The sequence below is a fragment of the Coregonus lavaretus genome (assembly GCF_964263955.1).
Source record: "Coregonus lavaretus genome assembly, contig: HAP1_SCAFFOLD_680, whole genome shotgun sequence".
Lineage (NCBI taxonomy): Eukaryota > Metazoa > Chordata > Actinopteri > Salmoniformes > Salmonidae > Coregonus > Coregonus lavaretus.
In genome coordinates, this window is record NW_028164815.1 from 93907 (window position 1) to 231440 (window position 137534).

General features: G+C 43.8%; 6 protein-coding genes and 3 pseudogenes across 9 annotated transcripts; 4 read left to right on the forward strand and 5 right to left on the reverse strand.

The window, feature by feature from the left end:
* Window positions 1–7462: 7462 nt before the first annotated feature.
* LOC311116601 (F-box only protein 5-like) lies at window positions 7463–10241 on the forward strand (annotated as a pseudogene). Its single transcript has 5 exons — window positions 7463–7915; window positions 8117–8685; window positions 8814–8899; window positions 9161–9359; window positions 9552–10241. The product of its transcript is annotated as an F-box only protein 5-like (transcript).
* A 10082-nt stretch (window positions 10242–20323) lies between these two features.
* On the reverse strand, window positions 20324–22488 carry LOC311116598 (solute carrier family 35 member E3-like; annotated as a pseudogene). The gene is made up of 2 exons: window positions 21736–22488; window positions 20324–20761 (listed from the first exon to the last, which is right to left on the reverse strand). The product of its transcript is annotated as a solute carrier family 35 member E3-like (transcript).
* Window positions 22489–22554: 66 nt separating this feature from the next.
* Window positions 22555–27428, reverse strand: LOC311116590 (nuclear pore complex protein Nup107-like). The gene is made up of 6 exons (XM_084191660.1): window positions 27350–27428; window positions 26999–27159; window positions 26759–26885; window positions 26388–26501; window positions 26064–26231; window positions 22555–22769 (listed from the first exon to the last, which is right to left on the reverse strand). The coding sequence occupies exons 3-6, from the start codon at window positions 26777–26779 to the stop codon at window positions 22662–22664; spliced, it is 411 nt and encodes a 136-aa protein (XP_084047786.1). The 5' UTR covers window positions 26780–26885; window positions 26999–27159; window positions 27350–27428; the 3' UTR covers window positions 22555–22661.
* A 1084-nt stretch (window positions 27429–28512) lies between these two features.
* LOC311116585 (uncharacterized protein) lies at window positions 28513–30152 on the forward strand. The gene is made up of 2 exons (XM_084191658.1): window positions 28513–28590; window positions 28833–30152. The coding sequence occupies exons 1-2, from the start codon at window positions 28518–28520 to the stop codon at window positions 29858–29860; spliced, it is 1101 nt and encodes a 366-aa protein (XP_084047784.1). The 5' UTR covers window positions 28513–28517; the 3' UTR covers window positions 29861–30152.
* Window positions 30153–30201: 49 nt separating this feature from the next.
* Window positions 30202–31942, reverse strand: LOC311116587 (uncharacterized protein). Its single transcript, XM_084191659.1, has 2 exons — window positions 31617–31942; window positions 30202–31377 (listed from the first exon to the last, which is right to left on the reverse strand). The coding sequence occupies exons 1-2, from the start codon at window positions 31696–31698 to the stop codon at window positions 30434–30436; spliced, it is 1026 nt and encodes a 341-aa protein (XP_084047785.1). The 5' UTR covers window positions 31699–31942; the 3' UTR covers window positions 30202–30433.
* Window positions 31943–33012: 1070 nt separating this feature from the next.
* On the forward strand, window positions 33013–72864 carry LOC311116591 (uncharacterized protein; the record flags this gene model as incomplete). The annotated part of the gene is made up of 10 exons (XM_084191661.1): window positions 33013–33123; window positions 33331–33362; window positions 47483–47629; window positions 58819–59489; window positions 59712–60248; window positions 60402–61155; window positions 68832–68902; window positions 72301–72516; window positions 72590–72750; window positions 72847–72864. Exons 1-10 carry the CDS (start codon window positions 33100–33102, stop codon window positions 72862–72864), a joined length of 2631 nt encoding a protein of 876 aa, XP_084047787.1. The 5' UTR covers window positions 33013–33099.
* A 6708-nt stretch (window positions 72865–79572) lies between these two features.
* LOC311116589 (solute carrier family 35 member E3-like) lies at window positions 79573–81479 on the forward strand (annotated as a pseudogene). Its single transcript has 2 exons — window positions 79573–80057; window positions 81042–81479. The product of its transcript is annotated as a solute carrier family 35 member E3-like (transcript).
* Window positions 81480–91564: 10085 nt separating this feature from the next.
* LOC311116600 (F-box only protein 5-like) lies at window positions 91565–93311 on the reverse strand. The gene is made up of 4 exons (XM_084191670.1): window positions 93123–93311; window positions 92907–92994; window positions 92556–92645; window positions 91565–92254 (listed from the first exon to the last, which is right to left on the reverse strand). The coding sequence occupies exons 1-4, from the start codon at window positions 93224–93226 to the stop codon at window positions 92003–92005; spliced, it is 534 nt and encodes a 177-aa protein (XP_084047796.1). The 5' UTR covers window positions 93227–93311; the 3' UTR covers window positions 91565–92002.
* Window positions 93312–106693: 13382 nt separating this feature from the next.
* On the reverse strand, window positions 106694–124289 carry LOC311116592 (uncharacterized protein; the record flags this gene model as incomplete). The annotated part of the gene is made up of 6 exons (XM_084191662.1): window positions 123468–124289; window positions 122492–123245; window positions 120265–120335; window positions 118294–118497; window positions 118060–118220; window positions 106694–106819 (listed from the first exon to the last, which is right to left on the reverse strand). Exons 1-6 carry the CDS (start codon window positions 123541–123543, stop codon window positions 106694–106696), a joined length of 1392 nt encoding a protein of 463 aa, XP_084047788.1. The 5' UTR covers window positions 123544–124289.
* Between the last annotated feature and the right edge of the window lie 13245 nt (window positions 124290–137534).

Genomic DNA, 137534 nt, shown 5'->3' on the forward strand with positions numbered 1-137534 from the left:
AGTCTTTTGTCACAATCGTTTTCTTCTTCTTTTTTTTCCATTTGAGCCATGTCTCAGAGATGGGCCGAGTGCCCCTGAAAGTTTAAACAAAATGCCTCCCCTGAGAGTCCAACGCAGAAAGCCCTTTAGGGGGGTGTCACACAAACACACACACACACTTACCTTACCCTTAAGTGGTTAAGAACATTGTGCCAGTAACCGAAAGGTCGCTGGTTCGACTCCCCCGGCCGGGCAAAGTGGAAAGATCAGCCGTTCTGCTCTTGAGCAAGGCAGCGACAGGGCGCCGATGATGTGGATGTCGATTAAGGCAGCCCCCTGCACCTCTCTGATTCAGAGGAGTTGGGTTAATTGCTTAAGACACATTGCTGTTGAATGCATTCAGTTGTGCAAATGGCTAGGTATCCCCTTTCCCTTACGTATTCTTATCTTTGATGATTTTCTATTGTTGTTGCATGGTGTATACCATGTGTATCCTGTATGTATGGCTAATAAAACTTGAAACTTACCTGACCTGCCAGTGTGCTCAGGGAATGGCGTCTCTGGATTTAAGGGAAACAAGCTGTGATTATCTTGTAACTCCTCCCTGGTTAGGAGCGACACTGTCTGAGGTGAAATATAGTTTAATAAGACCGTTTATAAACTCATGAGCTTATAGTTTGGGACACTTGTGTACTGACAGTTGACAGTGATACTGTTTATTTCAGTGACAACATGTTGCAGCTCTCTCTTGTGAAGGGAGCAGTGAGTCTGTGTGAGTGGAGATGGACAGGGCTGCTGCAGCATTGCCGCGTTGTGGATATTTAACACGTTAGCTTTGGCAGAGTTGTGTGGTGTGAAAACACACTGATTTCCTAAGTGCCAATCATATCAGCCTCGCCGTGAGAGAGGAAGCAGAGAGCAAACATCTGTGTGTGCTTGTGTGTGTGTGTGTGTGTGTGTGTGTGTGTGTGTGTGTGTGTGTGTGTGCCACTGGTAGCAGACTGGCCCGTGTCTGTCTGACTTTCTGTCTGTGTGTGTGAGGGTGACCCTCCTTCCCTCCCTGGCTTCTCCTACATGTCACTATCACCCTGAGTTACGACACCAGGGTCTCTACCTCTCTCTCCCCTGCCTCCCTCCTTCTCTCCCTTCATCCATCCCTCCTTCTCTCCAGCCGGGAGTCACCCATCCGAAACGATGTTAAAACAGGGTCATCACCCGCGTGCACTTAAAGGGTGTCAGTTTAACCTGCTCTGAAATACTTACGGCTATTATTATATCTTATAAATCATTAAGAAAGTTTAATTATACGAACATTTCATGGAGGAAATGTGCAAGATGACACATGGGAAGGATAATTTAATGGGCCAGCAAGTCCCAGCACTGTGAGAGAAAATATTGAGGTTAGGTTTCTTTTTTACTGCACTGCCGTAGGGGTGGGGAGACAGAGTTAGAGAGAGAGAGAAAGAGAGAGAGACAGTGAGGCCTCGTCAATATCCACAGCATGTAAAAATAACTTCTCATTTCACTCTTTAGACCAGGAGGCTATTCTTACTGTTTATGACATGAGGTTTATGATATGGAAATGTGAATGCATCACGTCTCCATATCATAAAACTCATGTCATAAACAGTGTCAACGTTTATGATCACTATGTTTGATGTACAGTTACAAGATGACATGGCGTCATACCCTGAGTTGTTCTGAACAGAATGAGCCTATGTTTGTCTATTGAGAAGAAACTTTGCTGCGGAACACACACCTAAATGCACTAATGCCTCCTTTCTATGCCCACCAACATTATGATCTGTTTCTCTGAATTGCCTTGTGAAAGCCTAACACTGTAAGATCGTATTTTATAACGTAGCTAGTCGTGTTGGAAATACAACAAGCTTTCAAATGATGCCCACCTGACCCAGATTGCGATATATAATGGTCCGTTTTGGGATTGAGTAAATAACAACTAATTGTGTGGTGGCGGGGATGCAAGGTTGTGCTCTAAACAAAACATTTACAAGTGTACTTGCTTTAGTTCCTCAACAGCACATCTAGGAGAGCTAAAAAAAAACACCTTATAGTTGAAGACTCTTCTTTGAGTCATAAAAGTGCATTGAAATGACTTAGGAACTGTGTAGCCACTTGGAGACACCAGTTAGTCCTCTCATTCAAGCCCTTGTCATTTTTTTGTCTTATGTTGCACCTACCCCACATTTTCCAGGAATATTCTTATCATGTTTCTGAATGTATCCAGAGTATTTTCAGATTTCGTTATCAACAAATGCTGCGAAAAGTACCGTAAATGTAAAATGCACACAAAATCAAGTGTAATGTTTGGATTCAGTCTTGTGTCAGGTGAACTGTTGTGTCCTCAACTTTGGTCTAATAATTTCCCCGTTATCTCCAAACTGTTCCCTTTCAATTGCTACCAGGTTTATGCATATGTTTCATATTTCTTCTGTAAGAAACATTTCAATTTAGCCCTATCCATATAGGCCAATTCCCATGAGTGTAGAGGGTTAATTGATGTTCCTAAACACATATATAAATCGAAGAGTTAAGTTGCTAATGTTCTATATTACTAAGAAACTCTATAAAAAAAGCTCTATAAAATGGGAACGTAATTGAGTTTATTACATTGCTAGGTGTTTTTTCGAGCGTGGTTATTCTACAATAATAGATTCAGTTAATGACAGTGGAACATCTGCTAATTCATACAAAAGTTAACAGTTATTATCATACCTGTGCAGATGTTAATAGGAAATGAATTGAATGCAGGCTGGTATATAAAGAGACATGAAAATACCTAGAAATGTCCTGTTCTGCCGTTGTTGTTGTTGTTGTTTGGGATGTAAGTGATACATGAAATGTCTCTTTAATCAGACGTCTGTCAATCCAACAGGAATTACTCTGGGTTTCAAGTAGGTCTGGAGTTTGGGGAACCCCGGTTAGCTAGCTAATGTCATTAGCAAAGGTTAAACAGTAGACAAAGGTGGGAAACAAGGAGTCATTTTTAAAGTTAACGTTACAGGTATGAAATATTTTGTTACTTTACCTCAATTAAGCTTGCTATTATAGCTAGATATTGTGTTAGGCTATGATGTGTCGCATTTCATTTGATGCAGGCTGGCTAGTTTGTTGCAATGTTAGCTAACGTTAGTTAATGTCAACCAATTTGACTAGCTAACTAGCCATAACTGTCTGGCTTAGCTAACTAGCAATGGAGTTGAATATTCATTTAACGTTAGGTAACTAGTTAAACTGCTTAGTAGCTATACGTTTTCCAATAACGTTAATGTCAATATTACATATTGTCGTTTTAAGCGCAAAACGTACGCGCGTAAAATTAGAGGTTAGCTAGCGTTGGCTATCCTATGAATATAATATCCACAGAGTTAACATTACTATTATCTTTAATATAGTTAAGGTTAACGTTACTGGACTGATCTGATGCTGCCTACGATTAATGTTAACAATTATCGTTTAGTAGTGTCAAAGTCGCGTCAATTCAAATCTGGTATTAGGAACAAAAGAGGTCAACACGACTTCTAAGATATACTAGTTATTTTAATTAATGCAAAAACCTTCAATGGTAAACAGTGGAGGCTCCTGAAAAAATTCTCAGGGGGGGCAATTTTTCTGATGATTTAGGTGACCTACACACATTTAAAAAAAGATACAGTGGGGGAAAAAAGTATTTAGTCAGCCACCAATTGTGCAAGTTCTCCCACTTAAAAAGATGAGAGAGGCCTGTAATTTTCATCATAGGTACACGTCAACTATGACAGACAAATTGAGAAAAAAATATCCTGAAAATCACATTGTAGGATTTTTTATGAATTTATTTGCAAATTATGGTGGAAAATAAGTGTTTGGTCACCTACAAACAAGCAAGATGTCTGGCTCTCACAGACCTGTAACTTCTTCTTTAAGAGGCTCCTCTGTCCTCCACTCGTTACCTGTATTAATGGCACCTGTTTGAACTTGTTATCAGTATAAAAGACACCTGTCCACAACCTCAAACAGTCACACTCCAAACTCCACTATGGCCAAGACCAAAGAGCTGTCAAAGGACACCAGAAACAAAATTGTAGACCTGCACCAGGCTGGGAAGACTGAATCTGCAATAGGTAAGCAGCTTGGTTTGAAGAAATCAACTGTGGGAGCAATTATTAGGAAATGGAAGACATACAAGACCACTGATAATCTCCCTCGATCTGGGGCTCCACGCAAGATCTCACCACGTGGGGTCAAAATGATCACAAGAACGGTGAGCAAAAATCCCAGAACCACACGGGGGGACCTAGTGAATGACCTGCAGAGAGCTGTAACAAAGCCTACCATCAGTAACACACTACGCCGCCAGGGACTCAAATCCTGCAGTGCCAGACGTGTCCCCCTGCTTAAGCCAGTACATGTCCAGGCCCGTCTGAAGTTTGCTAGAGTGCATTTGGATGATCCAGAAGAGGATTGGGAGAATGTCATATGGTCAGATGAAACCAAAATATAACTTTTTGGTAAAAACTCAACTCGTCGTGTTTGGAGGACAAAGAATACTGAGTTGCATCCAAAGAACACCATACCTACTGTGAAGCATGGGGGCGGAAACATCATGCTTTGGGGCTGTTTTTCTGCAAAGGGACGAGGACGACTGATCCGTGTAAAGGAAAGAATGAATGGGGCCATGTATCGTGAGATTTTGAGTGAAAACCTTCCATCAGCAAGGGCATTGAATATGAAACGTGGCTGGGTCTTTCAGCATGACAATGATCCCAAACACACCGCCCGGGCAACGAAGGAGTGGCTTCGTAAGAAGCATTTCAAGGTCCTGGAGTGGCCTAGCCAGTCTCCAGATCTCAACCCCATAGAAAATCTTTGGAGGGAGTTGAAAGTCCATGTTGCCCAGCGACAGCCCCAAAACATCACTGCTCTAGAGGAGATCTGCATGGAGGAATGGGCCAAAATACCAGCAACAGTGTGTGAAAACCTTGTGAAGACTTACAGAAAACGTTTGACCTGTGTCATTGCCAACAAAGGGTATATAACAAAGTATTAAGAAACTTTTGTTATTGACCAAATACTTATTTTCCACCACAATTTGCAAATAAATTCATTACAAATGCTACAATGTGATTTTCTGGAATTTTTTTCTCATTTTGTCTGTCATAGTTGACGTGTACCTATGATGAAAATTACAGGCCTCATCTTTTTAAGTGGGAGAACTTGCACAATTGGTGGCTGACTAAATACTTTTTTCCCCCACTGTATGTCCAGCAACAACATGAAGACAGGGGCAGCATATAAGTCAATGCCAGAAGCATTTATTGACTGATCTCAAAAGTGTTGGCTTACAAAAGCAAAATAAGTTATCACAGTAAAAACAATCAAGGGTGTTCTTTCACATTCCTCAACACTGCATAAACAATATGCATTTCCATAAACAAATGAAATATCAGCTGAAAATACAGCATCTTGGTATTTGTTCAGATTGCAGGATCAACAAGAGCTTTTGCCACATTTTTTGCCTCATGGTTGAATTGGAAATATGTGCACCTGAGCATAATTCACAACAAGCAAGCAGGAGCTTTTGATAGAGGCTACTGAAAACATTGATGCAAGTTATTGGTAATAAGAAATTTTTATAGACTTCCATATTCTGCCCTCTTGTATAGATTTGTGAAAATGAACAGTGATAGACATTTTGCCTGAAAACAGAATTTGAAAATAATTTCTAGAAAAGGTAAACACAGCTATCTGTATGGCTTTGTAAAAATGAACAACTATATTCTGGCCAATTGTATAGATTTGTAAATATGAACAACCATATTCTGGCCAATTGTATAGATTTGTAAAATGAACATGAACAGATTATTATTTTTTTTAAACTTTTTTTAAAATTAAAAATAACTATTTTAAACAACATCAACTGTGAACTGATTTGGGCGTGTGTGTGTTAAAGAGACAGACAGGGAGGGACAAAGAGAGAGAGAGGCTACATTACTTGTACTGAAACTGTTCTCTTCTCTCTTTCAATGCAGCAAAGCGGTCAATGACTTTCTCATTGAAATCAGGCATGCTGAGGACTAGTTCCCTCTCCATGGAAAGCATGGCCAGTGCATTCAGACGTTCCTGGCCCATTGAATTTCGCAGGAATGTCTTAACTCGTGTCAAAGTTGAGAAACATCTCTCAGCTTCAGCTGTTGTCATGGGAGTAGTTATGAGGATGTTCAACAGAGTCACAGTCTCAGAGAACGTCTCCTGGAGGTTGTAGCTCATGAGAACCTGGTACAGTGCCAGTGCACCACGGTTTGACTTTCTCGTCGTCGGCAAAAAGACCGTTCAGTCTCTCCAAAAGCACACTGGCGATTGAGACTGAGGTTGATTCCGAGATGGGAAGGAACTCAAAAAAGCGCTCCTGCACTTTGTGGTTGCTATCTATGTACCTCAGCACAAGCACCAGCTGTGTCTGTGTAGAAACGTCCGTGGTCTCGTCAGCTTGGATAGCTACGAAGTTCGCCGACTTCACCTCCTCCACAATATGTTCCCTCATGACCGCTAGCATACACTCCAGTAGCTCTGAACGCTAGCCATCTTTTGATAGTAGTACGTGAATTGATTGACGCTGCTACCCGCTCTTTTCTTAGTTACGTTCATGGTTATGTTACGTATGACGAAAGCGCGTAAGTGCAAGCCCTCAGAAACCCATAGAGATTGTATTGAAAGCTCTGATATTTGAAAAAAAAAAAAAATTTACATGAGAGGCTATGACAGACTTCTGGGGCGATTTTCAACCTGACTGAAATCGCCCCAAAAGGGGCGGGGCCATTTGAAGCACGACTTTAGCCTGATTGGACATTTAGTGGCAGATCAGACGTCTAGATTAGAACACTGATAACTACTGTTGCCGTGATATAATTGATTTGAAAAAAAATCCCTTTTCCCGTTTGGCAGTGCGTCGCCCATATCGCCCTAATGAACACACCGCCCCTGATGGTAAATATGATGTTTCGTATATACGGGCTCTCTGAGATGTCTCGCAGGACACCCCAGACAACTAAAAACATTGTTCCAGATTCAATACTCAAATACTCTGACAGAGAAAGTTTCCCACTTCTCTGCTGGCCAATTAGAGTAAAGACTTGAGCGTGGTTTAAACTTTCTCAGCCAATCCGTTGGTTCAGGGGTTGGTCTCATCTCCTCGGCGCCATTTGTTGCACACTTCAGCCAGGCACAAGATTATCATAACAACCTATCATAGTGAGAAGAGCCAGCTCCCTTAGACATCATTCCTATGTCCAAGGAAGGTTCACAGATCACAAAGAACCAGTATAGTCTAGCATTTGAAGACACAATCCTTATCTTATTTTACCCCCTAAAACAGCTCTTCACATCAATCACAGCCTTGCCAGGTGTCACAGCCTACATTAGGCCAGTCAAGAATGCATTCTTTCTAAGTTAGTCATCCCATCAATTTAGGATAATAATAAATCCCCAATAGTAGTTAACTATAATATTTTACTCTAAATTAGTTGGCTAGCCGGTTAGCTAACCTGGCTAGCTAGTTAGCTATGCTGCAAGCTAAATTGGGGGGAACTAGGGTAGGGCGCCCTTTGATTTGGAGGGATTGCAGCTCTAAATTGTCCTAACTTTTTCATCAACCAAAACAATATCTAGCTAATGTTACATTTTAGAGAATGTAACTAACTCTAGTATGAGTGTGCAATCCACGGTGGTTTGATACAACGTGTTATGTAGCTACTGTAGCTAGCCAGTTTGTCGCGTTTTGATTGAGATGAAACTGGCTAATGCACCGTTTTATTTTCTCTTCCTCAGGGCTACAATTTGGGACCACAATCAGTCATTTAAAAATGAAGTGTCCGTCCAACTACGAGGAACCCCGGTTTCCATGCAACATGGAGAAACATGTCACATACGGCGGCAGGTAGCTTAGTGGTTAAGAGCGTTGTGCCAGTAACCGAAAGGTCGCTGGTTCTAATCCCTGAGCCGACTAGGTGACAAATCTGTCGATGTGCCCTTGAGCAAGGCACTTAACCCTAATTGCTCCTGTAAGTCGCTCTGGATAAGAGCGTCTGCTAAATGAAAAAATAAATAAAAATAAAATAAAAAATAAACATACAAGGAGTCGGGCCTGAAAACCTCCCCACTAAAGGAATGCGTCCAAGTAGTAGTCAAACCACAGCTCTCACCATGTGTCACCACCGCTGCCAACTTTTGCCTCAAGGATGATGTGAAAGGTGTTCACAATAAGGAGAACAACCAACATGATGGGGTACTTGACGAGGTAAACCTAGGCTGTGAAGCATTCGAGGACAGCGGTTTCCTCTCTTTACAGAACAGCCAGATAGAGGACGTTGATAACATAAAGGAACTAGAACAGTCTCCAGGACAGGATATATTCTCCCCATGTACTCCAGTTGCTGATTATCACAAGGCTAAGCATACTGCCTCAAAACTCCCCATACTGAAGTTTCAACACGCTGTATGCCAAGATCTCGCCAACAGTTTCAAGAGGACCCATAGCTATGACTGGTCTGTCATTAGCCGGCTAGCAGAGGACTCCGGCCTTGAAAGGGTTTTGGGTGGGAACATGGGCCTTGAATGTATGGCTGTTTTAAAAGCACTGCTGGAGAGGGACATGAAGCACATCCTCACCAGGATCCTGCATCTGCTAGGAGATGTCGACTTGATAAGGTAAATGACAAATGTAATAAGGTAAACATGTGACCTTTACTGGTCCTATGACAATTGTACAGGTTTTTCAACATGGAAATGTTTTTATACTCTTATCATGTATTCATTCATGGTGGTTTTCTTCACAGCTGTAGAAAAGTGAGCAAGACCTGGAGAAAAATCTACCAAGACAAGTCTGCACTCAGGCTACACACAGGCTAAACAGAGACTCAGGGTAAGCGCTAACATTTAACTGGGGTTCCTTTAGTCATTGTATACCCTTTATCAGGTGTCAATGGTTTTGAACCACATTGATGGTTTGTTTTTTTTAGCTTGCAGAGGCTCCAAACTTTGCTAATCCCTTATGCTGATATGTTCTTAATCTGGATTCATTTACAGGGGCTCCTTCAAGTACTTCAATCTTAATTACCTAACCATAGGGTAATCCACTGCATGAATATTGTTTGGTAAATGGCAATGTCCGTTTTTGTTGTAGGACCCAAGAACTTCTGTAGGACTGGAGAATGTCGGCTCTTTGACACGAGACGCCGCCCTGTCCCGGGTTGTAATGACCTGTATGCAGAGGGTAGCTTCAACCCCTTATCCATAAGTCTAGCTATAGGATGCTCTCCCAGAGAGAAGGCACACCGTCGCTGTACTGCTCCCAGCAATCTCGCTTCAGAGAATACCAAGCGGTGACGGTTGCGCTATTCACTTTGCATGTAAAGGTTCAGAGGACATGATGGTGCTCAGTGTGTGTACTTATTGAGAGTTGGTGTCACCCTTCAATCAGTTCTAAGAAAGTAATTGACATGTTCATGTTACAAATGATACAATGAGTGAGTTATGCTCCGTAGCCTTATACATTCTTTGCTTGTGTTCTCTAGGCTGCCAGTTTGCTGAAGCAGCACGAGTCGCTGAAGCCCTGTAAGCGCTGCGGCTCTCCTGCCAAGCACAACGCAGATGCCATGAGGGCCACCTGTACCCGCCTCAGCTGTGCCTTTGACTTCTGCACCCTGTGCCAGGGCCCTTTTCATGGCTCCTCAGCCTGCCACACAGGGCTGGCCCGGGGGCCTAGCAGCTCCAGAGCCATCCTCATCGGCAGCGCTCGCAGCAAGAGGAACGTCAGGCGCCTGTGAGATCAACGCCGCCCTGGATGAAGACTCAATAACGCACCTTTTTTAAAAACCAACTAAATTTTAACTATTATTTAGTAGTTTTATTCATGGACCTTTTAGCCCACTGCCTCCTCTCCACATACCAAAGGGATCTCGGCTATTGGAATACCCTGTATTAGAACACATTGTATTCTGTGACAATCCCGTGATGCCAGGTATTCGGCATTTGTCGTCAGAAAGCGACAATCTTACTGGAAGCCAAAAACAGAATGTTTACCTGAATTGTACATTCATTTTATATTTCTTAATGGAATATCCGTCCGTAAATATATTTGTCTGTTAAATGTGAAATGTAAATATTTATATTGTTGAAATAAATTTATCTTTTGCGATTTTCTAAATTGTTTTGTTTTTCTCCCAATTTATTTTTCTAAGCTACATACCGCCAGAAAACGCGCATGCATGCACAAACTTATTTTCTGAATTTAATCAAGCCGAGCATGTCACAATGCCACTTGCTTCAAAAGAGCTGACAACTGGTGAAACTAAGCCATTCATCCATTGGTGCCATACTGCAATGTATTTTCCAATGTAATTGGTAGTCCAGTCTTGTGGCTTTAACAAAGGTCTGCGGCCTCAACATGTCACCTCTTTTATAAAGGAGTAATGAAGCCATTGATGCCAATGAATTCATGAAAATGCATTACTTTTTAATTACAAATGAATTTCCACCAAGCTGCAAATGATTAACCTCAACTATGGCTCTCTCCTCTTGCTCCTCTCCCACATACTGCACAGAATTTCATATGCTTCTCTGAAATCCTCCGATTACTCACTATCTGGAAAGATGCATTGTTAACCTTAAGGAGTTGAAGACTAGGCATAGCTGAAAACGGACATTCTTTACACATTGACACCAGTGATTCATACTCCCTTCATGGTCAATGATTTCAGGCAATTAAGATATCATCAGTACATTGCTCAGGATAGCCGCTCAGTGGATTACTCTACTGAGGGTTTGATAATGTGCTATATCCGACTGACAACAGACCCATTATTCTAACAGTTTAGAATGAGGTGCAATTTGTTTTATGGTTCCTCTGTATGCCCATCGGAGTGGAGCCAAATCACACCTGTCTAAAAGCAACTCATGAGGTCCATGATAAGTTGACGACCCTCATTTTTTATGCAGACTAAAGGCTACATCATGTCAAACAAATTACTGGTATTCTCCAATAAAATCAAATTGGATGTGTAGGCTTATCTGTAAAGTTCATGTGTTTTTCACATATTGGGGGCATTTCATAATTGAGAAATGTAACAGCGATACTATACTGTACGTTCAATTAAAAAGTCTCTGGGTAATACAAACACAATTTCTCCCCAGTCTGACTAAAATTGATTTCATAGGCCTTATCTGCTGCCTGAAATAATCAGTGGTGCTTGCTCAAAGTCTATATGGTAAAGCAACGGGCCAACTTATTTCACAATTGTATCATCTTTCAATAGTGAAACATAATGCTCTCTGTGCATTAAAAGCATTTTGCTGTCACTCAAAAGAGATGCCTTTGTTTTTCTCCTGCAGACCCAATACATCAGTGGTTTTTCCAATTAGCCTTCCTCTCAGTGCACGTCCTCCCAGTCCATCGGTGTCTGGCCACAGTTGTGTCAGCTCCCTCTGTGCACCTCTATCCTGGGGTTGCTCTCTATTGCTGCCTGCTACACAAAATGTCAATGTGCAGTTGACCGTTCCGGCATGTGTCCTGCCAGCCGTGGTGACAAGTAGCCATTTTTGTGACTTCCCCCTCCTGCTCTGGGCAACGCCCTCGGGGGTGGAACTACACTGAACAAAAATATCAACGCAACATGTAAAGTGTTGGTCCCATGTTTAATGAGCTGAAATAAAAGACCCCGGAAATGTTCAATATGCACAAAAAGCATATTATTCAATATGCACAATTGCATTTTATCAATGGAAATTTGAATGCACAGAGATACCGTGACGAGATCCTGAGGCCCATTGTTGTGCCATTCATCTGCCGCAAAACCCTCATGTTTTAGCATGATAATGCACATCCCCATGTAGCAAGGATCTGTCCACAATTCCAAGAAGCTGAAAATGTCCCAGTTCTTCCATGGCCTGCATACTCACCATACATGTCACCCATCGAGCATGTTTGGGATGCTCTGGATTGACGTGTACGACAGCGTGTTCCAGTTCCTGCCAATATCCAGCAACTTCACACAGCCATTGAGAAGGAGTGGGACAACATTCCACAGGCCACAATCAACAGCCTGATCAACTCTATGCGAAGGAGATGTCGCGCTGCATGAGGCAAATGGTGGTCACACCAGATACTGACTTGTTTTCTGATCCACACCCCTACCTTTAAAAAAAAAGGTATCTGTGACTAACAGATGCATATCTGTATTGCCAGTCATGTGAAATCCATAGATTAGGGCCTAATTAATTTATTTCAATTGACTGATTTCCTTATATGAACTGTAACTCAGTAAAATCGTTGAAATTGTTGAATGTTGCGTTTATATTTTTGTTCAGTGTAACTAGCACTTTTCCTCCCCCTCTCAACCGCCCCCTGTTTATATCTTCCAATAATAGATTGTAGTGTAAAGGAGAAAAATATTATTCATATATGTAGAGTATACAAAGAAGAAGATGCGATGCCCTAGGCTACCACTGAGTCAAACAATCAACATGTTGGCCGCTCAAATGACTGATAACTGTTGATTGGGATTTTCTGTCCAATTGGATTATAGTCACTATTTCTCACCTTCACAGAAGCGTTCTTATTCTAGATAGGTTCTTAAAGTAAGGCCATACACATTTACTTAAATGTTGAACGGATTCCCCTCTTCAATTTAATAAAAAAAATAAAAATAAAAATATCTGAAAAAGTGATCCTGAGGCCCATTGTACTGAAAAAGTGCACGATTAGAGGATGCTTCCAGTAAAGAGATACACAACTTCCTCTTGGATTATGGCTGAATTATGCCTCTTTTAGCATCCCCAAGAGGCTATCATCTCTTAAAGTTGGTTGCCAGGTGTTGAACTAAGGTCACTATAGTATTTTAACAAGAAGGTCCACTTCTTGATTTGTATTTGCTTGCCACACAATCTGTTAAACATTTATTTACATTTGTATGGCCTAAATACTGAAAAAATTAACTAGGAATCTGTCTCATTCCATTATTTGTTGTGAACAGTTATTTGACTTATTAGTCCAAAAATAGTTCTGACATTAAATGTGACATTTTGAGTATGACCCACTTCTGATGTATTCCTGATCGGTCCTTATACTAAAGTCAGTTGTAGAGATTTAGATTTAGTGAATAGAGTATCGCCCATCCTAAATTTGAACATTTTCCAAAATCACATCTTTAATTTTCTCAGTGCATCTTGTGACCTCAGGGTATAAAAAAGGGTTGGAATTCTGTGAAACCAGCCAAACATGGACAGGAATGACTGTGAGTTGAAAGGAGACAGCCTTTGACTGTGAGTATGTATCAGATGGCCTTTGTGCTCTAACCAGATGATACATCTTTTAGCTGCCCTTTCCAGGACAGATTATCACATTGGTCATTTATTTCTCTGATTTATTGAACTCCAGCAACACTGGGACACTTCTCCAAATGAAACCTCACAATTGAAGTCATTAGACTTTCACACAATCAGGTGTTTACCTACCCTGTTTAGGTCAACAGTGGTCGTGTATGAGTCATACGAGGCATACTACAGTAACTTACTTTAATTGATCTGATTCGGACAATTTTCAGATATTCTCTTTTTTTCCCATGCCAAATCAGGCAAGTTCCATGATTGTGTTTGCCAACATCTGCAGCGAGTGTCTTCTGTACCTGATAACAGCAATACCTTCCCTGTGTCCACAAAGATGCAGAGGTCGATATGATGTATGTGTCGTGACCATCTTTGTATCTGTGCCATTATAGCGGCTTTGACAGCATGGCAAGTGCCATTGAGGCTATCTCCATTTTGAAGTAGGACATTTTCTTCTTCACGATTGGCTGATCCCTCCTAATGACCCGGTTGGACGTGACTCCAACAGGGTCACCAGGAAGGATCAGCCAATGAAGCTGGAAGTCCCACCCAGTTGACTACATTAAAATGATGGAAGCCCTCAATGGCGCTGCACATGCTAAGACGGCCTTTTGGCCACTAGATGTCTCTATCATTCATTATGACCATGACCTTCAAGTCTGCCACGGCCTTTTAGAGCAGTTTGACACTGAAACCCAGCGGCCAGAGACAACAGCTTATACAATGAGCCTGAAGGACAGTTTCATGAGTCCCAGAGGAATTCTGAACATATGCCTCTGTAGGGTGGCTGAAGGAGCATTGTGATCTACAGATCTTCTACTCTACTAGAACATTGGTAATGCTGGCTCTTTGATTGGGTCATTTTCCCATCAAAGAGCCATTTCGCTAGCCTGACTACCCACCCACCATGGCTCTGGCCCAACGCCACGCCCACTTGCGTATCTTCTCTACCACGAGTCTGGATTTGTTTTCCTCTCCGACGTCTTCTAGCGATCACATTCTGACCATTCTGATTGGTCCAAGAAACCGACAGGTTGGGCCAACATGATTCATAAATCATTTTACATTACATTTTACATTTTAGTCATTTAGCAGACGCTCTTATCCAGAGCGACTTACAGGAGCAATTAGGGTTAAGTGCCTTGCTCAAGGGCACATTAACGTCATTTAGCAGACGCTCTTAGCCAGAGCGATTCACAAATTGGTGCGTTCACCCTATAGCCAGTGGGATAACCACTTTACAATTGGGGGGGGGGGGGGGGGGGGTAGAAGGATTCCTTGATCCTATCCCAGGTATTCCTTAAAGAGGTGGGGTTTCAAATGTCTCCGGAAGGTGGTGAGTGACTCCGCTGTCCTGGCGTCGTGAGGGAGCTTGTTCCACCATTGGGGTGCCAGAGCAGCGAACAGTTTTGACTGGGCTGAGCGGAAACTATGCTTCCGCAGAGGAAGGGGAGCCAGCAGGCCAGAGGTGGATGAGCGCAATGCCCTCGTTTGGGTGTAGGGACTGATCAGAGCCTGAAGGTACAGAGGTGCCGTTCCCCTCACTGCTCCATAGGCAAGCACCATGGTCTTGTAGCGGATGCGAGCTTCAACTGGAAGCCAGTGGAGTGTGCGGAGGAGGGGGGTGACGTGAGAGAACTTGGGAAGGTTGAACACCAGACGGGCTGCGGCATTCTGGATGAGTTGTAGGGGTTTAATGGCGCAGGCAGGGAGGCCAGCCAACAGCGAGTTGCAGTAGTCCAGACGGGAGATGACAAGTGCCTGGATTAGGACCTGTGCCGCTTCCTGTGTAAGGCAGGGTCGTATTCTCCGAATGTTGTAGAGCATGAACCTGCAGGAGCGGGTCACCGCCTTGATGTTGGCGGAGAACGACAGGGTGTTGTCCAGGGTCACGCCTAGGCTCTTCGCACTCTGGGAGGAGGACACAGCGGAGTTGTCAACCGTGATGGCGAGATCATGGAACGGGCAGTCCTTCCCCGGGAGGAAGAGCAGCTCCGTCTTGCCAGGGTTCAGCTTGAGGTGGTGATCCGTCATCCATACTGATATGTCTGCCAGACATGCAGAGATGCGATTCGCCACCTGGTTATCAGAAGGGGGAAAGGAGAAGATTAGTTGTGTATCGTCAGCGTAGCAATGATATGAAAGGCCATGTGAGGATATGACAGAGCCAAGTGACTTGGTGTATAGGGAGAAAAGGAGAGGGCCTAAAACTGAGCCTTGGGGGACACCAGTGGTGAGAGCACGTGGTGCGGAGACAGCTTCTCGCCACGCCACTTGGTAGGAGCGACCGGTCAGGTAGGACGCAATCCAGGAGTGAGCCGCGCCGGAGATGCCCAGCTCGGAGAGGGTGGAGAGGAGGATCTGATGGTTCACAGTATCAAAGGCAGCAGACAGGTCTAGAAGGACAAGAGCAGAGGAGAGAGAGTTAGCTTTAGCAGTGCGGAGAGTCTCCGTGACACAGAGGAGAGCAGTCTCAGTTGAATGACCAGTCCTGAAACCTGATTGGTTTGGATCAAGAAGGTCATTCTGAGAGAGATAGCAAGAGAGTTGGCTAAAGACGGCACGCTCAATAGTTTTGGAAAGAAAAGAGAGAAGGGATACTGGTCTGTAGTTGTTGACATCAGTGGGGTCGAGTGTTGGTTTTTTGAGAAGGGGAGCAACTCTCGCTCTCTTGAAGACGGAAGGGACATGGCCGGCGGTCAAGGATGAGTTGATCAGCGAGGTGAGGTAGGGGAGAAGGTCACCGGAGATGGTCTGGAGAAGGGAGGAGGGGATGGGGTCAAGCGGGCAGGTTGTTGGGCGGCCCGCAGTCACAAGTTGCAGGATTTTATCTGGAGAGAGAGGGGAGAAAGAAGTCAAAGCATAGGGTAGGGCAGTGTGAGCAGGACCAGCAGTGTCATTAGACTTAACAAACGAGGATCGGATGTCGTCAACCTTCTTTTCAAAGTGGTTGACGAAGTCATCCACAGAGAGAGAGGAGGGGGGAGGGGGTGGGGGGGGATTCAGGAGGGAGGAAAATGTGGCAAAGAGCTTCCTAGGGTTAGAGGCAGATGCTTGGAATTTAGAGTGGTAGAAGGTGGCCTTAGCAGCAGAAACAGATGAAGAAAATGTAGAGAGGAGGGAGTGAAAAGATGCCAGGTCGGTAGGGAGTTTAGTTTTCTTCCATTTCCGCTCCGCTGCCCGGAGCTCTGTTCTGTGAGCTCGCAGTGAGTCATCAAGCCACGGAGCTGGAGGGGAGGACCGAGCCGGCCGGGAGGATAGGGGACACAGAGAGTCAAAGGATGCAGAAAGGGAGGAGAGGAGGGTTGAGGAGGCAGAATCAGGAGATTGGAGGGAGAAGGATTGAGCAGAGGGAAGAGATGATAGGATGGAAGAGGAGAGAGTAGTGGGAGAGAGAGAGCGAAGGTTGCGGCGGCGCATAACCATCTGTGTAGGGGCAGAGTGAGTAGTGTGGGAGGAGAGCGAGAGAGAAAAGGAAACAAAGTAGTGGTCGGAGACTTGGAGGGGAGTTGCAGTGAGATTAGTAGAGGAGCAGCATCTAGTGAAGATGAGGTCAAGCGTATTGCCTGCCTTGTGAGTAGGGGGGGACGGTGAGAGGGTGAGGTCAAAAGAGGAGAGGAGTGGAAAGAAGGAGGCAGAGAGAAATGAGTCAAACGTGGACATAGGGAGGTTGAAATCCCCCAAAACTGTGAGGGGTGAGCCATCCTCAGGAAAGGAACTTATCAAGGCGTCAAGCTCGTTGATGAACTCTCCAAGGGAACCTGGAGGGCGATGGATGACAAGGATATTAAGCTTAAATGGGCTAGTGACTGTGACAGCATGGAATTCAAATGAGGAGATAGACAGATGGGTTAGGGGAAAAATTGAGAATGTCCACTTGGGAGAGATGAGGATTCCTGTACCACCACCCCTCTGACCAGATGCTCTCGGGGTATGCGAGAACACATGGTCAGACGAGGAGAGAGCAGTAGGAGTAGCCGTGTTTTCAGTGGTGATCCATGTTTCCGTCAGCGCCAGGAAGTCGAGGGACTGGAGGTTGGCATAGGCTGGGATGAAGTCAGCTTTGTTGGCAGCAGAACGGCAGTTCCAGAGGCTGCCTGCGACCTGGAACTCCAGGTGAGGGGTGCGTGCAGGGACCACCAGGTTAGAGAGGCAGCAGCCGCGCGGTGTGGTGCGTTGTTTGTGTAGCCTGTGCAGAGAGGAGAGAACAGGGATAGGCAGAGGCATAGTTGACAGGCTGTAGCAAATGGCTACAAAAATGCAGAGGAGATCGGAATGAAATGAGCTAAGCATCTGGGAGAGGAGAGAGGGGGGGCCTCCCTCACCAAAAACTTCTACCTCAGAAACTAAAATTGTTTCACTGAACCACCCGAACAAAAACTCTCCCAACTTCCACCTTTAGAAATCAGAATTGTTGTGAACCACAGTTGTTCAATGTTTAAAGGAATAGACTCAACCCACTTTATTCAGCTAGGTAACTATGACACCATAGCTGACTAGCATGCTAGCATCCAATAACACACAGTTTAACACACAGTTAAGCACCAATACTTGGTCACAACAAACCACCAATAGTGTGTTAACTAGCTAACTAGCATGCTAGCATCCAGTAACACACAGTTTAGCACAAACACTTGGTCACAGCAAACCACCAATAGTGTGATAACACACTAAACAGATCATTCGTGTCTGTGTCAAGTTCCTTTCATGACGCAGCAATGATTCAACGTTGGCTAGCTAGGACAAGTATATTGTAATTAGCTACTACCGTACAGTTCGCTGGTCGTGTTGGGTAGCTAGCAATGGCCACTGTGTTGACTTTGTTTGAAGAACGGCTAGCTAGCTAGCTTCGTGCTACACCCGGCACACAATGGCTACTGTGTTGACTCTGACTCTGTTCGAAAAAACGGCTAGTTAGCTCGCTTCGTGCTACAGCCGGCACGGCGGAAGACACTGCCAAGACACAGTAACTACCCACGATACCTAGCTATGACGCCGTAGCTAACTAGCAAGCTAGCATCCATTAACACACAATTAGCACCAATACTTGGTTACAACAAACTGCCAAGAGTGTGTTAGCACACTAAACAGATAATTCATGTCCGTGTCTAGTTCCTTTCATAACGCATAACGCAGCAAAAATTAAACGTTGGCTAGCAGCACATTAACATTGGAAACCGCTAATCGTTACCAGTAGCTACCCGCTAGCTAGCTAGCCTCGTGCTTCGATACTAACCTACAATAACCTACGGAAACCTACAAAAACAACAATACTAACCTATGATAAATACAATACCTAACTACAACTAACTACCAACCTACGATCTAATACATGGTTAAGCTTTACTCAACACCATATGAGAAGCTCTCCACCGTTGCTAATCGTTGCTAATCGTTACCAGTAGCTACCCGCTAGCTAGCTAGCCTCGTGCTTCGATACTAACCTACAAAAACAACAATACTAACCTATAATAAATACAATACCTAACTACAACTAACTACCAACCTACGATCTAATACATGGTTAAGCTTTACTCAACACCATATGAGAAGCTCTCCACCGTTGCTAATCGTTGCTAATCGTTACCAGTAGCTACCCGCTAGCTAGCTAGCCTCGTGCTTCGATACTAACCTACAATAACAACAATACTAACCTATAATAAATACAATACCTAACTACAACTAACTACCAACCTACGATCTAATACATGGTTAAGCTTTACTCAACACCATATGAGAAGCTCTCCACCGTTGCTAATCGTTGCTAATCGTTACCAGTAGCTACCCGCTAGCTAGCTAGCCTCGTGCTTCGATACTAACCTACAATAACAACAATACTAACCTATAATAAATACAATACCTAACTACAACTAACTACCAACCTACGATCTAATACATGGTTAAGCTTTACTCAACACCATATGAGAAGCTCTCCACCGTTGCTAATCGTTGCTAATCGTTACCAGTAGCTACCCGCTAGCTAGCTAGCCTCGTGCTTCGATACTAACCTACAATAACAACAATACTAACCTATAATAAATACAATACCTAACTACAACTAACTACCAACCTACGATCTAATACATGGTTAAGCTTTACTCAACACCAAATGAGAAGCTTACCTCCTGCTGACCTCCAGCTAGAGAGCTAGAGAAAAACACGACCTCTCCCGAATGCTGCTGCTCAGAATAAATCACGTCACTGGCTTGTATACTCTGATTGGTTAGAGACGATCCAATTGCTCATGACTTTGTTTTGTACAATGGCCCACATTTTCTCGTCAGGCAACCATTTCACTACCTTTCGCTCTTCTCTGCTTCTCTCAACCCCATATCTCTCAGTATGAGATGGTGACACACACACACACACCATTTACATAATATACATAATATATCACAAACAGTGGTTGTTGCACATGCACATGTACAGACACAATCTGCGGGTTGGTGTATGACAAAGCTCTGGACCATGTGACACTGATTAGGAGTGACTGGCTCCTGTCGCCCAGCCATATGTCACACAGACAAAGGTAGACCCCATGCTCTCACAGAAACAGGAGTGGGGTGGCCAGGAAGCAGCACTTTTCCCCCCTGAAATCAGCCCCCCCTTACCAAACACTCTGATCCTTTGAGAGTCAGTACTGAATCACCACACACAGACAGTATCATTAGCGTATGAAACTGGTCTAGGAAGAGTGGTCCAACACTCAGCTAAGTAATTACCAAGATACACTACATGACCAAAAGCATGTGGATATCTGCTCGTCAAGCATCTCATTCCAAAATCATGGGCATTAACATGGAGTTGGTCCCCCCTTTGCTGCTATAACAGCCTCCATTCTTCTGGGAAGGCTTTCCACTAGATGTTGAAACATTGCTGCGGGGATTTGCTTCCATTCAGCCACAAGAGCATTAGTGAGGTCGGGCACTGATGTTGGGCGATTAGGCCTGGCTCGCAGTCGGTGTTCCAATTAATCCCAAAGGTGTTCGATTGGGTTGAGGTCAGGGCTCTGTGCAGGCCAGTCAAGTTCTATCTCGACAAACCATTTCTGTATGGACCTCACTTTGTGCACAGGGGCATTGTCATGCTGAAAGGTGAGGAATCCCCTTTAAGAGGAATAAGTAACGTGTTCTAGTCTATGTCTGCATTCCAACTAGCACCCTATTCCCTTTCTAGTGCACTACTTTTGACCAGGGCTCATAGGGAATAGGGTGCCATTTGGGAGACAGCCATGTTTGTTGAATCCCGGGTTCACCAGGTCCCAAGTGCACTTCAAAGCATCACTACTTACCACCTGATAGAGGGAGGTGACCAACACCCCTAGTGTGGCAAAGATCATCCCCAGGAGGTTGAACTTCACATCATAGTAGGAGTTCAGGATCACACCTAATGTTATGGGCACCTAGTAGTGGGAAAAGACAGACACATCAGGTAAATAGCGTTACTGTAACTGTAATCATAAAAATTAATGAAAAAAAGTTTGGGTTAGGCATTAGGGTTAGTGTGTGGTTAGGGTTAAAGGGATACTTCGGGATGTTGGCAATGAGGCCCTTTATCTACTTCCCCGGAGTCAGATGAACCATTTGTATGGCTAATGCATGCAGTTTGAAGGAAGTCGCTAACTAGCATTAGCGCAATGACTAGAAGTCTATGGATATCTGCTCGTGAAAGTACCTCTAATGTCCTTCATACTGGACACAGAGATTTTCTGACTTTGCCAGCTAGTGACCACTCTGCAGAGCTGCCTCCAGTATATCGATCATCTCTATTCATTGTAGAGCGTAATCCCTGTACATTTTTGTGGGAATGACATTGGAACTACGGAACATAATTTATTTAGTTTTGATCATATTACCAATTTCTGGGTGGTTATGATTTATTATTTTCAAATTATATTATTATTGCCAATTTCACATAGGTCGTCAAATTTGGTTTATTCCAAGATGGTCAAAAATGTATTTGTATTAACCAAATTCTTTATACACAAATACATATTTTTGAAGGCTACCCCCTTATTTATTTTTTGAAAGACAGCTTGATATTTTTTTGCAATCATTAAGATTGGTTAAAAACAAACATGACCGGAAACTCACTGCTACCTTTGAAACATACATATGTCTAATTTTATGTATATAAGACCTCTGTGATGTTTGTAAAAGTTTGTTTTCTTAAACCTGTGTGCTTGATTATGTACTTTGCTAAATGTTCATTTTGAATGTATAATTCAACTTCGGTATATGTTTGTACAATTAGAAAAGTATTTAATTTTTAAACAAAAAAAAGTCATCTCAATAAATGCCAATCTGACCATTCTGTATGGAATGCTAGCTACATTGTAGCAGTCAGCAGCATTGGTACATTGTAACCACTACATACCAAAGTCAATTTGATCTTGGTGGAGAATGTCTTCTTGTAACACAGTCTGTATGACAATGATCACAGGAGTTGTCATCGCTTTGGCCAGCTGGTAAGTGCCAATGGTGTTGTTTTGTAAGGACATATTGGTGAAAGCCACAGAAGCTGAGAGCGAGCCAGATAATTTTGGTGGCAAATATGTCCATCTTCTGGCATACCCATAGTCCAAGCCATGTCACCACGAAATGGATCAGCGTTAGTCATGTTTGGGAAGCCATAGTGAACATAGATCCATTTGTTGATGAAAACGATGCATATCGACGACAGCAAATTGGCCAATAATCCAATGACGAGGCGGCTGTTCGAGAAAAGGTGTGAAAGTCGGTTAGCCATGGTCCTCTTGATAACCGTCCTGTAAAATCTACCTATAGGGTTCAGTAGTACTGTATAGTATGAATCTAGCTTGCTAATGTAAACCAACAAATTCAAGTAAAAATGTCTACCCTCTGCCAGTTGTGCAACGCTTTCATACTTTTCCCATCGCATGTTGATCATATAGGGAAAAAAAAGAGCCTGGCTGCAACTTAACGGGAGTAGTGACGTCAGATGAAGCGACCTTTACTTCCGTTTTTTCTGCGAAGAGAACTAGCCACGTCAGTGCCCTACAGCGCCTCCCCGTGGAGACTTTGGAAAGTTGAAGGCGATAACCTAAACTATTTATTCTAGACATATACAAGGTCTCTCAAACCTTCCTTATACTCTTCTAGATTCAGATACGGATTTGCATCCAGCCTGTGCACGGCCCAAAGACAAACAATATTTCAGTCAAGTCACTTTTATTGTATACGAAAATGCAGAAAATCATTCACTCCATTACATAAAATTTGGCAAAAAAAATAAAAAGAACACAAAAAAGAAAAGAAAACAAATGTCCAGGTGGGGTGTATTTATGGTTGGATCTCGTACCCCAGCGGGTCCAGACTCTTATCCAATAAGAGAAGAGACGACTCCCTCATCTTCTGAAGGAACTTCCTCAGCTCATCTTTGGAGAACACCTGAGACAGAGAGAGAGAAGAGACAGAACATAGTTAGCAAAAAGAAGAAGAGGATGGGAAAGTAGAAGAGTGGAAGAGGAGACAGCAATACAGTGACAGGGAGAGATGCTGTGAGATGGTGTTGTATTGAGCTATAATGCTGTGAGATGGTGTTGATATTGTATTGAGCTATAATGCTGTGAGATGGTGTTGATATTGTATTGAGCTATAATGCTGTGAGATGGTGTTGTATTGAGCTATAACGCTGTGAGATGGTGTTGATATTGTATTGAGCTATAATGCTGTGAGATGGTGTTGTATTGAGCTATAATGCTGTGAGATGGTGTTGATATTGTATTGAGCTATAATGCTGTGAGATGGTGTTGATATTGTATTGAGCTATAACGCTGTGAGATGGTGTTGATATTGTATTGAGCTATAACGCTGTGAGATGGTGTTGATATTGTATTGAGCTATAATGCTGTGAGATGGTGTTGATATTGTATTGAGCTATAATGCTGTGAGATGGTGTTGATATTGTATTGAGCTATAATGCTGTGAGATGGTGTTGATATTGTATTGAGCTATAACGCTGTGAGATGGTGTTGATATTGTATTGAGCTATAATGCTGTGAGATGGTGTTGTATTGAGCTATAATGCTGTGAGATGGTGTTGATATTGTATTGAGCTATAATGCTGTGAGATGGTGTTGATATTGTATTGAGCTATAACGCTGTGAGATGGTGTTGATATTGTATTGAGCTATAACGCTGTGAGATGGTGTTGATATTGTATTGAGCTATAACGCTGTGAGATGGTGATGGTGTTGTATTGAGCTATAATGCTGTGAGATGGTGTTGTATTGAGCTATAATGCTGTGAGATGGTGTTGTATTGAGCTATAACGCTGTGAGATGGTGTTGATATTGTATTGAGCTATAATGCTGTGAGATGGTGTTGTATTGAGCTATAATGCTGTGAGATGGTGTTGTATTGTATTGAGCTATAACGCTGTGAGATGGTGTTGTATTGTATTGAGCTATAATGCTGTGAGATGGTGTTGTATTGAGCTATAATGCTGTGAGATGGTGTTGATATTGAGCTATAATGCTGTGAGATGGTGTTGTATTGAGCTATAATGCTGTGAGATGGTGTTGTATTGAGCTATAATGCTGTGAGATGGTGTTGTATTGAGCTATAATGCTGTGAGATGGTGTTGATATTGTATTGAGCTATAATGCTGTGAGATGGTGTTGATATTGTATTGAGCTATAATGCTGTGAGATGGTGTTGATATTGTATTGAGCTATAATGCTGTGAGATGGTGTTGTATTGAGCTATAATGCTGTGAGATGGTGTTGTATTGAGCTATAATGCTGTGAGATGGTGTTGATATTGTATTGAGCTATAATGCTGTGAGATGGTGTTGATATTGTATTGAGCTATAATGCTGTGAGATGGTGTTGATATTGTATTGAGCTATAATGCTGTGAGATGGTGTTGTATTGAGCTATAATGCTGTGAGATGGTGTTGATATTGTATTGAGCTATAACGCTGTGAGATGGTGTTGATATTGTATTGAGCTATAATGCTGTGAGATGGTGTTGATATTGTATTGAGCTATAATGCTGTGAGATGGTGTTGTATTGAGCTATAATGCTGTGAGATGGTGTTGTATTGAGCTATAATGCTGTGAGATGGTGTTGTATTGAGCTATAATGCTGTGAGATGGTGTTGATATTGTATTGAGCTATAATGCTGTGAGATAGTGTTGATATTGTATTGAGCTATAATGCTGTGAGATGGTGTTGTATTGAGCTATAATGCTGTGAGATGGTGTTGTATTGAGCTATAATGCTGTGAGATGGTGTTGTATTGAGCTATAATGCTGTGAGATGGTGTTGATATTGTATTGAGCTATAATGCTGTGAGATGGTGTTGATATTGTATTGAGCTATAATGCTGTGAGATGGTGTTGATATTGTATTGAGCTATAATGCTGTGAGATGGTGTTGTATTGAGCTATAATGCTGTGAGATGGTGTTGTATTGTATTGAGCTATAATGCTGTGAGATGGTGTTGTATTGAGCTATAATGCTGTGAGATGGTGTTGTATTGAGCTATAATGCTGTGAGATGGTGTTGTATTGAGCTATAATGCTGTGAGATGGTGTTGTATTGAGCTATAACGCTGTGAGATGGTGTTGATATTGTATTGAGCTATAATGCTGTGAGATGGTGTTGATATTGTATTGAGCTATAATGCTATGAGATGGTGTTGATATTGTATTGAGCTATAATGCTGTGAGATGGTGTTGTATTGAGCTATAATGCTGTGAGATGGTGTTGATATTGTATTGAGCTATAATGCTGTGAGATGGTGTTGATATTGTATTGAGCTATAATGCTGTGAGATGGTGTTGTATTGTATTGAGCTATAACGCTGTGAGATGGTGTTGATATTGTATTGAGCTATAACGCTGTGAGATGGTGTTGATATTGTATTGAGCTATAATGCTGTGAGATGGTGTTGTATTGAGCTATAACGCTGTGAGATGGTGTTGTATTGAGCTATAATGCTGTGAGATGGTGTTGTATTGAGCTATAATGCTGTGAGATGGTGTTGATATTGTATTGAGCTATAATGCTGTGAGATGGTGTTGATATTGTATTGAGCTATAATGCTGTGAGATGGTGTTGTATTGAGCTATAATGCTGTGAGATGGTGTTGATATTGTATTGAGCTATAACGCTGTGAGATGGTGTTGTATTGAGCTATAATGCTGTGAGATGGTGTTGTATTGAGCTATAACGCTGTGAGATGGTGTTGTATTGAGCTATAATGCTGTGAGATGGTGTTGTATTGAGCTATAATGCTGTGAGATGGTGTTGATATTGTATTGAGCTATAATGCTGTGAGATGGTGTTGATATTGTATTGAGCTATAATGCTGTGAGATGGTGTTGTATTGAGCTATAATGCTGTGAGATGGTGTTGATATTGTATTGAGCTATAACGCTGTGAGATGGTGTTGATATTGTATTGAGCTATAACGCTTCATCAGCACTGATGTGAAAGAACTGGACAGGTGTCAGATGACGTGGAAGAGAGGAAGCCACACTAGACTATTAGGTGAATCTCAATAGTGTTTCCTTGAAGTCACAGTAGACTTGAGAAGCAGATGGTGGCAGACAAAGGAAAGGAGACAGAGAGGGGAGAGGATGAAGCCACTGTAGACTGAATTGAGATGCCCTCAGCCCAGGTCAGACTCCAGCGCAGACCATAGAAATATAATTTCTAGACTACAGTACAGACCTCATAGAGGCGGTGTTGGTCTGAGGCGATGATATCAGCCAGTCTGAGACTCTCCTGGTGGCGTTGTGTTCTCTGCAGTACTGTCTGCAACAGGAAGGACATCATGGGCAGACAGAGTCTACGGAGCAGCACCATCTGGTGGCCTCTCTCTGGGTCCTCCTCCGTATCCTGGAATAGAACAAGTGGTAGAAGTAATAATGTGTACCTAGAAATAACACAGTTGTACTGGAGACAGAGCTAATACAGGCTCAAACGCTAACCTAGCGCTGAGCCCTCACGCCACCAATCACTAACGGTAATACTCAGTTACAGACAGACACACACCTCTCTGACGTCGACCATCCAGCCCCCGTCCACAAACAGCAGGACGTTGTAGATTCTCTCCTTCACGTCTTCAGTCAGAGCCTCCAGACGGCCGGTCCAGTTGTCGTGTTCCATCTACAGGAGAGGAGGTCACACTTTAACACACCTTTTTTTTTTAAATTTAGTCAATAGGCTGTTACGCTAAATAATAGCGTTGCTAGCATTAGCGTTCTTCGTCTGATCCAGAACCAGCTACACTAACAAATTAAACTCCTCACCAGTTCTACCGTAACACAGAGACTGATCTGGGATCAGCTACTCTAACAAATTAAACTCCTCACCAGTTCTACCGTAACACAGAGACTGATCTGGGATCAGAGTGTATTGTGTACCTGGTACTCCTTCTCCTTCATCTCGAAGGCCACCTTCTCAGTGAACTTGGCCTGGGCCGGGGGGGCTGGGCTTCTGAGGGGGGGAGTTCATGTGATGGAACCACTCATTGAACGCCTCATGAGCTTCCTGGGGGGGTAACACACACACACACACACCTTATACAACTACAGGAGTCCCCTCTAAAAACGTTTAATAAACAGACGAGTCAATCACAGTGCTGCGAGAGCTTGTCCCCTCACCAGGTAAGCGCGGATACACAGGTGTTCCCTGATGGCGTTCTCATCCTCTGCAGGAAGGGGCGTGTCCAGGCCTAGCTCCTCCCACTGGCTGTATATCTCCCTCATTGAGTCCTCTGGGACCTTACCAAACACCTCCTTGGCTGCATCGTGTTTCTTAGAGGCTGGAGGAGATGAGAGAGAGAGGAGAGATAGCAATGGGTCAACAGCATGGTTGAAAAAGAGGGAGATTTTCAAAAGGTAGCCAATACAATGCAATGTTTGTATGGGCATGTGTTAGTAGTATGGGAAAGGGACTACCTCACACAGGAAGCATTGATCTGTTTCAGAACCGTGAGTGTGTGTGTAACGTACCCAGGAACTTCCTCATGATGGCGTTGCTCTGTTTGAGGGCCTCAGCTCTCTGGGCGGGGTCAAACACCAGCCAATCAATATGCCCTTTTCACGATGACGTCATCTAACTTCCGCCTTTCCGCGTAGCAGGTTAACTTCACTTCCGTTCGCCCGTAACCTGAGACTTCTCAACGAAAATACAACTGTTGACCACTAACTAGCAAGCTAGCTACTTGAAGAAATTCCAAAAGGTACGTTTAAGTTAAATTAGTAAAGTTAAGAGTAATAATGTTTACGTATATGCAATGGTTTGTAACTTGCTAACGTTATTGTTAATTCATAATTGTTCACTGCCTTAGTTACTTAAAAGTGGGCTAACGTTAGCTAACAACAACTTAGTACCAGATACCGATAACGTTAAAAGGTAGCGTTACATTGCTGCCTGGCTGTAATGTAACAAGTTTACTTAGCTAGCTATCTAACCCTTTGTTAGGCAGTTAGTTTATTCATGAATGTATAGTAACTCACCTATTCAAATACTGTTGTGCATGATAGCTAGATAAATATTGATTCCTGGTCAAAGCTGAATGTTAATTTAGCTGTTTCTTTTCTCCCGGTGTCTGTATCGCAACAGTATCCCATCCAACACCGAAGCATGGCACAATCTTCGAGAAGATGCTATTGCAGTGTACCATTTTGTTCAAACAACAAACAGAAATTCCCGTATCTGAGTTTTCACGATTTCCCTGTTGATGGAGAAATACGTGCCCGTTGGGTGAGGGCGATCAGGAGAGATGAGGGACCAAGTTTTAAGATTCTTCGTGGGAGCACCTTTGTTTGCAGTCAGCACTTTCCCCCTGAGGATAGATACACATCGGCCAGTGGACGGATCCGTATTAAACAGGGATCAGTGCCGTCTAGATTCCACTGGAATGATTGGGGTAAGGATAGGTAGACAGCGTTAAACGTAATACTACTGTAATCCAATAATATATTACTTGTACAAAATGTTTAATAATTTAATCCTGATGCAATATAGCTGCTACATTTTGTCATTTTAGGGACTGAAAAGTGATTACCAAAATGTATCATGACAAGCATATGGTTAATCTCACAAGCTCGGGAGTCAGTTTACCAGCGAGCAAGAAAGCGTCTTGGTGTTGCTGTCCTGGATGATTCTGATCATGAGATGCCTGACAGCACAGAGGGTGCTTTGCCTGCAGTGACAAACGATCACGACTATGCCTGCCGTCCTTCTCCTGGTTAGTATTACAAATAAGAGTAACCATGTATCTGTTTGGCAAAAAAAGTAAAAGTATATGGCAGTTAAGTAAAAATACTATTTTATACTACGATTTGGAGTAACTGGTCTCTCTGTGAAAAGACTTGGCGTTTTAAACCTCATCCATCTTAGAAGCTTCTTCAGTTTTATTTATTGAAAATGGGATGGGATAGATGAGTAATAACTAACCTACCAACATGTATGCTTTTTCTTCCCCTTAAGGTAAACTGGACAGTGCTACTCAAAGAATTCGAGAGTTGGAGCTGCAAGTGTTGTCCCTAGAAATTGAGATCCAGCACCTGACAGTTAAGAAGCAGCATCCACTCCTTTTTAATTTTTGTGTCACAGATGAGGACTATCGCTACTACACACGATTCAGCTCAAAGGAGGTCTTCACTGTGTTTTGGGATTCTGTTTATCCCTCTGCTTCACGGCTTGTATACTGGTCTAAGGCACAGCAAACGGCACATGTGACACCTAGCCCTCACCGAAAACTTCCACTTATTGATGAACTATTTATGTTTCTGTGTCGTGTTGCAGCTGGGCTTCAGGAGAAAACCTTGTCTACCATCTTTGAGGTCAGCCTGTCCACAGTTAGCCGCATCATTTTAACATGGACTAGCTACCTTTACCAGGTTCTTGGCTCACTGCCGGTGTGGATGACAAGAGAGCAGGTGCAGGCCACAATGCCTGATAAGTTCAAGCTCTACTGCCCTCAGGTGAGAGTTATAGTAGACTGCACCGAGATCCGCTGTGAAACACCATCCTCCCTCTCACTACAGTCAGAAACCTTTTCGAGCTACAAAAATCACACCACCTTTAAAGGGCTGATTGGTGTAGCTCCATGTGGTGTTATCACATTTGTATCAAAGCTCTACACAGGCTCCATCTCCGACATGGAAATAACACGGAAATGTCAGATCTTGCATTTACTTCAGCCCGGAGATGAATTAATGGCGGACAAGGGTTTCCTGATCGAGAGGATGTTGTCAGAAGTGGGGGCAACACTCGTCATCCCTCCACTGAAAAAATCTCCTCAGCTCAGCAGGGAGGACACTCTTAAGACCCAGGCCATCGCCCGGCTGAGGATTTTAGTCGAGAGGGCCATACGGAGGGTGAAGGAGTACCATATCTGGGATGGGCTTGTTCCTCTTTCCACAGTGGGTTCAGTGAATCAGCTGTGGGCCATCTGCTGCCTCATGTCGAACTATCAGGGACCTCTTGACATTAAAGGAGACAAACCAGTCTGATGTTTTTGTCAACTGGAAGTTGTATATTTCCTGAGTAAGCTAGATGGGCTGTAAATAGAAGTACTTTTATATTACTGTATTGTATGTACAAAAAAATGTAAATATGAATTAACTTTGTTGGTAATTTAATTGATCTAATGTTATACTGTATGTTTTTGTTAAGGGTAATAACTTTTTCATAGCTATTAATGAACCTAATGTGATATATTGTAAAAATATCCAACTATTAACCATGTTATGTGCTTATGTGTCATGGCACTGATGGAACTATTAAATATATGTTTGCAAGCAACTGCTTCCAATCCTTTTTGATTTTGGTAAGAGCATTTACAACATCGCAATCCTTTTCAAAATTTGTATTTCAATACATAGATATACAGTATATAACACAATTAAGTTCATTTGCAGTTAAAGAAAAACATGTCGACATTTACATCACAATCCTTTTCAAAATGTGTGTTTCAGTACATAGGAGATATACAGTATATGACAAGTTAATTTGCAGTTAAAGAAAAAAATGTCAAAGGTTCACCTTCCACATTTACCTTAACACTATTTACACAAAATTCTGCCTTATGTTTTATAACTTAAGAAGACATCCATGTAGATGTTATAATAGAAATGATCAAGCTTCTGTCGCATTGAGTGGATAATCTCCTCATCCCTAAAGATTCTCTCAACTGTGAAGTCAGTGCGGGTATCTGTAATGAAGTCACACCACTGAAGTCCGCTTAAGGCGAGTTGGCCTTGAACCTGATAGTAGTATTTGTGGCTCTTCTTAAGGCAGGCCTGGCCTTTAACTGTGATCAGGTGTTTAACTTGGGTAACATTTTCAACATCGCAACTCTTAACCTCAGCAAGACCAAATGGTGGTGCTTCTGTTGGGCAGAAGACTTTAGCATCCGGGCTGGCTGCAAGGTGAGGTGAATCAGGGTGGATGATGACCCCGCATTGTTTCAGAGAGACATCACAAAAATCAGAATATTGCCTCAGTATCTCAGGTTCCAGATCCAACCCTCTTCTCATAGCAGCTGTCTGAGGAGTTCCTCTCAGAATGCGGGTTGCCAAAGCCTTGGCAGACAACTCCCCACGAACATGGCATATTTCACGGAATCTGCTGGCTGTCAGTCGGGGTTTGCGTACCTGGCTCCACAGCTGGCATTCTGACTGCATTCTTGTTTCTGCTTCAATAGCAGCAGACATCTCCTCTGACACAATCAGGCTGTCCAAATGACATTGTTGTATGTAGTTGGGCTCAAAATCAATGGGAAATTTAAAGTTGTAACCTTCAATAGGCAACTGAGGAAACTCACTGGCACCAGGGTGTTTAATAATATCTCTACTTAATTCTAGAGGGCACTGGTAAGAAAGCACAGACCCAAATGGCACAGGGCCAAATTTAGAGTCCACCAAATTAAGGCCCTCAAGCCCGTGCAGCAATTTGCAAATCCCTGGTTGTGGACGGATGTCTTTCAGTTTCTCAGCACTGGCCATGACGTGAGGATCCGGAATAGGCCCTGGCATGAAAGTGAGATATGTCAAGTTTAGATTTCATTAAATGCCACCTTATCTTTTTCACTAAAAAAGACAACCACACTCATCCAGTCTCGTACATGCTTCTAATACAAATAAAAAAATATCCACTGAAAGTCTATATAAAAAGTAACAAATAATAATCACTTTTATGTTTGTATTATTTTAGAAATGCACTAAAGTCTTTGTGCTCTAGTACAGGCGGGGGCTCATTCAGACTCACCATCATAGGCTCGGTACAGTGTGCACTTCACTCCAGCTCTGACACTTGTTTTTTTCTTAGCCGCTGGTTTACACACCGCCATATCATTGGTGGCCTCTGGTACAATTCCCTGTGATATAATAATGATGAACAATACATTGTCAAAAGTCAATACAAACTGCAAAGTTCTGCATCAGTGTAACAAATAATATCTGACCTGTGTCCTAGGCCGGTGCCAGGTCTGCAGTGCGCTGGTGCATGACAGAGGCAATGGCACTGTCTTAAAGCCCATGGTAACATAGTGAGCACTTTGAAAAAGAAGTGCTACTATGTGATTACATAGTGCTTTCCCAGCAGAGCAGGAACATGACATGTGATTGAGTACCACAGGAACCTCTGCAGAGTCTAGTGTAACCTGTTCATAGAGACATAACAATTAGTGCTGTACTTACAAAACATTTTTTCTGCGTTTCATTATAAACTACTGTACACAATTTTCAAAACCCAATTTCTTTTTTTAATTAAGAAAAATTGGCTGTTCTGAAACCTTTGACAAGTAGTGCCAACACTTATCGAAAATTTGAACATTTTGAGTTATCACAGAATCTTTCCCAGTCTTTATTGCCGTCAACAACCCACATCGGTTTGTAAGAATTTCGTTGTGTATTAAGTTTAATGATACAAAATCAGAGCTCAGACTGAGAAACAAACTGATCCACAGTGGAACTTTGTGGAATCATTCTTATTAAATCTGCAACCGCAGCAAAACACAACAAAAAGAAAACTTATCTATCTTACCCTATCTTATCATAATGTTAGAGAACTGTTTATCTGAGAAACCTGAAGCCGATGAGCCTCCTCATTTTTCTTCATGGACCTGTAACATCGCCCTCTCACTGTCACCTCACCGTTAACTACACTTGAGACTGTTTCAATACAGTGATTGGGAGAAAGGGCGCAGCATTAGCCATTAATACATTACTGACTCTTATCTTACGGTCGATACAAACAGCAGTAATATTAAAAAGAGGCTGCAAAACAGAAACTCGTCAGCTCATAACCTTCGCTAGCATAGGGCTAATTTAAGCTAAATAAAGATAAACACGTACCTTCATAATCAAACAGGTAACCTTCAACGAAGAACTTGTAGCCTTTATCAAGCTTCGATCTTGAAGTAAGGGACCACTTGTCAGCAAGTCGTTCTACGTCGTTAAGTCGTATTGGTGGCAGATGTGAAAGGGACTGGGTGAACTCCATAATGATGTGCTACTAGCTAAGCGTTCCTAAGCGACACCGGATGTAAACATAACCTGCATCGCGGCAGAACGGAAGTTGTCTGACGTCACGTGAAAAGGGCCCATTGGAGGGTTCCATCTACTAAAGATGCGCGGGAAAAAATATGTTATGTCAAGGTCTTTGTTTTGCTAACGTTAGCGGCCTTGTGAACATTAGCTATATATATATTTATTTATTTTCTCCGATAGCTGAGTGTACACGGACAGAAATGGACTCCAAATACCCACATCTGGTAACTATGTATTTTCGTTGTAACTAACTAGCTAGCTAAGGAACGAAGAAGCTACGTTTTGCTAGCAAACAAACGTTACATAATAATGTACCGTATGCAGTGAAAAACTAGCTAACGTTAGCTACCTGACTGACTTTAGTTAGCTAACTTGTTAGCTATCCCAGCTGACAATCACTCATGCAAAATGTCAATCTATCTTTTTCACAGGCGAGACCTCAGAAGAAGCTCCGTAAAGTGAGGTAAGAAACCTCTTCTAGGGAACTTGGTATAGTGATAAATAGTAATGGCGAACTTTTGTAGGCACTAACTCTGCCATGGTTCGTTCGTTGGACAAAGCCTATGAGGAAAATAAATGCGTTTTTGGATTAACGCCGAAAATCAGGTCTGTGTTGAACACAAGTTTAGGAGATATAATACGTTTGGTTCTATGAGATAATCTTCATCAGCTGACGTCACTTTTTGTGAGTTACATTGAATTTATGTAATCATTAAAATCACGATGGCTTCGTAATTAATACAGCTAATGTTCGCATAGAATAAAACGTATAAAATCTCCTAAACCTGTGTTAACCTCAGACCGTAGTGCCTGGACACAGCCCTTAGCCGTGGTATATTGGCCAAATACCACAAACCCCAGAGGTGCCTTATTGCTATTATAAACTGTTTACCAACGTAATTAGAGCAGTACAAATCTGTTTTGGCTGTACCCATGTTATACGGTCTGATATCACGGTTTTCAGGCAATCAGCATTCAGGGCTCAAACCACCCAGTTTATAATGGAGTTAGGTATCTATCTAGCACCTATGTGAAGTTGGCCACAATAAGGATGAGCCACAATAGTGGAATTTAATTGAATGTGATGCAAATGTATACAAATAGTGGACTAGATAATGCTTGACAAGGTTGGAATGTTATATAAATTCAACAAAAATATAACATTTTGTTAATTTGACAAAAATAAATAAATCAGTTGAAATTGCACTGGATGCATTAGACTTAAGAATTGCATTGGGGGCATACTGACGTCTACATTTATATTGCACTATACAGTCTTACCCCATTTCATGGATCAACAATCCTTAGGTATCAGTCTACTCAGTGACACACAACTATCAGTGTCGTCGCTCTTATTTCCGGGCTTTGACTGTGGGAAATCACCTCCCTGTCAGCTTATTGTGCATATTGACAAGTACATTTTTAGTATTTATTAGGATCCCCAATTAGCTGTTGTCAAGGCAGCGGCTACTCTTCCTGGGTTCCAAATGTTCTTACGTTACACCCTTATTCTAAAATGTATTAAATGTTTTAGTCATCCATCTACACACAATACCCCATAATGAGAAAGCGAAAACAGGTTTTTATAAATTTTTGCAAATGTATTACAAATAAAAAAACAGAAATACATTATTTACATAAGTATTCAGACCCTTTGCTATGAGACTTGAAATTTAGCTCAGGTGCATCCTGTTACCATTGATCATCCTTGAGATGTTTCTTCAACTTGATTGGAGTCCACCTGTGGTATATTCAATTGATTGGACGTGATCTGGAAAGGCACAGACCTGTCTATATAAGGTCCCACAGTTGACAGTGCATGTCAGAGCAAAAACCAAGCCATGAGGTCGAAGGAATTGTCCATAGAGCTCAGAGACGGGATTGTTTCTAGGCACAGATCTGGGGAAGGGTAACAATACATTTCTGCAGCATTGAAGGTCCCTACGAACACAGTGGCCTCAATCATTCTTAAATGGAAGAAGTTTTAAAACACCAAGACTCTTCCTAGAGCTGGCCGCCCGGCCAAACTGAACAATCGGGGGAGAAGGGCCTTGGTCAGGGAGGTGACCAAGAACCCGATGGTCACTCTGACAGAGCTCTAGAGTTCCTCTGTGGAGATGGGAGAACCTTCCAGAAGGGCAACCATCTTTGCAGCACTCCAATAATCAGGCCTTTATGGTAGTGGCCAGACGGAAGCCACTCTTCTGTAAAAGGCACATGACAGCCCGCTTGGAGTTTGCCAAAAGGCACCTAAAGGACTCTGTCCATGAGAAACAAGATTCTCTGGTCTGATGAAACCACGATTCAATTCTTTGGCCTGAATGCGAAGTGTCACGTCTGGAGAAAAACTGGCACCATCTCTACGGTGAAGCAAGGTGGTGGCAGCATCATGCGGTGGGGATGTTTTTCTGCTGCAAGGACTGGGAGACTATTCAGGATTGAGGGAAATATGAACGGAGCAAAGTGCAGAGAGATCCTTGATGAAAACCTGCTCCAGAGCGCTCAGGACCTCAGACTGGGGAGAAGGTTCACCTTCCAACAGGACAACGACCCCAAGCACACAGCCAAGACAATGCAGGAGTGGCTTCGGAACAAGTCTCTGAATGTCCTTGAGTGGCCCAGCCAGAGCCTGGACTTGAACCCGATCGAACATCTCTGGAGACCTGACAGAGCTTGAAAGGATCTGCAGAGAAGAATGGGAGAAACTCCCCAAATACAGGTATGCCAAGCTTGTAGCGTCATACCCAAGAAGACTTGAGGCTGTAATCGCTGCCAAATGTGCTTCAACAAAGTACTGAGTAAAGGGTCTGAATACTTAAGTAAATTATAAATTGGTGTTCTTTTATAAATTTGCTGTTTTTGCTTTGTCATTATGGGGTGTTGTTTGTAGATTGATGAGGATTTGTATTTATTTAATACATTTTATAATAAACGTAACAATGTGGAAAAAGGAAAGGGGTCTGTATACTCTCTGATTGCACTTCATACTGTAACACTACATTTACAATTGATCCATTCAACAAACGCTCCCATCCAGAGAGACCCACAGCTAGTGCCTTCATCTTAAGAGACAACCACATATCATAGTCGTATCCCAAACACATATCACAGTCGTATCCAAACCACATCTCAAATCATTTCTGTGTCTCTCTTCAGTCCCTGTCGTGCCTTAAGGAGTACAGCCTTACCTATGGATTGTGGATCAATGAAATGGTCCAGTTGTGTTCTGTGGGTGTCACTGAGTAGATTGATACCCCATTTCATGGATCTACAACAGGGGTGTCAAACTCATTTTAGCTCAGGGGCCACATGGAGGAAAATCTATTCCCAAGTGGGCCGGACCGGAAAAATCATAGTATATATATAACTTAAAAACAACAACTTCAGATTGTTTTCTTTGTTTTAATACCATCAACATACAACATAAAGCTGGAGCCTGAGGACAGTGTGTCCAAAATAGTACAAGTACAACATCACTATTAATCATAAAACACGTCAAGTTTATTTGAAAATTCTAAAGAAAAAGAACAAACAATGCCTCAGTGATTAACAGAACTGTTTCACAGATGACAGAACTATATCAGGGTGTCATTTCTCAGGCAGAAATGTAGATAAAAATAATGAAATCCTGTTCCCCAAACAAGTGCAAGAACCACAGAGTCAAGAATAGGTTAAATATAAAAATAAAATAAAATCATGCTGTCATAATACTGCGTGACAACTTTGTTGCGCCCTTGCAGCTGTTTGTTCAAGTTATTCAGGTGCTCTGTAACATCCACCATAAATGCAAGGTCCGGCATCCATTCTGCGGAATGAAATTCTAACACTGGTTTGCCCTTTTCTTCCATGAACTGTTCAATTTCTTCTCGTAAATCAAAGAAACGCCTCAGCACAGCACCCCACAACGGCTTAACCATCTTACCTCAGTGTGGAATGGCAGGCCATAGATGTGGTCTTTCTCTCTGAGAAGGCTGTCAAACTGACGGTGATTCAGGCTTCTGGATCGGATGAAATTAACAGTTTGGATGACCACCTTCATGACGTTATCCATCTTTAATGACTTGCAACACAAAGCCTCCTGGTGCAAAATACAGTGAAAAGTCAAAAAATCACGTCCTCCATTTGCAGATTGCACTTTCTCTCGGAACTTTGTCACAACGCCTGCTTTTTTTCCCGATCATTGAGGGCGCACCATCTGTAGCCAGGCTGACAGCGTGGGACCAGTCCACTCCGACCCTGTCCAGCGCGCCGACGAGTGCGGTAAAAATATCAGCTGCTGTCGTTGTATCTGTCATCGGCACCAACTCCACGAACTCCTCGTGACGGTCAACAGTTGTGCAACATCTGTAATGTCCGTGCTTTCATCAATTGCAACCGAAAACGCAATAAATGACTTTACTTTTTGCTTCAACTGGCTGTCCAAATCCACTGAAAGATCGGAAATCCTGTCTGCAACTGTGTTTCTTGTCAGGCTGATATTTGCAAAAGCCTGCCGCTTTTCAGGGCACACAATCTCCGCTGCCTTCATCATGCATGTTTTTACAAATTCACCCTCACTAAATGGTTTTGAAGCCACTGCGATTTCATTAGCAATGAGGTAGCTAGCTTTCACTGCAGCGTCACTGATGTCTCGGCTGTGAGTAAACACAGACTGCTGTTTCTTCAGACCCGCCAACAGTTCATTCACCTTCTCTCATCTCCGCTGTCCTTGAAAGTTGTCATATTTGTCGGCATGAAGACTCACATAGTGGCGACGAAGGTTATATTCTTTCAGCACTGCAACATGCTCTGAACACACCAAACATACAGCTTTCCCATTCAATTCCGTGAATAAATAGGATGACAATTTTTCTTGGAACACTCTGCACTCTGTGTCCACTTCTCTCTTTTTTGACAGAGACATATTGGGGCAATGAGGGTGCCAAAGCACATAATGTTAAAAGTAGAAGCCGTAATAAATATCGCGGGCAAAACAAAGTAGCTCATTTGCTGCAAGTGCTTGACCTACTTGCTCTGCCCCGGTATAAACAGTTTGCTTGCTTAACACAATTGCTATTGCGCCATCCAGTGGATGCAATTGGAACAGCAGCTTATTTTATTGAAAAATTGCAGCGCATTTTTATACTTTACAAATTATTATTTATTATAAATATTTTTTTTCGAAATCATCTCGCGGGCCGGACATTTGACACCCCTGATCTACAATCTGTAGGAAAGGCAGTACACCTGCAGTACAGTGAAATATAATTATGCCCCCCCCCCATTTCAACAGATTTTTGTCAAATTAACTAATTATTGTTTTGTGTTGAAATTATATAACATTCCAACCTTGTTTTGTATCATTTAGTCCAAATATGGCATGATAACACTATTTGTATCACTTTCAAAGGGGACTTTTATTTTGAAGGTGAACCGCAAATTCCACTATTGTGGCTAATCCTTATTTTGGCTAGCTTCACATAGGCCTAGCTAGCCTCTTTTAGAATCTGAGCGTGAGATACTTACTCTCGTTTCTGACATGTAGGCTCAGCAGTCCAGAAAGTCCCATTACAAGTCAGAATGTTAAACAAACATACTTTCAATTTACTTTACCTGTTGTCCACTGATTTTTGTTCCTATGTCTGTGGTAATCTGAGACCAAATATCTACAGGGAAGCATTATCAACCGACCTTCAGTACGCTCAAATCAAATGTTATTATTTGTCACATGCTTCGTAAACAACAGGTTACTTACGGGCCCTTCCCAACCATGCAGAGAGAATGCTAGAAAAATAATCCACAATGAGTAACGATGACTATATACACGGTACCAGTACCCAGTCCATGTTACAGGGGTACGAGGTATTTGAGATGATATGTACATATAACTAGGAATAAAATGACAGATATTAAACAGTAGCAGCAGTGTATGTGATGAGACAAAATACTTAGTGCAAAAGGGGGTAGCTATTTGGTTAATTATTTAGCAGTCTTATGGCTTGGGGTAGAAGCTTTTCAGGATCCTGTTGGTTCCAGACTTAGTGCATCGCTATCGCTTTGACTGCGGTAGCAGAGAGAACAGTCTATGACTTGGGTGGCTGGTGTCTTTGACAATTTTTAGGGCCTTCTTTTGACAATGCCTGGTATAGAGGTCCTGGATGGCAGGGAGCTCAACCCCAGTGATGTACTGGGCTGTACACACTAGGCTTGGGCGGTATACCGTATATACCCTATACCGGGGTATTTGGAAGAAGCCACAGGATGGTTTTTCAATACCGTTAACTATTTCTTAGATATAAAATTGAATATTTGTAGCTACTTTTTAAGTAAATACCTGCAGTCAAGTTGTGCAATACGTTAGATGATAAAGAACAGTGCGTTCTTCATTTCACTTGTCACATTATTATGTAGTTTACGGTAGTGCCCTGTCACGTCTCAAGTTGTGTTTGTTTACAAGCGCACAACAAGAGACCGGAGCCTTGAGTCACTCACTGTTGTGCAGCATGCGCCAGGTGATCTAATTTCTAGGGCTGTCCCTGACAAAAAAGAAATCTTGGTCGACCGAGAGTTGTCTGTTCTTTCGACCAATCGATTGGTCAAAATATTAAAATGTATATTTTTCCATATATAGACACACCCTATGTTTGATTAAATTAACCAAATGTTGGCTACTGAACTTGTCTGATGCTTTAAGCGCCGTGATTAAAAATGAAGACACACAAATTATTAAAGAGGGAGCCAGAGATCAATATAGCCGAACCAGAATAAATGAACCTGTTACCGCCCTCCCTCTGCCTGCTGCTGCTGGCCTTAGCATATTCTGCCATTATGCTCCTGAAGCGGTCGGCAACCTTTTCCATTTGGAGTGCCAAGTTATCGTACCAGTTCTACTGATCTGCGTGCCATTTCTGATTTTCATATGCAAATTGTCGTTGGAACAATTTAATTTATAATAAAGTCTTAATGTCTCAAAATCAATGTAATGTGGTTAATCAAAATTATATCTAAATGAAAATGATTAAATTCTAAAATTACCTTCTATTGCCATAAAACCAACCTACATACAGCCAACAAATAAAAACATTGGCCTGCAGGTAGAAATATGATGATAAAAATACATATATTATAAATCACATTGGCTACGCATGGCCTGTCTGCAAGGAGAGCTGGAAAGATTTTTCTCCTTTGTCATTTCCCCCGGACGACGGCAGATGCTGTAGGTAAGTGGAATGACAGAAATGCAATTGGAGTCATAAGGGCATGTGTTAGACTTGGTGGAATTACCCATTTAGGGATGGACTAATAATCTAATCGGTTAATCGAATATCCGGATGTCCAAACTGACGTTATTATTCAAACACTTGTGAGAAAATTCAATGAAAAAGCTTAGTCTAAATTTAAACTGTCCATCCATGTTACATTGTGGCTCCAAACAAAGCAGCACACCTTGCCCTTAACTACACACAGAACTAACACCAACAACATGCATGATAGTCTTTACATTTACGTCATTTAGCAGACGCTCTTATCCAGAGCGACTTACAAATTGGTGCATTAGCACCCTATAGCCAGTGGGATAACCACTTTACAATGTGTTTTTTTTTTGGGGGGTAGAAGGATTACTTTATCCTATCCCAGGTGTTCCTTAAAGAGGTGGGGTTTCAAATGTCTCCGGAAGGTGGTGAGTGACTCCGCTGTCCTGGCGTTGTGAGGGAGCTTGTTCCACCATTGGGGTGCCAGAGCAGCGAACAGTTTTGACTGGGCTGAGCGGGAACTGTGCTTCAGCAGAGGTAGGGGAGCCAGCAGGCCAGAGGTGGATGAACGCAATGCCCTCGTTTGGGTGTAGGGACTGATCAGAGCCTGGAGGTACGGAGGTGCCGTTCCCCTCACAGCTCCGTAGGCAAGCACCATGGTCTTGTAGCAGATGCGAGCTTCAACTGGAAGCCAGTGGAGTGTGCGGAGGAGCGGGGTGACGTGAGAGAACTTGGGAAGGTTTAGGAGAAATGTACTACTTCTCTTCTAGTCAAGAAACATTTGTGTGTTGAAAATGCCTAACCACATGTATAATCTATTTGCATACACTTCAACCAGACAGACACACACCACCAGACTCTTCAACCAGACAGACACACACCACCAGACTCTTCAACCAGACAGACACACCCCACCAGACTCTTCAACCAGACAGACACACCCCACCAGACTCTTCAACCAGACAGACACACCCCACCAGACTCTTCAACCAGACAGACACACCCCACCAGACTCTTCAACCAGACAGACACACCCCACCAGACTCTTCAACAAGACAGACACACCCCACCAGACTCTTCAACAAGACAGACACACCCCACCAGACTCTTCAACCAGACAGACACACCCCACCAGACTCTTCAACCAGACAGACACACCCCACCAGACTCTTCAACCAGACAGACACACCCCACCAGACTCTTCAACCAGACAGACACACCCCACCAGACTCTTCAACCAGACAGACACACCCCACCAGACTCTTCAACCAGACAGACACACCCCACCAGACTCTTCAACCAGACAGACACACCCCACCAGACTCTTCAACCAGACAGACACACCCCACCAGACTCTTCAACCAGACAGACACACCCCACCAGACTCTTCAACCAGACAGACACACCCCACCAGACTCTTCAACCAGACAGACACACCCCACCAGACTCTTCAACCAGACCAAAAACAGATTTCATGTGTTGCTCAGTTATGTATAGAGTCATGTCATCGTGGAATGCTCTGCCACCAGAGGATACTCAGTTATGTATAGAGCCATGTCATCGTGGAATGCTCTGCCACCAGAGGATACTCAGTTATGTATAGAGTCATGTCATCGTGGAATGCTCTGCCACCAGAGGATACTCAGTTATGTATAGTCATGTCATCGTGGAATGCTCTGCCACCAGAGGATACTCAGTTATGTATAGAGCCATGTCATCGTGGAATGCTCTGCCACCAGAGGATACTCAGTTATGTATAGAGCCATGTCATCGTGGAATGCTCTGCCACCAGAGGATACTCAGTTATGTATAGAGCCATGTCATCCTGGAATGCTCTGCCACCAGAGGATACTCAGTTATGTATAGAGCCATGTCATCGTGGAATGCTCTGCCACCAGAGGATACTCAGTTATGTATAGAGCCATGTCATCGTGGAATGCTCTGCCACCAGAGGATACTCAGTTATGTATAGAGCCATGTCATCCTGGAATGCTCTGCCACCAGAGGATACTCAGTTATGTATAGAGCCATGTCATCGTGGAATGAAAAAAATAAAATAAATAAAATGAATTTTAAAAAAGCTGGTTTAGCTTAAAGATCTAATTTAACTGTACTGTATATAACAATTATGAATATGTATATCTCCTACTAACGTTACAGCAGGTATTTGTTAAATTTTTAGATTTCCGATGATGACCTATTAGTGGTCAGGCTAACCCTAACCCTATTAGTGGTAGTTGAGTGATAACTGTACTGTGATTTTAATTTTGTGAGAACAGGTTTTATTTCGGGTAGGGATTTTTTCTTAACGTTAATGATCCCAATTTCGTTTAAGGGTCTTTCTATAAATAAATGGGGCCAATGTGTGACATTGGGATAAACATTTCTAAATGCTTTGAAAGAAAAATAGAAATAAAATCACATTTTATTTGTCACCTGCGCCGAATATAACAGGTGTAGACTAACAGTAAAATGCTTACTGACAAGCCCTTAACCAACTATGCAGTTAAGAAAAATAAACTAAAAAGTAAAATATAAAAGAGCAACAATAAAATAACAATAACGAGGCTATATACAGGGGGTACCGGTACCGAGTCAATATACAGGCTATATACAGGGGGTACCGGTACCGAGTCAATATACAGGCTATATACAGGGGGTACCGGTACCGAGTCAATATACAGGCTATATACAGGGGGTACCGGTACCGAGTCAATATACAGGCTATATACAGGGGGTACCGGTACCGAGTCAATATACAGGCTATATACAGGGGGTACCGAGTCAATATACAGGCTATATACAGGGGGTACCGAGTCAATATACAGGCTATATACAGGGGGTACCGAGTCAATATACAGGCTATATACAGGGGGTACCGAGTCAATATACAGGCTATATACAGGGGGTACCGAGTCAATATACAGGCTATATACAGGGGGTACCGAGTCAATATACAGGCTATATACAGGGGGTACCGAGTCAATATACAGGCTATATACAGGGGGTACCGAGTCAATATACAGGCTATATACAGGGGGTACCGAGTCAATATACAGGCTATATACAGGGGGTACCGAGTCAATATACAGGCTATATACAGGGGGTACCGAGTCAATATACAGGCTATATACAGGGGGTACCGAGTCAATATACAGGCTATATACAGGGGGTACCGAGTCAATATACAGGCTATATACAGGGGGTACCGAGTCAATATACAGGCTATATACAGGGGGTACCGAGTCAATATACAGGCTATATACAGGGGGTACCGAGTCAATATACAGGCTATATACAGGGGGTACCGAGTCAATATACAGGCTATATACAGGGGGTACCGAGTCAATATACAGGCTATATACAGGGGGTACCGAGTCAATATACAGGCTATATACAGGGGGTACCGAGTCAATATACAGGCTATATACAGGGGGTACCGAGTCAATATACAGGCTATATACAGGGGGTACCGAGTCAATATACAGGCTATATACAGGGGGTACCGAGTCAATATACAGGCTATATACAGGGGGTACCGAGTCAATATACAGGCTATATACAGGGGGTACCGAGTCAATATACAGGCTATATACAGGGGGTACCGAGTCAATATACAGGCTATATACAGGGGGTACCGAGTCAATATACAGGCTATATACAGGGGGTACCGAGTCAATATACAGGCTATATACAGGGGGTACCGAGTCAATATACAGGCTATATACAGGGGGTACCGGGTCAATATACAGGCTATATACAGGGGGTACCGGGTCAATATACAGGCTATATACAGGGGGTACCGGTACCGAGTCAATATACAGGCTATATACAGGGGGTACCGTGTCAATATACAGGCTATATTCAGGGGGTACCGGTACAGAGTCAATATACAGGCTATATACAGGGGGTACCGGTACCGGTACAGAGTCAATATACAGGGGGTACCGGTACCGAGTCAATATACAGGCTATATACAGGGGGTACCGGTACCGAGTCAATATACAGGCTATATACAGGGGGTACCGGTACCGAGTCAATATACAGGCTATATACAGGGGGTACCGGTACCGAGTCAATATACAGGCTATATACAGGGGGTACCGGTACCGAGTCAATATACAGGCTATATACAGGGGGTACCGGTACCGAGTCAATATACAGGCTATATACAGGGGGTACCGGTACCGAGTCAATATACAGGCTATATACAGGGGGTACCGGTACCGAGTCAATATACAGGCTATATACAGGGGGTACCGGTACCGAGTCAATATACAGGCTATATACAGGGGGTACCGGTACCGAGTCAATATACAGGCTATATACAGGGGGTACCGGTACCGAGTCAATATACAGGCTATATACAGGGGGTACCGGTACCGAGTCAATGTATGGGGGTACAGGTGTGTCGAGGTAATTTAGGTAATATATACACTACCAGTCAAAGGTTTTAGAACACCTACTCATTCAAGGGTTTGTCTTTTATTTTTACTATTTTCTACATTGTAGAATAATAGTGAAGACATCAACACTATGAAATAACATGGAATCATGTAGTAACCAAAAAAGTGTGAATCAAATCAAAATATATTTTATATTTGAGATTCTTCAAATATCCACCCTTTGCCTTGATGACAGCTTTGCACACCCCTGGCATTATCTCAACCAGTTTCACCTGGAATGCTTTTCCAACAGTCTTGAAAGAGTTCCCACATATGCTGAGCACTTGTTGGCTGCTTTTCCTTCACTCTGCGGCCCAACTCATCCCAAACCATCTCAATTTGTTTGAGGTCGGGGGATGGAAAGGCCAGGTAATCTGATGCAGCACTCCATCACTCTCCTCCTTGGTCAAATAGCCCTTACACAACCTGGAGGTGTGTTGGGTCATTGTCCTGTAGAAAAACAAATGATAGTCCCACTAAGCCCAAACCAGATGGGATGGCGTATCGCTGCAGAATGCTGTGGTAGCTATGCTGGTTAAGTGTGCCTTGAATTCTAAATAAAATCACAGACATCGTCAACAGCAAAGCAATGGTGGAAATGTGTACTTTGGTCTGGAGTCCAAATTTGAGATTTTTGGTTCCAACCGCTGTGTCTTTGAGACGCGGTGCGGGTGAATGGATGATCTCCGCTTGTGTATTTTCCACGTAATGCATGGAGGAGGAGGTGTTATGGTGTGAGGGTGATATGCATCTTTCAAATGATTTGCCACAGATATAAAGAGCTCCGCACACCATCAACCATCAAAGGCAAGCGATAGTAGTGAAGTCCTGTATGGCAACACTGAGGAAGTCCTGTATGTATAGCAACACTGAGGAAGTCCTGTATGTATAGCAACACTGAGGAAGTCCTGTATGTATAGCAACACTGAGGAAGTCCTGTATGTATAGCAACACTGAGGAAGTCCTGTATGTATAGCAACACTGAGGAAGGGGGGGTACCGGTACCGGGGGTACCGGTACCGAGTCAATATACAGGGGGTACCGGTACCGAGTCAATATACAGGGGGTACCGGTACCGAGTCAATATACAGGGGGTACCGGTACCGAGTCAATATACAGGGGGTACCGGTACCGAGTCAATATACAGGGGGTACCGGTACCGAGTCAATATACAGGGGGTACCGGTACCGAGTCAATATACAGGGGGTACCGGTACCGAGTCAATATACAGGCTATATACAGGGGGTACCGGTACCGAGTCAATGTATGGGGGTACAGGTGTGTCGAGGTAATTTAGGTAATATATACACTACCAGTCAAAGGTTTTAGAACACCTACTCATTCAAGGGTTTGTCTTTTATTTTTACTATTTTCTACATTGTAGAATAATAGTGAAGACATCAACACTATGAAATAACATGGAATCATGTAGTAACCAAAAAAGTGTGAATCAAATCAAAATATATTTTATATTTGAGATTCTTCAAATATCCACCCTTTGCCTTGATGACAGCTTTGCACACCCCTGGCATTATCTCAACCAGTTTCACCTGGAATGCTTTTCCAACAGTCTTGAAAGAGTTCCCACATATGCTGAGCACTTGTTGGCTGCTTTTCCTTCACTCTGCGGCCCAACTCATCCCAAACCATCTCAATTTGTTTGAGGTCGGGGGATGGAAAGGCCAGGTAATCTGATGCAGCACTCCATCACTCTCCTCCTTGGTCAAATAGCCCTTACACAACCTGGAGGTGTGTTGGGTCATTGTCCTGTAGAAAAACAAATGATAGTCCCACTAAGCCCAAACCAGATGGGATGGCGTATCGCTGCAGAATGCTGTGGTAGCTATGCTGGTTAAGTGTGCCTTGAATTCTAAATAAAATCACAGACATCGTCAACAGCAAAGCAATGGTGGAAATGTGTACTTTGGTCTGGAGTCCAAATTTGAGATTTTTGGTTCCAACCGCTGTGTCTTTGAGACGCGGTGCGGGTGAATGGATGATCTCCGCATGTGTATTTTCCACGTAATGCATGGAGGAGGAGGTGTTATGGTGTGAGGGTGATATGCATCTTTCAAATGATTTGCCACAGATATAAAGAGCTCCGCACACCATCAACCATCAAAGGCAAGCGATAGTAGTGAAGTCCTGTATGGCAACACTGAGGAAGTCCTGTATGTATAGCAACACTGAGGAAGTCCTGTATGTATAGCAACACTGAGGAAGTCCTGTATGTATAGCAACACTGAGGAAGTCCTGTATGTATAGCAACACTTTGAGGAGTTAAATGAGTAGGTGGTGAAATGCAAACTTTGCGAGGTGGAATTGAGGTACGGTAATGGTAGTACAGATGCAATGCTTCACCATCTGAAAGGGTGAACAAACCGTTGCTGGCGGCAGCACAGGCCCTAGACTGCTTCACACTATTGAAGTGTGATAAGGGAGTGAGAAAATCACAGCGCTGATTCCAGAAATGACTGCAGTTGTAATGCAGCCATTGTCAATGGCAGAGGATGTTGACTTCAATACCCTGATGGCATATCCAGAACCAGACTACCAGATGCCATGTTGAAAAACCATGATGGCCTTGGTGGAGAAATTGTACAATGATTAGTCTGCAAGTACAAAGCGCAAGCTCTCAAACTATTTTTCTCATGAATCATTGCTAGTTAGTGTGTTTTTGTCTCATAATATGAAGTGACAGACTACCGGTAGCCTACTGTGTCTAGGACTGTGGTACGTAATAGGACCATATTCTGCATTGGGATTTCATCTGGAATTGTATCACTTGTTCTTATTGTTCTAAAGGAAACTGGACAAAAATGGCAGTTTAAATGTTAAGAATTTGACACATCCCTATTGTGTTAATTGTGTTAATTCTCCATGAAGTTGACACTGTCCCTCTGCAGCACAGAGAAAGTGGAACCCAAAGAACAACCAGCACCAGAGAAGAGGAGTCTGGCCCAACCACCAGAGAAGGAGGCAACACAGGAAAGGAAAGCCACATCCTCCTTTCTCCAGAAGCTGAGAGAGGCTGGTCAGTCAAAGCCTGCCTGGTGAGTCCACATCTGTTTTCATTTAACCCAATGAATGATTAGAACTGTCCTGTTTACAATATCCACAGTAGTGGCCCTCCCTGAGTCTCTTTTTTTTAGTATTTTACCCCCTTTCTTCTACCCAATTTCAGGGTATCCAATTGGTAGTTACAGTCTTGTCCCATCGCTGCAACTCCCGTACGGACACGGGAGAGGCGAAGGTCGAAAGTAGTGCGTCCTCCGAAACACAACACAACCGAGCCGCACTGCTTCTTGACACAATGCCCACTTAACCCGGAAGCCAGCCGCACCAATGTGCCGGAGGAAACACTGTACACCTGGCGACTGAGTCAGCGTGCACTGCCGGCAAAACCCTCCCCTACCCTGGACGGCGCTTGGCCAATTGTGCGCCGCCCAATGGGTCTCCCGGTCAAGCCTGGACTCGAACCAGGATCTCACAGTTAATTGCCTTTGACCACTGTGCCACTCGGAAGGCCCCTCCCTGAGTTTCTAAACCCAGATGCCCAACATCGCAATACTTCCGGGAATGCTTGCGAAGTATACCTGGCTGGAGTTTGGGGTTTGAGAAGTCAATGAGAGAAGTGAAATATTCTTCCTTAGTTGTTAATTGTCTCGAAAGATAAAGGCACAACCTGGATTAGAGCCAATGTCTTCAGTAATTGATCATGGTATTACTCCAACTTCCTGAAAGTGACAAACTGACACGTAGCCAATGTCGTCTACAAGCGTGATTGGGGATTTACATTTTAGTCATTTAGCCGACGCTCTTATCCAGAGCGACTTAGTTAGCTAGGTGGGACAACCACATATCACAGGGTGACTTAGTCAGTGCATTCATCTTCAGATACAGTGAGGGAAAAAAGTATTTGATCCCCTGCTGATTTTGTACGTTTGAACACTGACAAAGACATGATCAGTCTATAATTTTAATGGTAGGTTTATTTGAACAGTGAGAGACAGAATAACAACAAAATAATCCAGAAAAACGCATGTCAAAAATGTTATAAATTGATTTGCATTTTAATGAGGGAAATAAGTATTTGACCCCTCTGCAAAACATGACTTAGTACTCGGTGGCAAAACCCTTGTTGGCAATCAGAGGTCAGACGTTTCTTGTAGTTGGCCACCAGGTTTGCACACATCTCAGGAGGGATTTTGTCCCACTCCTCTTTGCAGATCTTCTCCAAGTCATTAAGGTTTCGAGGCTGACGTTTGGCAACTACTGGCTAGGCCACTCCAGGACCTTAATGTGCTTCTTCTTGAGCCACTCCTTTGTTGCCTTGGCCATGCTGGAATACCCATCCACGACCCATTTTCAATGCCCTGGCTGAGGGAAGGAAGTTCTCACCCAAGATTTGACGGTACATGGCGCCGTCCATCGTCCCTTTGATGCGGTGAAGTTGTCCTGTCCCCTTAGCAGAAAAACACCCCCAAAGCATAATGTTTCCACCTCCATGTTTGACGGTGGGGATGGTGTTCTTGGGGTCATAGGCAGCATTCCTCCTCGTCCAAACACAGCGAGTTGAGTTGATGCCAAAGAGCTCGATTTTGGTCTCATCTCACCACAACACCCAGTTATCCTCTGAATCATTCAGATGTTCATTGGCAAACTTCAGACGGTCCTGTATATGTGCTTTTTTGAGCAGCGTAGTGTGTTATCAATTGTTTTCTTGGTGTCTATGGTCCCAGCTGCCTTGAGATCATTGACAAGATCCTCCCGTGTAGTTCTGGGCTGATTCCTCACCGTTCTCATGATCATTGCAACTCCATGAGGTGAGATCTTGCATGGAGCCCCAGGCCGAGGGAGATTGACAGTTCTTTTGTGTTTCTTCCATTTGCGAATAATCGCACCAACTGTTGTCACCTTCTCACCAAGCTGCTTGGCGATGGTCTTGTAACCCATTCCAGCCTTGTGTAGGTCTACAATCTTGTCCCTGACATCCTTGGAGAGCTCTTTGGTCTTGGCCATGGTGGAGAGTTTGGAATCTGATTGATTGCTTCTGTGGACAGGTGTCTTTTATACAGGTAACAAGATGAGATTAGGAGCACTCCCTTAAAGAGTGTGCTCCTAATCTCAGCTCGTTACCTGTATAAAAGGCACCTTGGAGACAGAAATCTTTCTGATTAAGAGGGGGTCAAATACTTATTTCCCTCATTTAAAATGCAAATCAATTTATAACATTTTTGACATGCGTTTTTCTGGATTTTTTTGTTATTCTGTCTCTCACTGTTCAAATAAACCTTCCATTAAAATTATAGACTGATCATTTCTTTGTCAGTGGGCAAACGTACAAAATCAGAAGGAGATCAAATACTTTTTTCCCTCACTGTAGCTAGGTGGGACAACCACATATCAAATCAAATCAAATCAAATTGTATTGGTCACATGCGCCGAATACAACAGGTGCAGACATTACAGTGAAATGCTTACTTACAGCCCTTAACCAACAGTGCATTTATTTTAAACAAAAAAAAGTAAGAATAAAACAACAACAAAAAAAGTGTTGAGAACCAGGATCTCTAGTGGCACAGTTAGCACTGCGATGCAGTGCCTTAGACCACTGCGCCACTCAGGAAAGAAAAGAAGGGATACAGGTCTATAGTTTTTGACGTCAGAGGAGACGAGTGTTTGTTTCTTGAGGATGGGAGCGACTGGGGCAATTTGAAGTCAGAGGGGACGCAGCCAGTGGTCAGGGGTGAGGAATGGGAGAACGGATTTAAGTTTCCTTTCATCTATATTTTTCATAGCTGTCTATTTACCACCACAAACCAATGCCGGCATTAAGATTGCTCTGAATGAGTTGTACAAGGCCATTAATCAACAGGAAAACGCTCATCCAGATGCAGCGCTCCTAGTGGCCGGGGACTTTAATGCAGGGAAACAGACTACAAAGGGAAGCACAGCCGCGAGCTGCCCAGTGACACAAGCCTACCAGACGAGCTAAACCACTTCTTAGACCTGTATTGACTCTTTGCCTGTTTGATGGTTCGTCGGAGGTCATAGCGGGATTTCTTATAAGCGTCCGGGTTAGAGTCCCGTTCCTTGAAAGCGGCAGCTCTACCCTTTAGCTCAGTGCGGATGTTTCCTGTAATCCATGGCTTCTGGAATGGGAGAAGGTCTCCAGAGATGGTCTGGAGGAGGGGATGGGGTCGAGCGGGCAGAACTCACTAGTCGCAGGATGTCATCTGGAGAGAGAGGGGAGAAAGAGGTCAAGGCGTAGGGTAGTTCTGTGTGAGTGGGACCAGTGGACTCAATAGGCTGAGTGAATGAGGAGCAGATGTCATCAACCTTCTTTTTAAAGTGGTTAACAAAGTTGTCTGCAGAGAGGGAGGGGGTGGAGGATTAAGGAGGGAGGAGATGGTGGAAAAGAGTTTCCTAGGGTTAGAGGCAGAAGCTTGAAATTTAGAGTGGTAGAAAGTGGCTTTAGCAGCGGATACAGAGGAAGAGAATGTAGAGAGGAGGGAGTGAAAAGATGACAGGTTCTCTGGAAGTTTGGTTTTCCTCCATTTTCTCTCAGCTGCCCGCAGCCCAGTTCTGTAAGCTCGCAATGAGTCACTCAGCCATGTTGCAGGAGGGTGGGCCGAGCCGGCCGGGAGGAAAGGTGTGGACTTGACTGCACCACTATGTAAAAAATACAACCAGTATTAATGATATTTACAAAATTAATTAATTTGCACTTAATCACTTAATTCAAGTTTTTAGATTGCAGGAAATGGCAGTTACAGGTGTTCAAAGCACCTCCCCCTCGACTGACTTATCAGCACCACCTTGTTTAAAACTCCTGGGGGGACCCTGAATGCCGTGTTTCTGTTCAGCTCTATGAAAGGGTTAGAGGTTAGAGGTTAGGGTTAATGATGTGTTTCTGTTCAGCTCTATGAAGGGGTTAGAGGTTAGGGTTAATGATGTGTTTCTGTTCAGCCCTATGAAAGGGTTAGAGGTTAGGGGTAATGATGTGTTTCTGTTCAGCCCTATGAAAGGGGTTAGAGGTTAGAGGTTAGGGTTAATTATGTGTTTCTGTTCAGCTCTATGAAAGGGTTAGAGGTTAGGGTTAATGATGTGTTTCTGTTCAGCTCTATGAAGGGGTTAGAGGTTAGGGTTAATGATGTGTTTCTGTTCAGCTCTATGAAAGGGTTAGGGGTTAGAGGTTAGGGTTAATGATGTGTTTCTGTTCAGCCCTATGAAAGGGTTAGGGGTTAGATGCTAGGGTTAATGATGTGTTTCTGTTCAGCTCTATGAAAGGGTTAGGGGTTAGGGTTAATGATGTGTTTCTGTTCAGCCCTATGAAAGGGTTAGGGGTTAGAGGTTAGGGTTAATGATGTGTTTCTGTTCAGCTCTATGAAAGGGTTAGAGGTTAGAGGTTAGGGTTAATGATGTGTTTCTGTTCAGCCCTATGAAAGGGTTAGAGGTTAGGGGTAATGATGTGTTTCTGTTCAGCTCTATGAAGGGGTTAGAGGTTAGGGTTAATGATGTGTTTCTGTTCAGCTCTATGAAAGGGTTAGGGGTTAGAGGTTAGGGTTAATGATGTGTTTATGTTCAGCTCTATGAAAGGGTTAGGGGTTAGGGTTAATGATGTGTTTCTGTTCAGCCCTATGAAAGGGTTAGGTGTTAGATGCTAGGGTTAATGATGTGTTTCTGTTCAGCTCTATGAAAGGGTTAGGGGTTAGAGGTTAGGGTTAATGATGTGTTTCTGTTCAGCCCTATGAAAGGGTTAGAGGTTAGGGTTAATGATGTGTTTCTGTTCAGCTCTATGAAAGGGTTAGGGGTTAGAGGCTAGGGTTAATGATGTGTTTCTGTTCAGCTCTATGAAAGGGTTAGAGGTTAGGGTTAATGATGTGTTTCTGTTCAGCCCTATGAAAGGGTTAGAGGTTAGGGTTAATGATGTGTTTCTGTTCAGCTCTATGAAAGGGTTAGGAGTTAGAGGTTAGGGTTAATGATGTGTTTCTGTTCAGCTCTATGAAAGGGTTAGGGGTTAGAGGCTAGGGTTAATGATGTGTTTCTGTTCAGCTCTATGAAAGGGTTAGAGGTTAGGGTTAATGATGTGTTTCTGTTCAGCTCTATGAAAGGGTTAGGGGTTAGGGTTAATGATGTGTTTCTGTTCAGCCCTATGAAAGGGTTAGGTGTTAGATGCTAGGGTTAATGATGTGTTTCTGTTCAGCTCTATGAAAGGGTTAGGGGTTAGGGTTAATGATGTGTTTCTGTTCAGCCCTATGAAAGGGTTAGAGGTTAGGGTTAATGATGTGTTTCTGTTCAGCCCTATGAAAGGGTTAGAGGTTAGGGTTAATGATGTGTTTCTGTTCAGCTCTATGAAAGGGTTAGGGGTTAGGGTTAATGATGTGTTTCTGTTCAGCCCTATGAAAGGGTTAGGTGTTAGATGCTAGGGTTAATGATGTGTTTCTGTTCAGCTCTATGAAAGGGTTAGGGGTTAGATGCTAGGGTTAATGATGTGTTTCTGTTCAGCTCTATGAAAGGGTTAGGGGGGAGCTGCTAGGGTTAATGATGTGTTTCTGTTCAGCTCTATGAAAGGGTTAGGGGTTAGGGGTTAGGGTTAATGATGTGTTTCTGTTCAGCTCTATGAAAGGGTTAGGGGTTAGATGCTAGGGTTAATGATGTGTATTCAATCATTTTATCTGATCTGCTCGAGCGCGTCAACGAGCGTCTGCGTAGCCAGGCGCTGAAATAGAACTCGGTTGTATTTGTGACGCTTGACTCGCTCCTCATTGGTTTTTAGTAGTATGGATTACATTTTAAATGTTCCTCATCAATCTACACACACTACCCCATAATGACAAACCAAAAAGACATTTTTCGAAATTTGCAAATTTATAAAAAAATGAATAACCGATATTACATTTGTATAAGTATTCAGACCCTTTGCTATGAGACTCGAAATTGAGGTATTTCTGTTTGCAAAAATGTCAAAACTTTTTTTGCTTTGTTATTATGGGGTATTGTGTGTACAGTGCTGAGGAAACATTTGTATTTAATCCATTTTAGAATAAGGCTGTAACATAACAAAATGTGGAAAAAGGCAAGGGGTCTGAATACGTTCCGAAGGCACTGTATATCCCAGGACCAATTAGCTAGCAACAGCAAGCTAACTAGCTAAATGTTCATGAATGTTTAATGTGTTTCGACCTGTCCCCAAATTAATATAGTAGGTTCAGAGTTCGCTTTGATATTTCAACCTGCGTGTCCTGATCGCGTCTGGTGTGGATGCGTGCGACGGTCTTGTCAGCATGTTAGAGGTTAGGTTAATGATTTGTTTCTGTTCAGCCCTAGGAAAGGGTTAGGCATTTAATGTTTATCATATAAATAATGTAGCCAGCTACAGTTCCAATGTTTTGTTTCAAGTAAATCTTGAATTTTATGGAGAAAAGTAGACTGTCTACACTGAGAAAAGTACCTGAGAAAAAACCTCCACATCAGTCAGAGCGCTGTCTGCCAGTTCCTGAATCTCATCAGTCAGAGCGCTGTCTGCCAGTTCCTGAATCTCATCAGTCAGAGCGCTGTCTGCCAGTTCCTGAATCTCATCAGTCAGAGCGCTGTCTGCCAGTTCCTGAATCTCATCAGTCAGAGCGCTGTCTGCCAGTTCCTGAATCTCATCAGTCAGAGCGCTGTCTGCCAGTTCCTGAATCTCATCAGTCAGAGCGCTGTCTGCCAGTTCCTGAATCTCATCAGTCAGAGCGCTGTCTGCCAGTTCCTGAATCTCATCAGTCAGAGCGCTGTCTGCCAGTTCCTGAATCTCATCAGTCAGAGCGCTGTCTGCCAGTTCCTGAATCTCATCAGTCAGAGCGCTGTCTGCCAGTTCCTGAATCTCATCAGTCAGAGCGCTGTCTGCCAGTTCCTGAATCTCATCAGTCAGAGCGCTGTCTGCCAGTTCCTGAATCTCATCAGTCAGAGCGCTGTCTGCCAGTTCCTGAATCTCATCAGTCAGAGCCCTGTCTGCCAGTTCCTGAATCTCATCAGTCAGAGCGCTGTCTGCCAGTTCCTGAATCTCATCAGTCAGAGCGCTGTCTGCCAGTTCCTGAATCTCATCAGTCAGAGCGCTGTCTGCCAGTTCCTGAATCTCATCAGTCAGAGCGCTGTCTGCCAGTTCCTGAATCTCATCAGTGCAAAGTGCAATTGAAGCACAAAAATAGTCTGATGCAGAAATGACAATAAGAACCATTTTAGATCTGCATTTAGAGATTTCTTACACGTTTTATATTTGTTCCTTTCGTGAAAAAGTGGTCCTCTGTAGCTCAGCTGGTAGAGCACGGCGCTTGTAACGGGTTCGATCCCCAGGACCACCCATACACCATTTTTTTTTTTTATAATGTACGCACGCATGACTGTAAGTCACTTTGGATAAAAGCGTCTGCTAAATGGCATATTATATTATAAAAATGAGGAATTCTGCGTTAACTAGCAAGTTAAACTTAGGGGTCACGTTATCTTAGTACGTTTCTGAATTAATAAGGTGACGGTGCATCTTATTGTGTAAGCTTTCTGCCGTATTTGAGAGGTCAAAGCCCTTTGGATGAGTTCTCTGTACAGCTGCCAACATTTTTAATTTCCTTGCATTTTCTCTCCTCTGTTCTCGGGCCAGTCTGCTCCTCCCCCATCTTCTCTCAGTCAGGCCCGTTGCCCTACCGACTCCAGACACAGCGTGTACACATGCTGCATTTTAATTAATTAATTAAATACTTAATTAATTAATATGCCATTTAGCAGACGCTTTTATCCAAAGCGACTTACAGTCATGCGTGCATACATCTTTGTGTATGGGTGGTCCCGGGGATCGAACCCACTACCTTGGCGTTACAAGCGCCGTGCTCTACCAGCTGAGCTACAGAGGACATCAGAGCAGACAAGCATCAAAACCTTTTCATTCTCTTGTAAATGACCAAACTCACCATAAATGCCATTCAGTCCTGAACTAAAACATAAACGCAACATGTAAAGTGTTGGTCCCATGTTTCATGAGCTGAAATAAAAGATCCCAGAAATCTTTCATATGCACAAAAAGCATATTTTCTCAAATGTTGTGCGCACATTTTGACATCCCTTTTAGTGAGCATTTCTCCTTTGCCCAGATAATCCATCCACCTGACAGGTGTGGCATATCAAGAAGCTGATTAAACAGCATGATCATTACACAGGTGCACCTTGTGCTGGGGACAATTAAAGGCCACTCTAAAATGTGCAGTTTTGTCACACAACACAATGCCACATGTCTCAAGTTTTGAGGGAGTGTGCAATTGGCATGCTGACTGCAGGAATGTCCACCAGAACTTTTGCCAGAATATTTAATGTTCATTTCATTACCATAAGCCACCTCCAACATTGTTTTAGAGATTTTGGCAGTACGTCCAACCGGCCAGTCTAGGACCTCCACATCCGGCTTCTTCACCTGCGGGATCGTCTGAGACCAGCCACCAGGACACCTGATTAAACTGGGTTTGCACAACCGAATAATTTCTGCACAAACTGTCAGAAATGGTCTCAGGGAAGCTCATCTGCGTGCTCGTCGTCCTCACCAGGGTCTTGACCTGACTTCAGTGGGCAAATGCTCACCTTCAATGGCCACTGGCACACTGGTGAAGTGTGCTCTTCAGCGATGAATCATGGTTTCAACTGAAACGGGCAGACGGCGTGTATGGCATCTGACATAGAGGGACCAGGTGAATCCAGGTGAAAGCTATGATCTCTTATTGATGTCACTTGTTAAATCCACTTCAGTCAGTGTAGATGAAGGAGAGGAGACCGGAGTCATGCCAGGCACACCAGTTTGTGTCAAGAACTGCAACGCTGCTGGGTTTTTCATGCTCCGTAGTTTCCTGTGTGTATCAATAATGGTCCACCCCCCAAAGGACATCCAGACAACTTGAGACAACTGTGGGAAGCATTGGAGTCAACATGGGCCAGTATCCCTGTGGAACGCTTTCGACACCTTGTAGAGTCCATGCTCCGATGAATTGAGGCTGTTCTGAGGGCAAAAGGGGGTGCAACTCAATATTAGGAAGGTGTTCTTAATGTTTTGTACTGTCAGTTTATATTTTATGTGTGACCAAAAGAACACTGCATGGCTAAATGCATATAATTGCAGGAAATTAGCTTTAAAACCGCAACATTTTCTCTTTGCTACAGGGCAGAATACAGGGAGCTCAAAGTATTGGGACAGTGACAATTATTTAGTTGTCTTGCCTCTGTACTCCAGCACTTTGGATTTGAAATGATACAATGACTGAGGTTAAAGTACAGACTGTCAGCTTTAATTTGAGGGTATTTTCATCCATATCGAGTTTAGACCGTTTATAAATTACTGCCCTTTTGACGTTGTCCCCCCATTTTATGGTAAATAATTGTCATTTTGGAGACACTTCTTTTGTAAATCAGAAGAGAATATGTTTTGAAACACTACTACATTAATGTGGATGCTACCATGATTACGGATAGTCCTGAATGAATCATGAATAATGATGAGTGAGAAAGTTAGACGCACAAATATCCCACCAAGACATGCTAACCTCTCACCATTACAATAACAGGGGAGGTTAGCGTTTTTGGGGTATGATATTTGTGCGTCTAACTTTCTCACTCATAAGCCCTAGGAAAGGGTTAGAGGTCAGAGGCTGTGGTCAATGCTGTGTTTCTGGTCAGCCCTAGGAAAGGGTTAGAGGCTAGGGTTATAGGTCAGAGGCTGTGGTCAATGCTGTGTTTCTGGTCAGCCCTAGGAAAGGGTTAGAGGCTAGGGTTATAGGTCAGAGGCTGTGGTCAATGCTGTGTTTCTGGTCAGCCCTAGGAAAGGGTTAGAGGCTAGGGTTATAGGTCAGAGGCTGTGGTCAATGCTGTGTTTCTGGTCAGCCCTAGGAAAGGGTTAGAGGTCAGAGGCTGTGGTCAATGCTGTGTTTCTGGTCAGCCCTAGGAAAGGGTTAGAGGCTAGGGTTATAGGTCAGAGGCTGTGGTCAATGCTGTGTTTCTGGTCAGCCCTAGGAAAGGGTTAGAGGCTAGGGTTAGAGGTCAGAGGCTGTGGTCAATGCTGTGTTTCTGGTCAGCCCTAGGAAAGGGTTAGAGGCTAGGGTTAGAGGTCAGAGGCTGTGGTCAATGCTGTGTTTCTGGTCAGCCCTAGGAAAGGGTTAGAGGCTAGGGTTAGAGGTCAGAGGCTGTGGTCAATGCTGTGTTTCTGGTCAGCCCTAGGAAAGGGTTAGAGGCTAGGGTTATAGGTCAGAGGCTGTGGTCAATGCTGTGTTTCTGGTCAGCCCTAGGAAAGGGTTAGAGGCTAGGGTTATAGGTCAGAGGCTGTGGTCAATGCTGTGTTTCTGGTCAGCCCTAGGAAAGGGTTAGAGGCTAGGGTTAGAGGTCAGAGGCTGTGGTCAATGCTGTGTTTCTGGTCAGCCCTAGGAAAGGGTTAGAGGCTAGGGTTAGAGGTCAGAGGCTGTGGTCAATGCTGTGTTTCTGGTCAGCCCTAGGAAAGGGTTAGAGGCTAGGGTTAGAGGTCAGAGGCTGTGGTCAATGCTGTGTTTCTGGTCAGCCCTAGGAAAGGGTTAGAGGCTAGGGTTAGAGGTCAGAGGCTGTGGTCAATGCTGTGTTTCTGGTCAGCCCTAGGAAAGGGTTAGAGGCTAGGGTTATAGGTCAGAGGCTGTGGTCAATGCTGTGTTTCTGGTCAGCCCTAGGAAAGGGTTAGAGGCTAGGGTTAGAGGTCAGAGGCTGTGGTCAATGTTGTGTTTCTGGTCAGCCCTAGGAAAGGGTTAGAGGCTAGGGTTAGAGGTCAGAGGCTGTGGTCAATGCTGTGTTTCTGGTCAGCCCTAGGAAAGGGTTAGAGGCTAGGGTTAGAGGTCAGAGGCTGTGGTCAATGCTGTGTTTCTGGTCAGCCCTAGGAAAGGGTTAGAGGCTAGGGTTATAGGTCAGAGGCTGTGGTCAATGCTGTGTTTCTGGTCAGCCCTAGGAAAGGGTTAGAGGCTAGGGTTATAGGTCAGAGGCTGTGGTCAATGCTGTGTTTCTGGTCAGCCCTAGGAAAGGGTTAGAGGCTAGGGTTAGAGGTCAGAGGCTGTGGTCAATGCTGTGTTTCTGGTCAGCCCTAGGAAAGGGTTAGAGGCTAGGGTTATAGGTCAGAGGCTGTGGTCAATGCTGTGTTTCTGGTCAGCCCTAGGAAAGGGTTAGAGGCTAGGGTTAGAGGTCAGAGGGTTAAAGCCCTGTTTCTGTTCAGTCCTAGGAAAGCCCTGGCGTCTCCAGTGAGAGAACCTCCTCTCACCGAGCTGGAGGATGACTTCCTGATCCTGGAGGATTATGAGCCTCCCTGGTTCTCCCATCGCTGGAAGTTTGACCCCATCAGGACCACAGCCAAACCACGACCAAAGCAGCAGAACCAATCACACAGTAGTGACAATGCCTCAGCAGACATACTCACCAAGGCTACAGCCAATCAGAGATCAGGAGGGACAGACAGACCTCGGACAACTAAAGAGAAGAAGGGAAAGAATCCTACAACCAGGAAGGAGAGGGACTCTAGTCCCCCGGGGGTAGGACCTCAGGGTGATGGGCCTGTTAATCATGTTGACCTCGAGGCAGACGACATAGAACAAGAAAAGAAGAAAGTCAACAACCTGTTATCTGAACCAACGACAGCAGGTGACCTGGAACAAGAGGCACCAGGAGGAGGGGCCAAGCCTAAACCTAGCCACACCAAAACAGAAAAGAAAGTTCCCAGAATCTCTAAATCCAAAGCTGGTATCCAAGGTGACAAGGTGAACCCCAAGACGAGCCGAGGACGAGGCCGGCAGTCTGGGAAGACCAGGAGACTGTCAGGTCGAGCTGGGGAGGAGCCCGTCACCATGGAGGAGGAGAGTGAAGCGGCTGCAGACCAGGATGTTTCTCCAGGTAATATCCCCTGACAGCTGACATCACACATCATGATGGTTTTTCTGACTACAACGTTCATCACAAGTTCAAGTTGTATCATGCCATTTGTAGGTATAGGAATATGTTTTGTAAGAGCTCTCAACAAATAAAAAAATATATAAAAAACATTCACAAAACAATCAATGGGAAAAAATGTAGTTTACATAAAAGGCTAGATGTAATGTTGTCTTTCCTCCACAGTTCTACAGTCGGCACCAACAGGACAGAGACGAGTCATCTCTAAGGTTCCAGCCAATTGTAAGGCCCAGGAGGTCTGCCCCGCCCCTACTGGTGAGGCTGACTCCTCCCAGTTAGCAGGGAAGAGGAAGAGGACCGAGCCTGGTCCCTGGTGGCTCATCAGTCCTGTCAACACACAGCTCACAGAGACAGACAACAAGTCCAAACAGAATAACAAGACAACTACATCTAAACCAGCAAGACATTCCTCTGTGGAGTCAGGGCAGGAGGACGGGCCATCAAAACCCTTGTTTAATCAGAACGCAAAGAAGAAACCCTCGTCCAATCAGTCAGCAGCAAATAAACCCTCGTCCAATCAGACCACAGAGAAGAAACCGTGGTCCAATCAGACTGCAGAGCAGAAAGCAGAGAAGCCCAAGAAGGGCAGACCTAAGAAGCAGACGATAGCCAGTACAGAGGAGCCAGCGAGGCCTGAAGGTCAGAGAGAAGAGGAACAGGAGGCCATGCCCAGCCCTCTCAGACAGCATACACTCACCTCAAGTAAGGCTTCATATTAACGCCATCCATTTTCCTTCAAGGGAATATAGTTCACTCATAAATCAAGCTTAGTAATATACAAAATATGTACTGTCATCTCAAACAGCTGTTATTGAAATATGTGGTGATTTGTGTTCTGCTTGTGTCTCTTCTCAGGTGAGAAGGTGTTTGACTGGCTCTACAACTGCACTCCCAAGTGTAAACCCCAGAGTGATGCCACACCCACTAACATTACCCCCCACTCTGCTACCGTTACCCCCAGCAGGCAGCAGCACCAGGCCAGGGAGGCTCCAGAGAAACGCAGGAGGAGGAAAGCTCCAGTGAACTGGTGGGAGACCAACAACCCCCCAGAGAATGCTGGCCGCACCTTTTCCTTCCCTCAACAACCCCAGCCTAACCCAAAAACACCTTCACCCCATCAACCCCAGCCTAACCCAAAAACACGCAAGGTGGTGAGAAGTAAGTCCAAGCCCAGACCAGTCCGGACCAGGCCTGCTAAGTCCCTGCGACCTCCTCAGAACGCCTCCTCACCTCGACCTGGAGCAGGTCAGACCCTGGTGAAGAGGAAGGACCTCTCCACTCCCAAGACGGTCAAGCGCTCTCTGGCCACCTTTGGCGCCATCTTCTCCTCGGGCAGAGAAGCGCTCCCGGTGGCCACTGTCAGAAGCACGTTGCAGACTTCAGGGAGGAAAGCCCTATTCCCTGAAGAGCAGTCAGCCCAGAGTCCCAGCGTCAGCCTCAGCACTGGTCCAGCTAAGGACCCCTCCCAGGACCCAGCCAGTGACAGGAGCTCCAGCCTTGTGGATCTGAGTGCCAGTACTGTCTGCTATATAGAGCCTGTTGGAAAGCTGGGGAAAAAGACCAGACGCCAAGACTTCTCCCAAAGCAACAACCGACTCTCAGACAACACGTAAGTACACTCCTAAACACTGTTACTTCTGACTGTTGCTTCTCAACACTTACTTCTGTTTGTTGCTTCTCAAAACCTTTACATCTAAATGTTCCTTCTAAACACTGTTACTTCTGACTGTTGCTTCTCTTTTCAACACTGTTACTTCTGACTAGGCGATATATCAAATGAATTTGATTAATTAGAATGTGCGTTTTTGAGCGATATTCCAAATGCCTGCATCGCATGAATCATGGTTTAGTTTTTAGTTTTTATCAGCTTTTTCTCATTGTTTTTTTCTGGTCTCTTTTGCTCAGAGATCTGTATACTGACGAGATGCACGTCTCCTCCCTAACAATGGGAGTCGTCATCCAAGAGGTGGGAAGGCAGGCAAAAAGAATAGGTCCAAAATAAGCCCATATAAACACATTACCCTTATTTTTGGACAGATTCTAGCGCTTCGCCTCTTCCTCTATGGTTTACACACCAAGCCCCTCCCCCTGCCTCTCACGCCAACAAAGTTGTGATATCACATCTTCCTCTCTGACGAGCGGTTTCAACTCGCTATTTGCATTTTGAGGTTTGGTCCAACAGAATCGGTCATATGGACACAAACACATTGAGACATTTTACTATAATAGAGAAGTTACGTTTTTTAACGATACGCTTTTTATGTCTCAACTCCTCAAATTGCGCACAGAGCAGACACGACTAAAACCAGAGTATCAATGAACATTGATTCTGGAAAATTAATGCTCAGTTTGTCGCGCGCGGCATTGTGGTACCACGTACCGTTAGCAGCATTTTAGCCAAAGACTGTTATCCTAGCTGTCTAGTCTGTTTATAAATGTGCATAAGCATAAAACAATTATATAAGGAATTGGCAACTCGTTCTCATTCTGAGAAATAAGGTAGGCCACTTGATTTCAACATCTGAACAAAGTGGACAGGCTAGCATGCTGTTCAAACAGTTGGAGACAGACAGAAGGGTGTGGTCGTAACAATTCAACTGTTGAACCTTGTTAGCAAGCAAATACATCCAGGTAAAGATTAGCTGGCTATTCACTAGCACGTGGGCTTGAGAGATTGTTCTCTAGCCTCTAATGCCTGCTACAAGAAGTTAGTCATTATTAGTGAATGTGTTTATTCATGGTTCAAGTTACATTTGTAACAAAAAAGGGCATTTTCATAAACTGACTTGAAAGACAGAAAGCGGCACAGGTCCTAATCCAGGCACTTGTCATCTCCCGTCTGGATTACTGCAACTCGCTGTTGGCTGGCCTCCCTGCCTGTGCCATTAAACCCCTACAACTCATCCAGAATGCCGCAGCCCGTCTGGTGTTCAACCTTCCCATGTTCTCTCACGTCACCCCGCTCCTCCGCACACTCCACTGGCTTCCAGTTGAAGCTCGCATCTGCTACAAGACCATGGTGCTTGCCTACGGAGCTGTGAGGGGAACGGCACCTCCGTACCTTCAGGCTCTGATCAGTCCCTACACCCAAACGAGGGCACTGCGTTCATCCACCTCTGGCCTGCTGGCCCCCCTACCTCTGCGGAAGCACAGTTCCCGCTCAGCCCAGTCAAAGCTGTTCGCTGCTCTGGCACCCCAATGGTGGAACAAGCTCCCTCACGATGCCAGAACAGCGGAGTCACTCACCACCTTCCAGAGACACTTGAAACCCCACCTCTTTAAGGAATACCTGGGATAGGATAAAGAAATCTTTATACTAAAGTTTTACACGCTTCAGCAGTCGGCGGTCCCGTTCTGTGAGCTTGTGTGGCCTACCACTTCATGGCTGAGCTGTTGTTGCTCCTAGACCTCTTCACAATAACAGCACTGACAGTTGACCGGGGCAGCTCTAGCAGGGCGAACTGACTTGTTGGAAAGGTGTCATCCTATGACGGTGCCACGTTGAAACTCGCTGAGCTCTTCATTAAGGACATTCTACTGCCAATGTTTGTCTATGGAGATTGCATGGCTGTGTGCTCGATTTAATACAACAAATTTACCAACTTTTTAGTTTTGTCCTCACTCATCTTTTTTCGTTAAACTTTTTCACCCCGGACGTTTATCCCGAGACAGAAGAGTCATTTTCCTGTGCGTTTTAGCTGCCAACTTTACGTTATTTTCCTTTTTTCCATCGCAACTTTTTTCCCTTATTCAACTTTTTCACTCCGGACGCTTTATCTGGACATGGTTCATCAACATCTTCAACAGCCGAAGCTAAGTAGTAACATTAACATGATGTCTTCAAATTGCAGTCGCTGTACTCATAATATACAGGAGAATTCTCGCCTTACGGCGAGAATAGCTGTGCTACAAGCCCAGCTTCAGACGCAATCGTTAGGCAAGAGTAATATCAGTGTAGGAAAGGAAGAAACAGCGTCTGTGCCACCAGTAAGTACAGACAGTAACGTTAGTATAAATCCCCCCGCACAGTCCCCGCAGCCGGACAACTTTCTCATGGCTTCTGGAGGGAAATACTGTTGGAATGCTCAACCGGTGTCGCTCATTCAGCCGACAGAAACCTTCAACCGGTTTTCCCCATTATGTAGCGAGTCGGAGTCTGAGTCTGAGTCTTCTCTAGTCTCTACTCCTCCCGTTACGGGGTCTGAGACTCCGAAGGCTCCCACCATTAGCTCTGACAAATTGAAAACCCTAGTCATTGGCGACTCCATTACCCGCAGTATTAGACTTAAAACGAATCACCCAGCGATCATACACTGTTTACCAGGGGGCAGGGCTACCGACGTTAAGGCTAATCTAAAGATGGTGCTGGCTAAAGCTAAAACTGGCGAGTGTAGAGAGTATAGAGATATTGTTATCCACGTCGGCACCAACGATGTTAGGATGAAACAGTCAGAGGTCACCAAGTGCAACATAGCTTCAGCGTGTAAATCAGCTAGAAAGATGTGTCGGCATCGAGTAATTGTCTCTGGCCCCCTCCCAGTTAGGGGAAGTGACGAGCTCTACAGCAGAGTCTCAGCACTCAATCGCTGGTTGAAAACTGTTTTCTGCCCCTCCCAAAAGATAACATTTGTGGATAATTGGCCCTCTTTCTGGGACTCACCCACAAACAGGATCAAGCCTGACCTGCTGAGGAGTGACGGACTCCATCCTAGCTGGAGGGGTGCTCTCCTCTTATCTACCAACATAGATAGGGCTCTAACTCCTCTAGCCCCACAGTGAAATAGGGTGCAGGCCAGGCAGCAGGCTGTTAGCCAACCTGCCAGCTTAGTGGAGTCTGCCAATAGCATAGTCAGTGTAGTCAGCTCAGCCATACCCATTGAGACTGTGTCTGTGCCTCGACCTAGGTTGGGCAAAACTAAACATGGTGGTGTTCACCCTAGCAATCTTATTAGGATAAAGACCTCCTCCATTCCTGCCATTATTGAAAGAGATCGTGATACCTCACATCTCAAAATAGGGTTACTTAATGTTAGATCCCTCACTTCAAAGGCAGTCATAGTCAATGAACTAATCACTGATCATAATCTTGATGTGATTGGCCTGACTGAAACATGGCTTAAGCCTGATGAATTTGCTGTGTTAAATGAGGCCTCACCTCCTGGTTACACTAGTGACCATATTCCCCGTGCATCCCGCAAAGGCGGAGGTGTTGCTAACATTTACGATAGCAAATTTCAATTTACAAAAAAAAAAATGACGTTTTCATCTTTCGAGCTTCTAGTCATGAAATCTATGCAGCCTACTCAATCACTTTTTATAGCTACTGTTTACAGGCCTCCTGGGCCATATACAGCGTTCCTCTCTGAGTTTCCTGAATTCCTATCAGACCTTGTAGTCATAGCAGATCATATTCTAATTTTTGGTGATTTTAATATTCACATGGAGAAGTCCACAGACCCACTCCAAAAGTCTTTCGGAGCCATTATCGACTCAGTGGGTTTTGTCCAACATGTCTCTGGACCTACTCACTGCCACAGTCATACTCTGGACCTAGTTTTGTCCCATGGAATAAATGTTGTAGATCTTAATGTTTTTCCACAAAATCCTGGACTATCGGACCACCATTTTATTACGTTTGCAATCGCAACAAATAATCTGCTCAGACCCCAACCAAGGAGCATCAAAAGTCGTGCTATAAATTCTCAGACAACACAAAAATTCATTGATGCCCTTCCAGACTCCTTCTGCCTACCCAAGGACGTCAGAGGACAAAAATCAGTTAACCACTTAACTGAGGAACTCAATTTAACCTTGCGCAATACCCTAGATGCAGTTGCACCCCTAAAAACGAAAAACATTTGTCATAAGAAACTAGCTCCCTGGTATACAGAAAATACCCGAGCTTTGAAGCAAGCTTCCAGGAAATTGGAACGGAAATGGCGCCACACCAAACTGGAAGTCTTCCGACTAGCTTGGAAAGACAGTACCGTGCAGTACCGAAGAGCCCTCACTGCTGCTCGATCATCCTACTTTTCCAAATTAATCGAGGAAAATAAGAACAATCCAAAATTTCTTTTTGATACTGTTGCAAAGCTAACTAAAAAGCAGCATTCCCCAAGAGAGGATGGTTTTCACTTCAGCAGTGATAAATTCATGAACTTCTTTGAGGAAAAGATCATGACCATTAGAAAGCAAATTACGGACTCCTCTTTGAATCTGCGTATTCCTCCAGGGCTTAGCTGTCCTGGATCTGCACAGCTCTGCGAGGGCCTGGGATCGGGAGAGACACTTAAGTGTTTTAGTACTATATCTCTTGACACAATGATGAAAATAATCATGGCCTCTAAACCTTCAAGCTGCATACTGGATCCTATTCCTACTAAACTGCTGAAGGAGCTGCTTCCTGTGCTTGGCCCTCCTATGTTGAACATAATAAACAGCTCTCTATCCACCGGATGTGTACCAAACTCACTAAAAGTGGCAGTGATAAAGCCTCTCTTGAAAAAGCCAAACCTTGACCCGGAAAATATAAAAAACTATCGGCCTATATCGAATCTTCCATTCCTCTCAAAAATTTTAGAAAAAGCTGTTGCGCAGCAACTCACTGCCTTTCTGAAGACAAACAATGTATACGAAATGCTTCAGTCTGGTTTTAGACCCCATCATAGCACTGAGACTGCACTTGTGAAGGTGGTAAATGACCTTTTAATGGCGTCAGACCGAGGCTCTGCATCTGTCCTCGTGCTACTAGACCTTAGTGCTGCCTTTGACACCATCGATCACCACATTCTTTTGGAGAGACTGGAAACCCAAATTGGTCTACACGGACAAGTTCTGGCCTGGTTTAGATCCTACCTGTCGGAAAGATATCAGTTTGTCTCTGTGAATGGTCTGTCCTCCGACAAATCAACTGTACATTTCGGTGTTCCTCAAGGTTCCGTTTTAGGACCACTATTGTTTTCACTATATATTTTACCTCTTGGGGATGTTATTCGAAAACATAATGTTAACTTTCACTGCTATGCGGATGACACACAGCTGTACATTTCAATGAAGCATGGTGAAGCCCCAAAATTGCCCTCGCTAGAAGCCTGTGTTTCAGACATAAGGAAGTGGATGGCTGAAAACTTTTTACTTTTAAACTCGGACAAAACAGAGATGCTTGTTCTAGGTCCCAAGAAACAAAGAGATCTTCTGTTAAATCTGACAATTCATCTTGATGGTTGTAAAGTCGTCTCAAATAAAACTGTGAAGGACCTAGGCGTTACTCTTGACCCTGATCTCTCTTTTGACGAACATATCAAGACTGTTTCAAGGACAGCTTTTTTCCATCTACGTAACATTGCAAAAATCAGAAATTTTCTGTCCAAAAATGATGCAGAAAAATTAATCCATGCATTTGTTACTTCTAGATTAGACTACTGCAATGCTCTATTTTCCGGCTACCCGGATAAAGCACTAAATAAACTTCAGTTAGTGCTAAATACGGCTGCTAGAATCCTGACTAGAACCAAGAAATTTGATCATATTACTCCAGTGCTAGCTTCCCTACACTGGCTTCCTGTTAAGGCAAGGGCTGATTTCAAGGTTTTACTGTTAACCTATAAAGCGTTACATGGGCTTGCTCCTACCTATCTTTCCGAGTTGGTCCTGCCGTACATACCAATACGTACGCTACGGTCACAAGACGCAGGCCTCCTAATTGTCCCTAGAATTTCTAAGCAAACAGCGGGAGGCAGGGCTTTCTCCTATAGATCTCCATTTTTATGGAACAGTCTGCCTACCCATGTGAGAGACGCAGACTCGGTCTCAACCTTTAAGTCTTTACTGAAGACTTATCTCTTCAGTAGGTCATATGATTGAGTGTAGTCTGGCCCAGGAGTGTGAAGGTGAACGGAAAGGCTGGAGCAACGAACAGCCCTTGCTGTCTCTGCCAGGCCGGTTCCCCTCTCCACTGGGGTTCTCTGCCTCTAACCCTGTTGCAGGGGCTGAGTCACTGGCTTGCTGGTGCTCTTTCATGCCGTCCCTGGGAGGGGTGCGTCACTTGAGTGGGTTGAGTTACTGACGTGATCTTCCTGTCTGGGTTGGCGCCCCCCCCTTGGTTTGTGCTGTGGTGGAGACCTCTGTGGGCTATACTCGGCCTTGTCTCAGGATTGTAAGTTGGTGGTTGGGGATATCCCTCTAGTGGTGCGGGGGCTGTGCTTTGGCGGAGTGGGTGGGGTTATATCCTTCCTGTTTGGCCCTGTCCGGGGGTTTCATCGGATAGGGCCACAGTGTCTCCGGACCGCTCCTGTCTCAGCCTCCAGTATTTATGCTGCAGTAGTTTATGTGTCGGGGGGCTGGGGTTAGTTGGTTATACCTGGAGTACTTCTCCTGTCTTATCCAGTGTCCTGTGTGAATTTAAGTATGCTCTCTCTAATTCTCTCGTTCTCTCTTTCTCTCTGAGAACCTGAGCCCTAGGACCATACGTCAGGACTACCGGGCATGATGACACCTTGCTGTCCCCAGTCCGCCTGGCCTTGCTGCTATTCCAGTTTCAACTGTTCTGCCTGCGGCTACGAAACCCCTACCTGTCCCAGACCTGCTGTTTTCAACTCTAAATGATCGGCTATGAAAAGCCAACTGAGAGACCTGAGCCCTAGGACCATACGTCGGGACTACCGGCCGTGGTGACTCCTTGCTGTCCCCAGTCCGCCTGGCCTTGCTGCTATTCCAGTTTAAACTGTTCTGCCTGCGGTTATGGAACCCCTACCTGTCCCAGACCTGCTGTTTTAAACTCTAATGATCGGCTATGAAAAGCCAACTGAGATTTATTCCTGATTATTATTTGACCATGCTTGTCACTTATGAACATTTTTGAACATCTTGGCATGGTTCTGTTATAATCTCCACCCGGCACAGCCAGAAGAGGACTGGCCACCCCTCATAGCCTGGTTCCTCTCTAGGTTTCTTCCTAGGTTTTGCCTTTCTAGGGAGTTTTTCCTAGCCACCGTGCTTCTACACCTGCATTACTAGCTGTTTGGGGTTTTAGGCTGGGTTTCTGTACAGCACTTCGAGATATTAGCTGATGTAAGAAGGGCTATATAAAATAAAATTGATAAAATTGATTGAATACACCTGTCAGCAACGGGTGAGGCTGAAATAGCAGAATCCACTAATTTGAAGGGGTTTCCACATACTGCTGTATATATAGGGTATTTCTTACTGTTGCTTCTCTTCTAAACAACGTTATGAGTGACTGTTGTCCAACGTGATGTCAGGAGATCCATTCCTTTTTGTCAACAGGTTAGAAAGTTTCGAAAGCGGACCGTCTTCCATGATTGAACTGGAGGATTGTGAAGAGCGTGAGGACATCTGTAAGTGCAGAGCATTGTACCTTACTGCTTCCTGTTTGCTTACTGCTTCCTGTTTGCTTTGACTTTTTTAATTAGATTGTTTTCATTTAAAGTGTGTTGGGATTTTAAATGCACTTTAAATAAAGTTTGATTTAATTTAACACATTTAAACTACAGTGCCTTCAGAAAGTATTCAAACCCCTTGACTTATTTTGTTGTGCTACAGCCTGAGTTAAAAATGGATCCAAATTAAATCTCCCCCATCTACACACAGTACCCCGTAATGACAAAGGGAAAACATATTTTTAGAAATGGTTGCTAATTTATTGACAATGAAATACTGAAATGTCTAATTCACATAAGTATTCACACCTCTGAGTCAATACTTTGTAGAAGTACCTTTGGCAGCGATTACAGCTGTGAGTCTTTCTGGGTAAGTCTCTAAGAGCATTCCACACCTGGATTGTACAACGTTTGCCCATTATTCTTTTCAAAATTCTTCAAGCTCTGTCAAGTTAGTTGTTGATCATTGCTAGACAGCCATTTTCAGGTCTTGCCATAGATTTAAGTAGATTTAAGTCAAAACTGTAACTAGGCCACTCAGGAACATTCACTGTCTTCTTGGTAAGCAACTCCAGTGTAGATTTGGCCTTGTGTTTTAGGTTATTGTCCTGTTGAAAGGTGAATTCACCTCCCAGTGTCTGGTGGAAAGCAGACTGAACCAGGTTTTCCTCTAGTTAATTACTTTACCAAATTTTTTGCAGTTTTACTTTAGTGCCTTATTGCAAACCGGATGCATGTTTTAGAATATTTGTATTCTGTACAGGCTTCCTTCTTTTCTTTTCACACTGTCATTTAGGTTAGTATTGTGGAGTAACTACAATGTTGTTGATCCATCCTCAGTTTTCTCCTATCACAGCCATTAAATAGTATTAAGATGGTCTGGTCCATTAAATAGTATTAAGATGGTCTGGTCCATTAAATAGTATTAAGATGGTCTGGTCCATTATAGTATTAAGATGGTCTGGTCTGGTCCATTTAAATAATATTAAGATGGTCTGGTCTGGTCCATTAAATAGTATTAAGATGGTCTGGTCTGGTCCATTAAATAGTATTAAGATGGTCTGGTCTGGTCCATTAAATAGTATTAAGATGGTCTGGTCTGGTCCATTAAATAGTATTAAGATGGTCTGGTCTGGTCAATTAAATAGTATTAAGATGGTCTGGTCAATTAAATAGTATTAAGATGGTCTGGTCCATTAAATAGTATTAAGATGGTCTGGTCTGGTCAATTAAATAGTATTAAGATGGTCTGGTCTGGTCAATTAAATAGTATTAAGATGGTCTGGTCAATTAAATAGTATTAAGATGGTCTGGTCTGGTCAATTAAATAGTATTAAGATGGTCTGGTCTGGTCAATTAAATAGTATTAAGATGGTCTGGTTTGGTCAATTAAATAGTATTAAGATGGTCTGGTCTGGTCAATTAAATAGTATTAAGATGGTCTGGTCTGGTCCATTCAACTCTAACTGTTTTAGTCACCATGGCCTCATGGTGAAATCCCTGACCGGTACAGAGATGAGGTAGTCATTCAAAAATCATGTTAACACTATTATTGCACACAGAGTGAGTCCACGCAACTTATGTGACTCGTTAAGCAAATTGTTACTCCTGAACTTATTTAGGCTTGCCATAACAAAGGGGTTGAATACTTATTGACTCAAGACATTTCAGCTTTTCATCTATTTGTAAAAAATTTTTAAACATAATTCCACTTTGACATTATGGGTTATTGTGTGTAGGCCAGTGACAAAAAAAATCTCTATTGAATCCATTTTAAAATCAGGCTGTAACAACTAAATGTGGAAAACGTCAAGGAGTGTGAATACTGTCTGAAGGAGTGTGAATACTGTCTGAAGGAGTGTGAATACTTTCTGAAGGAGTGTGAATACTTTCTGAAGGAGTGTGAATACTTTTTGAAGGAGTGTGAATACTTTCTGAAGGAGTGTGAATACTGTCTGAAGGAGTGTGAATACTGTCTGAAGGAGTGTGAATACTGTCTGAAGGAGTGTGAATACTGTCTGAAGGAGTGTGAATACTGTCTGAAGGAGTGTGAATACTGTCTGAAGGAGTGTGAATACTGTCTGAAGGAGTGTGAATACTGTCTGAAGGAGTGTGAATACTGTCTGAAGGAGTGTGAATACTGTCTGAAGGAGTGTGAATACTGTCTGAAGGAGTGTGAATACTGTCTGAAGGAGTGTGAATACTTTCTGAAGGAGTGTGAATACTTTCTGAAGTACTGTCTGAAGGAGTGTGAATACTTTCTGAAGGAGTGTGAATACTTTCTGAAGGAGTGTGAAAACTGTCTGAAGGAGTGTGAACTTTCTGAAGGAGTGTGAATACTGTCTGAAGGAGTGTGAATACTGTCTGAAGGAGTGTGAATACTGTCTGAAGGAGTGTGAATACTGTCTGAAGGAGTGTGAATACTGTCTGAAGGAGTGTGAATACTGTCTGAAGGAGTGTGAATACTGTCTGAAGGAGTGTGAATACTGTCTGAAGGAGTGTGAATACTTTCTGAAGGAGTGTGAATACTTTCTGAAGGAGTGTGAATACTGTCTGAAGTACTGTCTGAAGGAGTGTGAATACTTTCTGAAGGAGTGTGAATACTTTCTGAAGGAGTGTGAAAACTGTCTGAAGGAGTGTGAAAACTGTCTGAAGGAGTGTGAAAACTGTCTGAAGGAGTGTGAAAACTGTCTGAAGGAGTGTGAAAACTGTCTGAAGGAGTGTGAAAACTGTCTGAAGGAGTGTGAAAACTGTCTGAAGGAGTGTGAAAACTGTCTGAAGGAGTGTGAATACTGTCTGAAGGAGTGTGAATACTGTCTGAAGGAGTGTGAATACTGTCTGAAGGAGTGTGAATACTGTCTGAAGGAGTGTGAATACTGTCTGAAGGAGTGTGAATACTGTCTGAAGGAGTGTGAATACTGTCTGAAGGAGTGTGAATACTGTCTGAAGGAGTGTGAATACTTTATGAAGGAGTGTGAATACTTTCTGAAGGAGTGTGAATACTGTCTGAAGGAGTGTGAATACTGTCTGAAGGAGTGTGAAAACTGTCTGAAGGAGTGTGAAAACTGTCTGAAGGAGTGTGAAAACTGTCTGAAGGAGTGTGAAAACTGTCTGAAGGAGTGTGAATACTGTCTGAAGGAGTGTGAATACTGTCTGAAGGAGTGTACTAACCCTTTCTGAAGGACTGTAGTTAGAAACATTGGACCGATCTGGTTCCAAGATGAATGTAGAGCCAACCCAGAAACGTTACAATCCTTTATTTATATAATACTATCTTGTTATTCCTCTGACCTCTAAACCTGACCTCTAAACCTGACCTCTAACCCTGACCTCTAACCCTGACCTCTCCATGACAGGGCTCCCGTCATCCAGAGTGGCGCCCCATCTGTCTGTCCATCCGTCTGTCCATCCGTCTGTCCATCCGTCTGTCCCTCCTGGTATCGTGCTGTCAGATCCTGAGGCTGTGACTGTGGCTGTTTGTGCTCCTCCTCTTAGAGCCATCACACTGCAGCTGGAGGACAAGGCCAACCTCGCCGACTGGCTGGCTGTGCTCTGGCCTGCCACCGGGAAACGTACGTACAAACAGACAGAGATGGGGCAATAGGTCAACAATAGTGTAATGTTGTGTTGTGTTGTTGTCGTCAGAGGGAGGCCAGATCAGCCCAGATCATTTCCAGTGGTTCTCGTACCGAGACAGAGCTCTGGGTTACAAGATGGACCTGCTGGCTGAAACCTTCTCTAATGGAAAGATCCTGCTGGGCTCCTACATGAAGAAACCTCTGCTGGTGGACCACAGCGCTACCACTGTGAGTAACCTTTAACCCCTAACCCTCTGCTGGTGGACCACAGCGCTACCACTGTGAGTAACCTTTAACCCCTAACCCTCTGCTGGTGGACCACAGCGCTACCACTGTGAGTAACCTTTAACCCCTAACCCTCTGCTGGTGGACCACAGCGCTACCACTGTGAGTAACCTTTAACCCCTAACCCTCTGCTGGTGGACCACAGCGCTACCACTGTGAGTAACCTTTAACCCCTAACCCTCTGCTGGTGGACCACAGCGCTACCACTGTGAGTAACCTTTAACCCCTAACCCTCTGCTGGTGGACCACAGCGCTACCACTGTGAGTAACCTTTAACCCCTAACCCTCTGCTGGTGGACCACAGCGCTACCACTGTGAGTAACCTTTAACCCCTAACCCTCTGCTGGTGGACCACAGCGCTACCACTGTGAGTAACCCTGACCTCTAACCTTTAGGTGCGCTACATGACCAAAAGTATGTGGACACCTGCTCGTCTAACATCTTATTCCTAAATCATGGGCATTAATATGGAGTTGGTCCCCCCTTTGCTGCTATAACAGCCTCCACTCTTCTGGGAAGGCTTTCCACTAGATGTTGGAACATTGCTGCGGGGACTTGCTTCCATTCAGCCACAAGAGCATTGGTGAGGTCGGGCACTGATGTTGGGCGATTAGGCCTGGCTTGCAGTCGGTGTTCCAATTCATCCCAAAGGTGTTCGATGGGGTTGAGGTCAGGGCTCTGTGCAGGCCAGTCAAGTTCTTCTACACCGATCTCGACAAACCTTTTCTGTATGGACCTCGCTTTGTGCACAGGGGCATTGTGATGCAGAAACAGGAAAGGGCCTTCCCCAAACTGATGCCACAAAGTTGGAAGCACAGAATCGTCTAGAATGTCATTGTATGCTGTAGCGTTAAGATTTCCCTTCACTGGAACTAAGGGGCCTAGCCTGAACCACAAAAAACAGCCCCAGACCATTATTCCTCCTCCACCAAACTTTACAGTTGGCACTGCATTCGGGCAGGTAGCGTTCTCCTGGCGTCCGCCAAACCCAGATTTGTCCGTCGGACAACCAGATGGTGAAATGTGATTCATCACTCCACAGAATGTGTTTCCACTGCTTCAGAGTCCAATGGTGGCGAGCTTTACACCACTCCAGCTGGCGCTTGGCATTGCGAATGGTGACCTTACGCTTGTGTGCGGCTGCTCGGCCATGGAAACCCATTTCATGAAGACTCCCGACGAACAGTTCTTGTTCTGACGTTGCTTCCGGAGGCAGTTTGGAACTCGGTAGTGAGTGTTGCAACCGAGGACAGACCATTTTTACGCGCTATGTGCTTCAGCACTCGTGTTCCCGTTCTGTGAGCTTGTGTGGCCTACCACCTTGCGGCTGAGCCGTTGTTGCTCCTAGACGTTTCCACTTCATAATAACAGCGCTTACAGTTGACCGGGGCAGCTCTAGCAGGGCAGAAATTTGACGAACTGACGTGTTGGAAAGGTGGCATCCTATGACGGTGCCACGTTGAAAGTCGCTGAGCTCTTCAGTAAGGCCATTCTACTGCCAATGGTTGTCTATGGAGATTGTGTGGCTGTGTGCTCGATTTTATACACCTGTCAGCAACAGGTGTGGCTGAAATAGCCGAATCCACTAATTTGAAGGGCTGTCAACATACACTATATATACAAAAGTATCTATCTGTACCCATTTCTGATGAGTGTGTCCACATACTGCTGTATATATAGTGTTTATCATATCAGAATGAGAATATCAGTTCAGAGTGTTGTCAGATACGTCATATCAGAATGAGTGTAGGGCTGGGCAATATATCGAATGAATGTTTTAGAGCGATGTTCCAAATGCCTATCACTCCACAGACACCAAGCCCCTCCTCCTTATCACTCCACAGACACCAAGCCCCTCCTCCTTAACACTCCACAGACACCAAGCCCCTCCTCCTTATCACTCCACAGACACCAAGCCCCTCCTCCTTATCACTCCACAGACACCAAGCCCCTCCTCCTTAACACTCCACAGACACCAAGCCCCTCCTCCTTAACACTCCACAGACACCAAGCCCCTCCTCCTTAACACTCCACAGACACCAAGCCCCTCCTCCTTAATACTCCACAGACACCAAGCCCCTCCTCCTTAAAACTCCACAGACACCAAGCCCCTCCTCCTTAACACTCCACAGACACCAAGCCCCTCCTCTTTAACACTCCACAGACACCAAGCCCCTCCTCCTTAACACTCCACAGACACCAAGCCCCTCCTCCTTAACACTCCACAGACACCAAGCCCCTCCTCCTTAACACTCCACAGACACCAAGCCCCTCCTCCTTAACACTCCACAGACACCAAGCCCCTCCTGCAGAGAACACAACGCCACCAGGAGAGTCTCAGACTGGCTGATATCATCGCCTCAGACCAACACCGCCTCTATGAGGTCTGTACTGTAGTCTAGAAATTATATTTCTATGGTCTGCGCTGGAGTCTGACCTGGGCTGAGGGCATCTCAATTCAGTCTACAGTGGCTTCATCCTCTCCCCTCTCTGTCTCCTTTCCTTTGTCTGCCACCATCTGCTTCTCAAGTCTACTGTGACTTCAAGGAAACACTATTGAGATTCACCTAATAGTCTAGTGTGGCTTCCTCTCTTCCACGTCATCTGACACCTGTCCAGTTCTTTCACATCAGTGCTGATGAAGCGTTATAGCTCAATACAATATCAACACCATCTCACAGCGTTATAGCTCAATACAATACCATCTCACAGCATTATAGCTCAATACAATATCAACACCATCTCACAGCATTATAGCTCAATACAATATCAACACCATCTCACAGCGTTATAGCTCAATACAATACAACACCATCTCACAGCATTATAGCTCAATACAATATCAACACCATCTCACAGCATTATAGCTCAATACAATATCAACACCATCTCACAGCATTATAGCTCAATACAATATCAACACCATCTCACAGCATTATAGCTCAATACAATATCAACACCATCTCACAGCATTATAGCTCAATACAATATCAACACCATCTCACAGCGTTATAGCTCAATACAACACCATCTCACAGCATTATAGCTCAATACAACACCATCTCACAGCATTATAGCTCAATACAACACCATCTCACAGCATTATAGCTCAATACAACACCATCTCACAGCATTATAGCTCAATACAACACCATCTCACAGCATTATAGCTCAATACAATATCAACACCATCTCACAGCATTATAGCTCAATACAATATCAACACCATCTCACAGCATTATAGCTCAATACAATATCAACACCATCTCACAGCATTATAGCTCAATACAACACCATCTCACAGCATTATAGCTCAATACAACACCATCTCACAGCATTATAGCTCAATACAACACCATCTCACAGCATTATAGCTCAATACAACACCATCTCACAGCATTATAGCTCAATACAACACCATCTCACAGCATTATAGCTCAATACAACACCATCTCACAGCATTATAGCTCAATACAACACCATCTCACAGCATTATAGCTCAATACAATATCAACACCATCTCACAGCATTATAGCTCAATACAACACCATCTCACAGCATTATAGCTCAATACAACACCATCTCACAGCATTATAGCTCAATACAACACCATCTCACAGCATTATAGCTCAATACAATATCAACACCATCTCACAGCATTATAGCTCAATACAATATCAACACCATCTCACAGCGTTATAGCTCAATACAATATCAACACCATCTCACAGCGTTATAGCTCAATACAATATCAACACCATCTCACAGCATTATAGCTCAATACAATATCAACACCATCTCACAGCATTATAGCTCAATACAACACCATCTCACAGCATTATAGCTCAATACAACACCATCTCACAGCATTATAGCTCAATACAATATCAACACCATCTCACAGCATTATAGCTCAATACAATATCAACACCATCTCACAGCATTATAGCTCAATACAACACCATCTCACAGCATTATAGCTCAATACAATATCAACACCATCTCACAGCATTATAGCTCAATACAATATCAACACCATCTCACAGCATTATAGCTCAATACAACACCATCTCACAGCATTATAGCTCAATACAACACCATCTCACAGCATTATAGCTCAATACAATATCAACACCATCTCACAGCATTATAGCTCAATACAATATCAACACCATCTCACAGCATTATAGCTCAATACAATATCAACACCATCTCACAGCATTATAGCTCAATACAACACCATCTCACAGCATTATAGCTCAATACAATATCAACACCATCTCACAGCATTATAGCTCAATACAATATCAACACCATCTCACAGCATTATAGCTCAATACAATATCAACACCATCTCACAGCATTATAGCTCAATACAACACCATCTCACAGCATTATAGCTCAATACAACACCATCTCACAGCATTATAGCTCAATACAATATCAACACCATCTCACAGCATTATAGCTCAATACAACACCATCTCACAGCATTATAGCTCAATACAACACCATCTCACAGCATTATAGCTCAATACAATATCAACACCATCTCACAGCATTATAGCTCAATACAACACCATCTCACAGCATTATAGCTCAATATCAACACCATCTCACAGCATTATAGCTCAATACAACACCATCTCACAGCATTATAGCTCAATACAATACAACACCATCTCACAGCGTTATAGCTCAATACAACACCATCACCATCTCACAGCGTTATAGCTCAATACAACATCAACACCATCTCACAGCGTTATAGCTCAATACAATATCAACACCATCTCACAGCGTTATAGCTCAATACAATATCAACACCATCTCACAGCATTATAGCTCAATACAATATCAACACCATCTCACAGCATTATAGCTCAATACAACACCATCTCACAGCATTATAGCTCAATACAATATCAACACCATCTCACAGCGTTATAGCTCAATACAACACCATCTCACAGCATTATAGCTCAATACAATATCAACACCATCTCACAGCATTATAGCTCAATACAATATCAACACCATCTCACAGCGTTATAGCTCAATACAATATCAACACCATCTCACAGCGTTATAGCTCAATACAATATCAACACCATCTCACAGCATTATAGCTCAATACAATATCAACACCATCTCACAGCATTATAGCTCAATACAACACCATCTCACAGCATTATAGCTCAATACAATATCAACACCATCTCACAGCATTATAGCTCAATACAACACCATCTCACAGCGTTATAGCTCAATACAATATCAACACCATCTCACAGCATTATAGCTCAATACAACACCATCTCACAGCGTTATAGCTCAATACAATATCAACACCATCTCACAGCATTATAGCTCAATACAATATCAACACCATCTCACAGCATTATAGCTCAATACAATACAACACCATCTCACAGCATTATAGCTCAATACAATATCAACACCATCTCACAGCATTATAGCTCAATACAATATCAACACCATCTCACAGCGTTATAGCTCAATACAATATCAACACCATCTCACAGCGTTATAGCTCAATACAATATCAACACCATCTCACAGCATTATAGCTCAATACAATATCAACACCATCTCACAGCATTATAGCTCAATACAACACCATCTCACAGCATTATAGCTCAATACAATATCAACACCATCTCACAGCGTTATAGCTCAATACAATATCAACACCATCTCACAGCGTTATAGCTCAATACAATATCAACACCATCTCACAGCGTTATAGCTCAATACAATATCAACACCATCTCACAGCATTATAGCTCAATACAATATCAACACCATCTCACAGCATTATAGCTCAATACAACACCATCTCACAGCATTATAGCTCAATACAATATCAACACCATCTCACAGCGTTATAGCTCAATACAACACCATCTCACAGCATTATAGCTCAATACAATATCAACACCATCTCACAGCATTATAGCTCAATACAACACCATCTCACAGCGTTATAGCTCAATACAATATCAACACCATCTCACAGCATTATAGCTCAATACAATATCAACACCATCTCACAGCATTATAGCTCAATACAACACCATCTCACAGCATCTCTCCCTGTCACTGTATTGCTGTCTCCTCTTCCACTCTTCTACTTTCCCATCCTCTTCTTCTTTTTGCTAACTATGTTCTGTCTCTTCTCTCTCTCTGTCTCAGGTGTTCTCCAAAGATGAGCTGAGGAAGTTCCTTCAGAAGATGAGGGAGTCGTCTCTTCTCTTATTGGATAAGAGTCTGGACCCGCTGGGGTACGAGATCCAACCATAAATACACCCCACCTGGACATTTGTTTTCTTTTCTTTTTTGTGTTCTTTTTATTTTTTTTGCCAAATTTTATGTAATGGAGTGAATGATTTTCTGCATTTTCGTATACAATAAAAGTGACTTGACTGAAATATTGTTTGTCTTTGGGCCGTGCACAGGCTGGATGCAAATCCGTATCTGAATCTAGAAGAGTATAAGGAAGGTTTGAGAGACCTTGTATATGTCTAGAATAAATAGTTTAGGTTATCGCCTTCAACTTTCCAAAGTCTCCACGGGGAGGCGCTGTAGGGCACTGACGTGGCTAGTTCTCTTCGCAGAAAAAACGGAAGTAAAGGTCACTTCATCTGACGTCACTACTCCCGTTAAGTTGCAGCCAGGCTCTTTTTTTTCCCTATATGATCAACATGCGATGGGAAAAGTATGAAAGCGTTGCACAACTGGCAGAGGGTAGACATTTTTACTTGAATTTGTTGGTTTACATTAGCAAGCTAGCTTCATACTATACAGTACTACTGAACCCTATAGGTAGATTTTACAGGACGGTTATCAAGAGGACCATGGCTAACCGACTTTCACACCTTTTCTCGAACAGCCGCCTCGTCATTGGATTATTGGCCAATTTGCTGTCGTCGATATGCATCGTTTTCATCAACAAATGGATCTATGTTCACTATGGCTTCCCAAACATGACTAACGCTGATCCATTTCGTGGTGACATGGCTTGGACTATGGGTATGCCAGAAGATGGACATATTTGCCACCAAAATTATCTGGCTCGCTCTCAGCTTCTGTGGCTTTCACCAATATGTCCTTACAAAACAACACCATTGGCACTTACCAGCTGGCCAAAGCGATGACAACTCCTGTGATCATTGTCATACAGACTGTGTTACAAGAAGACATTCTCCACCAAGATCAAATTGACTTTGGTATGTAGTGGTTACAATGTACCAATGCTGCTGACTGCTACAATGTAGCTAGCATTCCATACAGAATGGTCAGATTGGCATTTATTGAGATGACTTTTTTTTGTTTAAAAATTAAATACTTTTCTAATTGTACAAACATATACCGAAGTTGAATTATACATTCAAAATGAACATTTAGCAAAGTACATAATCAAGCACACAGGTTTAAGAAAACAAACTTTTACAAACATCACAGAGGTCTTATATACATAAAATTAGACATATGTATGTTTCAAAGGTAGCAGTGAGTTTCCGGTCATGTTTGTTTTTAACCAATCTTAATGATTGCAAAAAAATATCAAGCTGTCTTTCAAAAAATAAATAAGGGGGTAGCCTTCAAAAATCTGTATTTGTGTATAAAGAATTTGGTTAATACAAATACATTTTTGACCATCTTGGAATAAACCAAATTTGACGACCTATGTGAAATTGGCAATAATAATATAATTTGAAAATAATAAATCATAACCACCCAGAAATTGGTAATATGATCAAAACTAAATAAATTATGTTCCGTAGTTCCAATGTCATTCCCACAAAAATGTACAGGGATTACGCTCTACAATGAATAGAGATGATCGATATACTGGAGGCAGCTCTGCAGAGTGGTCACTAGCTGGCAAAGTCAGAAAATCTCTGTGTCCAGTATGAAGGACATTAGAGGTACTTTCACGAGCAGATATCCATAGACTTCTAGTCATTGCGCTAATGCTAGTTAGCGACTTCCTTCAAACTGCATGCATTAGCCATACAAATGGTATCCACGAGTTCATCTGACTCAGGGGAAGTAGATAAAGGGCCTCATTGCCAACATCCCGAAGTATCCCTTTAACCCTAACCACACACTAACCCTAATGCCTAACCCAAACTTTTTTTCATTAATTTTTATGATTACAGTTACAGTAACGCTATTTACCTGATGTGTCTGTCTTTTCCCACTACTAGGTGCCCATAACATTAGGTGTGATCCTGAACTCCTACTATGATGTGAAGTTCAACCTCCTGGGGATGATCTTTGCCACACTAGGGGTGTTGGTCACCTCCCTCTATCAGGTGGTAAGTAGTGATGCTTTGAAGTGCACTTGGGACCTGGTGAACCCGGGATTCAACAAACATGGCTGTCTCCCAAATGGCACCCTATTCCCTATGAGCCCTGGTCAAAAGTAGTGCACTAGAAAGGGAATAGGGTGCTAGTTGGAATGCAGACATAGACTAGAACACGTTACTTATTCCTCTTAAAGGGGATTCCTCACCTTTCAGCATGACAATGCCCCTGTGCACAAAGTGAGGTCCATACAGAAATGGTTTGTCGAGATAGAACTTGACTGGCCTGCACAGAGCCCTGACCTCAACCCAATCGAACACCTTTGGGATTAATTGGAACACCGACTGCGAGCCAGGCCTAATCGCCCAACATCAGTGCCCGACCTCACTAATGCTCTTGTGGCTGAATGGAAGCAAATCCCCGCAGCAATGTTTCAACATCTAGTGGAAAGCCTTCCCAGAAGAATGGAGGCTGTTATAGCAGCAAAGGGGGGACCAACTCCATGTTAATGCCCATGATTTTGGAATGAGATGCTTGACGAGCAGATATCCACATGCTTTTGGTCATGTAGTGTATCTTGGTAATTACTTAGCTGAGTGTTGGACCACTCTTCCTAGACCAGTTTCATACGCTAATGATACTGTCTGTGTGTGGTGATTCAGTACTGACTCTCAAAGGATCAGAGTGTTTGGTAAGGGGGGGCTGATTTCAGGGGGGAAAAGTGCTGCTTCCTGGCCACCCCACTCCTGTTTCTGTGAGAGCATGGGGTCTACCTTTGTCTGTGTGACATATGGCTGGGCGACAGGAGCCAGTCACTCCTAATCAGTGTCACATGGTCCAGAGCTTTGTCATACACCAACCCGCAGATTGTGTCTGTACATGTGCATGTGCAACAACCACTGTTTGTGATATATTATGTATATTATGTAAATGGTGTGTGTGTGTGTGTCACCATCTCATACTGAGAGATATGGGGTTGAGAGAAGCAGAGAAGAGCGAAAGGTAGTGAAATGGTTGCCTGACGAGAAAATGTGGGCCATTGTACAAAACAAAGTCATGAGCAATTGGATCGTCTCTAACCAATCAGAGTATACAAGCCAGTGACGTGATTTATTCTGAGCAGCAGCATTCGGGAGAGGTCGTGTTTTTCTCTAGCTCTCTAGCTGGAGGTCAGCAGGAGGTAAGCTTCTCATTTGGTGTTGAGTAAAGCTTAACCATGTATTAGATCGTAGGTTGGTAGTTAGTTGTAGTTAGGTATTGTATTTATTATAGGTTAGTATTGTTGTTATTGTAGGTTAGTATCGAAGCACGAGGCTAGCTAGCTAGCGGGTAGCTACTGGTAACGATTAGCAACGATTAGCAACGGTGGAGAGCTTCTCATATGGTGTTGAGTAAAGCTTAACCATGTATTAGATCGTAGGTTGGTAGTTAGTTGTAGTTAGGTATTGTATTTATTATAGGTTAGTATTGTTGTTATTGTAGGTTAGTATCGAAGCACGAGGCTAGCTAGCTAGCGGGTAGCTACTGGTAACGATTAGCAACGATTAGCAACGGTGGAGAGCTTCTCATATGGTGTTGAGTAAAGCTTAACCATGTATTAGATCGTAGGTTGGTAGTTAGTTGTAGTTAGGTATTGTATTTATTATAGGTTAGTATTGTTGTTATTGTAGGTTAGTATCGAAGCACGAGGCTAGCTAGCTAGCGGGTAGCTACTGGTAACGATTAGCAACGATTAGCAACGGTGGAGAGCTTCTCATATGGTGTTGAGTAAAGCTTAACCATGTATTAGATCGTAGGTTGGTAGTTAGTTGTAGTTAGGTATTGTATTTATTATAGGTTAGTATTGTTGTTTTTGTAGGTTAGTATCGAAGCACGAGGCTAGCTAGCTAGCGGGTAGCTACTGGTAACGATTAGCAACGATTAGCAACGGTGGAGAGCTTCTCATATGGTGTTGAGTAAAGCTTAACCATGTATTAGATCGTAGGTTGGTAGTTAGTTGTAGTTAGGTATTGTATTTATCATAGGTTAGTATTGTTGTTTTTGTAGGTTTCCGTAGGTTATTGTAGGTTAGTATCGAAGCACGAGGCTAGCTAGCTAGCGGGTAGCTACTGGTAACGATTAGCGGTTTCCAATGTTAATGTGCTGCTAGCCAACGTTTAATTTTTGCTGCGTTATGCGTTATGAAAGGAACTAGACACGGACATGAATTATCTGTTTAGTGTGCTAACACACTCTTGGCAGTTTGTTGTAACCAAGTATTGGTGCTAATTGTGTGTTAATGGATGCTAGCTTGCTAGTTAGCTACGGCGTCATAGCTAGGTATCGTGGGTAGTTACTGTGTCTTGGCAGTGTCTTCCGCCGTGCCGGCTGTAGCACGAAGCGAGCTAACTAGCCGTTTTTTCGAACAGAGTCAGAGTCAACACAGTAGCCATTGTGTGCCGGGTGTAGCACGAAGCTAGCTAGCTAGCCGTTCTTCAAACAAAGTCAACACAGTGGCCATTGCTAGCTACCCAACACGACCAGCGAACTGTACGGTAGTAGCTAATTACAATATACTTGTCCTAGCTAGCCAACGTTGAATCATTGCTGCGTCATGAAAGGAACTTGACACAGACACGAATGATCTGTTTAGTGTGTTATCACACTATTGGTGGTTTGCTGTGACCAAGTGTTTGTGCTAAACTGTGTGTTACTGGATGCTAGCATGCTAGTTAGCTAGTTAACACACTATTGGTGGTTTGTTGTGACCAAGTATTGGTGCTTAACTGTGTGTTAAACTGTGTGTTATTGGATGCTAGCATGCTAGTCAGCTATGGTGTCATAGTTACCTAGCTGAATAAAGTGGGTTGAGTCTATTCCTTTAAACATTGAACAACTGTGGTTCACAACAATTCTGATTTCTAAAGGTGGAAGTTGGGAGAGTTTTTGTTCGGGTGGTTCAGTGAAACAATTTTAGTTTCTGAGGTAGAAGTTTTTGGTGAGGGAGGCCCCCCCTCTCTCCTCTCCCAGATGCTTAGCTCATTTCATTCCGATCTCCTCTGCATTTTTGTAGCCATTTGCTACAGCCTGTCAACTATGCCTCTGCCTATCCCTGTTCTCTCCTCTCTGCACAGGCTACACAAACAACGCACCACACCGCGCGGCTGCTGCCTCTCTAACCTGGTGGTCCCTGCACGCACCCCTCACCTGGAGTTCCAGGTCGCAGGCAGCCTCTGGAACTGCCGTTCTGCTGCCAACAAAGCTGACTTCATCCCAGCCTATGCCAACCTCCAGTCCCTCGACTTCCTGGCGCTGACGGAAACATGGATCACCACTGAAAACACGGCTACTCCTACTGCTCTCTCCTCGTCTGACCATGTGTTCTCGCATACCCCGAGAGCATCTGGTCAGAGGGGTGGTGGTACAGGAATCCTCATCTCTCCCAAGTGGACATTCTCAATTTTTCCCCTAACCCATCTGTCTATCTCCTCATTTGAATTCCATGCTGTCACAGTCACTAGCCCATTTAAGCTTAATATCCTTGTCATCCATCGCCCTCCAGGTTCCCTTGGAGAGTTCATCAACGAGCTTGACGCCTTGATAAGTTCCTTTCCTGAGGATGGCTCACCCCTCACAGTTTTGGGGGATTTCAACCTCCCTATGTCCACGTTTGACTCATTTCTCTCTGCCTCCTTCTTTCCACTCCTCTCCTCTTTTGACCTCACCCTCTCACCGTCCCCCCCTACTCACAAGGCAGGCAATACGCTTGACCTCATCTTCACTAGATGCTGCTCCTCTACTAATCTCACTGCAACTCCCCTCCAAGTCTCCGACCACTACTTTGTTTCCTTTTCTCTCTCGCTCTCCTCCCACACTACTCACTCTGCCCCTACACAGATGGTTATGCGCCGCCGCAACCTTCGCTCTCTCTCTCCCACTACTCTCTCCTCTTCCATCCTATCATCTCTTCCCTCTGCTCAATCCTTCTCCCTCCAATCTCCTGATTCTGCCTCCTCAACCCTCCTCTCCTCCCTTTCTGCATCCTTTGACTCTCTGTGTCCCCTATCCTCCCGGCCGGCTCGGTCCTCCCCTCCAGCTCCGTGGCTTGATGACTCACTGCGAGCTCACAGAACAGAGCTCCGGGCAGCGGAGCGGAAATGGAAGAAAACTAAACTCCCTACCGACCTGGCATCTTTTCACTCCCTCCTCTCTACATTTTCTTCATCTGTTTCTGCTGCTAAGGCCACCTTCTACCACTCTAAATTCCAAGCATCTGCCTCTAACCCTAGGAAGCTCTTTGCCACATTTTCCTCCCTCCTGAATCCCCCCCCACCCCCTCCCCCCTCCTCTCTCTCTGTGGATGACTTCGTCAACCACTTTGAAAAGAAGGTTGACGACATCCGATCCTCGTTTGTTAAGTCTAATGACACTGCTGGTCCTGCTCACACTGCCCTACCCTATGCTTTGACTTCTTTCTCCCCTCTCTCTCCAGATAAAATCCTGCAACTTGTGACTGCGGGCCGCCCAACAACCTGCCCGCTTGACCCCATCCCCTCCTCCCTTCTCCAGACCATCTCCGGTGACCTTCTCCCCTACCTCACCTCGCTGATCAACTCATCCTTGACCGCCGGCCATGTCCCTTCCGTCTTCAAGAGAGCGAGAGTTGCTCCCCTTCTCAAAAAACCAACACTCGACCCCACTGATGTCAACAACTACAGACCAGTATCCCTTCTCTCTTTTCTTTCCAAAACTATTGAGCGTGCCGTCTTTAGCCAACTCTCTTGCTATCTCTCTCAGAATGACCTTCTTGATCCAAACCAATCAGGTTTCAGGACTGGTCATTCAACTGAGACTGCTCTCCTCTGTGTCACGGAGACTCTCCGCACTGCTAAAGCTAACTCTCTCTCCTCTGCTCTTGTCCTTCTAGACCTGTCTGCTGCCTTTGATACTGTGAACCATCAGATCCTCCTCTCCACCCTCTCCGAGCTGGGCATCTCCGGCGCGGCTCACTCCTGGATTGCGTCCTACCTGACCGGTCGCTCCTACCAAGTGGCGTGGCGAGAAGCTGTCTCCGCACCACGTGCTCTCACCACTGGTGTCCCCCAAGGCTCAGTTTTAGGCCCTCTCCTTTTCTCCCTATACACCAAGTCACTTGGCTCTGTCATATCCTCACATGGCCTTTCATATCATTGCTACGCTGACGATACACAACTAATCTTCTCCTTTCCCCCTTCTGATAACCAGGTGGCGAATCGCATCTCTGCATGTCTGGCAGACATATCAGTATGGATGACGGATCACCACCTCAAGCTGAACCCTGGCAAGACGGAGCTGCTCTTCCTCCCGGGGAAGGACTGCCCGTTCCATGATCTCGCCATCACGGTTGACAACTCCGCTGTGTCCTCCTCCCAGAGTGCGAAGAGCCTAGGCGTGACCCTGGACAACACCCTGTCGTTCTCCGCCAACATCAAGGCGGTGACCCGCTCCTGCAGGTTCATGCTCTACAACATTCGGAGAGTACGACCCTGCCTTACACAGGAAGCGGCACAGGTCCTAATCCAGGCACTTGTCATCTCCCGTCTGGACTACTGCAACTCGCTGTTGGCTGGCCTCCCTGCCTGCGCCATTAAACCCCTACAACTCATCCAGAATGCCGCAGCCCGTCTGGTGTTCAACCTTCCCAAGTTCTCTCACGTCACCCCCCTCCTCCGCACACTCCACTGGCTTCCAGTTGAAGCTCGCATCCGCTACAAGACCATGGTGCTTGCCTATGGAGCAGTGAGGGGAACGGCACCTCTGTACCTTCAGGCTCTGATCAGTCCCTACACCCAAACGAGGGCATTGCGCTCATCCACCTCTGGCCTGCTGGCTCCCCTTCCTCTGCGGAAGCATAGTTTCCGCTCAGCCCAGTCAAAACTGTTCGCTGCTCTGGCACCCCAATGGTGGAACAAGCTCCCTCACGACGCCAGGACAGCGGAGTCACTCACCACCTTCCGGAGACATTTGAAACCCCACCTCTTTAAGGAATACCTGGGATAGGATCAAGGAATCCTTCTACCCCCCCCCCCCCCCCCCCCCCCAATTGTAAAGTGGTTATCCCACTGGCTATAGGGTGAACGCACCAATTTGTGAGTCGCTCTGGCTAAGAGCGTCTGCTAAATGACGTTAATGTGCCCTTGAGCAAGGCACTTAACCCTAATTGCTCCTGTAAGTCGCTCTGGATAAGAGCGTCTGCTAAATGACTAAAATGTAAAATGTAATGTAAAATGATTTATGAATCATGTTGGCCCAACCTGTCGGTTTCTTGGACCAATCAGAATGGTCAGAATGTGATCGCTAGAAGACGTCGGAGAGGAAAACAAATCCAGACTCGTGGTAGAGAAGAAACGCAAGTGGGCGTGGCGTTGGGCCAGAGCCATGGTGGGTGGGTAGTCAGGCTAGCGAAATGGCTCTTTGATGGGAAAATGACCCAATCAAAGAGCCAGCATTACCAATGTTCTAGTAGAGTAGAAGATCTGTAGATCACAATGCTCCTTCAGCCACCCTACAGAGGCATATGTTCAGAATTCCTCTGGGACTCATGAAACTGTCCTTCAGGCTCATTGTATAAGCTGTTGTCTCTGGCCGCTGGGTTTCAGTGTCAAACTGCTCTAAAAGGCCGTGGCAGACTTGAAGGTCATGGTCATAATGAATGATAGAGACATCTAGTGGCCAAAAGGCCGTCTTAGCATGTGCAGCGCCATTGAGGGCTTCCATCATTTTAATGTAGTCAACTGGGTGGGACTTCCAGCTTCATTGGCTGATCCTTCCTGGTGACCCTGTTGGAGTCACGTCCAACCGGGTCATTAGGAGGGATCAGCCAATCGTGAAGAAGAAAATGTCCTACTTCAAAATGGAGATAGCCTCAATGGCACTTGCCATGCTGTCAAAGCCGCTATAATGGCACAGATACAAAGATGGTCACGACACATACATCATATCGACCTCTGCATCTTTGTGGACACAGGGAAGGTATTGCTGTTATCAGGTACAGAAGACACTCGCTGCAGATGTTGGCAAACACAATCATGGAACTTGCCTGATTTGGCATGGGAAAAAAAGAGAATATCTGAAAATTGTCCGAATCAGATCAATTAAAGTAAGTTACTGTAGTATGCCTCGTATGACTCATACACGACCACTGTTGACCTAAACAGGGTAGGTAAACACCTGATTGTGTGAAAGTCTAATGACTTCAATTGTGAGGTTTCATTTGGAGAAGTGTCCCAGTGTTGCTGGAGTTCAATAAATCAGAGAAATAAATGACCAATGTGATAATCTGTCCTGGAAAGGGCAGCTAAAAGATGTATCATCTGGTTAGAGCACAAAGGCCATCTGATACATACTCACAGTCAAAGGCTGTCTCCTTTCAACTCACAGTCATTCCTGTCCATGTTTGGCTGGTTTCACAGAATTCCAACCCTTTTTTATACCCTGAGGTCACAAGATGCACTGAGAAAATTAAAGATGTGATTTTGGAAAATGTTCAAATTTAGGATGGGCGATACTCTATTCACTAAATCTAAATCTCTACAACTGACTTTAGTATAAGGACCGATCAGGAATACATCAGAAGTGGGTCATACTCAAAATGTCACATTTAATGTCAGAACTATTTTTGGACTAATAAGTCAAATAACTGTTCACAACAAATAATGGAATGAGACAGATTCCTAGTTAATTTTTTCAGTATTTAGGCCATACAAATGTAAATAAATGTTTAACAGATTGTGTGGCAAGCAAATACAAATCAAGAAGTGGACCTTCTTGTTAAAATACTATAGTGACCTTAGTTCAACACCTGGCAACCAACTTTAAGAGATGATAGCCTCTTGGGGATGCTAAAAGAGGCATAATTCAGCCATAATCCAAGAGGAAGTTGTGTATCTCTTTACTGGAAGCATCCTCTAATCGTGCACTTTTTCAGTACAATGGGCCTCAGGATCACTTTTTCAGATATTTTTTTTTTTTTTTTTTTTATTAAATTGAAGAGGGGAATCCGTTCAACATTTAAGTAAATGTGTATGGCCTTACTTTAAGAACCTATCTAGAATAAGAACGCTTCTGTGAAGGTGAGAAATAGTGACTATAATCCAATTGGACAGAAAATCCCAATCAACAGTTATCAGTCATTTGAGCGGCCAACATGTTGATTGTTTGACTCAGTGGTAGCCTAGGGCATCGCATCTTCTTCTTTGTATACTCTACATATATGAATAATATTTTTCTCCTTTACACTACAATCTATTAGTGGAAGATATAAACAGGGGGCGGTTGAGAGGGGGAGGAAAAGTGCTAGTTACACTGAACAAAAATATAAACGCAACATTCAACAATTTCAACGATTTTACTGAGTTACAGTTCATATAAGGAAATCAGTCAATTGAAATAAATTAATTAGGCCCTAATCTATGGATTTCACATGACTGGCAATACAGATATGCATCTGTTAGTCACAGATACCTTTTTTTTTAAAGGTAGGGGTGTGGATCAGAAAACAAGTCAGTATCTGGTGTGACCACCATTTGCCTCATGCAGCGCGACATCTCCTTCGCATAGAGTTGATCAGGCTGTTGATTGTGGCCTGTGGAATGTTGTCCCACTCCTTCTCAATGGCTGTGTGAAGTTGCTGGATATTGGCAGGAACTGGAACACGCTGTCGTACACGTCAATCCAGAGCATCCCAAACATGCTCGATGGGTGACATGTATGGTGAGTATGCAGGCCATGGAAGAACTGGGACATTTTCAGCTTCTTGGAATTGTGGACAGATCCTTGCTACATGGGGATGTGCATTATCATGCTAAAACATGAGGGTTTTGCGGCAGATGAATGGCACAACAATGGGCCTCAGGATCTCGTCACGGTATCTCTGTGCATTCAAATTTCCATTGATAAAATGCAATTGTGCATATTGAATAATATGCTTTTTGTGCATATTGAACATTTCCGGGGTCTTTTATTTCAGCTCATTAAACATGGGACCAACACTTTACATGTTGCGTTGATATTTTTGTTCAGTGTAGTTCCACCCCCGAGGGCGTTGCCCAGAGCAGGAGGGGGAAGTCACAAAAATGGCTACTTGTCACCACGGCTGGCAGGACACATGCCGGAACGGTCAACTGCACATTGACATTTTGTGTAGCAGGCAGCAATAGAGAGCAACCCCAGGATAGAGGTGCACAGAGGGAGCTGACACAACTGTGGCCAGACACCGATGGACTGGGAGGACGTGCACTGAGAGGAAGGCTAATTGGAAAAACCACTGATGTATTGGGTCTGCAGGAGAAAAACAAAGGCATCTCTTTTGAGTGACAGCAAAATGCTTTTAATGCACAGAGAGCATTATGTTTCACTATTGAAAGATGATACAATTGTGAAATAAGTTGGCCCGTTGCTTTACCATATAGACTTTGAGCAAGCACCACTGATTATTTCAGGCAGCAGATAAGGCCTATGAAATCAATTTTAGTCAGACTGGGGAGAAATTGTGTTTGTATTACCCAGAGACTTTTTAATTGAACGTACAGTATAGTATCGCTGTTACATTTCTCAATTATGAAATGCCCCCAATATGTGAAAAACACATGAACTTTACAGATAAGCCTACACATCCAATTTGATTTTATTGGAGAATACCAGTAATTTGTTTGACATGATGTAGCCTTTAGTCTGCATAAAAAATGAGGGTCGTCAACTTATCATGGACCTCATGAGTTGCTTTTAGACAGGTGTGATTTGGCTCCACTCCGATGGGCATACAGAGGAACCATAAAACAAATTGCACCTCATTCTAAACTGTTAGAATAATGGGTCTGTTGTCAGTCGGATATAGCACATTATCAAACCCTCAGTAGAGTAATCCACTGAGCGGCTATCCTGAGCAATGTACTGATGATATCTTAATTGCCTGAAATCATTGACCATGAAGGGAGTATGAATCACTGGTGTCAATGTGTAAAGAATGTCCGTTTTCAGCTATGCCTAGTCTTCAACTCCTTAAGGTTAACAATGCATCTTTCCAGATAGTGAGTAATCGGAGGATTTCAGAGAAGCATATGAAATTCTGTGCAGTATGTGGGAGAGGAGCAAGAGGAGAGAGCCATAGTTGAGGTTAATCATTTGCAGCTTGGTGGAAATTCATTTGTAATTAAAAAGTAATGCATTTTCATGAATTCATTGGCATCAATGGCTTCATTACTCCTTTATAAAAGAGGTGACATGTTGAGGCCGCAGACCTTTGTTAAAGCCACAAGACTGGACTACCAATTACATTGGAAAATACATTGCAGTATGGCACCAATGGATGAATGGCTTAGTTTCACCAGTTGTCAGCTCTTTTGAAGCAAGTGGCATTGTGACATGCTCGGCTTGATTAAATTCAGAAAATAAGTTTGTGCATGCATGCGCGTTTTCTGGCGGTATGTAGCTTAGAAAAATAAATTGGGAGAAAAACAAAACAATTTAGAAAATCGCAAAAGATAAATTTATTTCAACAATATAAATATTTACATTTCACATTTAACAGACAAATATATTTACGGACGGATATTCCATTAAGAAATATAAAATGAATGTACAATTCAGGTAAACATTCTGTTTTTGGCTTCCAGTAAGATTGTCGCTTTCTGACGACAAATGCCGAATACCTGGCATCACGGGATTGTCACAGAATACAATGTGTTCTAATACAGGGTATTCCAATAGCCGAGATCCCTTTGGTATGTGGAGAGGAGGCAGTGGGCTAAAAGGTCCATGAATAAAACTACTAAATAATAGTTAAAATTTAGTTGGTTTTTAAAAAAGGTGCGTTATTGAGTCTTCATCCAGGGCGGCGTTGATCTCACAGGCGCCTGACGTTCCTCTTGCTGCGAGCGCTGCCGATGAGGATGGCTCTGGAGCTGCTAGGCCCCCGGGCCAGCCCTGTGTGGCAGGCTGAGGAGCCATGAAAAGGGCCCTGGCACAGGGTGCAGAAGTCAAAGGCACAGCTGAGGCGGGTACAGGTGGCCCTCATGGCATCTGCGTTGTGCTTGGCAGGAGAGCCGCAGCGCTTACAGGGCTTCAGCGACTCGTGCTGCTTCAGCAAACTGGCAGCCTAGAGAACACAAGCAAAGAATGTATAAGGCTACGGAGCATAACTCACTCATTGTATCATTTGTAACATGAACATGTCAATTACTTTCTTAGAACTGATTGAAGGGTGACACCAACTCTCAATAAGTACACACACTGAGCACCATCATGTCCTCTGAACCTTTACATGCAAAGTGAATAGCGCAACCGTCACCGCTTGGTATTCTCTGAAGCGAGATTGCTGGGAGCAGTACAGCGACGGTGTGCCTTCTCTCTGGGAGAGCATCCTATAGCTAGACTTATGGATAAGGGGTTGAAGCTACCCTCTGCATACAGGTCATTACAACCCGGGACAGGGCGGCGTCTCGTGTCAAAGAGCCGACATTCTCCAGTCCTACAGAAGTTCTTGGGTCCTACAACAAAAACGGACATTGCCATTTACCAAACAATATTCATGCAGTGGATTACCCTATGGTTAGGTAATTAAGATTGAAGTACTTGAAGGAGCCCCTGTAAATGAATCCAGATTAAGAACATATCAGCATAAGGGATTAGCAAAGTTTGGAGCCTCTGCAAGCTAAAAAAAACAAACCATCAATGTGGTTCAAAACCATTGACACCTGATAAAGGGTATACAATGACTAAAGGAACCCCAGTTAAATGTTAGCGCTTACCCTGAGTCTCTGTTTAGCCTGGTCGCATCTACGGAGTGCAGACTTGTCTTGGTAGATTTTTCTCCAGGTCTTGCTCACTTTTCTACAGCTGTGAAGAAAACCACCATGAATGAATACATGATAAGAGTATAAAAACATTTCCATGTTGAAAAACCTGTACAATTGTCATAGGACCAGTAAAGGTCACATGTTTACCTTATTACATTTGTCATTTACCTTATCAAGTCGACATCTCCTAGCAGATGCAGGATCCTGGTGAGGATGTGCTTCATGTCCCTCTCCAGCAGTGCTTTTAAAACAGCCATACATTCAAGGCCCATGTTCCCACCCAAAACCCTTTCAAGGCCGGAGTCCTCTGCTAGCCGGCTAATGACAGACCAGTCATAGCTATGGGTCCTCTTGAAACTGTTGGCGAGATCTTGGCATACAGCGTGTTGAAACTTCAGTATGGGGAGTTTTGAGGCAGTATGCTTAGCCTTGTGATAATCAGCAACTGGAGTACATGGGGAGAATATATCCTGTCCTGGAGACTGTTCTAGTTCCTTTATGTTATCAACGTCCTCTATCTGGCTGTTCTGTAAAGAGAGGAAACCGCTGTCCTCGAATGCTTCACAGCCTAGGTTTACCTCGTCAAGTACCCCATCATGTTGGTTGTTCTCCTTATTGTGAACACCTTTCACATCATCCTTGAGGCAAAAGTTGGCAGCGGTGGTGACACATGGTGAGAGCTGTGGTTTGACTACTACTTGGACGCATTCCTTTAGTGGGGAGGTTTTCAGGCCCGACTCCTTGTATGTTTATTTTTTATTTTATTTTTATTTATTTTTTCATTTAGCAGACGCTCTTATCCAGAGCGACTTACAGGAGCAATTAGGGTTAAGTGCCTTGCTCAAGGGCACATCGACAGATTTGTCACCTAGTCGGCTCAGGGATTAGAACCAGCGACCTTTCGGTTACTGGCACAACGCTCTTAACCACTAAGCTACCTGCCGCCGTATGTGACATGTTTCTCCATGTTGCATGGAAACCGGGGTTCCTCGTAGTTGGACGGACACTTCATTTTTAAATGACTGATTGTGGTCCCAAATTGTAGCCCTGAGGAAGAGAAAATAAAACGGTGCATTAGCCAGTTTCATCTCAATCAAAACGCGACAAACTGGCTAGCTACAGTAGCTACATAACACGTTGTATCAAACCACCGTGGATTGCACACTCATACTAGAGTTAGTTACATTCTCTAAAATGTAACATTAGCTAGATATTGTTTTGGTTGATGAAAAAGTTAGGACAATTTAGAGCTGCAATCCCTCCAAATCAAAGGGCGCCCTACCCTAGTTCCCCCCAATTTAGCTTGCAGCATAGCTAACTAGCTAGCCAGGTTAGCTAACCGGCTAGCCAACTAATTTAGAGTAAAATATTATAGTTAACTACTATTGGGGATTTATTATTATCCTAAATTGATGGGATGACTAACTTAGAAAGAATGCATTCTTGACTGGCCTAATGTAGGCTGTGACACCTGGCAAGGCTGTGATTGATGTGAAGAGCTGTTTTAGGGGGTAAAATAAGATAAGGATTGTGTCTTCAAATGCTAGACTATACTGGTTCTTTGTGATCTGTGAACCTTCCTTGGACATAGGAATGATGTCTAAGGGAGCTGGCTCTTCTCACTATGATAGGTTGTTATGATAATCTTGTGCCTGGCTGAAGTGTGCAACAAATGGCGCCGAGGAGATGAGACCAACCCCTGAACCAACGGATTGGCTGAGAAAGTTTAAACCACGCTCAAGTCTTTACTCTAATTGGCCAGCAGAGAAGTGGGAAACTTTCTCTGTCAGAGTATTTGAGTATTGAATCTGGAACAATGTTTTTAGTTGTCTGGGGTGTCCTGCGAGACATCTCAGAGAGCCCGTATATACGAAACATCATATTTACCATCAGGGGCGGTGTGTTCATTAGGGCGATATGGGCGACGCACTGCCAAACGGGAAAAGGGATTTTTTTTCAAATCAATTATATCACGGCAACAGTAGTTATCAGTGTTCTAATCTAGACGTCTGATCTGCCACTAAATGTCCAATCAGGCTAAAGTCGTGCTTCAAATGGCCCCGCCCCTTTTGGGGCGATTTCAGTCAGGTTGAAAATCGCCCCAGAAGTCTGTCATAGCCTCTCATGTAAATTTTTTTTTTTTTTCAAATATCAGAGCTTTCAATACAATCTCTATGGGTTTCTGAGGGCTTGCACTTACGCGCTTTCGTCATACGTAACATAACCATGAACGTAACTAAGAAAAGAGCGGGTAGCAGCGTCAATCAATTCACGTACTACTATCAAAAGATGGCTAGCGTTCAGAGCTACTGGAGTGTATGCTAGCGGTCATGAGGGAACATATTGTGGAGGAGGTGAAGTCGGCGAACTTCGTAGCTATCCAAGCTGACGAGACCACGGACGTTTCTACACAGACACAGCTGGTGCTTGTGCTGAGGTACATAGATAGCAACCACAAAGTGCAGGAGCGCTTTTTTGAGTTCCTTCCCATCTCGGAATCAACCTCAGTCTCAATCGCCAGTGTGCTTTTGGAGAGACTGAACGGTCTTTTTGCCGACGACGAGAAAGTCAAACCGTGGTGCACTGGCACTGTACCAGGTTCTCATGAGCTACAACCTCCAGGAGACGTTCTCTGAGACTGTGACTCTGTTGAACATCCTCATAACTACTCCCATGACAACAGCTGAAGCTGAGAGATGTTTCTCAACTTTGACACGAGTTAAGACATTCCTGCGAAATTCAATGGGCCAGGAACGTCTGAATGCACTGGCCATGCTTTCCATGGAGAGGGAACTAGTCCTCAGCATGCCTGATTTCAATGAGAAAGTCATTGACCGCTTTGCTGCATTGAAAGAGAGAAGAGAACAGTTTCAGTACAAGTAATGTAGCCTCTCTCTCTCTTTGTCCCTCCCTGTCTGTCTCTTTAACACACACACGCCCAAATCAGTTCACAGTTGATGTTGTTTAAAATAGTTATTTTTAATTTTAAAAAAAGTTTTAAAAAAATAATAATCTGTTCATGTTCATTTTACAAATCTATACAATTGGCCAGAATATGGTTGTTCATATTTACAAATCTATACAATTGGCCAGAATATAGTTGTTCATTTTTACAAAGCCATACAGATAGCTGTGTTTACCTTTTCTAGAAATTATTTTCAAATTCTGTTTTCAGGCAAAATGTCTATCACTGTTCATTTTCACAAATCTATACAAGAGGGCAGAATATGGAAGTCTATAAAAATTTCTTATTACCAATAACTTGCATCAATGTTTTCAGTAGCCTCTATCAAAAGCTCCTGCTTGCTTGTTGTGAATTATGCTCAGGTGCACATATTTCCAATTCAACCATGAGGCAAAAAATGTGGCAAAAGCTCTTGTTGATCCTGCAATCTGAACAAATACCAAGATGCTGTATTTTCAGCTGATATTTCATTTGTTTATGGAAATGCATATTGTTTATGCAGTGTTGAGGAATGTGAAAGAACACCCTTGATTGTTTTTACTGTGATAACTTATTTTGCTTTTGTAAGCCAACACTTTTGAGATCAGTCAATAAATGCTTCTGGCATTGACTTATATGCTGCCCCTGTCTTCATGTTGTTGCTGGACATACAGTGGGGGAAAAAAGTATTTAGTCAGCCACCAATTGTGCAAGTTCTCCCACTTAAAAAGATGAGGCCTGTAATTTTCATCATAGGTACACGTCAACTATGACAGACAAAATGAGAAAAAAATTCCAGAAAATCACATTGTAGCATTTGTAATGAATTTATTTGCAAATTGTGGTGGAAAATAAGTATTTGGTCAATAACAAAAGTTTCTTAATACTTTGTTATATACCCTTTGTTGGCAATGACACAGGTCAAACGTTTTCTGTAAGTCTTCACAAGGTTTTCACACACTGTTGCTGGTATTTTGGCCCATTCCTCCATGCAGATCTCCTCTAGAGCAGTGATGTTTTGGGGCTGTCGCTGGGCAACATGGACTTTCAACTCCCTCCAAAGATTTTCTATGGGGTTGAGATCTGGAGACTGGCTAGGCCACTCCAGGACCTTGAAATGCTTCTTACGAAGCCACTCCTTCGTTGCCCGGGCGGTGTGTTTGGGATCATTGTCATGCTGAAAGACCCAGCCACGTTTCATATTCAATGCCCTTGCTGATGGAAGGTTTTCACTCAAAATCTCACGATACATGGCCCCATTCATTCTTTCCTTTACACGGATCAGTCGTCCTCGTCCCTTTGCAGAAAAACAGCCCCAAAGCATGATGTTTCCGCCCCCATGCTTCACAGTAGGTATGGTGTTCTTTGGATGCAACTCAGTATTCTTTGTCCTCCAAACACGACGAGTTGAGTTTTTACCAAAAAGTTATATTTTGGTTTCATCTGACCATATGACATTCTCCCAATCCTCTTCTGGATCATCCAAATGCACTCTAGCAAACTTCAGACGGGCCTGGACATGTACTGGCTTAAGCAGGGGGACACGTCTGGCACTGCAGGATTTGAGTCCCTGGCGGCGTAGTGTGTTACTGATGGTAGGCTTTGTTACAGCTCTCTGCAGGTCATTCACTAGGTCCCCCCGTGTGGTTCTGGGATTTTTGCTCACCGTTCTTGTGATCATTTTGACCCCACGCGGTGAGATCTTGCGTGGAGCCCCAGATCGAGGGAGATTATCAGTGGTCTTGTATGTCTTCCATTTCCTAATAATTGCTCCCACAGTTGATTTCTTCAAACCAAGCTGCTTACCTATTGCAGATTCAGTCTTCCCAGCCTGGTGCAGGTCTACAATTTTGTTTCTGGTGTCCTTTGACAGCTCTTTGGTCTTGGCCATAGTGGAGTTTGGAGTGTGACTGTTTGAGGTTGTGGACAGGTGTCTTTTATACTGATAACAAGTTCAAACAGGTGCCATTAATACAGGTAACGAGTGGAGGACAGAGGAGCCTCTTAAAGAAGAAGTTACAGGTCTGTGAGAGCCAGACATCTTGCTTGTTTGTAGGTGACCAAACACTTATTTTCCACCATAATTTGCAAATAAATTCATAAAAAATCCTACAATGTGATTTTCAGGATATTTTTTTCTCAATTTGTCTGTCATAGTTGACGTGTACCTATGATGAAAATTACAGGCCTCTCTCATCTTTTTAAGTGGGAGAACTTGCACAATTGGTGGCTGACTAAATACTTTTTTCCCCCACTGTATCTTTTTTTAAATGTGTGTAGGTCACCTAAATCATCAGAAAAATTGCCCCCCCTGAGAATTTTTTCAGGAGCCTCCACTGTTTACCATTGAAGGTTTTTGCATTAATTAAAATAACTAGTATATCTTAGAAGTCGTGTTGACCTCTTTTGTTCCTAATACCAGATTTGAATTGACGCGACTTTGACACTACTAAACGATAATTGTTAACATTAATCGTAGGCAGCATCAGATCAGTCCAGTAACGTTAACCTTAACTATATTAAAGATAATAGTAATGTTAACTCTGTGGATATTATATTCATAGGATCAGTGGCGGCTCCTGAAAAAATTCTCAGGAGGGGCAATTTTTCTGATGATTTAGGTGACCTACACACATTTAAAAAAAGATATGTCCAGCAACAACATGAAGACAGGGGCAGCATATAAGTCAATACCAGAAGCATTTATTGACTGATCTCAAAAGTGTTGGCTTACCAGGGTTGGTGGAGCCCTCAGTTTCATCTTTGCCTCGCAAAGCTAACTCAAACACTCCGCAAAACTTCACACACTGGATTAGCCGGCTGAGGATGTGGCGGTTCTTGCTAATGTCGTAGTAAATATATTTGTTATAGTGAATATGGAATATGATATGTTGAGTAAAATGTTGTGCTAAGATCTATTTAGGTCAGGAGCTGGTTATAAGTTCTGTTCCTATCCAATAACAATGGACAAAAGGGTCCTATCTTGTCAGCCTTGTCAGCAGGTGGCCAAGGACAACACCCACGCCATAGGCCTCTCAGTTCTTCCAACTCACGAGTTCTTGCTCTGAGGACACACACACACACAAACACACACACACACACACACACATCATCACTGTTAAACACACACACACACACATCATCACTGTTAAACACACACACACACACACACACACAAAAATCCCCTCTCTTAGGCTGAACATTTGAAGACAGAGAACCCGACTCAGAGCCAATGCAACAGTGACAGTAGCCTGCAGGGGACCTCGCCCAACTCATCAGGACCAATCAGAAGATCAGAACTACTAGATTGAACCTACTTCATTTATTGCATAAAATGTCTGCACACAATGTTTCGGGGCTCTCTTCAGATAATAATAATAATAATAATAATAATAATAATAATATGCCATTTAGCAGACGCTTTTATCCAAAGCGACTTACAGTCATGCGTGCATACATTTTTGTGTATGGGTGGTCCCGGGGATCGAACCCACTACCTTGGCGTTACAAGCACCATGCTCTACCAGCTGAGCTACAGAAAGTGGATACTCATGGATGCGCATTGCAATTGTAAAATGTCAACACAATTGGAGACACCACGTCATTTTTGGAGACATGTTATTGACAGTAAACTATTGTAGATGCGACTGCTAACTAACTAAAACATTTTAGCTGGCTAGCTAATCATCTTAGCTAAATGTGGGGCAAACAATTCAGTTATTTACCGTTAATTTGAGGGATTGGGGTGAAAGAAATCGAGTTACATAGTGATACTTTACGATATACTGTATTGACAATATCGCAATATTTTAGCGCTAGTTGGCTGTACCTGCACCAAAACACCATTATTGTTCCTTCATAGCTTGTTCTCAATCTTTTCACATTGGGAGCCAATTTGTTTTCAGCACTTTTATTTCCATGACTGATCAAAACTCGTTCTCATGGCTTTCTGATCCCTCTGCAACAGACATATGGTGCGCAATAAAATCACAGTATCGAATCGCAATGCGTATAGAATCATGAGACTCGCAATGCTGATGCATATATCTTATCGTGAGGTTCCTGGCAATTCCCAGCCCAAGTTCATTTGCCACAACAAATCTCTTCGCTAGCAAACGCGATGTCTTCTCCAAAACGGCAATGTGTCTCCAGCAATGTTTACTTTTTTGACGTTCTATGGCATCTCCACTTTCCAAGCATATATGACCACATGTAATATTTTGGTAAGTGATGCAAATAGTGAACTATGTAGGGCCAGGATGTAAAATATATGTAGCTGCAGCAATTTCTCTTATCTGATATGGTAAGTAATGGGGCTTAATTTATAGCTCCCTAAGAGTTTGACGAACGGGTCCGTGAACGCGATTCCAGATATATTTACCTCTGAATAAACTGCCTTTATTACACCATATCCACATCCAGTAAACTTGTGATTATCAACACTAACCTCATCGTTGTGGCGGCGGACAGCTAGCCTGTATCCCTCGTCATCCAGTTGAGTGAGTGGCAATGTCTTTTTTCGTTCGTACCAATTTTTGGAAAATCCTCGGGTGTAGGACTTTCCGCCTTTAGTAGAAACCTGTTGAATTATTAAATTTGGTCTGGGAGGTCCTAATTGTTTCGTTGCCAATTTATCTTCATTTGTTCGCCGACAAAAAGGAACTTCTTTCAAACAATCCACTCTTTTCTCAGTTACGTTCATGGTTACGTAACGTATGACGAAAGCGCGTAAGTGCAAGCCCACAGACACCCATTGAGATTGTATTGAAGGCTCTGAAATTTGAAAAAAATAGATTTTACATGGGAGTCTATGACAGAAGTTCTGGGCGATTTTCAACCTGACTGAAATCGCCCCAAAAGGGGGTGGAGCCATTTGAAGCACGACTTTAGCCTGATTCGACATTTAGTGGCAGTGTGGCACTGTGGCAGATCAGACGTATAGATTACAACACTGATAACTACTGTTGCCGTGATATAATTGATTAGAAAAAAAATCCCTTCCTTTTCCCGTTTGGCAGTGCGTCGCCCATATCGCCCTATTGAACAGGCCGTCCCTGCATAGGATAGCCAACGCTAGCTAACCTCTAATTTTACGCGCGTACGTTTTGCGCTTAAAACGACAATATGTAATATTGACATTAACGTTATTGGAAAACGTATAGCTACTAAGCAGTTTAACTAGTTACCTAACGTTAAATGAATATTCAACTCCATTGCTAGTTAGCTAAGCCAGACAGTTATGGCTAGTTAGCTAGTCAAATTGGTTGACATTAACTAACGTTAGCTAACATTGCAACAAACTAGCCAGCCTGCATCAAATGAAATGCGACACATCATAGCCTAACACAATATCTAGTTATAATAGCAAGCTTAATTGAGGTAAAGTAACAAAATATTTCATACCTGTAACGTTAACTTTAAAAATGACTCCTTGTTTCCCACCTTTGTCTACTGTTTAACCTTTGCTAATGACATTAGCTAGCTAACCGGGGTTCCCCAAACTCCAGACCTACTTGAAACCCAGAGTAATTCCTGTTGGATTGACAGACGTCTGATTAAAGAGACATTTCATGTATCACTTACATCCCAAACAACAACAACAACAACGGCAGAACAGGACATTTCTAGGTATTTTCATGTCTCTTTATATACCAGCCTGCATTCAATTCATTTCCTATTAACATCTGCACAGGTATGATAATAACTGTTAACTTTTGTATGAATTAGCAGATGTTCCACTGTCATTAACTGAATCTATTATTGTAGAATAACCACGCTCGAAAAAACACCTAGCAATGTAATAAACTCAATTACGTTCCCATTTTATAGAGCTTTTTTTTATAGAGTTTCTTAGTAATATAGAACATTAGCAACTTAACTCTTCGATTTATATATGTGTTTAGGAACATCAATTAACCCTCTACACTCATGGGAATTGGCCTATATGGATAGGGCTAAATTGAAATGTTTCTTACAGAAGAAATATGAAACATATGCATAAACCTGGTAGCAATTGAAAGGGAACAGTTTGGAGATAACGGGGAAATTATTAGACCAAAGTTGAGGACACAACAGTTCACCTGACACAAGACTGAATCCAAACATTACACTTGATTTTGTGTGCATTTTACATTTACGGTACTTTTCGCAGCATTTGTTGATAACGAAATCTGAAAATACTCTGGATACATTCAGAAACATGATAAGAATATTCCTGGAAAATGTGGGGTAGGTGCAACATAAGACAAAAAAATGACAAGGGCTTGAATGAGAGGACTAACTGGTGTCTCCAAGTGGCTACACAGTTCCTAAGTCATTTCAATGCACTTTTATGACTCAAAGAAGAGTCTTCAACTATAAGGTGTTTTTTTTTAGCTCTCCTAGATGTGCTGTTGAGGAACTAAAGCAAGTACACTTGTAAATGTTTTGTTTAGAGCACAACCTTGCATCCCCGCCACCACACAATTAGTTGTTATTTACTCAATCCCAAAACGGACCATTATATATCGCAATCTGGGTCAGGTGGGCATCATTTGAAAGCTTGTTGTATTTCCAACACGACTAGCTACGTTATAAAATACGATCTTACAGTGTTAGGCTTTCACAAGGCAATTCAGAGAAACAGATCATAATGTTGGTGGGCATAGAAAGGAGGCATTAGTGCATTTAGGTGTGTGTTCCGCAGCAAAGTTTCTTCTCAATAGACAAACATAGGCTCATTCTGTTCAGAACAACTCAGGGTATGACGCCATGTCATCTTGTAACTGTACATCAAACATAGTGATCATAAACGTTGACACTGTTTATGACATGAGTTTTATGATATGGAGACGTGATGCATTCACATTTCCATATCATAAACCTCATGTCATAAACAGTAAGAATAGCCTCCTGGTCTAAAGAGTGAAATGAGAAGTTATTTTTACATGCTGTGGATATTGACGAGGCCTCACTGTCTCTCTCTCTTTCTCTCTCTCTCTAACTCTGTCTCCCCACCCCTACGGCAGTGCAGTAAAAAAGAAACCTAACCTCAATATTTTCTCTCACAGTGCTGGGACTTGCTGGCCCATTAAATTATCCTTCCCATGTGTCATCTTGCACATTTCCTCCATGAAATGTTCGTATAATTAAACTTTCTTAATGATTTATAAGATATAATAATAGCCGTAAGTATTTCAGAGCAGGTTAAACTGACACCCTTTAAGTGCACGCGGGTGATGACCCTGTTTTAACATCGTTTCGGATGGGTGACTCCCGGCTGGAGAGAAGGAGGGATGGATGAAGGGAGAGAAGGAGGGAGGCAGGGGAGAGAGAGGTAGAGACCCTGGTGTCGTAACTCAGGGTGATAGTGACATGTAGGAGAAGCCAGGGAGGGAAGGAGGGTCACCCTCACACACACAGACAGAAAGTCAGACAGACACGGGCCAGTCTGCTACCAGTGGCACACACACACACACACACACACACACACACACACACAAGCACACACAGATGTTTGCTCTCTGCTTCCTCTCTCACGGCGAGGCTGATATGATTGGCACTTAGGAAATCAGTGTGTTTTCACACCACACAACTCTGCCAAAGCTAACGTGTTAAATATCCACAACGCGGCAATGCTGCAGCAGCCCTGTCCATCTCCACTCACACAGACTCACTGCTCCCTTCACAAGAGAGAGCTGCAACATGTTGTCACTGAAATAAACAGTATCACTGTCAACTGTCAGTACACAAGTGTCCCAAACTATAAGCTCATGAGTTTATAAACGGTCTTATTAAACTATATTTCACCTCAGACAGTGTCGCTCCTAACCAGGGAGGAGTTACAAGATAATCACAGCTTGTTTCCCTTAAATCCAGAGACGCCATTCCCTGAGCACACTGGCAGGTCAGGTAAGTTTCAAGTTTTATTAGCCATACATACAGGATACACATGGTATACACCATGCAACAACAATAGAAAATCATCAAAGATAAGAATACGTAAGGGAAAGGGGATACCTAGCCATTTGCACAACTGAATGCATTCAACAGCAATGTGTCTTAAGCAATTAACCCAACTCCTCTGAATCAGAGAGGTGCAGGGGGCTGCCTTAATCGACATCCACATCATCGGCGCCCTGTCGCTGCCTTGCTCAAGAGCAGAACGGCTGATCTTTCCACTTTGCCCGGCCGGGGGAGTCGAACCAGCGACCTTTCGGTTACTGGCACAATGTTCTTAACCACTTAAGGGTAAGGTAAGTGTGTGTGTGTGTTTGTGTGACACCCCCCTAAAGGGCTTTCTGCGTTGGACTCTCAGGGGAGGCATTTTGTTTAAACTTTCAGGGGCACTCGGCCCATCTCTGAGACATGGCTCAAATGGAAAAAAAAGAAGAAGAAAACGATTGTGACAAAAGACTTCTCCCTCCCTTCAGTTATCAGCCATTCCTTCAGACACTCGCCTCCTCAGCCCAGGGGCAGGGAGTCTGCAGCCCCCCCCCCAAATAAAAGTGACTCAGTGAACCCCCTGTCCTCCAAGGAGGGATAGTGAGCTGGAGAGAGCCAACTGAAATTAATTAATATATATAACAATCTGAAATTAACTTCCCATAGCCACCAGCCATCTTTTAACTGGCGTAAGAGACTGAGTGGTGAGACATGGAGGGAGAAAGGGAGAGAATAGAGAGATAGAGAGATAGTTACAAATATGCTGTAAGACTGCTAGAAGTATAATTGTCCCACAAAGTAAAACTTCTCAATTATCCCATCCTAAAGATAGTTTAGTCCACCACCCCTATATTGCTATATTGCCAATCTAAGTGAAAAAGTAGTTACTATTATTAAGAGGAAAGCATTCAATCGGCCAAACAAACAAACAAAATATATACAGTGAGCAACAACAACAACAAAAAATACTAATAGAATTGCTCAGAGAAGGAGATGTTGTTTAACAAGTAATAAATATTTTTCTCATAAAGATATGGGTCAAAATTATTGGCACCCCTGTTTTCAATACCTTGAGATGATAACGGCACTGATCCTTTTTCATAAATGTTTTATGAGATTTGGTACCACGTTGGGAGGGATCTTAGACCATTCCTCCATACAGAATCTTTCCAGATCTTTGATATCCTGTCTGCGCTTATGGACTGCCCTCTTCAAATCAAACCACAGGTTTTCAATGGGGTTGAAGTCTGGAGACTGAGATGGCCAATGCAAAATGTTGATTTTACGGTCAATTAACAATTTCTTTGTGGATTCTGATGTGTGCTTGGGGTAATTGTATTGCTGGATGATCCACTTGCAGCCAAGATTCAGAGGCAACCAAGTTTTTGGCTAAAATGTCCTGGTACTGGGTAAAGTTAATGATGCCATTGATCTTAACAAGGGCTCCAGGACCAGTGGAAGCAAAATAGCCCCAAAACATCAAAGATCCACCACCATATTTTACAGTAGGTATGGGGTTATTTTCTGCTGGTCTCACTCTGTTAAGTTGAGGTACCTGGTGGTCCTCTGTAAGGCTCCTTCACTTCTCTGTCCTGTACTGAACCCCTGGCTGTGGTCCCCAGGCCTCAATCTGAGCTCTCTGCCAGCATCCTGGTGAAGTGTAGAGCAGCAGGTTCCTGGGTCAGGTTGTGGAGGCTGTAGGCATGGCCTGTTGGACAACACAGGGAGGGGGTCAGAAGGCATGGCCTGTTGGACAACACAGGGAGGGGGTCAGAAGGCATGGCCTGTTGGACAACACAGGGAGGGGGTCAGAAGGCATGGCCTGTTGGACAACACAGGGAGGGGGTCAGAAGGCATGGCCTGTTGGACAACACAGGGAAGGGGTCAGAAGGCATGGCCTGTTGGACAACACAGGGAAGGGGTCAGAAGGCATGGCCTGTTGGACAACACAGGGAGGGGGTCAGAAGGCATGGCCTGTTGGACAACACAGGGAGGGGGTCAGAAGGCATGGCCTGTTGGACAACACAGGGAGGGGGTCAGAAGGCATGGCCTGTTGGACAACACAGGGAGGGGGTCAGAAGGCATGGCCTGTTGGACAACACAGGGAGTGGGTCAGAAGGCATGGCCTGTTGGACAACACAGGGAGGGGGTCAGAAGGCATGGCCTGTTGGACAACACAGGGAGGGGGTCAGAAGGCATGGCCTGTTGGACAACACAGGGAGGGGGTCAGAAGGCATGGCCTGTTGGACAACACAGGGAGGGGGTCAGAAGGCATGGCCTGTTGGACAACACAGGGAGGGGGTCAGAAGGCATGGCCTGTTGGACAACACAGGGAGGGGGTCAGAAGGCATGGCCTGTTGGACAACACAGGGAGGGGGTCAGAAGGCATGGCCTGTTGGACAACACAGGGAGGGGGTCAGAAGGCATGGCCTGTTGGACAACACAGGGAGGGGGTCAGAAGGCATGGCCTGTTGGACAACACAGGGAAGGGGTCAGAAGGCATGGCCTGTTGGACAACACAGGGAAGGGGTCAGAAGGCATGGCCTGTTGGACAACACAGGGAGGGGGTCAGAAGGCATGGCCTGTTGGACAACACAGGGAAGGGGTCAGAAGGCATGGCCTGTTGGACAACACAGGGAAGGGGTCAGAAGGCATGGCCTGTTGGACAACACAGGGAAGGGGTCAGAAGGCATGGCCTGTTGGACAACACAGGGAGGGGGTCAGAAGGCATGGCCTGTTGGACAACACAGGGAAGGGGTCAGAAGGCATGGCCTGTTGGACAACACAGGGAGGGGGTCAGAAGGCATGGCCTGTTGGACAACACAGGGAGGGGGTCAGAAGGCATGGCCTGTTGGACAACACAGGGAGGGGGTCAGAAGGCATGGCCTGTCCTGGGTTCTAACTCACCACATGGGACCATGAAGGTCTGTCCTGGGTTATAATGGTTCTCTTTGCCGTTGATCGTCACAGTCACTGAGCTGGTTAGGAGGTTATACACCTGGAACAACAGCACACAGATGGTTAGGAGGTTATATACTCTGGAACAACACCACACAGATGGTTAGGAGGTTATACACCTGGAACAACACCACACAGATGGTTAGGAGGTTATACACCTGGAACAACACCACACAGATGGTTAGGAGGTTATATACTCTGGAACAACACCACACAGATGGTTAGGAGGTTATACACCTGGAACAACAGCACACAGATGGTTAGGAGGTTATACACCTGGAACAACACCACACAGATGGTTAGGAGGTTATATACTCTGGAACAACAGCACACAGATGGTTAGGAGGTTATACACCTGGAACAACACCACACAGATGGTTAGGAGGTTATACACCTGGAACAACACCACACAGATGGTTAGGAGGTTATACACCTGGAACAACACCACACAGATGGTTAGGAGGTTATACACCTGGAACAACACCACACAGATGGTTAGGAGGTTATACACCTGGAACAACACCACACAGATGGTTAGGATGTTATACACCTGGAACAACACCACACAGATGGTTAGGAGGTTATACACAAGGAACAACACCACACAGATGGTTAGGAGGTTATACACCTGGAACAACAACACACAGATGGTTAGGAGGTTATACACCTGGAACAACAACACACAGATGGTTAGGAGGTTATACACCTGGAACAACACCACACAGATGGTTAGGAGGTTATATACTCTGGAACAACAACACACAGATGGTTAGGAGGTTATACACCTGGAACAACACCACACAGATGGTTAGGAGGTTATACACCTGGAACAACACCACACAGATGGTTAGGAGGTTATACACCTGGAACAACACCACACAGATGGTTAGGAGGTTATACACCTGGAACAACACCACACAGATGGTTAGGAGGTTATATACTCTGGAACAACAGCCTGCTATTCGATCAGCCTACTGATCCATCACAGCCTGCTATTCGATCAGCCTACTGATCCATCACAGCCTGCTATTCGATCAGCCTACTGATCCATCACAGCCTGCTATTCGATCAGCCTACTGATCCATCACAGCCTGCTGTTCGATCAGCCTACTGATCCATCACAGCCTGCTGTTCGATCAACCTACTGATCCATCACAGCCTGCTATTCGATCAGCCTACTGATCCATCACAGCCTGCTGTTCGATCAGCCTACTGATCCATCACAGCCTGCTATTCGATCAGCCTACTGATCCATCACAGCCTGCTATTCGATCAGCCTACTGATCCAATCTTATTGAGCAGAATAAAAACAAATTTAAAAAAGGGAGGACGGCCTAGCAGTGATGAATTTAAGAACTTCTTCCAAGAAAAGATCATGATCCTTAGAAAACAAATTGTGGACTTTAATATGCGTATTTCTGCAAAACGCTGTTGTCCTGAGTCTGCACAGAACTGCCTACAGGACCCTATTCCAACTAAACTACTGAAAGAGCTACTTCCTGTGCTTGGTCCTCCTATGTTGAACATAATAAATGTCTCCCTATCCTCTGGATGTGAACCAAACTCACTAAAAGTGGCAGTAATAAAGCCTCTCCTGAAAAAGCCAAACCTGAAAAATAAAAATATCAGCCCTCTATATTGAATATGGAATCCCTCCCTCCCTCCCTCCCTCCCTCCCTCCCTCCCTCCCTCCCTCCCTCATCCAAAGCGACTTACAAAATGGTGCATTCACCTTATAGCCAGTGGGATAACCACTTTACAATGTTTTTTTATTTTTTTTTGGGGGGGGGGGGGGGGTAAAGAGGGGTAGAAGGATTACTTTATCCTATCCCAGGTATTCCTTAAATAGGTAGGGTTTCAAGTGTCTCCGGAAGGTGGTCAGTGACTCCGCTGTCCTGGCGTTGTGAAGGAGCTTGTTCCACCATTGGGGTGCCAGAGCAGCGAACAGTTTTGACTGGGCTGAGCGGGAACTGTGCTTCCGCAGAGGTAGGGGGGCCAGCAGGCCAGAGGTGGATGAACGCAGTGCCCTCGTTTGGGTGTAGGGACTGATCAGAGCCTGAAGGTACGGAGGTGCCGTTCCCCTCACAGCTCCGTAGGCAAGCACCATGGTCTTGTAGCAGATGCGAGCTTCAACTGGAAGCCAGTGGAGTGTGCGGAGGAGCGGGGTGACGTGAGAGAACTTGGGAAGGTTGAACACCAGACGGGCTGCAGCGTTCTGGATAAGTTGTAGGGGTTTAATGGCACAGGCAGGGAGCCCAGCCAACAGCGAGTTGCAGTAATCCAGACGGGAGATGACAAGTGCCTGGATTAGGACCTGTGCCGCTTCCTGTGTAAGGCAGGGTCGTACTCTCCGAATGTTGTAGAGCATGAACCTACAAGATCGGGTCACCGCCTTGATATTAGCGGAGAACGACAGGGTGTTGTCCAGGGTCACGCCAAGGCTCTTCGCACTCTGGGAGGAGGACACAACGGAGTTGTCAACCGTGATGGCGAGATCATGGAACGGGCAGTCCTTCCCCGGGAGGAAGAGCAGCTCCGTCTTGCCAAGGTTCAGCTTGAGGTGGTGATCCGTCATCCATACTGATATGTCTGCCAGACATGCAGAGATGCGATTCGCCACCTGGTTATCAGAAGGGGGAAAGGAGAAGATTAGTTGTGTGTCGTCTGAGTAGCAATGATAGGAGAGGCCATGTGAGGATATGACAGAGCCAAGTGACTTGGTGTATAGCGAGAATAGGAGAGGGCCTAGAACTGAGCCCTGGGGGACACCAGTGGTGAGAGCACGTGGTGCGGAGACAGATTCTCGCCACGCCACTTGGAAGGAGCGACCGGTCACGTAGGACGCAATCCAAGAGTGAGCCGCGCCGGAGATGCCCAGCTCGGAGAGGGTGGAGAGGAGGATCTGATGGTTCACAGTATCAAAGGCAGCGGATAGGTCTAGAAGGATAAGAGCAGAGGAGAGAGAGTTAGCTTTAGCAGTGCGGACAGCCTCTGTGACACAGAGAAGAGCAGTCTCAGTTGAATGACCAGTCTTGAAACCTGACTGGTTTGGATCAAGAAGGTCATTCTGAGAGAGATAGCAAGAGAGTTGGCTAAAGACGGCACGCTCAAGAGTTTTGGAGAGAAAAGAAAGAAGGGATACTGGTCTGTAGTTGTTGACATCAGAGGGATCGAGTGTTGGTTTTTTGAGAAGGGGTGCAACTCTCGCTCTCTTGAAGACGGAAGGGACATAGCCAGCGGTCAAGGATGAGTTGATCAGCGAGGTGAGGTAAGGGAGAAGGTCACCGGAGATGGTCTGGAGAAGAGAGGAGGGGATAGGGTCAAGCGGGCAGGTTTTTGGGCGGCCGGCCGTCACAAGTTGCAAGATTTTATCTGGAGAGAGAGGGGAGAAAGAAGTCAAAGCATAGGGTAGGGCAGTGTGAGCAGGACCAGCAGTGTCATTAGACTTAACAAACGAGGATCGGATGTCGTCAACCTTCTTTTCAAAATGGTTGACGAAGTCATCCACAGAGAGGGAGGAGGGAGGGGGAGGAGGAGGAGGATTCAGCAGGGAGGAGAAGGTGGCAAAGAGCTTCCTAGGGTTAGAGGCAGATGCTTGGAATTTAGAGTGGTAGAAAGTGGCTTTAGCAGCAGAAACAGATGAAGAAAATGTAGAGAGGAGGGAGTGAAAAGATGCCAGGTCCGCAGGGAGTCTAGTTTTCCTCCATTTCCACTCAGCTGCCCGGAGCCCTGTTCTGTGAGCTCGCAATGAGTCATCAAGCCACGGAGCTGGAGGGGAGGACCGAGCCGGCCGGGAGGATAGGGGACATAGAGAGTCAAAGGATGCAGAAAGGGAGGAGAGGAGGGTTGAGGAGGCAGAATCAGGAAATTGGAGGGAGAAGGATGGGGCAGAGGGAAGAGATGATAGGATGGAAGAGGAGAGAGTAGAGGGGGAGAGAGAGAGCGAAGGTTGCGACGGCGCATTACCATCTGAGTAGGGGCAGAGTGAGTAGTGTTGGAGGAGAGCGAGAGAGAAAAGGATACAAAGTAGTGGTCGGAGACATGGAGGGGAGTTGCAGTGAGATTAGTAGAAGAACAGCATCTAGTAAAGATGAGGTCAAGCGTATTGCCTGCCTTGTGAGTAGGGGGGGGGGCGGTGAGAGGGTGAGGTCAAAAGAGGAGAGGAGTGGAAAGGAGGCGGCAGAGAGAAATGAGTCAAAGGTAGACGTAGGGAGGTTGAAGTCCCCCAGAACTGTGAGGGGTGAGCCATCCTCAGGAAAGGAACTTATCAAGGCGTCAAGCTAATTGATGAACTCTCCAAGGGAACCTGGAGGGCGATAAATGACAAGGATGTTAAGCTTGAATGGGCTAGTGACTGTGACAGCATGGAATTCAAATGAGGAGATAGACAGATGAGTCAGGGGAAAAATAGAGAATGTCCACTTGGGAGAGATGAGGATTCCTGTGCCACCACCCCGCTGACCAGATGCTCTCGGGGTATGCGAGAACACATGGTCAGACGAGGAGAGAGCAGTAGGAGTAGCAGTGTTTTCAGTGGTAATCCATGTTTCCGTCAGCGCCAAGAAGTCGAGGGACTGGAGGGTAGCATAGACTGAGATGAACTCTGCCTTGTTGGCCACAGAACAGCAGTTCTAGAGGCTTCCTGAGACCTGGAACTCCACGTGGGTCGTGCGTGCAGGGACCACCAGGTTAGAGAGGCAGCAAAATTACATTTTATTAGCTGCTTCATTACATGAGTTGCATGTTCAATAATAGGCTATAGCCTTTTAACTGTAAGACTATAGGCTTGCTATTGTTGCATGTTTCCATTAAGCTGTTAACCTCTACGGGATCGGTGTCCCGTATACGGGACGGTTGAGCTAACATGCGCTAATGTGGTTAGCATGACTGTTGTAAGTAACAGCAAACTTTCCAGGACATAGACATGTCTTATATGGGCAGAAAGCTTAAATTATTGTTAATCTAACTGCACTGTCCAATTTACATTAGCCATTTCAGTGAAAAAATACTGAGGAGAGTGCACAACAACAAAAAACGTATCACGGCAACTGGTTTGATATATTCACCTCTGAAGGTAAATAATGTACTTACATTCAGTAATCTTGCTCTGATTTGTCATCCTAAGGGTCCCAAAGATAAAATGTAGCATCGTTTTGTTTGATAAAATCATTTTTTATATTCAAATGTAGGAACTGGGTTTTACAGTTTGAACCCCTGCTGTCTCTGGCTCCACACCCACCCCGCCCGGCCATCTAGATGTGTGAAAGTTAGTGTATAAGCTAATGATCCATCATGTATGACATTCCTGGGAGTGTGTAAACTTACAAAAATGATATGGTAATACAAAATATATATATGTTCTCTATAGTTATGTACTTGGAAATGTATCAATTACATTTCCAAGTACATAATAGTCCAGTATTGCAATGCTTCACTGGATCAATCCGAAACGTCACACACTGCTGCCATCTGTTGGCCAAAATCTAAATTGCGCCTAAACTGCAATATTATATTGTGGCCTTTCTCTTGCATTTCAAAGATGGAACAAAAAACACAAAAATGCATATTTTTTGTTTGTATTATCTTTTACCAGATCTAATGTGTTATATTCTCCTACATTAATTTCACAGTTACAAACTTCAAAGTGTTTCCTTTCAAATCGTATCAAGAATATGCATAGCCTTGCTTCAGGTCCTGAGCTACAGGCAGTTAGATTTGGGTATGTCATTTTAGGTGAAAATTGAAAAAAAAGGGTCCGATCCATAAGAGGTTAATTAATGAAACATTTCCGTTCCTTGTATGCATGCATACTGTTAGGCAAATCAGTTTGTTGTCCGGTTAATGAGGGTAGGTTCGCCAGCAGCAAAATATACCGAAATGTGCATCCCTATTTCAAACTTTGGGCGACTCACGATATATCACTACATTTTAAAAGTTCTCTGAATAAGTTTTGTTGCACAATTAAAAAGGTCAAAACACAAAATTATACCTAAATATAAGCCTTCCACAGCCACACTAATAATTACATTATTTTATCAAAATAGTTTAACCTTTTTTTGCAATAATCACTATTCTGGCTTTCATGTCTGTCTATGAAAATTCCCTTTTTGTAACAAATTGAATCAGAACTATCCACAACGCACATCCACTAATAATGACCAACATCTTGTAGCAGTCATTATAGAAAATTAACACGGGCCTCATAAACAAATCTCTCAAGCACAAGCCCACGTGTTAGTGATTAGCCAGCTAATCTTTATATTTAAAGGCAAGCCAACTTGGATCTATTTGCTTGCTAAGACGGTAGAACAGTTGAACTGTTATGAACACACCCTCCTGGCCGCCTCCAATTGTTTGAACACCTGTTCACTTTAAGATATTGAAATCAAGTAGCCTACCTGGATAAGATGCTTATTTCTCAGAATAACAACAAGTTGGCAATTCCTTATATAAATGCGTATTTTTGTGCTCATTGCACATTTATAACACACAGACTAGACAGCTGACAGCCTGTGGCTAGATTGCTGCTAGCTGTACTGAGCATTACTTTACCACATGTTCATTGACACTCTCGTTTTGGTCTGCTCTGTTCTACATGTTGGAAGTTGAGACATAAAAAGGGTATAGTTAGAAAGGCTAACTTCTCCTCTATTACAGTAAAATAATGTCTCTGTGTTTCTGTGTCCATATGACCGGTTCTGTTGGACCAAACCTCAAATGCAAATAGCGAGTTTAAACAAATCAAATCAAATTTTATTTGTTACATTTTTCGTAAACAACAAGTGTAGATTTACAGTGAAATGCTTACTTACGGGCCCTTCCCAACAATGCAGAGAGAATTTTTTTTATAAATATTAACACGAGCCGGGGGAGGGGCTTGGTGTCTGTGGAGTGTTAAAGAGGAGGGGCTTGGTGTCTGTGGAGTGTTAAGGAGGAGGGGCTTGGTGTCTGTGGAGTGTTAAGGGGGAGGGGCTTGGTGTCTGTGGAGTGTTAAGGAGGAGGGGCTTGGTGTCTGTGGAGTGTTAAGGAGGAGGGGCTTGGTGTCTGTGGAGCGTTAAGGAGGAGGGGCTTGGTGTCTGTGGAGCGTTAAGGAGGAGGGGCTTGGTGTCTGTGGAGTGATAAGGAGGAGGGGCTTGGTGTCTGTGGAGTGTTAAGGAGGAGGGGCTTGGTGTCTGTGGAGTGTTAAGGAGGAGGGGCTTGGTGTCTGTGGAGTGATATAGGCATTTGGAACATCGCTCTAAAACATTCATTCGATATATTGCCCAGCCCTACACTCATTCTGATATGACGTATCTGACATCACTCTGAACTGATATTCTCATTCTGATATGATAAACACTATACAGTGGGGGAAAAAAGTATTTAGTCAGCCACCAATTGTGCAAGTTATCCCACTTAAAAAGATGAGAGAGGCCTGTAATTTTCATCATAGGTACACGTCAACTATGACAGACAAAATGAGGGAAAAAAATCCAGAAAATCACATTGTAGGATTTTTTATGAATTTATTTGCAAATTATGGTGGAAAATAAGTATTTGGTCAATAACAAAAGTTTCTCAATACTTTGTTATATACCCTTTGTTGGCAATGACACAGGTCAAACGTTTTCTGTAAGTCTTCACAAGGTTTTCACACACTGTTGCTGGTATTTTGGCCCATTCCTCCATGCAGATCTCCTCTAGAGCAGTGATGTTTTGGGGCTGTCGCTGGGCAACACGGACTTTCAACTCCCTCCAAAGATTTTCTATGGGGTTGAGATCTGGAGACTGCAGGACCTTGAAATGCTTCTTACGAAGCCACTCCTTCGTTGCCCGGGCGGTGTGTTTGGGATCATTGTCATGCTGAAAGTCCCAGCCACGTTTCTTCTTCAATGCCCTTGCTGATGGAAGGAGGTTTTCAGTCAAAATCTCACGATACATGGCCCCATTCATTCTTTCCTTTACACGGATCAGTCGTCCTGGTCCCTTTGCAGAAAAACAGCCCCAAAGCATGATGTTTCCAACCCCATGCTTCACAGTAGGTATGGTGTTCTTTGGATGCAACTCAGCATTCTTTGTCCTCCAAACACGACGAGTTGAGTTTTTACCAAAAAGTTATATTTTGGTTTCATCTGACTATATGACATTCTCCCAATCCTCTTCTGGATCATCCAAATGCACTCTAGCAAACTTCAGACGGGCCTGGACATGTACTGGCTTAAGCAGGGGGACACGTCTAGCACTGCAGGATGAGTCCCTGGCGGCGTAGTGTGTTACTGATGGTAGGCTTTGTTACTTTGGTCCCAGCTCTCTGCAGGTCATTCACTAGGTCCCCCCGTGTGGTTCTGGGATTTTTGCTCACCGTTCTTGTGATCATTTTGACCCCACGGGGTGAGATCTTGCGTGGAGCCCCAGATCGAGGGAGATTATCAGTGGTCTTGTAATGGTGTTGTCTAATGCAAGAAATAGACCTCTGAACCTTTCACCTGTTACTACCTGTCAGGGCAAGGAGATTGAGGTTGTAACCTCATATAAATATCTTGGAATTCTAATTGATGACGGCCTCTCTTTTAAATTGCATATTCAACAACTTAAAAAAATTGAAGCTGAAATTGGGATTTTATTTTAGGAATAAGGCCTGTTTTTCTTTTGAAGCCAGAAGGAGGCTAGTATCAGCTACATTTATGCCTTTACTAGACTATGGGGATATTTTATATATGAATGCTTCCGCTCAGTGTTTGAGATCAATTGACACTATCATGGTACTTTGAGATTTATTTTAAACTGCAAAACCCTTACGCACCACTGTACTTTGTATACCAGGGTGGGCTGGCCTTCTCTAGTCACTCGTAGGCTCAGTCACTGGTATACTTTTATTTACAAAGCCATTTTGGGTTTACTACCTTTTTATTTGGGCATTTTTATTGTTCAGAAATGTGGTGGGTACTCTCTTCGTTCACTGGACTTTATCCTGCTAACTGTTCCAAATGTCCGAACTGAATTTGGTAAAAGGTCTATTATGTACTTTGCGCCATCGTCTTGGAACACCTTACAAAATAATTTTAAACTGGAAGAACTTGTCCCGATTGGGGTTTTTAAATCTCTGATGAAGGATTTTGAGGCTGATTCCCTGACCTGTCAATGTTTTTAATTTGCTGTTTTTGATATTGTTATACTCTTGTGAATTCATGAATGGTTTTTACTAGATTACTTGTAGTTTTTCATGTTGTATGTCTGTAATTTTTTGTAATGACTTGGTGCTGCCTATCTTGGCCAGGACGCTCTTGAAAAAGAGATTTTAAATCTGAATGAGCCCTTCCTGGTTAAATAAAGGTTAAATAAATAAAAATGTCTTCCATTTCCTAATAATTGCTCCCACAGTTGATTTCTTCAAACCAAGCTGCTTACCTATTGCAGATTCAGTCTTCCCAGCCTGGTGCAGGTCTACAATTTTGTTTCTGGTGTCCTTTGACAGCTCTTTGGTCTTGGCCATAGTGGAGTTTGGAGTGTGACTGTTTGAGGTTTATACTGATAACAAGTTCAAACATCTGCCATTAATACAGGTAACGAGTGGAGGACAGAGGAGCCTCTTAAAGAAGAAGTTACAGGTCTGTGAGAGCCAGAAATCTTGCTTGTTTGTAGGTGACCAAATACTTATTTTCCACCATAATTTGCAAATAAATTCATTAAAAATCCTACAATGTGATTTTCAGGATTTTTTTTCTCTCAATTTGTCTGTCATAGTTGATGTGTACCTATGATGAAAATGACAGGCCTCTCTCATCTTTTTAAGTGGGAGAACCTGCACAATTGGTGGCTGACTAAATACTTTTTTTCCCCACTGTATATACAGCAGTATGTGGACACACTCATCAGAAATGGGTACAGATAGATACTTTTGTATATATAGTGTATGTTGACACCCCTTCAAATTAGTGGATTCGGCCATTTCAGCCACACCTGTTGCTGACAGGTGTATAAAATCGAGCACACAGCCACACAATCTCCATAGACAAACATTGGCAGTAGAATGGCCTTACTGAAGAGCTCAGCGACTTTCAACGTGGCAACGTCATAGGATGCCACCTTAACAACAAGTCAGTTCGTCAAATTTCTGCCCTGCTAGAGCTGCCCCGGTCAACTGTAAGCGCTGTTATTATGAAGTGGAAACGTCTAGGAGCAACAACGGCTCAGCCGCAAGGTGGTAGGCCACACAAGCTCACAGAACGGGAACACGAGTGCTGAAGCACATAGCGCGTAAAAATGGTCTGTCCTCGGTTGCAACACTCACTACCGAGTTCCAAACTGCCTCCGGAAGCAACGTCAGAACAAGAACTGTTCGTCGGGAGTCTTCATGAAATGGGTTTCCATGGCCGAGCAGCCGCACACAAGCCTAAGGTCACCATTCGCAATGCCAAGCGCCAGCTGGAGTGGTGTAAAGCTCGCCACCATTGGACTCTGAAGCAGTGGAAACGCGTTCTGTGGAGTGATGAATCACATTTCACCATCTGGTTGTCCGACGGACAAATCTGGGTTTGGCGGACGCCAAGAGAACGCTATAGTGCCAACTGTAAAGTTTGGTGGAGGAGGAATAATGGTCTGGGGCTGTTTTTCATGGTTCAGGCTAGGCCCCTTAGTTCCAGTGAAGGGAAATCTTAACGCTACAGCATACAATGACATTCTAGACGATTCTGTGCTTCCAACTTTGTGGCATCAGTTTGGGGAAGGCCCTTTCCTGTTTCTGCATCACAATGCCCCTGTGCACAAAGCGAGGTCCATACAGAAAAGGTTTGTCGAGATCGGTGTAGAAGAACTTGACTGGCCTGCACAGAGCCCTGACCTCAACCCCATCGAACACCTTTGGGATGAATTGGAACACCGACTGCAAGCCAGGCCTAATCGCCCAACATCAGTGCCCGACCTCACTAATGCTCTTGTGGCTGAATGGAAGCAAATCCCCGCAGCAATGTTCCAACATCTAGTGGAAAGCCTTCCCAGAAGAGTGGAGGCTGTTATAGCAGCAAAGGGGGGACCAACTCCATATTAATGCCCATGATTTAGGAATAAGATGTTAGACGAGCAGGTGTCCACATACTTTTGGTCATGTAGCGCACCTAAAGGTTAGGGGTCAGGGTTACTCACAGTGGTAGCGCTGTGGTCCACCAGCAGAGGGTTAGGGGTTAAAGGTTACTCACAGTGGTAGCGCTGTGGTCCACCAGCAGAGGGTTAGGGGTTAAAGGTTACTCACAGTGGTAGCGCTGTGGTCCACCAGCAGAGGGTTAGGGGTTAAAGGTTACTCACAGTGGTAGCGCTGTGGTCCACCAGCAGAGGTTTCTTCATGTAGGAGCCCAGCAGGATCTTTCCATTAGAGAAGGCTTCAGCCAGCAGGTCCATCTTGTAACCCAGAGCTCTGTCTCGGTACGAGAACCACTGGAAATGATCTGGGCTGATCTGGCCTCCCTCTGACGACAACAACACAACACAACATTACACTATTGTTGACCTATTGCCCCATCTCTGTCTGTTTGTACGTACGTTTCCCGGTGGCAGGCCAGAGCAGAGCCAGCCAGTCGGCGAGGTTGGCCTTGTCCTCCAGCTGCAGTGTGATGGCTCTAAGAGGAGGAGCACAAACAGCCACAGTCACAGCCTCAGGATCTGACAGCACGATACCAGGAGGGACAGACGGATGGACAGACGGATGGATAGACAGATGGGGCGTCACTCTGGATGACGGGAGCCCTGTCATGGAGAGGTCAGGGTTAGAGGTCAGAGGTCAGAGGTATAACAAGATAGTATTATATAAATAAAGGATTGTAACGTTTCTGGGTTGGCTCTGCATTCATCTTGGAACCAGATCGGTCCAATGTTTCTAACTACAGTCCTTCAGAAAGGGTTAGGGTTAGTACACTCCTTCAGACAGTATTCACACTCCTTCAGAAAGTATTCACACTCCTTCAGAAAGTATTCACACTCCTTCAGAAAGTATTCACACTCCTTCAGAAAGTACTTCAGACAGTATTCACACTCCTTCAGACAGTATTCACACTCCTTCAGACAGTATTCACACTCCTTCAGACAGTATTCACACTCCTTCAGACAGTATTCACACTCCTTCAGACAGTATTCACACTCCTTCAGACAGTATTCACACTCCTTGACGTTTTCCACATTTAGTTGTTACAGCCTGATTTTAAAATGGATTCAATAGAGATTTTTTTTGTCACTGGCCTACACACAATAACCCATAATGTCAAAGTGGAATTATGTTTAAATTCTTTTTACAAATAGATGAAAAGCTGAAATGTCTTTAGTCAATAAGTATTCAACCCCTTTGTTATGGCAAGCCTAAATAAGTTCAGGAGTAACAATTTGCTTAACGAGTCACATAAGTTGTGTGGACTCACTCTGTGTGCAATAATAGTGTTAACATGATTTTTGAATGACTACCTCATCTCTGTACCGGTCAGGGATTTCACCATGAGGCCATGGTGACTAAAACAGTTAGAGTTGAATGGACCAGACCAGACCATCTTAATACTATTTAATTGACCAGACCAGACCAGACCAGACCATCTTAATACTATTTAATGGACCAGACCATCTTAATACTATTTAATGGCTGTGATAGGAGAAAACTGAGGATGGATCAACAACATTGTAGTTACTCCACAATACTAACCTAAATGACAGTGTGAAAAGAAAAGAAGGAAGCCTGTACAGAATAAAAATATTCTAAAACATGCATCCGGTTTGCAATAAGGCACTAAAGTAAAACTGCAAAACATTTGGTAAAGTAATTAACTAGAGGAAAACCTGGTTCAGTCTGCTTTCCACCAGACACTGGGAGGTGAATTCACCTTTCAACAGGACAATAACCTAAAACACAAGGCCAAATCTACACTGGAGTTGCTTACCAAGAAGACAGTGAATGTTCCTGAGTGGCCTAGTTACAGTTTTGACTTAAATCTACTTAAATCTATGGCAAGACCTGAAAATGGCTGTCTAGCAATGATCAACAACTAACTTGACAGAGCTTGAAGAATTTTGAAAAGAATAATGGGCAAACGTTGTACAATCCAGGTGTGGAATGCTCTTAGAGACTTACCCAGAAAGACTCACAGCTGTAATCGCTGCCAAAAGGTACTTCTACAAAGTATTGACTCAGAGGTGTGAATACTTATGTGAATTAGACATTTCAGTATTTCATTGTCAATAAATTAGCAACCATTTCTAAAAACATGTTTTCCCTTTGTCATTACGGGGTACTGTGTGTAGATGGGGGAGATTTAATTTGGATCCATTTTTAACTCAACAAAATAAGTCAAGAGGTTTGAATACTTTCTGAAGGCACTGTAGTTTAAATGTGTTAAATTAAATCAAACTTTATTTAAAGTGCATTTAAAATCCCAACACACTTTAAATGAAAACAATCTAATTAAAAAAGTCAAAGCAAACAGGAAGCAGTAAGCAAACAGGAAGCAGTAAGGCACAATGCTCTGCACTTACAGATGTCCTCATGCTCTTCACAATCCTCCAGTTCAATCATGGAAGACGGTCCGCTTTCGAAACTTTCTAACCTGTTGACAAAAAGGAATGGATCTCCTGACATCACGTTGGACAACAGTCACTCATAACGTTGTTTAGAAGAGAAGCAACAGTAAGAAATACCCTATATATATATACAGCAGTATGTGGAAACCACTTCAAATTAGTGGATTCTGCTATTTCAGCCTCACCCGTTGTTGACAGGTGTATTAAATCGAGCACACAGCCATGCAATCTCCATAGACAAACATTGGCAGTAGAATGTCCTTAATGAAGAGCTCAGCGACTTTCAACGTGGCACCGTCATAGGATGACACCTTTCCAACAAGTCCGTTCGCCCTGCTAGAGCTGCCCCGGTCAACTGTCAGTGCTGTTATTGTGAAGAGGTCTAGGAGCAACAACAGCTCAGCCATGAAGTGGTAGGCCACACAAGCTCACAGAACGGGACCGCCGACTGCTGAAGCGTGTAAAACTTGTCTGTAAGAAAGATTTCTTTATACTATCCCAGGTATTCATTAAAGAGGTGGGGTTTCAAGTGTCTCTGGAAGGTGGTGAGTGACTCCGCTGTCCTGGCGTCGTGAGGGAGCTTGTTCCACCATTGGGGTGCCAGAGCAGCGAACAGTTTTGACTGGGCTGACCGGGAACTATGCTTCCGTAGAGGTAGGGGAGCTAGCAGGCCAGAGGTGGATGAACGTAGTGCCCTCGTTTGGGTGTAGGGACTGATCAGAGCCTGAATGTAAGGAGGTGCCGTTCCCCTCACAGCTCCATAGGCAAGCACCAGGGTCTTGTAGTAGATGCGAGCCTCAACTGGAAGCCAGTGGAGTGTGCGGAGGAGCGGGGTGACGTGAGAGAACATGGGAAGGTCGAACACCAGACGGGCTGCAGCGTTCTGGATAAGTTGTAGGGGTTTAATGGCACAGGCAGGGAGCCCAGCCAACAGCGAGTTGCAGTAATCCAGACGGGAGATGACAAGTGCCTGGATTAGGACCTGGCCGCTTTCTGTCTTTCAAGTCAGTTTATGAAAATGCCCTTTTTTGTTACAAATGTAACTTGAACCATGAATAAACACATTCACTAATAATGACTAACTTCTTGTAGCAGGCATTAGAGGCTATAGAACAATCTCTCAAGCCCACGTGCTAGTGAATAGCCAGCTAATCTTTACCTGGATGTATTTGCTTGCTAACAAGGTTCAACAGTTGAATTGTTATGACCACACCCTTCTGTCTGTCTCCAACTGTTTGAACAGCATGCTAGCCTGTCCACTTTGTTCAGATGTTGAAATCAAGTGGCCTACCTTATTTCTCAGAATGAGAACGAGTTGCCAATTCCTTATATAATTGTTTTATGCTTATGCACATTTATAAACAGACTAGACAGCTAGGATAACAGTCTTTGGCTAAAATGCTGCTAACGGTACGTGGTACCACAATGCCGCGCGCGACAAACTGAGCATTAATTTTCCAGAATCAATGTTCATTGATACTCTGGTTTTAGTAGTGTCTGCTCTGTGCGCAATTTGAGGAGTTGAGACATAAAAAGCGTATCGTTAAAAAACGTAACTTCTCTATTATAGTAAAATGTCTCAATGTGTTTGTGTCCATATGACCGATTCTGTTGGACCAAACCTCAAAATGCAAATAGCGAGTTGAAACCGCTCGTCAGAGAGGAAGATGTGATATCACAACTTTGTTGGCGTGAGAGGCAGGGGGAGGGGCTTGGTGTGTAAACTATAGAGGAAGAGGCGAAGCGCTAGAATCTGTCCAAAAATAAGGGTAATGTGTTTATATGGGCTTATTTTGGACCTATTCTTTTTGCCTGCCTTCCCACCTCTGGGCTGACGACTCCCATTGTTAGGGAGGAGACGTGCATCTCGTCAGTATATAGATCTCTGAGCAAAAGAGACCAGAAAAAAAACAATGAGAAAAAGCTGATAAAAACTAAAAACTAAACCATGATTCATGCGATACAGGCATTTGGAATATCGCTCAAAAACTCACATTCTAATTAATCAAATTCATTTGATATATCGCCTAGTCAGAAGTAACAGTGTTGAAAAGAGAAGCAACAGTCAGAAGTAACAGTGTTTAGAAGGAACATTTAGAAGTAAAGGTGTTGAGAAGCAACAAACAGAAGTAAGTGTTGAGAAGCAACAGTCAGAAGTAACAGTGTTTAGGAGTGTACTTACGTGTTGTCTGAGAGTCGGTTGTTGCTTTGGGAGAAGTCTTGGCGTCTGGTCTTTTTCCCCAGCTTTCCAACAGGCTCTATGTAGACAGTATTGGCACTCAGATCCACAAGGCTGGAGCTCCTGTCACTGGCTGGGTCCTGGGAGGGGTCCTTAGCTGGACCAGTGCTGAGGCTGACGCTGGGACTCTGGGCTGACTGCTCTTCAGGGAATAGGGCTTTCCTCCCTGAAGTCTGCAACGTGCTTCTGACAGTGGCCACCGGGAGCGCTTCTCTGCCCGAGGAGAAGATGGCGCCAAAGGTGGCCAGAGAGCGCTTGACCGTCTTGGGAGTGGAGAGGTCCTTCCTCTTCACCAGGGTCTGAACTGCTCCAGGTCGAGGTGAGGAGGCTGTGTTGCCGTTCTGAGGAGGTCGCAGGGACTTAGCAGGCCTGGTCCGGACTGGTCTGGGCTTGGACTTACTTCTCACCACCTTGCGTTTTGATGGCCCGTCCTCCTGCCCTGACTCCACAGAGGAATGTCTTGCTGGTTTAGATGTAGTTGTCTTGTTATTCTGTTTGGACTTGTTGTCTGTCTCTGTGAGCTGTGTGTTGACAGGACTGATGAGCCACCAGGGACCAGGCTCGGTCCTCTTCCTCTTCCCTGCTAACTGGGAGGAGTCAGCCTCACCAGTAGGGGCGGGGCAGACCTCCTGGGCCTTACAATTGGCTGGAACCTTAGAGATGACTCGTCTCTGTCCTGTTGGTGCCAACTGTAGAACTGTGGAGGAAAGACAACATTACATCTAGCCTTTTATGTAAACTACATTTTTTCCCATTGATTGTTTTGTGAATGTTTTTTATATATTTTTTTATTTGTTGAGAGCTCTTACAAAACATATTCCTATACCTACAAATGGCATGATACAACTTGAACTTGTGATGAACGTTGTAGTCAGAAAAACCATCATGATGTGTGATGTCAGCTGTCAGGGGATATTACCTGGAGAAACATCCTGGTCTGCCGCCTGGTCTTCAGCTGATGATTGGTCTGCAGCCGCTTCACTCTCCTCCTCCATGGTGACGGGCTCCTCCCCAGCTCGACCTGACAGTCTCCTGGTCTTCCCAGACTGCCGGCCTCGTCCTCGGCTCGTCTTGGGGTTCACCTTGTCACCTTGGATACCAGCTTTGGATTTAGAGATTCTGGGAACTTTCTTTTCTGTTTTGGTGTGGCTAGGTTTAGGCTTGGCCCCTCCTCCTGGTGCCTCTTGTTCCAGGTCACCTGCTGTCGTTGGTTCAGATAACAGGTTGTTGACTTTCTTCTTGTCTTGTTCTATGTGGTCTGCCTCGAGGTCAACATGATTAACAGGCCCATCACCCTAAGGTCCTACCCCCTGGGGACTAGAGTCCCTCTCCTTCCTGGTTGTAGGATTCTTTCCCTTCTTCTCTTTAGTTGTCCGAGGTCTGTCTGTCCCTCCTGATCTCTGATTGGCTGTAGCCTTGGTGAGTATGTCTGCTGAGGCATTGTCACTACTGTGTGATTGGTTCTGCTGCTTTGGTCGTGGTTTGGCTGTGGTCCTGATGGGGTCAAACTTCCAGCGAAGGGAGAACCAGGGAGGCTCATAATCCTCCAGGATCAGGAAGTCATCCTCCAGCTCGGTGAGAGGAGGTTCTCTCACTGGAGACGCCAGGGCTTTCCTAGGACTGAACAGAAACAGGGCTTTAACCCTCTGACCTATAACCCTAGCCTCTAACCCTTTCCTAGGGCTGACCAGAAACACAGCATTGACCACAGCCTCTGACCTCTAACCCTTTCCTAGGGCTTATGAGTGAGAAAGTTAGACGCACAAATATCATACCCCAAAAATGCTAAACTCCCCTGTTATTGTAATGGTGAGAGGTTAGCATGTCTTGGTGGGATATTTGTGCGTCTAACTTTCTCACTCATCATTATTCATGATTCATTCAGGACTATCCGTAATCATGGTAGTATCCACATTAATGTAGTAGTGTTTCAAAACATATTCTCTTCTGATTTACAAAAGAAGTGTCTCCAAAATGACAATGATTTACCATAAAATGGGGGGACAACGTAAAAAGGGCAGTAATTTCTAAACGGTCTAAACCCGATATGGATGAAAATACCCTCAAATTAAAGCTGACAGTCTGTACTTTAACCTCAGTCATTGTATCATTTCAAATCCAAAGTGCTGGAGTACAGAGCCAAGACAACAAAATAATTGTCACTGTCCCAATACTTTGAGCTCCCTGTATTCTGCCCTGTAGCAAAGAGAAAATGTTGCGGTTTTAAAGCTAATTTGCTGCAATTATATGCATTTAGCCATGCAGTGTTCTTTTGGTCACACATAAAATATAAACTGACAGTACAAAACATTAAGAACACCTTCCTAATATTGAGTTGCACCCCCTTTTGCCCTCAGAACAGCCTCAATTCATCGGAGCACGGACTCTACAAGGTGTCGAAAGCGTTCCACAGAGATGCTGGCCCATGTTGACTCCAATGCTTCCCACAGTTGTGTCAAGTTGTCTGGATGTCCTTTGGGGGGTGGACCATTATTGATACACACAGGAAACTACTGAGCATGAAAAACCCAGCAGCGTTGCAGTTCTTGACACAAACTGGTGCGCCTGGCATGACTCCGGTCTCCTCTCCTTCATCTACACTGACTGAAGTGGATTTAACAAGTGACATCAATAAGAGATCATAGCTTTCACCTGGATTCACCTGGTCCCTCTATGTCAGATGCCATACACACCGTCTGCCCGTTTCAGTTGAAACCATGATTCATCGCTGAAGAGCACACTTCACCAGTGTGCCAGTGGCCATTGAAGGTGAGCATTTGCCCACTGAAGTCAGGTCAAGACCCTGGTGAGGACGACGAGCACGCAGATGAGCTTCCCTGAGACAATTTCTGACAGTTTGTGCAGAAATTATTCGGTTGTGCAAACCCAGTTTAATCAGCTGTCCTGGTGGCTGGTCTCAGACGATCCCGCAGGTGAAGAAGCCGGATGTGGAGGTCCTAGACTGGCCGGTTGGACGTACTGCCAAAATCTCTAAAACAATGTTGGAGGTGGCTTATGGTAATGAAATGAACATTAAATATTCTGGCAAAAGTTCTGGTGGACATTCCTGCAGTCAGCATGCCAATTGCACACTCCCTCAAAACTTGAGACATGTGGCATTGTGTTGTGTGACAAAACTGCACATTTTAGAGTGCCCTTTAATTGTCCCCAGCACAAGGTGCACCTGTGTAATGATCATGCTGTTTAATCAGCTTCATGATATGCCACACCTGTCAGGTGGATGGATTATCTGGGCAAAGGAGAAATGCTCACTAAAAGGGATGTCAAAATGTGCGCACAACATTTGAGAAAATATACTTTTTGTGCATATGAAAGATTTCTGGGATCTTTTATTTCAGCTCATGAAACATGGGACCAACACTTTACATGTTGCGTTTATGTTTTAGTTCAGGACTGTATGTCATTTATGGTGAGTTTGGTCATTTACAAGAGAATGAAAAGGTTTTGATGCTTGTCTGCTCTGATGTCCTCTGTAGCTCAGCTGGTAGAGCACGGCGCTTGTAACGCCAAGGTAGTGGGTTCGATCCCCGGGACCACCCATACACAAAAATGTACGCACGCATGACTGTAAGTCGCTTTGGATAAAAGCGTCTGCTAAATGGCATATTAATTAATTAATTAATTAATTAAAATGCAGCATGTGTACACGCTGTGTCTGGAGTCGGTAGGGCAACGGGCCTGACTGAGAGAAGATGGGGGAGGAGCAGACTGGGGGAGGAGCAGACTGGGGGAGGAGCAGACTGGGGGAGGAGCAGACTGGGGGAGGAGCAGACTGGGGGAGGCGCAGACTGGGGGAGGCGCAGACTGGGGGAGGAGCAGACTGGGGGAGGAGCAGACTGGGGGAGGAGCAGACTGGCCCGAGAACAGAGGAGAGAAAATGCAAGGAAATTAAAAATGTTGGCAGCTGTACAGAGAACTCATCCAAAGGGCTTTGACCTCTCAAATACGGCAGAAAGCTTACACAATAAGATGCACCGTCACCTTATTAATTCAGAAACGTACTAAGATAACGTGACCCCTAAGTTTAACTTGCTAGTTAACGCAGAATTCCTCATTTCTATAATATAATATGCCATTTAGCAGACGCTTTTATCCAAAGTGACTTACAGTCATGCGTGCGTACATTATAAAAAAAAAAAATGGTGTATGGGTGGTCCTGGGGATCGAACCCGTTACAAGCACCGTGCTCTACCAACTGAGCTACAGAGGACCACTTTTTCACGAAAGGAACAAATATAAAACGTGTAAGAAATCTCTAAATGCAGATCTAAAATGGTTCTTATTGTCATTTCTGCATCAGACTATTTTTGTGCTTCAATTGCACTTTGCACTGATGAGATTCAGGAACTGGCAGACAGCGCTCTGACTGATGTGGAGCTTTTTTCTCAGGTACTTTTCTCAGTGTAGACAGTCTACTTTTCTCCATAAAATTCAAGATTTACTTGAAACAAAACATTCGGAACTGTAGCCCATGGGTCTCCCGGTCGCGGCCGGCTACGACAGAGCCTGGATTTGAACCAGGATCTCTAGTGGCACAGCTAGCACTGCGATGCAGTGCCTTAGACCACTGCGCCACTCACAGACTGAGTATTGCTGAGTATTGCTGACCAGAGCCTTCTCTAACAAAGTCAAAACGTTCTTTAATGTCCCACCCTCAGATACAGATGGTGCCTGGTCTGGTTCACGGCCACATTGAGAAAAAGATGACACATTAGGTCTTTTCACAGGACCCTCCTGAGGGCAGTCAAAAACGGCAGCCACCTGCTGTGGAAGTTGTGTTCTACATGCTTTACGTTCCCTTAACAGTTCATCCAACCGATCCTGTACCTCACTGGCTGTCCAGTCACCAATGGGTTTGCTCTTGAACACTTGGGCCAACTCTTTATCAGGACAGTTGCATACAAACATGACTGCCAACTCTGAGCACTGATTGGGTAAGGTCCTGCCCTCACTCACAAGGTACTGTTCGGCTGCCTCTGCAGCTTTGTTAAGCCTAATCCAGAAATCTATTGGACCCTCATTAGCATATGGTTTGATTGAATAGAAATCAGCTAATGGCATACCTGAGCAGACAGTATCCCCAAAGTGTTGCTTGAAAACACTGAACACCGCCTTAACGTCTGTGACAACAAGGTTGTTACGCTTCCAGACTTTGGTCACATCCCGTGCCCTCCCCATGAGCCTAGACATCACCTCCCCAACATTCCCAGACCCAGTGTAACCCCTCTTCTCTAGGTAGACTTCCATTAACTCCTCCCACTCCAGGACAGAGTACTTATCTGAGCCATCACCCCTAAAAAGAGGTGGAGCACTAACATCTGACCTCACAACCAGATTCAGCTTGGACGCATCAATAAAGGTTGACCCACACTGCTCAGGCAGGGGAAACTGCTGGGGTTGGTGAGGGGGACGGGCAGGAGAAAGACTTGAAACCCCAGGCTGCAGTAAACTCGCTCTGATAGATTCTCCTATCTCTGAACCAATCTGCTTAATAAGGTCACTAAGCTGACTCGGAGGCGTCCCATTATCACCGAGCACTGTGGATGATGGTACATCAAAAGACAGAGGTGGGATACCCTGGTCAGGTGGAACAAACAGCCTACCCCTCCCAGTGCTTGCAAACTCAGGACTAGCAAACGCTCTACTCCCAGGAGCTGACTGTACAATTGGTGTAAATGGAAGGACACCCCTCCCTCTACCCACACTAAAATCCCCAGCATAACACGTCTTATGGATTTGAGAATCTTCCATGGCTCAACAGAGCACTAAAATACAATGTAATTTAGTGCATTCAAATACCAAAAAAAATAAATGCTATAAACAAATTCATCCAAAACATACAAATAAGCACGAATACCTGTATCTAATGAATATGCTACATTCACTTTCACTGTTTACAGTATATATTCACTTACAGTAAACCATCAACAAATTCACATGCGCAGGTCGTGCACCTCATCCACATGCACAGCTCCGGCGGTCGGCTTGAGCTGACCAGTCGGCAGGTCACGTAATTAGGACACTGCCACAACTGGAATTCTGATGGTTGGATAATTTTTATTCGACCTGCACACGAAGAGACAACACACAATATGTTAGCTCTTGGTGCAGCCACAGCTCTCGGGCACCTTGCTAGTTGAAGGTCAGGCAAAAGAGAACAGGTGCTGCATGCACACATTCAGTGCCTAACAACACACTATACAATACAAGTAAAATGATATACAACATAATTCTGACAAAATAAATGACATACCTGTACACGAAGAGACAACACACAATAGTTTAGCCCTTGGTGCAGCCACAGCTCTCGGGCACCTGCGTGAGCACATAGACACTCACTCAAACACTGCCCCAAATACTCCCGAGTTATGTTGATAATCACAAGTTTACTGGAGAACGGAGACCAAGTAGAGACTTTCGGACAAGGTGGATGATTGTATAATATAAGGCAGTTTATTCAGAGGTAAAGATATCTGAAAATAGCGTGCACGGGCCCGTTCGTCAACCTCGTAGGGAGATATCTGAGAGCGCGCCCCTAAACATTGTGTGCTGACATTTTATACAATAAAATAAAGTAGGTTGATTCTAGTAGTTCTGATCTCCCCATTGGTCCTGATGAGTTGGTCGAGGTCATATCCATTTCATTGGCTCTGAGTCGGGTTCTCTGTCTTCAGCCTAAGAGAAGGGGTTTTTTGTGTGTGTGTGCTTAACAATGATGATGTGTGTGTATGTGTGTGTATGTGTGTGTATGTGTGTGTGTGTGTGTATGTGTGTAAGTGTGTGTGTATGTGTGTGTGTATGTGTGTGTGTGTGTATGTGTGTGTGTGTATGTGTGTGTATGTGTGTGTGTGTATGTGTGTGTGTGTATGTGTGTGTGTGTGGGGGGGGTGTGTGTATGTCCTCAGGGCAATAACTCGTGAGTTTGGGAGAACTGAGAGACCTATGGCATGGGTGTTGCCCATGGCCACCTGCTGATAAGGCCGACAAGATAGAAGTCTTTGTGCATTGTATTAAGTCCCAAGGCCCCAACACAAGATGGGTTATGCACAAGATTTTAGTCAGACCAAGCTTTAACATAATATATTTACCACGACAAATCCCTCTCTTCACGTCTCCCCAGAGACGTGACCAAGTAACAGTAGAGAAGGAAAACTTAAGACGTGACACAAGCTAACAGTGTAATTGGCAAAATAGGGAAAACTTTATCAGAAGATAAAGTTTTGATTCCCCCTCTTCACGTCTCACAAGAGACGTGACATAAAGCTTAAATGCTGCAATTTGGCAAAATAGGGAAAACTTTATCAGAAGATAAAGTTTTACATTCCCCCTCTTCACGTCTCACAAGAGACGTGACAAAAAGCTTAAATGCTATTCATCATCCAGATATCCTTGGTCAGCATCGTCAATAGCAAGCAAAGGAAACATCTGACCGTTATCTGCAGGATGTGGATCAATAGCGGTGGTTATAATCCTGGTTGTCAGCGTCCGTATGCATGGAATGCAACAGCATCCACAAAGCACTAGAATTGCAGCAAAAACAGAGATGGATACAAGTATAGAAGACACAAGCGTTTTATATTTACCAAACGCATCCATCCAAGAGTCCCACATTGAAGTGTCCACCCCTGAGTGGCTCTTCATCTTACCATTAAGAGTTTGTAACCCTTCCAGGGCAATTATCAAACTGCCATCTGTGGCTGTATTGTTGGGAATAAAGGTACAACATTGTTCACCAAACATAGCACATACTCCTCCTTTTTCAGCCAGGAGCATGTCGACAGCAATACGATTTTGGAAAGCCATGAGAGAGGTTGCAGCCAACTGGCCATGCACCGCCTCAAAACCTTGTTGTGTCCAATTGCCTAATTTTAACATTAATGTATGCAGTTAATTCTATCAACGTTTTTATTAATAGTACAACAGTCAGCACCCAAAAGGACGAGCCCCCAAAAACTGTACTCCATGTACCCATGTTCAAGGGCAGTTTCACAGACAACAAAGAGAGAGTGTTCTTATCGGCCTGTTATGTGAAACAATCCATATCAGTACAGTGCTCCTCATTAATGCATTCCTTCCAAGCTATTCATCACATACAGATCCAAAAAATAAAACCCAACATTTTTATGGTGTCACTCTAAACAGAGTATAATCACCCTTAAGAATAACAGGATATGGAAATTAAATCACAACATTTAATGTTAATAGAAAATAAAAATAATAATTTTAACCCTCTATTCCTCCCCTACACCTAACATGTACTGAGTTGGCTACCAGCCACCCAGGAATCCTTTACCTTCACATCAGGAAGAATAAACAATCACAGTGGTTAGTAAAAACATAAGGTAATAAATGAGCAAGAACTGAAAATAAATGCGTGTATGTATTTTACTAGGCAAAACATGGATCATCCAGCTTGGTCTCAGAGTCAGTAGCAGAGTCACCTGCATCATCCTGGGCCGGTAACAACAGCATCATACCTGACGCCTGCACCACTCCTACCACTGACCTCCTGAGACAAGGGACGATGCAAGCAGCACTACACATTAACAGCAAAAACACAATTACTAGGGTCAGAAATCCAGTAACCACCATAGAAGAGTACTCACCAAACCAGTCACTCAGCCAGGAAATAAGGCAACATCCACAAAGAACAAGTATACCCATAGAGGCCATAACTTCACCCAGAATAGTCACAACAATAGTTTTCCATTTACCAAATATGTTATCAAACCAATCGTTTATGGAGCTATCAATACCAGAGTTCTTAACCAGTTCGTTCGCCAGCGTGGTGATGGTCACTCAAGCGCTTTGGTCACAGGCCCGTCCGGTGCTATATTGTTGGAGATGAAAGTACAACACATATATCCAAACAGAACACAAACCCCGTCCCGCTCAGCCAAAAGCATATCTAAAGCTATTCTATTCTGCCATGTCATTAAGCTAGTTGCCGCTGTCTGCTCAGCTAATCCCTTTATTGCATCACGAGTGTGGTTTATAAATATTTTGCTGGTTATATTAAATATAATTTATCCAATCTACATTTTTATTAATTGTTTGACCACCAGAAAATACTTGATTCAAACCCAGCTGCGATCTGATTGTGGATCCCATCAATATATATCCTTTCATCAAAGGATCCCGGGAGGAGGTCCTACTTTCTATGTGACAACTCACCAATCTCTGACACGTTTGATTGTTTGCGTATGTAGGTGAGTTCACAATCAGTTATCACCACACATCCATCAGATGTCAGCACGGGCCTGGTTTTGGCTCCTATAATCCTCTTGCTGCAACAAAGAGGAGAGATTAGACTAGAAAAACAATTTAGAATCCCCTGTGACTTCAAACTGAGGCAACCCAGGTCGGGATGACTTTGTTATCGGGGGAAACAGATAGTGCAAGTTACCATAAGACTCTTTCACCACATTCCCAGGTGGCTTGCATGGAGGAAAAACCTGACAGAGAGTTAAAGCCTGTCAAGGGGAACGGAGTAGTTGTTAACCCTGGTTTGGCTGTCCCACAGGCAAAACAGTCTTCTTTAGACATAGTTGTTGCCGTATACTGAATCCATTCCAACCACAGGTTAAGATTTCTATACCCCGTTTCCACCTGTACTACTTCCTCCAGGTCTATAGTTTTGCACTATCTTTATCACAGCCCCGGTCTCACTACCTCCCTCAGAGAGGTTTACTCTAGAATTTCCCCTCTCCCTACGTCTAGCTGTCTCCTATGCTTTTTCAACTTGTGTTAGGTTAACTACCACTTCTGGCTGAAACAGGAGGGTCCGTGTGTGTTAGGAATATGGCCCCCACAATCAGACAGCTACCTACCGTCGGGAGACCTGTGAATCCCCACCCTTGCCCTGAGAACATGTCAGATGCCAGAGGCCAACCCATTGCTTTACCTTCTATCGAACTCACACAGGGATGATCAGACAGGGTAAGGGAATCTTCGTTAAGGAGGCAACCCCCGGACCATAGTGGTGATCGGATCTTTCTCCTAACTCTGTGTTTGTTCGTCAGGTGTAGCTGGTTTTGTACAGTGTGTGACATGCACCCAGATGGATCTCTCAGCTTTTCTGCTGGCAAAGGCAGTGCTTGGTAGGGCCCTTCCCGCCAGGCCTGATTCAGTCTCCTGGTTAGATAGAGTGGGTCACCTTCTCCTTTAGTTCACCTGTGGGGCACAAAACCTCTGACATACAGGTGTGGTTAATAAACTATCATACATGTTTTTTTTTAAAAGTATTTTGTCCTCTCCTTCGTATATATTTAATAAAGTATTTTGTCCTCTCCTTCGTATATATTTAATAAAGTATTTTGTCCTCTCCTTCGTATATATTTAATATTTAATCCAACCATCCCCCTCTTTGACACATGATTTGGCCATGTGTCAATATTACCACCTACCTAAACAATCACTTTAGTTAATATCGGTATTTCATTATCCAATTGCCATTCCTCCACTCTCTCTTCTGTTATTTATGGTTCAAATCAAATATTTTATTACCAAATTATAATCTTCTTCACAATTTTCACAGTACTATAAATTACCCTCAACTTAGTAAAATAAACTATCTTAAAGTCTTCCTCTCATGCCTTTAGAATGTACTAGTGTGGATGATTAATTAACACCAGAATGTTAAAACAGAGTTCAGAGGCCATTGAAATCATTTAACGAACTGTTTAATCCCATAGTATACTAAACATTACCATTATTCTAAATATTTCATAAATGTTAGTTATCCCAAGTGTTCATTAAGTCCTCATGACATTCATTCTCATACGAAATCATATATACCCCAAACTCAGCCAAAACCTAAAAAATCCATAAAATTCACTGTGTGCACCTTTAAGACCTATAACCCTTGACCTGCTGATAACCCTCCAAAATTGAAACAACATGACTTTATTAACATCATACTAGGTGTGTTGTTTTCTATTCGAAAACCCCAATTAAAAAACAACAACCAAACAGCCAGGTCATGAGGACTCCTGATTTCCACTCCCAGGTGTTGACTAATAGTCTCACTGTCTCTAATTCAACACAAAACCCCATCATCCAATTAATTTTCATACCCATTACTGTCAATGCCAAATTAGGTTTCTCTGTTCCTGTTGAAGTGCTAAATCAATAGTAGCCAATTCAAACACCTCACAATTTGGATCAAAGGGTTCCTTAGTCTTCCCCCCACTAGAGTCTACTATTTCTCCCTCAAGGACTAGTCATGCCTTATCTTCCTCTTTCTCACACTCAAAGCTGGGGGATGGACTCCTCTCTCCTGTCTGACTTTCTCTCATGATGGATTGCATGTCTCTCTGAGGCTATTACACAATTCAGTTATTTTCCCAACATACTCTCCGTAATCGGCCCATGGCAAAAGTGTCCTATGGGCATCCCCTGAAACCCACTGCCCTCTAACGGCAGCCCAAACCTTACTATTCCTGTTTTGGGGTGGGTCATTCTTTCTACCGCTCTGGCCACGTCCTGATGAGTTCATGGCCTGTCTGCTAAATGGCATATTATTATTATTACTGTATACATCTAAGGTTGCTTGGGCCCCTTTCATTCCCCGCCAATAGATTAGGTAAGGCTGTCAGTGGGTACTGGCCCCCTCAACTCTCTCTCTCTCTCTCTCTCTCACTGCTTATTTCTCCTTTACACACCTTATGTATCTGTTTAAGCATGGATTCGAGTTTATCTCCGTCCAGACGTCCCTCAAAACCATACCTCTCCCTCCACCTGGTTATATAATGGAGATTTAAAGCTATCCCTGGATTCCATTTTAATTATATCAAGCATTTCTCGTCCCCAGTAAATTCTGGGACCTCTTGTGAGGATTTGCCCCCCCCCCATGGTTGGTACTGTTAAAAATCCCTTAGCCACCTCTTCTATATTATAAGTCAATTTAACAAGTAATTCTAAATAGCTTCACACAACACGGGGCGGCAGGTAGCTTAGTGGTTAAGAGCATTGTGCCAGTAACCGAAAGGTCGCCGGTTCTAATCCCCGAGCTGACTAGGTGAAAAATCTGCCGATGTGCCCTTGAGCAAGGCACCCAACCCTATTTGTTCCTGTAAGTCGCTCTGGATAAGAGCGTCTGCTAAATGACTCAAATGTAATGTAAAAGAACAACACCTCATAAGGAGTGCCCAGCAGGAGTCCAATTCCTATCAGAAAACATACATACAAACATTCAGACACTCCCAATCTCTCCCAGGGGGAAAAAGTTCTTCTTCACCCTGAGTGAGATTGTTGTTCCCATAAGGGTTTCTTCATTGTGTTGTCAGGATTGGTTCTCGCTGCTCAAATCAGCCCTGACTTCTGTCAGTGATCTAGAAGGAGTGGGGGCTGGTGTGCAATGAGTTAGATGGTGTCAGTGTGCGCCTAATTTACCTCTGACCTGGACTGAGTGTGAAGTAACCTCCTTCACTTCGTACGGTCCAGTCCACCTGGGTTCCAGCCACTTTCTCTTGTGGACTTTAACCCTCACCCAGCCTCCCACGTTTACCTTCAGTGTCATCGTACTTCCCGACAGCTCCCCCTCTTGGGCCTTCTGCGCCTGAGAAGAGAGTGCTGCAGAAAATTCCGTCAATTTCTTCACATAATCAGTCATTTCTATCTGTTGTACATCAAGGGCGGGCATATGACCTCCCTCCCTTGGTGGACCTGGCATTACTCTCCCTGTCATTCGTTGTTCTATGTATTCATTGAATTTGGGTATGGTTATGTTTGGTCCTGCCATCTTGCTTTCTCTATCTTGGATGTATTATCGGTATCAAATACAGACTTATCTCATGTATGACACCCTCGCATATAAAGAGGCTAATTTATATAATTTGTAATGCAATTATTATCATAAGAATCAGAATTCCAGTCACATATACCAATGCAGTAATCTCTACACACAGCACACACCACGCTTTAGTTATCTCACGCTTGTTCTAGAATCATGCACAACTTCAATATCAGTCTCCCCAGTCCCCGGTTCCTGAAACCCTAGGTCAAATTCACTCAATTCCACAGATTGGTGTTCGGTCTCATAAGTCTCACTATAACTTCCCATCATCCATTACACGTTATAATACATAAAAACACAGACACGTTAAAATATAAACACAGCAAAACAAAACTGCCAATTAGAATACAATACCTTAAAAAATTTAGGTTACCAGAGCGTCCTAAAACATAGTCTCAGTTCAACTGCCACCCTTCACACAACCTTATACTTATGTGAAGTCACAGAAGCAACTGGATCCCTATCAAAGGATTTTCTTTAGACAACTCAATCACTAGGAAAGACTTAATCTCAGCTTAATTGTACCTTTCACACAACCATTTATATGGAACGTTTTAAGTGTGAAATCACAGAGATAACTGGCATCCCCGGGAATTTAATACCTCTGGTCAATTTTCGGTGATTCTCCCCCACCTAATGTCTAGAACTCTGCCACAGTTAAACTTCTACCTCCTCGCAACCTATAGGGTAGGACCTCCCCTAATAGGATTTATGCAAAGGGTCTCAGTTCAAACTGGGTCCCTTTAGGAATCTAGTTGTGGGTCAAATCTTATCCACCAATGCGTCAATCCGTAGTTCGACACATTCTGGATACGTTTATCTTTATTCCTTATTCCTTATTCCTTAATTCCTTATTCCTTAATTCCTTAGTATAAAACACAGTACCAGATATCTCATGTATGCCTTAATTCATTAGGATGGAAAATTATTTAACAAGTATTCATACTCACGCTCAGTACTACTGATCATAATTTGGTATTGGTCTATAATACAATATGCAAGATTTCGTTTTAACAGGCTCTGCATACCTTTTTAGAAGAGCGCGCTCTGATCAGGTTTCCTGAGCCAAGACGAATAATTGATTTCTCCAGGATTTTCAGGTCACTCTTCCGTCTGTTTTTTAGATCGATGATTTGCCTTTTCCTCTCGCACCAACTTTTAGATCGAATTAAAAACCATTCGGCACCACTCCCGCTCTATCCTGTATTTTTGATCTAGATATTCATTAAACTTGAGTTTTGGGACGGTAGTGGTTGCCATGGTTATACAGTTTTTTTTTTTTTAGACTATCTTGGTGCACTTAGCCCGTCACTGGCCGAAACCAGCAATGTATTCTTGGCGCTGACTCAGACTTATCTCTGATGTCCCACCCTCGTACACAAAGAATGTTCAATACTTTTTTCTTAGGAATTATTTTGCAAAAGGTATTATTGTTTTTCAATTATTCGAATTATTATATATTTTCCCAAAAGGTATCAGAACCGCCCTTTTGGAACAATACATTAACAAACCCGAGCGCTCCCAAAACAATCATCAATTTAATCCCAGGAATTATTTTGCAAAAGTTATTATTGTCTTTCAGGTACTCGAGCTATTATATACTTTCCCAAAAGGTATCAGAATCGCCCTTTTGGAAGAATACATTAACAAACCCAAGCGCTCCTAAAATAATTATCAATCTAATTCTAGGAATTTATTTAGCAAAAGTTATTATTGTTTTTCAGGTATTCGAGTTATTATATATTTTCCCAAAAGGTATCAGAATCGCCCTTTTGGAAGAATATATTAGCAAACTCGAGCGCTCCTAAAATAATTACCAATTTAATTTTGGGAATTATTTAGCAAAAGTTATTATTGTTTTTCAGGTATTCGAGTTATTATATATTTTCCCAAAAGGTATCAGAATCGCCCTTTTGGAAGAATATATTAGCAAACTCGAGCGCTTCCAAAATAATTACCAATCTAATTTTAGGAACTAAGGAAATACCAACTTCCACAAGAGGGAAAAAGTTCAAGTCAGCTTTTAGCGCAGCGGCTACATAACAAGCAAAATAGGACTCCGTGGTCCTCTTAAAAGTTATCAACTAGTTAGTCTCATGAAACGGCCAATCTTACACAACATTCAGGTTATCATTTCAACAATTACATTTTCATTACATATCAGCATCA

Coding starts and splice junctions, on each gene's coding strand:
- LOC311116587 (XM_084191659.1), bottom strand. CDS start 31,698: ATGGCGGTGTGTAAACCAGCGGCTAAGAAAAAAACAAGTGTCAGAGCT. Junction 31,378..31,616: donor ACTGTACCGAGCCTATGATG/GTGAGTCTGAAT, acceptor CTTTCATGCCAG/GGCCTATTCCGGATCCTCAC.
- LOC311116590 (XM_084191660.1), bottom strand. CDS start 26,779: ATGAAGGAGAAGGAGTACCAG. Junction 26,502..26,758: donor TGAAGGAGAAGGAGTACCAG/GTACACAATACA, acceptor CCTCTCCTGTAG/ATGGAACACGACAACTGGAC. Junction 26,232..26,387: donor GGATGGTCGACGTCAGAGAG/GTGTGTGTCTGT, acceptor GTTCTATTCCAG/GATACGGAGGAGGACCCAGA.
- LOC311116600 (XM_084191670.1), bottom strand. CDS start 93,226: ATGGGCCTTGAATGTATGGCTGTTTTAAAAGCACTGCTGGAGAGGGAC. Junction 92,995..93,122: donor GGAGATGTCGACTTGATAAG/GTAAATGACAAA, acceptor TTTTCTTCACAG/CTGTAGAAAAGTGAGCAAGA. Junction 92,255..92,555: donor TAATGACCTGTATGCAGAGG/GTAGCTTCAACC, acceptor TGTGTTCTCTAG/GCTGCCAGTTTGCTGAAGCA.
- LOC311116585 (XM_084191658.1), top strand. CDS start 28,518: ATGCCTGACAGCACAGAGGGTGCTTTGCCTGCAGTGACAAACGATCAC. Junction 28,591..28,832: donor TGCCTGCCGTCCTTCTCCTG/GTTAGTATTACA, acceptor CTTCCCCTTAAG/GTAAACTGGACAGTGCTACT.